The 144,179-nt window shown below is 25.5% G+C and overlaps 3 protein-coding genes and 1 pseudogene across 3 annotated transcripts; 1 reads left to right on the plus strand and 3 right to left on the minus strand.

Annotated features, from left to right (window-relative positions):
* The first annotated feature begins 38,547 nt into the window (after positions 1-38,547).
* On the plus strand, positions 38,548-56,494 carry LOC145843900 (ADAMTS-like protein 5). Its single transcript, XM_082951167.1, has 14 exons — positions 38,548-38,686; positions 39,985-40,186; positions 42,042-42,101; positions 42,378-42,504; positions 42,716-42,782; positions 43,232-43,340; positions 44,673-44,809; positions 47,872-47,992; positions 48,464-48,547; positions 49,725-49,894; positions 50,427-50,544; positions 50,814-50,974; positions 51,448-51,544; positions 55,439-56,494. Exons 1-14 carry the CDS (start codon positions 38,615-38,617, stop codon positions 55,885-55,887), a joined length of 1,974 nt encoding a protein of 657 aa, XP_082807293.1. The 5' UTR covers positions 38,548-38,614; the 3' UTR covers positions 55,888-56,494.
* Positions 56,495-60,648: 4,154 nt separating this feature from the next.
* Positions 60,649-80,799, minus strand: LOC145844953 (ADAMTS-like protein 5; annotated as a pseudogene).
* Positions 80,800-97,715: 16,916 nt separating this feature from the next.
* LOC145844584 (uncharacterized) lies at positions 97,716-100,741 on the minus strand. The gene is made up of 6 exons (XM_082951982.1): positions 100,629-100,741; positions 100,295-100,397; positions 99,738-99,866; positions 99,093-99,204; positions 98,474-98,620; positions 97,716-97,922 (listed from the first exon to the last, which is right to left on the minus strand). Exons 1-6 carry the CDS (start codon positions 100,717-100,719, stop codon positions 97,845-97,847), a joined length of 660 nt encoding a protein of 219 aa, XP_082808108.1. The 5' UTR covers positions 100,720-100,741; the 3' UTR covers positions 97,716-97,844.
* Positions 100,742-135,139: 34,398 nt separating this feature from the next.
* On the minus strand, positions 135,140-139,481 carry LOC145844954 (lactosylceramide 1,3-N-acetyl-beta-D-glucosaminyltransferase A-like). The gene is made up of 5 exons (XM_082952371.1): positions 139,402-139,481; positions 138,180-138,339; positions 137,495-137,697; positions 135,908-136,062; positions 135,140-135,339 (listed from the first exon to the last, which is right to left on the minus strand). The coding sequence occupies exons 1-5, from the start codon at positions 139,479-139,481 to the stop codon at positions 135,140-135,142; spliced, it is 798 nt and encodes a 265-aa protein (XP_082808497.1).
* Between the last annotated feature and the right edge of the window lie 4,698 nt (positions 139,482-144,179).

Below are 144,179 nucleotides of genomic sequence, written 5' to 3' on the forward strand. Positions count from 1 at the left end.
GACAAGATTTCAAGTAAAAACATAGAAGTTATGAACCTTCGAAAAAAAGTGTTAACTTCTTAAATATATGCTTTTTGTTACAGCGCTAAGTTTAATAGCAGATCATTCACGTAAAAAAGGTAATTTTAAAAAGACTATAACTTTTTAAGTACAATATATATACAAATTTTGTTTAAATGGGATGTTTTGTTAACATTTAAAAAGGATTTTACAAAGTTTGACAAGATTTCAAGTAAAAACATAGAAGTTATGAACCCTCGAAAAAAAGTGTTAACTTCTTAAATATATGCTTTTTGTTACAGCGCTAAGTTTAATAGCAGATCATTCACGTAAAAAAGGTAATTTTAAAAAGACTATAACTTTTTAATCACAATATATATACAAATTTTGTCTAAATGGGATGTTTTGTTAACATTTAAAAACAATTTTACAAAGTTTGACAAGATTTCAAGTTAAAACATAGAAGTTATGAACCCTAGAAAAAAAGTGTTAACTTCTTAAATATATGCTTTTTGTTACAGCGCTAAGTTTAATAGCAGATCATTCACGTAAAAAAGGTAATTTAAAAAAGACTATAACTTTTTAAGTACAATATATATACAAATTTTGTTTAAATGGGATGTTTTGTTAACCTTTAAAAAGGATTTTACAAAGTTTGACAAGATTTCAAGTAAAAACATAGAAGTTATGAACCCTAGAAAAAAAGTGTTAAGTTCTTAAATATATGCTTTTTGTTACAGCGCTAAGTTTAATAGCAGATCATTCATGTAAAAAAGGTAATTTTAAAAAGACTATAACTTTTTAAGTACAATATATATACAAATTTTGTTTAAATGGGATGTTTTGTTAACATTTAAAAAGGATTTTACAAAGTTTGACAAGATTTCAAGTAAAAACATAGAAGTTATGAACCCTCGAAAAAAAGTGTTAACTTCTTAAATATATGCTTTTTGTTACAGCGCTAAGTTTAATAGCAGATCATTCACGTAAAAAAGGTAATTTTAAAAAGACTATAACTTTTTAAGTACAATATATATACAAATTTTGTTTAAATGGGATGTTTTGTTAACATTTAAAAACAATTTTACAAAGTTTGACAAGATTTCAAGTAAAAACATAGAAGTTATGAACCCTAGAAAAAAAGTGTTAAGTTCTTAAATATATGCTTTTTGTTACAGCGCTAAGTTTAATAGCAGATTATTCACGTAAAAAAGGTAATTTTAAAAAGACTATAACTTTTTAATCACAATATATATACAAATTTTGTCTAAATGGGATGTTTTGTTAACATTTAAAAACAATTTTACAAAGTTTGACAAGATTTCAAGTAAAAACATAGAAGTTATGAACCCTAGAAAAAAAGTGTTAAGTTCTTAAATATATGCTTTTTGTTACAGCGCTAAGTTTAATAGCAGATCATTCACGTAAAAAAGGTAATTTTAAAAAGACTATAACTTTTTAAGTACAATATATATACAAATTTTGTTTAACTGGGATGTTTTGTTAACATTAAAAAACAATTTTACAAAGTTTGACAAGATTTCAAGTAAAAACATAGAAGTTATGAACCCTCGAAAAAAAGTGTTAACTTCTTAAATATATGCTTTTTGTTACAGCGCTAAGTTTAATAGCAGATCATTCATGTAAAAAAGGTAATTTTAAAAAGACTATAACTTTTTAAGTACAATATATATACAAATTTTGTTTAAATGGGATGTTTTGTTAACATTTAAAAACAATTTTACAAAGTTTGACAAGATTTCAAGTAAAAACATAGAAGTTATGAACCCTCGAAAAAAAGTGTTAACTTCTTAAATATATGCTTTTTGTTACAGCGCTAAGTTTAATAGCAGATCATTCACGTAAAAAAGGTAATTTTAAAAAGACTATAACTTTTTAATCACAATATATATACAAATTTTGTTTAAATGGGATGTTTTGTTAACATTTAAAAAGGATTTTACAAAGTTTGACAAGATTTCAAGTAAAAACATAGAAGTTATGAACCCTCGAAAAAAAGTGTTAACTTCTTAAATATATGCTTTTTGTTACAGCGCTAAGTTTAATAGCAGATCATTCATGTAAAAAAGGTAATTTTAAAAAGACTATAACTTTTTAAGTACAATATATATACAAATTTTGTTTAAATGGGATGTTTTGTTAACATTTAAAAAGATTTTACAAAGTTTGACAAGATTTCAAATAAAAACATAGAAGTTATTAACCCTCGAAAAAAAGTGTTAACTTCTTAAATATATGCTTTTTGTTACAGCGCTAAGTTTAATAGCAGATCATTCACGTAAAAAAGGTAATTTTAAAAAGACTATAACTTTTTAAGTACAATATATGTACAAATTTTGTTTAAATGGGATGTTTTGTTAACATTTAAAAACAATTTTACAAAGTTTGACAAGATTTCAAGTAAAAACATAGAAGTTATGAACCTTCGAAAAAAAGTGTTAACTTCTTAAATATATGCTTTTTGTTACAGCGCTAAGTTTAATAGCAGATCATTCACGTAAAAAAGGTAATTTTAAAAAGACTATAACTTTTTAAGTACAATATATATACAAATTTTGTTTAAATGGGATGTTTTGTTAACATTTAAAAAGGATTTTACAAAGTTTGACAAGATTTCAAGTAAAAACATAGAAGTTATGAACCCTCGAAAAAAAGTGTTAACTTCTTAAATATATGCTTTTTGTTACAGCGCTAAGTTTAATAGCAGATCATTCACGTAAAAAAGGTAATTTTAAAAAGACTATAACTTTTTAATCACAATATATATACAAATTTTGTCTAAATGGGATGTTTTGTTAACATTTAAAAACAATTTTACAAAGTTTGACAAGATTTCAAGTAAAAACATAGAAGTTATGAACCCTAGAAAAAAAGTGTTAAGTTCTTAAATATATGCTTTTTGTTACAGCGCTAAGTTTAATAGCAGATCATTCACGTAAAAAAGGTAATTTAAAAAAGACTATAACTTTTTAAGTACAATATATATACAAATTTTGTTTAAATGCGATGTTTTGTTAACATTTAAAAAGGATTTTACAAAGTTTGACAAGATTTCAAGTAAAAACATAGAAGTTATGAACCCTAGAAAAAAAGTGTTAAGTTCTTAAATATATGCTTTTTGTTACAGCGCTAAGTTTAATAGCAGATCATTCATGTAAAAAAGGTAATTTTAAAAAGACTATAACTTTTTAAGTACAATATATATACAAATTTTGTTTAAATGGGATGTTTTGTTAACATTTAAAAACAATTTTACAAAGTTTGACAAGATTTCAAGTAAAAACATAGAAGTTATGAACCCTAGAAAAAAAGTGTTAAGTTCTTAAATATATGCTTTTTGTTACAGCGCTAAGTTTAATAGCAGATCATTCACGTAAAAAAGGTAATTTAAAAAAGACTATAACTTTTTAAGTACAATATATATACAAATTTTGTTTAAATGGGATGTTTTGTTAACATTTAAAAACAATTTTACAAAGTTTGACAAGATTTCAAGTAAAAACATAGAAGTTATGAACCCTCGAAAAAAAGTGTTAACTTCTTAAATATATGCTTTTTGTTACAGCGCTAAGTTTAATAGCAGATCATTCATGTAAAAAAGGTAATTTAAAAAAGACTATAACTTTTTAAGTACAATATATATACAAATTTTGTTTAAATGGGATGTTTTGTTAACATTTAAAAAGGATTTTACAAAGTTTGACAAGATTTCAAGTAAAAACATAGAAGTTATGAACCCTCGAAAAAAAGTGTTAACTTCTTAAATATATGCTTTTTGTTACAGCGCTAAGTTTAATAGCAGATCATTCACGTAAAAAAGGTAATTTTAAAAAGACTATAACTTTTTAATCACAATATATATACAAATTTTGTTTAAATGGGATGTTTTGTTAACATTTAAAAAGGATTTTAAAAAGTTTGACAAGATTTCAAGTAAATACATAGAAGTTATGAACCCTCGAAAAAAAGTGTTAACTTCTTAAATATATGCTTTTTGTTACAGCGCTAAGTTTAATAGCAGATCATTCATGTAAAAAAGGTAATTTTAAAAAGACTATAACTTTTTAAGTACAATATATATACAAATTTTGTTTAAATGGGATGTTTTGTTAACATTTAAAAAGATTTTACAAAGTTTGACAAGATTTCAAGTAAAAACATAGAAGTTATGAACCTTCGAAAAAAAGTGTTAAGTTCTTAAATATATGCTTTTTGTTACAGCGCTAAGTTTAATAGCAGATCATTCACGTAAAAAAGGTAATTTTAAAAAGACTATAACTTTTTAAGTACAATATATATACAAATTTTGTTTAAATGGGATGTTTTGTTAACATTTAAAAAGGATTTTACAAAGTTTGACAAGATTTCAAGTAAAAACATAGAAGTTATGAACCCTAGAAAAAAAGTGTTAAGTTCTTAAATATATGCTTTTTGTTACAGCGCTAAGTTTAATAGCAGATCATTCATGTAAAAAAGGTAATTTTAAAAAGACTATAACTTTTTAAGTACAATATATATACAACTTTTGTTTAAATGGGATGTTTTGTTAACATTTAAAAAGATTTTACAAAGTTTGACAAGATTTCAAGTAAAAACATAGAAGTTATGAACCCTAGAAAAAAAGTGTTAAGTTCTTAAATATATGCTTTTTGTTACAGCGCTAAGTTTAATAGCAGATCATTCACGTAAAAAAGGTAATTTTAAAAAGACTATAACTTTTTAATCACAATATATATACAAATTTTGTCTAAATGGGATGTTTTGTTAACATTTAAAAACAATTTTTCAAAGTTTGACAAGATTTCAAGTAAAAACATAGAAGATATGAACCCTAGAAAAAAAGTGTTAAGTTCTTAAATATATGCTTTTTGTTATAGCGCTAAGTTTAATAGCAGATCATTCACGTAAAAAAGGTAATTTAAAAAAGACTATAACTTTTTAAGTACAATATATATACAAATTTTGTTTAAATGGGATGTTTTGTTAACATTTAAAAAGGATGTTACAAAGTTTGACAAGATTTCAAGTAAAAACATAGAAGTTATGAACCCTCGAAAAAAAGTGTTAACTTCTTAAATATATGCTTTTTGTTACAGCGCTAAGTTTAATAGCAGATCATTCATGTAAAAAAGGTAATTTTAAAAAGACTATAACTTTTTAAGTACCATATATATACAAATTTTGTTTAAATGGGATGTTTTGTTAACATTTAAAAAGGATTTTACAAAGTTTGACAAGATTTCAAGTAAAAACATAGAAGTTATGAACCCTCGAAAAAAAGTGTTAACTTCTTAAATATATGCTTTTTGTTACAGCGCTAAGTTTAATAGCAGATCATTCATGTAAAAAAGGTAATTTTAAAAAGACTATAACTTTTTAATCACAATATATATACAAATTTTGTTTAAATGGGATGTTTTGTTAACATTTAAAAACAATTTTACAAAGTTTGACCAGATTTCAAGTAAAAACATAGAAGTTATGAACCCTAGAAAAAAAGTGTTAACTTCTTAAATATATGCTTTTTGTTACAGCGCTAAGTTTAATAGCAGATCATTCATGTAAAAAAGGTAATTTTAAAAAGACTATAACTTTTTAAGTACAATATATATACAAATTTTGTTTAAATGGGATGTTTTGTTAACATTTAAAAAGATTTTACAAAGTTTGACAAGATTTCAAGTAAAAACATAGAAGTTATGAACCCTAGAAAAAAAGTGTTAAGTTCTTAAATATATGCTTTTTGTTACAGCGCTAAGTTTAATAGCAGATCATTCACGTAAAAAAGGTAATTTTTAAAAGACTATAACTTTTTAAGTACAATATATATACAAATTTTGTTTAAATGGGATGTTTTGTTAACATTTAAAAAGGATGTTACAAAGTTTGACAAGATTTCAAGTAAAAACATAGAAGTTATGAACCCTCGAAAAAAAGTGTTAACTTCTTAAATATATGCTTTTTGTTACAGCGCTAAGTTTAATAGCAGATCATTCATGTAAAAAAGGTAATTTAAAAAAGACTATAACTTTTTAAGTACAATATATATACAAATTTTGTTTAAATGGGATGTTTTGTTAACATTTAAAAAGGATTTTACAAAGTTTGACAAGATTTCAAGTAAAAACATAGAAGTTATGAACCCTAGAAAAAAAGTGTTAAGTTCTTAAATATATGCTTTTTGTTACAGCGCTAAGTTTAATAGCAGATCATTCACGTAAAAAAGGTAATTTTAAAAAGACTATAACTTTTTAATCACAATATATATACAAATTTTGTCTAAATGGGATGTTTTGTTAACATTTAAAAACAATTTTACAAAGTTTGACAAGATTTCAAGTAAAAACATAGAAGTTATGAACTCTAGAAAAAAAGTGTTAAGTTCTTAAATATATGCTTTTTGTTACAGCGCTAAGTTTAATAGCAGATCATTCATGTAAAAAAGGTAATTTTAAAAAGACTATAACTTTTTAATCACAATATATATACAAATTTTGTCTAAATGGGATGTTTTGTTAACATTTAAAAACAATTTTACAAAGTTTGACAAGATTTCAAGTAAAAACATAGAAGTTATGAACCCTAGAAAAAAAGTGTTAACTTCTTAAATATATGCTTTTTGTTACAGCGCTAAGTTTAATAGCAGATCATTCATGTAAAAAAGGTAATTTTAAAAAGACTATAACTTTTTAAGTACAATATATATACAAATTTTGTTTAAATGGGATGTTTTGTTAACATTTAAAAAGATTTTACAAAGTTTGACAAGATTTTAAGTAAAAACATAGAAGTTATGAACCCTAGAAAAAAAGTGTTAAGTTCTTAAATATATGCTTTTTGTTACAGCGCTAAGTTTAATAGCAGATCATTCACGTAAAAAAGGTAATTTTTAAAATACTATAACTTTTTAAGTACAATATATATACAAATTTTGTTTAAATGGGATGTTTTGTTAACATTTAAAAACAATTTTACAAAGTTTGACAAGATTTCAAGTAAAAACATAGAAGTTATGAACCCTAGAAAAAAAGTGTTAACTTCTTAAATATATGCTTTTTGTTACAGCGCTAAGTTTAATAGCAGATCATTCATGTAAAAAAGGTAATTTTAAAAAGACTATAACTTTTTAAGTACAATATATATACAAATTTGTTTAAATGGGATGTTTTGTTAACATTTAAAAAGATTTTACAAAGTTTGACAAGATTTCAAGTAAAAACATAGAAGTTATGAACCCTAGAAAAAAAGTGTTAACTTCTTAAATATATGCTTTTTGTTACAGCGCTAAGTTTAATAGCAGATCATTCACGTAAAAAGGTAATTTAAAAAAACCTATAACTTTTTAAGTACAATATATATACAAATTTTGTTTAAATGGGATGTTTTGTTAACATTTAAAAACAATTTTACAAAGTTTGACAAGATTTCAAGTAAAAACATAGAAGTTATGAACCCTCGAAAAAAAGTGTTAACTTCTTAAATATATGCTTTTTGTTACAGCGCTAAGTTTAATAGCAGATCATTCACGTAAAAAAGGTAATTTAAAAAAGACTATAACTTTTTAAGTACAATTTATATACAAATTTTGTTTAAATGGGATGTTTTGTTAACATTTAAAAACAATTTTACAAAGTTTGACAAGATTTCAAGTAAAAACATAGAAGTTATGAACCCTCGAAAAAAAGTGTTAACTTCTTAAATATATGCTTTTTGTTACAGCGCTAAGTTTAATAGCAGATCATTCACGTAAAAAAGGTAATTTAAAAAAGACTATAACTTTTTAAGTACAATTTATATACAAATTTTGTTTAAATGGGATGTTTTGTTAACATTTAAAAACAATTTTACAAAGTTTGACAAGATTTCAAGTAAAAACATAGAAGTTATGAACCCTCGAAAAAAAGTGTTAACTTCTTAAATATATGCTTTTTGTTACAGCGCTAAGTTTAATAGCAGATCATTCACGTAAAAAAGGTAATTTAAAAAAGACTATAACTTTTTAAGTACAATATATATACAAATTTTGTTTAAATGGGATGTTTTGTTAACATTTAAAAACAATTTTACAAAGTTTGACAAGATTTCAAGTTAAAACATAGAAGTTATGAACCCTAGAAAAAAAGTGTTAACTTCTTAAATATATGCTTTTTGTTACAGCGCTAAGTTTAATAGCAGATCATTCATGTAAAAAAGGTAATTTTAAAAAGACTATAACTTTTTAAGTACAATATATATACAAATTTTGTTTAAATGGGATGTTTTGTTAACATTTAAAAAGAATTTTACAAAGTTTGACAAAATTTCAAGTAAAAACATAGAATTTATGAACCCTCGAAAAAAAGTGTTAAGTTCTTAAATATATGCTTTTTGTTACAGCGCTAAGTTTAAAAGCAGATCATTCATGTAAAAAAGGTAATTTTAAAAAGACTATAACTTTTTAAGTACAATATATATACAAATTTTGTTTAAATGGGATGTTTTGTTAACATTTAAAAAGGATTTTACAAAGTTTGACAAGATTTCAAGTAAAAACATAGAAGTTATGAACCCTAGAAAAAAAGTGTTAACTTCTTAAATATATGCTTTTTGTTACAGCGCAAAGTTTAATAGCAGATCATTCACGTAAAAAAGGTTATTTAAAAAAGACTATAACTTTTTAAGTACAATATATATACAAATTTTGTTTAAATGGGATGTTTTGTTAACATTTAAAAACAATTTTACAAAGTTTGACAAGATTTCAAGTAAAAACATAGAAGTTATGAACCCTAGAAAAAAAGTGTTAAGTTCTTAAATATATGCTTTTTGTTACAGCGCTAAGTTTAATAGCAGATCATTCATGTAAAAAAGGTAATTTAAAAAAGACTATAACTTTTTAAGTACAATATATATACAAATTTTGTTTAAATGGGATGTTTTGTTAACATTTAAAAAGACTTTACAAAGTTTGACAAGATTTCAAGTAAAAACATAGAAGTTATGAACCCTAGAAAAAAAGTGTTAACTTCTTAAATATATGCTTTTTGTTACAGCGCTAAGTTTAATAGCAGATCATTCACGTAAAAAAGGTAATTTAAAAAAGACTATAACTTTTTAAGTACAATATATATACAAATTTTGTTTAAATGGGATGTTTTGTTAACATTTAAAAACAATTTTACAAAGTTTGACAAGATTTCAAGTAAAAACATAGAAGTTATGAACCCTAGAAAAAAAGTGTTAACTTCTTAAATATATGCTTTTTGTTACAGCGCTAAGTTTAATAGCAGATCATTCACGTAAAAAAGGTAATTTTAAAAAGACTATAACTTTTTAAGTACAATATATATACAAATTTTGTTTAAATGGGATGTTTTGTTAACATTTAAAAACAATTTTACAAAGTTTGACAAGATTTCAAGTAAAAACATAGAAGTTATGAACCCTCGAAAAAAAGTGTTAACTTCTTAAATATATGCTTTTTGTTACAGCGCTAAGTTTAATAGCAGATCATTCATGTAAAAAAGGTAATTTTAAAAAGACTATAACTTTTTAAGTACAATATATATACAAATTTTGTTTAAATGGGATGTTTTGTTAACATTTAAAAAGGATTTTACAAAGTTTGACAAAATTTCAAGTAAAAACATAGAATTTATGAACCCTCGAAAAAAAGTGTTAACTTCTTAAATATATGCTTTTTGTTACAGCGCTAAGTTTAATAGCAGATCATTCATGTAAAAAAGGTAATTTTAAAAAGACTATAACTTTTTAATCACAATATATATACAAATTTTGTCTAAATGGGATGTTTTGTTAACATTTAAAAACAATTTTACAAAGTTTGACAAGATTTCAAGTAAAAACATAGAAGTTATGAACCCTAGAAAAAAAGTGTTAACTTCTTAAATATATGCTTTTTGTTACAGCGCTAAGTTTAATAGCAGATCATTCACGTAAAAAAGGTAATTTAAAAAAGACTATAACTTTTTAAGTACAATATATATACAAATTTTGTTTAAATGGGATGTTTTGTTAACATTTAAAAACAATTTTACAAAGTTTGACAAGATTTCAAGTAAAAACATAGAAGTTATGAACCCTAGAAAAAAAGTGTTAAGTTCTTAAATATATGCTTTTTGTTACAGCGCTAAGTTTAATAGCAGATCATTCATGTAAAAAAGGTAATTTTAAAAAGACTATAACTTTTTAAGTACAATATATATACAAATTTTGTTTAAATGGGATGTTTTGTTAACATTTAAAAAGACTTTACAAAGTTTGACAAGATTTCAAGTAAAAACATAGAAGTTATGAACCCTCGAAAAAAAGTGTTAACTTCGTAAATATATGCTTTTTGTTACAGCGCTAGGTTTAATAGCAGATCATTCACGTAAAAAAGGTAATTTAAAAAAGACTATAACTTTTTAAGTACAATATATATACAAATTTTGTTTAAATGGGATGTTTTGTTAACATTTAAAAAGATTTTACAAAGTTTGACAAGATTTCAAGTAAAAACATAGAATTTATGAACCCTAGAAAAAAAGTGTTAACTTCTTAAATATATGCTTTTTGTTACAGCGCTAAGTTTAATAGCAGATCATTCATGTAAAAAAGGTAATTTTAAAAAGACTATAACTTTTTAAGTACAATATATATAGAAATTTTGTTTAAATGGGATGTTTTGTTAACATTTAAAAAGATTTTACAAAGTTTGACAAGATTTCAAGTAAAAACATAGAATTTATGAACCCTAGAAAAAAAGTGTTAACTTCTTAAATATATGCTTTTTGTTACAGCGCTAAGTTTAATAGCAGATCATTCATGTAAAAAAGGTAATTTTAAAAAGACTATAACTTTTTAAGTACAATATATATAGAAATTTTGTTTAAATGGAAAGTTTTGTTAACATTTAAAAAGGATTTTACAAAGTTTAACAAAATTTCAAGTAAAAACATAGAAGTTATGAACCCTCGAAAAAAAGTGTTAACTTCTTAAATATATGCTTTTTGTTACAGCGCTAAGTTTAATAGCAGATCATTCACGTAAAAAAGGTAATTTAAAAAAGACTATAACTTTTTAAGTACAATATATATACAAATTTTGTTTAAATGGGATGTTTTGTTAACATTTAAAAAGATTTTACAAAGTTTGACAAGATTTCAAGTAAAAACATAGAATTTATGAACCCTAGAAAAAAAGTGTTAACTTCTTAAATATATGCTTTTTGTTACAGCGCTAAGTTTAATAGCAGATCATTCATGTAAAAAAGGTAATTTTAAAAAGACTATAACTTTTTAAGTACAATATATATACAAATTTTGTTTAAATGGGATGTTTTGTTAACATTTAAAAACAATTTTACAAAGTTTGACAAGATTTCAAGTTAAAACATAGAAGTTATGAACCCTAGAAAAAAAGTGTTAACTTCTTAAATATATGCTTTTTGTTACAGCGCTAAGTTTAATAGCAGATCATTCATGTAAAAAAGGTAATTTTAAAAAGACTATAACTTTTTAAGTACAATATATATACAAATTTTGTTTAAATGGGATGTTTTGTTAACATTTAAAAAGGATTTTACAAAGTTTGACAAGATTTCAAGTAAAAACATAGAAGTTATGAACCCTCGAAAAAAAGTGTTAACTTCTTAAATATATGCTTTTTGTTACAGCGCTAAGTTTAATAGCAGATCATTCACGTAAAAAAGGTAATTTTAAAAAGACTATAACTTTTTAATCACAATATATATACAAATTTTGTCTAAATGGGATGTTTTGTTAACATTTAAAAACAATTTTACAAAGTTTGACAAGATTTCAAGTAAAAACATAGAAGTTATGAACCCTAGAAAAAAAGTGTTAAGTTCTTAAATATATGCTTTTTGTTACAGCGCTAAGTTTAATAGCAGATCATTCATGTAAAAAAGGTAATTTTAAAAAGACTATAACTTTTTAAGTACAATATATATACAAATTTTGTTTAAATGGGATGTTTTGTTAACATTTAAAAAGATTTTACAAAGTTTGACAAGATTTCAAGTAAAAACATAGAAGTTATGAACCCTAGAAAAAAAGTGTTAACTTCTTAAATATATGCTTTTTGTTACAGCGCTAAGTTTAATAGCAGATCATTCACGTAAAAAGGTAATTTAAAAAAGACTATAACTTTTTAAGTACAATATATATACAAATTTTGTTTAAATGGGATGTTTTGTTAACATTTAAAAAGGATTTTACAAAGTTTGACAAGATTTCAAGTAAAAACATAGAAGTTATGAACCCTCGAAAAAAAGTGTTAACTTCTTAAATATATGCTTTTTGTTACAGCGCTAAGTTTAATAGCAGATCATTCATGTAAAAAAGGTAATTTTAAAAAGACTATAACTTTTTAAGTACAATATATATACAAATTTTGTTTAAATGGGATGTTTTGTTAACATTTAAAAACAATTTTACAAAGTTTGACAAGATTTCAAGTAAAAACATAGAAGTTATGAACCCTCGAAAAAAAGTGTTAACTTCTTAAATATATGCTTTTTGTTACAGCGCTAAGTTTAATAGCAGATCATTCACGTAAAAAAGGTAATTTAAAAAAGACTATAACTTTTTAAGTAATATATATACAAATTTTGTTTAAATGGGATGTTTTGTTAACATTTAAAAACAATTTTACAAAGTTTGACAAGATTTCAAGTAAAAACATAGAAGTTATGAACCCTCGAAAAAAAGTGTTAACTTCTTAAATATATGCTTTTTGTTACAGCGCTAAGTTTAATAGCAGATCATTCATGTAAAAAAGGTAATTTTAAAAAGACTATAACTTTTTAAGTACAATATATATACAAATTTTGTTTAAATGGGATGTTTTGTTAACATTTAAAAAGATTTTACAAAGTTTGACAAAATTTCAAGTAAAAACATAGAATTTATGAACCCTCGAAAAAAGGTGTTAAGTTCTTAAATATATGCTTTTTGTTACAGCGCTAAGTTTAATAGCAGATCATTCATGTAAAAAAGGTAATTTTAAAAAGACTATAACTTTTTAATCACAATATATATACAAATTTTGTTTAAATGGGATGTTTTGTTAACATTTAAAAACAATTTTACAAAGTTTGACAAGATTTCAAGTAAAAACATAGAAGTTATGAACCCTAGAAAAAAAGTGTTAAGTTCTTAAATATATGCTTTTTGTTACAGCGCTAAGTTTAATAGCAGATCATTCATGTAAAAAAGGTAATTTTAAAAAGACTATAACTTTTTAAGTACAATATATATACAAATTTTGTTTAAATGGGATGTTTTGTTAACATTTAAAAAGATTTTACAAAGTTTGACAAGATTTCAAGTAAAAACATAGAAGTTATGAACCCTAGAAAAAAAGTGTTAACTTCTTAAATATATGCTTTTTGTTACAGCGCTAAGTTTAATAGCAGATCATTCACGTAAAAAGGTAATTTAAAAAAGACTATAACTTTGTAAGTACAATATATATACAAATTTTGTTTAAATGGGATGTTTTGTTAACATTTAAAAACAATTTTACAAAGTTTGACAAGATTTCAAGTAAAAACATAGAAGTTATGAACCCTCGAAAAAAAGTGTTAACTTCTTAAATATATGCTTTTTGTTACAGCGCTAAGTTTAATAGCAGATCATTCACGTAAAAAAGGTAATTTAAAAAAGACTATAACTTTTTAAGTACAATTTATATACAAATTTTGTTTAAATGGGATGTTTTGTTAACATTTAAAAACAATTTTACAAAGTTTGACAAGATTTCAAGTAAAAACATAGAAGTTATGAACCCTCGAAAAAAAGTGTTAACTTCTTAAATATATGCTTTTTGTTACAGCGCTAAGTTTAATAGCAGATCATTCATGTAAAAAAGGTAATTTTAAAAAGACTATAACTTTTTAAGTACAATATATATACAAATTTTATTTAAATGGGATGTTTTATTAACATTTAAAAAGGATTTTACAAAGTTTGACAAAATTTCAAGTAAAAACATAGAATTTATGAACCCTCGAAAAAAAGTGTTAAGTTCTTAAATATATGCTTTTTGTTACAGCGCTAAGTTTAATAGCAGATCATTCACGTAAAAAAGGTAATTTTAAAAAGACTATAACTTTTTAAGTACAATATATATATACAAATTTTGTCTAAATGGGATGTTTTGTTAACATTTAAAAACAATTTTACAAAGTTTGACAAGATTTCAAGTAAAAACATAGAAGTTATGAACCCTAGAAAAAAAGTGTTAACTTCTTAAATATATGCTTTTTATTACAGCGCTAAGTTTAATAGCAGATCATTCACGTAAAAAAGGTTATTTAAAAAAGACTATAACTTTTTAAGTACAATATATATACAAATTTTGTTTAAATGGGATGTTTTGTTAACATTTAAAAACAATTTTACAAAGTTTGACAAGATTTCAAGTAAAAACATAGAAGTTATGAACCCTAGAAAAAAAGTATTAAGTTCTTAAATATATGCTTTTTGTTACAGCGCTAAGTTTAATAGCAGATCATTCATGTAAAAAAGGTAATTTTAAAAAGACTATAACTTTTTAAGTACAATATATATACAAATTTTGTTTAAATGGGATGTTTTGTTAACATTTAAAAAGACTTTACAAAGTTTGACAAGATTTCAAGTAAAAACATAGAAGTTATGAACCCTAGAAAAAAAGTGTTAACTTCTTAAATATATGCTTTTTGTTACAGCGCTAAGTTTAATAGCAGATCATTCATGTAAAAAAGGTAATTTTAAAAAGACTATAACTTTTTAAGTACAATATATATACAAATTTTGTTTAAATGGGATGTTTTGTTAACATTTAAAAAGATTTTACAAAGTTTGACAAGATTTCAAGTAAAAACATAGAAGTTATGAACCCTAGAAAAAAAGTGTTAACTTCTTAAATATATGCTTTTTGTTACAGCGCTAAGTTTAATAGCAGATCATTCATGTAAAAAAGGTAATTTTAAAAAGACTATAACTTTTTAAGTACAATATATATACAAATTTTGTTTAAATGGGATGTTTTGTTAACATTTAAAAAGATTTTACAAAGTTTGACAAGATTTCAAGTAAAAACATAGAAGTTATGAACCCTAGAAAAAAAGTGTTAACTTCTTAAATATATGCTTTTTGTTACAGCGCTAAGTTTAATAGCAGATCATTCACGTAAAAAGGTAATTTAAAAAAGACTATAACTTTTTAAGTACAATATATATACAAATTTTGTTTAAATGGGATGTTTTGTTAACATTTAAAAACAATTTTACAAAGTTTGACAAGATTTCAAGTAAAAACATAGAAGTTATGAACCCTAGAAAAAAAGTGTTAACTTCTTAAATATATGCTTTTTGTTACAGCGCTAAGTTTAATAGCAGATCATTCACGTAAAAAAGGTAATTTAAAAAAGACTATAACTTTTTAAGTACAATATATATACAAATTTTGTTTAAATGGGATGTTTTGTTAACATTTAAAAACAATTTTACAAAGTTTGACAAGATTTCAAGTAAAAACATAGAAGTTATGAACCCTAGAAAAAAAGTGTTAAGTTCTTAAATATATGCTTTTTGTTACAGCGCTAAGTTTAATAGCAGATCATTCATGTAAAAAAGGTAATTTTAAAAAGACTATAACTTTTTAAGTACAATATATATACAAATTTTGTTTAAATGGGATGTTTTGTTAACATTTAAAAAGATTTTACAAAGTTTGACAAGATTTCAAGTAAAAACATAGAAGTTATGAACCCTAGAAAAAAAGTGTTAACTTCTTAAATATATGCTTTTTGTTACAGCGCTAAGTTTAATAGCAGATCATTCACGTAAAAAGGTAATTTAAAAAAGACTATAACTTTGTGAGTACAATATATATACAAATTTTGTTTAAATGGGATGTTTTGTTAACATTTAAAAACAATTTTACAAAGTTTGACAAGATTTCAAGTAAAAACATAGAAGTTATGAACCCTCGAAAAAAAGTGTTAACTTCTTAAATATATGCTTTTTGTTACAGCGCTAAGTTTAATAGCAGATCATTCACGTAAAAAAGGTAATTTAAAAAAGACTATAACTTTTTAAGTACAATTTATATACAAATTTTGTTTAAATGGGATGTTTTGTTAACATTTAAAAACAATTTTACAAAGTTTGACAAGATTTCAAGTAAAAACATAGAAGTTATGAACCCTCGAAAAAAAGTGTTAACTTCTTAAATATATGCTTTTTGTTACAGCGCTAAGTTTAATAGCAGATCATTCATGTAAAAAAGGTAATTTTAAAAAGACTATAACTTTTTAAGTACAATATATATACAAATTTTGTTTAAATGGGATGTTTTGTTAACATTAAAAAAGATTTTACAAAGTTTGACAAGATTTCAAGTAAAAACATAGAAGTTATGAACCCTCGAAAAAAAGTGTTAACTTCTTAAATATATGCTTTTTGTTACAGCGCTAAGTTTAATAGCAGATCATTCACGTAAAAAAGGTAATTTTAAAAAGACTATAACTTTTTAAGTACAATATATATACAAATTTTGTTTAAATGGGATGTTTTGTTAACATTTAAAAACAATTTTACAAAGTTTGACAAGATTTCAAGTAAAAACATAGAAGTTATGAACCCTAGAAAAAAAGTGTTAAGTTCTTAAATATATGCTTATTGTTACAGCGCTAAGTTTAATAGCAGATCATTCATGTAAAAAAGGTAATTTTAAAAAGACTATAACTTTTTAAGTACAATATATATACAAATTTTGTTTAAATGGGATGTTTTGTTAACATTTAAAAAGATTTTACAAAGTTTGACAAGATTTCAAGTAAAAACATAGAAGTTATGAACCCTAGAAAAAAAGTGTTAACTTCTTAAATATATGCTTTTTGTTACAGCGCTAAGTTTAATAGCAGATCATTCACGTAAAAAAGGTAATTTTAAAAAGACTATAACTTTTTAAGTACAATATATATACAAATTTTGTTTAAATGGGATGTTTTGTTAACATTTAAAAACAATTTTACAAAGTTTGACAAGATTTCAAGTAAAAACATAGAAGTTATGAACCCTAGAAAAAAAGTGTTAACTTCTTAAATATATGCTTTTTGTTACAGCGCTAAGTTTAATAGCAGATCATTCATGTAAAAAAGGTAATTTTAAAAAGACTATAACTTTTTAAGTACAATATATATACAAATTTTGTTTAAATGGGATGTTTTGTTAACATTAAAAAAGATTTTACAAAGTTTGACAAGATTTCAAGTAAAAACATAGAAGTTATGAACCCTCGAAAAAAAGTGTTAACTTCTTAAATATATGCTTTTTGTTACAGCGCTAAGTTTAATAGCAGATCATTCACGTAAAAAAGGTAATTTAAAAAAGACTATAACTTTTTAAGTACAATTTATATACAAATTTTGTTTAAATGGGATGTTTTGTTAACATTTAAAAACAATTTTACAAAGTTTGACAAGATTTCAAGTAAAAACATAGAAGTTATGAACCCTCGAAAAAAAGTGTTAACTTCGTAAATATATGCTTTTTGTTACAGCGCTAAGTTTAATAACAGATCATTCACGTAAAAAAGGTAATTTAAAAAAGACTATAACTTTTTAAGTACAATATATATACAAATTTTGTTTAAATGGGATGTTTTGTTAACATTTAAAAACAATTTTACAAAGTTTGACAAGATTTCAAGTAAAAACATAGAAGTTATGAACCCTAGAAAAAAAGTGTTAACTTCTTAAATATATGCTTTTTGTTACAGCGCTAAGTTTAATAGCAGATCATTCATGTAAAAAAGGTAATTTTAAAAAGACTATAACTTTTTAAGTACAATATATATAGAAATTTTTTTTAAATGGGAAGTTTTGTTAACATTTAAAAAGGATTTTACAAAGTTTGAAAAAATTTCAAGTAAAAACATAGAAGTTATGAACCCTCGAAAAAAAGTGTTAACTTCTTAAATATATGCTTTTTGTTACAGCGCTAAGTTTAATAGCAGATCATTCACGTAAAAAAGGTAATTTTAAAAAGACTATAACTTTTTAAGTACAATATATATACAAAATTTGTCTAAATGGGATGTTTTGTTAACATTTAAAAACAATTTTACAAAGTTTGACAAGATTTCAAGTAAAAACATAGAAGTTATGAACCATAGAAAAAAAGTGTTAAGTTCTTAAATATATGCTTTTTGTTACAGCGCTAAGTTTAATAGCAGATCATTCATGTAAAAAAGGTAAATTTAAAAAGACTATAACTTTTTAAGTACAATATATATACAAATTTTGTTTAAATGGGATGTTTTGTTAACATTTAAAAAGATTTTACAAAGTTTGACAAGATTTCAAGTAAAAACATAGAAGTTATGAACCCTAGAAAAAAAGTGTTAAGTTCTTAAATATATGCTTTTTGTTACAGCGCTAAGTTTAATAGCAGATCATTCACGTAAAAAGGTAATTTAAAAAAGACTATAACTTTTTAAGTACAATATATATACAAATTTTGTTTAAATGGGATGTTTTGTTAACATTTAAAAAGGATTTTACAAAGTTTGACAAGATTTCAAGTAAAAACATAGAAGTTATGAACCCTCGAAAAAAAGTGTTAACTTCTTAAATATATGCTTTTTGTTACAGCGCTAAGTTTAATAGCAGATCATTCACGTAAAAAAGGTAATTTAAAAAAGACTATAACTTTTTAAGTACAATTTATATACAAATTTTGTTTAAATGGGATGTTTTGTTAACATTTAAAAACAATTTTACAAAGTTTGACAAGATTTCAAGTAAAAACATAGAAGTTATGAACCCTCGAAAAAAAGTGTTAACTTCGTAAATATATGCTTTTTGTTACAGCGCTAAGTTTAATAACAGATCATTCACGTAAAAAAGGTAATTTAAAAAAGACTATAACTTTTTAAGTACAATATATATACAAATTTTGTTTAAATGGGATGTTTTATTAACATTTAAAAACAATTTTACAAAGTTTGACAAGATTTCAAGTAAAAACATAGAAGTTATGAACCCTAGAAAAAAAGTGTTAACTTCTTAAATATATGCTTTTTGTTACAGCGCTAAGTTTAATAGCAGATCATTCATGTAAAAAAGGTAATTTTAAAAAGACTATAACTTTTTAAGTACAATATATATAGAAATTTTTTTTAAATGGGAAGTTTTGTTAACATTTAAAAAGGATTTTACAAAGTTTGAAAAAATTTCAAGTAAAAACATAGAAGTTATGAACCCTCGAAAAAAAGTGTTAACTTCTTAAGTATATGCTTTTTGTTACAGCGCTAAGTTTAATAGCAGATCATTCACGTAAAAAAGGTAATTTAAAAAAGACTATAACTTTTAAAGTACAATATATATACAAATTTTGTCTAAATGGGATGTTTTGTTAACATTTAAAAACAATTTTACAAAGTTTGACAAGATTTCAAGTAAAAACATAGAAGTTATGAACCATAGAAAAAAAGTGTTAACTTCTTAAATATATGCTTTTTGTTACAGCGCTAAGTTTAATAGCAGATCATTCATGTAAAAAAGGTAATTTTTAAAAGACTATAACTTTTTAAGTACAATATATATACAAATTTTGTTTAAATGGGATGTTTTGTTAACATTTAAAAAGATTTTACAAAGTTTGATAAGATTTCAAGTAAAAACATAGAAGTTATGAACCCTAGAAAAAAAGTGTTAAGTTCTTAAATATATGCTTTTTGTTACAGCGCTAAGTTTAATAGCAGATCATTCACGTAAAAAAGGTAATTTTAAAAAGACTATAACTTTTTAAGTACAATATATATACAAATTTTGTCTAAATGGGATGTTTTGTTAACATTTAAAAACAATTTTACAAAGTTTGACAAGATTTCAAGTAAAAACATAGAAGTTATGAACCATAGAAAAAAAGTGTTAACTTCTTAAATATATGCTTTTTGTTACAGCGCTAAGTTTAATAGCAGATCATTCATGTAAAAAAGGTAATTTTAAAAAGACTATAACTTTTTAAGTACAATATATATACAAATTTTGTTTAAATGGGATGTTTTGTTAACATTTAAAAAGATTTTACAAAGTTTGATAAGATTTCAAGTAAAAACATAGAAGTTATGAACCCTAGAATAGAAGTGTTAAGTTCTTAAATATATGCTTTTTGTTACAGCGCTAAGTTTAATAGCAGATCATTCATGTAAAAAAGGTAATTTTAAAAAGACTATAACTTTTTAAGTACAATATATATACAAATTTTGTTTAAATGGGATGTTTTGTTAACATTTAAAAAGATTTTACAAAGTTTGATAAGATTTCAAGTAAAAACATAGAAGTTATGAACCCTAGAAAAAAAGTGTTAAGTTCTTAAATATATGCTTTTTGTTACAGCGCTAAGTTTAATAGCAGATCATTCATGTAAAAAAGGTAATTTTAAAAAGACTATAACTTTTTAAGTACAATATATATACAAATTTTGTTTAAATGGGATGTTTTGTTAACATTTAAAAAGATTTTACAAAGTTTGACAAGATTTCGAGTAAAAACATAGAAGTTATGAACCCTAGAAAAAAAGTGTTAACTTCTTAAATATATGCTTTTTGTTACAGCGCTAAGTTTAATAGCAGATCATTCACGTAAAAAGGTAATTTAAAAAAGACTATAACTTTGTAAGTACAATATATATACAAATTTTGTTTAAATGGGATGTTTTGTTAACATTTAAAAACAATTTTACAAAGTTTGACAAGATTTCAAGTAAAAACATAGAAGTTATGAACCCTCGAAAAAAAGTGTTAACTTCTTAAATATATGCTTTTTGTTACAGCGCTAAGTTTAATAGCAGATCATTCACGTAAAAAAGGTAATTTAAAAAAGACTATAACTTTTTAAGTACAATTTATATACAAATTTTGTTTAAATGGGATGTTTTGTTAACATTTAAAAACAATTTTACAAAGTTTGACAAGATTTCAAGTAAAAACATAGAAGTTATGAACCCTCGAAAAAAAGTGTTAACTTCTTAAATATATGCTTTTTGTTACAGCGCTAAGTTTAATAGCAGATCATTCATGTAAAAAAGGTAATTTTAAAAAGACTATAACTTTTAAAGTACAATATATATACAAATTTTGTTTAAATGGGATGTTTTGTTAACATTTAAAAAGGATTTTACAAAGTTTGACAAAATTTCAAGTAAAAACATAGAATTTATGAACCCTCGAAAAAAAGTGTTAAGTTCTTAAATATATGCTTTTTGTTACAGCGCTAAGTTTAATAGCAGATCATTCACGTAAAAAAGGTAATTTTAAAAAGACTATAACTTTTTAAGTACAATATATATACAAATTTTGTCTAAATGGGATGTTTTGTTAACATTTAAAAACAATTTTACAAAGTTTGACAAGATTTCAAGTAAAAACATAGAAGTTATGAACCCTAGAAAAAAAGTGTTAACTTCTTAAATATATGCTTTTTATTACAGCGCTAAGTTTAATAGCAGATCATTCACGTAAAAAAGGTAATTTAAAAAAGACTATAACTTTTTAAGTACAATATATATACAAATTTTGTTTAAATGGGATGTTTTGTTAACATTTAAAAACAATTTTACAAAGTTTGACAAGATTTCAAGTAAAAACATAGAAGTTATGAACCCTAGAAAAAAAGTGTTAAGTTCTTAAATATATGCTTTTTGTTACAGCGCTAAGTTTAATAGCAGATCATTCATGTAAAAAAGGTAATTTTAAAAAGACTATAACTTTTTAAGTACAATATATATACAAATTTTGTTTAAATGGGATGTTTTGTTAACATTTAAAAAGACTTTACAAAGTTTGACAAGATTTCAAGTAAAAACATAGAAGTTATGAACCCTAGAAAAAAAGTGTTAACTTCTTAAATATATGCTTTTTGTTACAGCGCTAAGTTTAATAGCAGATCATTCATGTAAAAAAGGTAATTTTAAAAAGACTATAACTTTTTAAGTACAATATATATACAAATTTTGTTTAAATGGGATGTTTTGTTAACATTTAAAAAGACTTTACAAAGTTTGACAAGATTTCAAGTAAAAACATAGAAGTTATGAACCCTAGAAAAAAAGTGTTAACTTCTTAAATATATGCTTTTTGTTACAGCGCTAAGTTTAATAGCAGATCATTCATGTAAAAAAGGTAATTTTAAAAAGACTATAACTATTTAAGTACAATATATATACAAATTTTGTTTAAATGGGATGTTTTGTTAACATTTAAAAAGATTTTACAAAGTTTGACAAGATTTCAAGTAAAAACATAGAAGTTATGAACCCTAGAAAAAAAGTGTTAACTTCTTAAATATATGCTTTTTGTTACAGCGCTAAGTTTAATAGCAGATCATTCACGTAAAAAGGTAATTTAAAAAAGACTATAACTTTTTAAGTACAATATATATACAAATTTTGTTTAAATGGGATGTTTTGTTAACATTTAAAAACAATTTTACAAAGTTTGACAAGATTTCAAGTAAAAACATAGAAGTTATGAACCCTCGAAAAAAAGTGTTAACTTCTTAAATATATGCTTTTTGTTACAGCGCTAAGTTTAATAGCAGATCATTCACGTAAAAAAGGTAATTTAAAAAAGACTATAACTTTTTAAGTACAATATATATACAAATTTTGTTTAAATGGGATGTTTTGTTAACATTTAAAAACAATTTTACAAAGTTTGACAAGATTTCAAGTAAAAACATAGAAGTTATGAACCCTAGAAAAAAAGTGTTAAGTTCTTAAATATATGCTTTTTGTTACAGCGCTAAGTTTAATAGCAGATCATTCATGTAAAAAAGGTAATTTTAAAAAGACTATAACTTTTTAAGTACAATATATATACAAATTTTGTTTAAATGGGATGTTTTGTTAACATTTAAAAAGATTTTACAAAGTTTGACAAGATTTCAAGTAAAAACATAGAAGTTATGAACCCTAGAAAAAAAGTGTTAACTTCTTAAATATATGCTTTTTGTTACAGCGCTAAGTTTAATAGCAGATCATTCACGTAAAAAGGTAATTTAAAAAAGACTATAACTTTGTGAGTACAATATATATACAAATTTTGTTTAAATGGGATGTTTTGTTAACATTTAAAAACAATTTTACAAAGTTTGACAAGATTTCAAGTAAAAACATAGAAGTTATGAACCCTCGAAAAAAAGTGTTAACTTCTTAAATATATGCTTTTTGTTACAGCGCTAAGTTTAATAGCAGATCATAAACGTAAAAAAGGTAATTTAAAAAAGACTATAACTTTTTAAGTACAATTTATATACAAATTTTGTTTAAATGGGATGTTTTGTTAACATTTAAAAACAATTTTACAAAGTTTGACAAGATTTCAAGTAAAAACATAGAAGTTATGAACCCTCGAAAAAAAGTGTTAACTTCTTAAATATATGCTTTTTGTTACAGCGCTAAGTTTAATAGCAGATCATTCATGTAAAAAAGGTAATTTTAAAAAGACTATAACTTTTTAAGTACAATATATATACAAATTTTGTTTAAATGGGATGTTTTGTTAACATTTAAAAAGGATTTTACAAAGTTTGACAAAATTTCAAGTAAAAACATAGAATTTATGAACCCTCGAAAAAAAGTGTTAAGTTCTTAAATATATGCTTTTTGTTACAGCGCTAAGTTTAATAGCAGATCATTCATGTAAAAAAGGTAATTTTAAAAAGACTATAACTTTTTAATCACAATATATATACAAATTTTGTCTAAATGGGATGTTTTGTTAACATTTAAAAACAATTTTACAAAGTTTGACAAGATTTCAAGTAAAAACATAGAAGTTATGAACCCTAGAAAAAAAGTGTTAACTTCTTAAATATATGCTTTTTATTACAGCGCTAAGTTTAATAGCAGATCATTCACGTAAAAAAGGTTATTTAAAAAAGACTATAACTTTTTAAGTACAATATATATACAAATTTTGTTTAAATGGGATGTTTTGTTAACATTTAAAAACAATTTTACAAAGTTTGACAAGATTTCAAGTAAAAACATAGAAGTTATGAACCCTAGAAAAAAAGTGTTAAGTTCTTAAATATATGCTTTTTGTTACAGCGCTAAGTTTAATAGCAGATCATTCATGTAAAAAAGGTAATTTTAAAAAGACTATAACTTTTTAAGTACAATATATATACAAATTTTGTTTAAATGGGATGTTTTGTTAACATTTAAAAAGACTTTACAAAGTTTGACAAGATTTCAAGTAAAAACATAGAAGTTATGAACCCTAGAAAAAAAGTGTTAACTTCTTAAATATATGCTTTTTGTTACAGCGCTAAGTTTAATAGCAGATCATTCACGTAAAAAAGGTAATTTTAAAAAGACTATAACTTTTTAAGTACAATATATATACAAATTTTGTTTAAATGGGATGTTTTGTTAACATTTAAAAAGATTTTACAAAGTTTGACAAGATTTCAAGTAAAAACATAGAAGTTATGAACCCTAGAAAAAAAGTGTTAACTTCTTAAATATATGCTTTTTGTTACAGCGCTAAGTTTAATAGCAGATCATTCATGTAAAAAAGGTAAATTTAAAAAGACTATAACTTTTTAAGTACAATATATATACAAATTTTGTTTAAATGGGATGTTTTGTTAACATTTAAAAACAATTTTACAAAGTTTGACAAGATTTCAAGTAAAAACATAGAAGTTATGAACCCTCGAAAAAAAGTGTTAACTTCTTAAATATATGCTTTTTGTTACAGCGCTAAGTTTAATAGCAGATCATTCACGTAAAAAAGGTTATTTAAAAAAGACTATAACTTTTTAAGTACAATTTATATACAAATTTTGTTTAAATGGGATGTTTTGTTAACATTTAAAAACAATTTTACAAAGTTTGACAAGATTTCAAGTAAAAACATAGAAGTTATGAACCCTCGAAAAAAAGTGTTAACTTCTTAAATATATGCTTTTTGTTACAGCGCTAAGTTTAATAGCAGATCATTCACGTAAAAAAGGTAATTTAAAAAAGACTATAACTTTTTAAGTACAATTTATATACAAATTTTGTTTAAATGGGATGTTTTGTTAACATTTAAAAACAATTTTACAAAGTTTGACAAGATTTCAAGTAAAAACATAGAAGTTATGAACCCTCGAAAAAAAGTGTTAACTTCTTAAATATATGCTTTTTGTTACAGCGCTAAGTTTAATAGCAGATCATTCACGTAAAAAAGGTAATTTAAAAAAGACTATAACTTTTTAAGTACAATATATATAGAAATTTTGTTTAAATGGAAAGTTTTGTTATCATTTAAAAACAATTTTACAAAGTTTGACAAGATTTCAAGTAAAAACATAGAAGTTATGAACCCTAGAAAAAAAGTGTTAACTTCTTAAATATATGTTTTTTGTTACAGCGCTAAGTTTAATAGCAGATCATTCATGTAAAAAAGGTAATTTTAAAAAGACTATAACTTTTTAAGTACAATATATATACAAATTTTGTTAAAATGGGATGTTTTGTTAACATTTAAAAACAATTTTACAAAGTTTGACAAAATTTCAAGTAAAAACATAGAAGTTATGAACCCTCGAAAAAAAGTGTTAACTTCTTAAATATATGCTTTTTGTTACAGCGCTAAGTTTACTAGCAGATCATTCATGTAAAAAAGGTAATTTTAAAAAGACTATAACTTTTTTATCACAATATATATACAAATTTTGTTTAAATGGGATGTTTTGTTAACATTTAAAAACAATTTTACAAAGTTTGACAAGATTTCAAGTAAAAACATAGAAGTTATGAACCCTAGAAAAAAAGTGTTAACTTCTTAAATATATGCTTTTTGTTACAGCGCTAAGTTTAATAGCAGATCATTCACGTAAAAAAGGTTATTTAAAAAAGACTATAACTTTTTAAGTACAATATATATACAAATTTTGTTTAAATGGGATGTTTTGTTAACATTTAAAAAGATTTTACAAAGTTTGACAAGATTTCAAGTAAAAACATAGAAGTTATGAACCCTAGAAAAAAAGTGTTAACTTCTTAAATATATGCTTTTTGTTACAGCGCTAAGTTTAATAGCAGATCATTCACGTAAAAAGGTAATTTAAAAAAGACTATAACTTTGTGAGTACAATATATATACAAATTTTGTTTAAATGGGATGTTTTGTTAACATTTAAAAACAATTTTACAAAGTTTGACAAGATTTCAAGTAAAAACATAGAAGTTATGAACCCTCGAAAAAAAGTGTTAACTTCTTAAATATATGCTTTTTGTTACAGCGCTAAGTTTAATAGCAGATCATTCACGTAAAAAAGGTAATTTAAAAAAGACTATAACTTTTTAAGTACAATATATATACAAATTTTGTTTAAATGGGATGTTTTGTTAACATTTAAAAACAATTTTACAAAGTTTGACAAGATTTCAAGTAAAAACATAGAAGTTATGAACCCTCGAAAAAAAGTGTTAACTTCTTAAATATATGCTTTTTGTTACAGCGCTAAGTTTAATAGCAGATCATTCATGTAAAAAAGGTAATTTTAAAAAGACTATAACTTTTTAAGTACAATATATATACAAATTTTGTTTAAATGGGATGTTTTGTTAACATTAAAAAAGATTTTACAAAGTTTGACAAGATTTCAAGTAAAAACATAGAAGTTATGAACCCTCGAAAAAAAGTGTTAACTTCTTAAATATATGCTTTTTGTTACAGCGCTAAGTTTAATAGCAGATCATTCACGTAAAAAGGTAATTTAAAAAAGACTATAACTTTTTAAGTACAATATATATACAAATTTTGTTTAAATGGGATGTTTTGTTAACATTTAAAAACAATTTTACAAAGTTTGACAAGATTTCAAGTAAAAACATAGAAGTTATGAACCCTCGAAAAAAAGTGTTAACTTCTTAAATATATGCTTTTTGTTACAGCGCTAAGTTTAATAGCAGATCATTCACGTAAAAAAGGTAATTTTAAAAAGACTATAACTTTTTAAGTACAATATATATACAAATTTTGTTTAAATGGGATGTTTTGTTAACATTTAAAAACAATTTTACAAAGTTTGACAAGATTTCAAGTAAAAACATAGAAGTTATGAACCCTCGAAAAAAAGTGTTAACTTCGTAAATATATGCTTTTTGTTACAGCGCTAAGTTTAATAACAGATCATTCACGTAAAAAAGGTAATTTAAAAAAGACTATAACTTTTTAAGTACAATATATATACAAATTTTGTTTAAATGGGATGTTTTGTTAACATTTAAAAACAATTTTACAAAGTTTGACAAGATTTCAAGTAAAAACATAGAAGTTATGAACCCTAGAAAAAAAGTGTTAACTTCTTAAATATATGCTTTTTGTTACAGCGCTAAGTTTAATAGCAGATCATTCATGTAAAAAAGGTAATTTTAAAAAGACTATAACTTTTTAAGTACAATATATATAGAAATTTTTTTTAAATGGGAAGTTTTGTTAACATTTAAAAAGGATTTTACAAAGTTTGAAAAAATTTCAAGTAAAAACATAGAAGTTATGAACCCTCGAAAAAAAGTGTTAACTTCTTAAATATATGCTTTTTGTTACAGCGCTAAGTTTAATAGCAGATCATTCACGTAAAAAAGGTAATTTTAAAAAGACTATAACTTTTTAAGTACAATATATATACAAATTTTGTCTAAATGGGATGTTTTGTTAACATTTAAAAACAATTTTACAAAGTTTGACAAGATTTCAAGTAAAAACATAGAAGTTATGAACCATAGAAAAAAAGTGTTAACTTCTTAAATATATGCTTTTTGTTACAGCGCTAAGTTTAATAGCAGATCATTCATGTAAAAAAGGTAAATTTAAAAAGACTATAACTTTTTAAGTACAATATATATACAAATTTTGTTTAAATGGGATGTTTTGTTAACATTTAAAAAGGATTTTACAAAGTTTGACAAGATTTCAAGTAAAAACATAGAAGTTATGAACCCTCGAAAAAAAGTGTTAACTTCTTAAATATATGCTTTTTGTTACAGCGCTAAGTTTAATAGCAGATCATTCACGTAAAAAAGGTAATTTAAAAAAGACTATAACTTTTTAAGTACAATTTATATACAAATTTTGTTTAAATGGGATGTTTTGTTAACATTTAAAAACAATTTTACAAAGTTTGACAAGATTTCAAGTAAAAACATAGAAGTTATGAACCCTCGAAAAAAAGTGTTAACTTCGTAAATATATGCTTTTTGTTACAGCGCTAAGTTTAATAACAGATCATTCACGTAAAAAAGGTAATTTAAAAAAGACTATAACTTTTTAAGTACAATATATATACAAATTTTGTTTAAATGGGATGTTTTGTTAACATTTAAAAACAATTTTACAAAGTTTGACAAGATTTCAAGTAAAAACATAGAAGTTATGAACCCTAGAAAAAAAGTGTTAACTTCTTAAATATATGCTTTTTGTTACAGCGCTAAGTTTAATAGCAGATCATTCATGTAAAAAAGGTAATTTTAAAAAGACTATAACTTTTTAAGTACAATATATATACAAATTTTGTCTAAATGGGATGTTTTGTTAACATTTAAAAAGGATTTTACAAAGTTTGAAAAAATTTCAAGTAAAAACATAGAAGTTATGAACCATAGAAAAAAAGTGTTAACTTCTTAAATATATGCTTTTTGTTACAGCGCTAAGTTTAATAGCAGATCATTCATGTAAAAAAGGTAAATTTAAAAAGACTATAACTTTTTAAGTACAATATATATACAAATTTTGTTTAAATGGGATGTTTTGTTAACATTTAAAAACAATTTTACAAAGTTTGACAAGATTTCAAGTAAAAACATAGAAGTTATGAACCCTCGAAAAAAAGTGTTAACTTCTTAAATATATGCTTTTTGTTACAGCGCTAAGTTTAATAGCAGATCATTCACGTAAAAAAGGTAATTTAAAAAAGACTATAACTTTTTAAGTACAATTTATATACAAATTTTGTTTAAATGGGATGTTTTGTTAACATTTAAAAACAATTTTACAAAGTTTGACAAGATTTCAAGTAAAAACATAGAAGTTATGAACCCTCGAAAAAAAGTGTTAACTTCGTAAATATATGCTTTTTGTTACAGCGCTAAGTTTAATAACAGATCATTCACGTAAAAAAGGTAATTTAAAAAAGACTATAACTTTTTAAGTACAATATATATACAAATTTTGTTTAAATGGGATGTTTTGTTAACATTTAAAAACAATTTTACAAAGTTTGACAAGATTTCAAGTAAAAACATAGAAGTTATGAACCCTAGAAAAAAAGTGTTAACTTCTTAAATATATGCTTTTTGTTACAGCGCTAAGTTTAATAGCAGATCATTCATGTAAAAAAGGTAATTTTAAAAAGACTATAACTTTTTAAGTACAATATATATACAAATTTTGTTTAAATGGGATGTTTTGTTAACATTTAAAAAGATTTTACAAAGTTTGATAAGATTTCAAGTAAAAACATAGAAGTTATGAACCCTAGAAAAAAAGTGTTAACTTCTTAAATATATGCTTTTTGTTACAGCGCTAAGTTTAATAGCAGATCATTCACGTAAAAAAGGTAATTTTTAAAAGACTATAACTTTTTAAGTACAATATATATACAAATTTTGTTTAAATGGGATGTTTTGTTAACATTTAAAAACAATTTTACAAAGTTTGACAAGATATCAAGTAAAAACATAGAAGTTATGAACCCTAGAAAAAAAGTGTTAAGTTCTTAAATATATGCTTTTTGTAATTATTCAACGTTCAACAAAACTAAATAAACAAAGTAGAAAAGCTTAAATATGAAGCAGTGGCGTCGCGTGGTATTTTTTTTAGGTGGTGCAGAATTTAAAAAAAAATCAATTATTTTAATAAAAATCTATTTTTACTGTCAAGTTTGAAAACAACTGAACTTTTGCTACACCTGAAGATAAGCTTTGTTTTTAAGGGCATAGGGGGATAAAACACTTTTTTCACAATTTGATCTTATTTTATGTAGTTTTTACTAAGCTACAAGATGCTTTTTACAGATTTTAAAAATTCAGTACATGTTTTAAGATATAGCCGGTCAAAGTCAAAGGCAACAAAAGGTTCATAATGGGAGGCACAAACTAAAACAGTGTTTAAAAAAATGTTTTTTTAAGTATTGGTAACAATATAGATATTTTAAGTAGTACTTTTGAACTTATGATATTTTTTAATATTGCTGTGTTTTTTAACCGATCACAAAATTGCTAGCCTAAACACCCTTGGGATTTATGCTCAGGAAGTATTTACAAAATTAATAAAACTATACATGATTTTCTGAAAAGTATCGATACTTGAACTTACAATGTATGAGGAAAATAATAGTAAATTATTATGGCAAGTCTGCCTCAAAATGTTAATGTTGCGCAAAAAGTTTGAAATGATGTTAATTATTGAATGGGTTTGTACGGATAAATAAAATTTGTTATAAGTAACACATGAGGTTTATTATTTGGATGCTAATTTTCTTTAAATCACATTTAAATTTCACACTAATTAAAATCTATAAAACGAAACTATTCTAATGCTTCTTTGAACTGGATATTACAAAAATCTAATACAGTATAGTTTTTAATTAAAGTTATAAAATCAAAATTTTAAACAAATGCAAAAAATAAATACCTTAAGTTTTAACCTTTTTATAATGTTCTAATGATTTTTATATTAAAGTAAAGAGTTTAGATTAAAGTAGTGAGTAAAAAATTTAAACTAAGTTAATTTTTAAATTAAGTATTGTCCTTGACAAGACGTTAAAAAGTATTCGTGGTGTGAAATTTTATAACCGAAAGATTATTCGTGCAAAAGTTCTAAAGACTTACTATTTTAGCATTTTTATTTGTCGTTTGATAATCTATATAAATAAAAACACTAATAAAATAATTTCGAAATAAAAACAAAAATATACAATTCGATGTGTTTTCTTGTTAATTGAGGCACAAGAAAAGTTAGATTTTAGGAACATCTTTTTTTAGTTCATACAGTTTTAATACTGAAACATTCGTTTTCAATGTTGAAGGCGGAAGCAACTGTGCCTATTTTTTAGCTTTAAAGAAACTTGTGCAAATCAATAACAAAAAAGTAAATTAAAAAAAAAACCTTTTTAAATGTGCTAACAATTTCGTTTGTAGCATACTGTACTGCTTGTTAATTGGTTATTTCATTTAAGTTTTGTTTTTTCATATTTTTATAGCACAGTTTTTAAAATTAAACGGCTTGCTAAGAATTTTTCTTGTGAATATGGCCTGCAGACAAAAAATATTTCTTATCTTTAGCTTAGATAAAACATAATTTTTTTATTTTATAAAACGTGTAATAAAAAAAAGGGAGCTGTCTAAATTGCACGAGGGGACAAAATTGCACGAAAATAGTTTTGCACGAGGGGATAAAATTTTACGAAGATAAAATTGAACGAAGATACTTTTGCACGAAGGGTCACTTTTGCACGAAGACACTTTTGCACGAGCAGACAATTTTGCACGGATTCAATTATTTTTATTTTATTTTTTATAATTACTGTTACCCCTAACCCTTACCCTCGGTCGGTAAGTTTTTTTATTTATTTACTTTTTATTTATTTACTTAATTATTTTTTTCTTTTACTAACCTCGGTCTTCTAACCCTCGGTTTTATAACCCTCGGTCGGTAGCTTTTATTCTTTTTTGAATTAAGTTTTTTTTTTTGTTAGTTATTTTTTTTATTTTTGTTTTTACTGTCACTGTTTCGAAGATGTATTTCATTAAATCAAAACAAGTTTATTACTTACTTATCAATAATTATGTTTTCTCTCTTGCCTTGTTCTTTTTATTGTGCTTTATACAGTTTACTATATCAGGTAATAACTGTAATGAAAAATATTTTAATCTAACACTCGTAAATTGTAAACATCAAATTTTCAATAACTGACACGTTTTATTTTGCCAAGCTATAAAATACTGGATTTCGAATAATAAAATTTTCAATTAAGTTTGTTATTTTCAAATAAATAATAGTTATAACTCAAACTTTACTTAAACATAACTTTATATGTTAATTTATGTGTGTAACGAAACAACTTTTGCATAAATAATAGCACAACATTACAGTCTTTTTATTTTACAGAAACTTAAAAGTACAAGGTTTTAATACAGTATAGTACTCCAGACACACCAAAAAACTTACAGAGTAGTATAAACAAAAAAAAAATTTTAGAACTGTACACTTTTGTTAAAGTTTATGTTTAAAATTAATTTCAACGGACTTATAAACATGTTTAAAATTGTAAAGTTTTATGAAACTAAGTAAATTTTTGCAGCTGCGATGTAGCAATATATTTAAATTAATTTTCGGAGATAAGACACAAGTATGCTTGCATGCTGTTACATAAAATTTTTTTGTATTTATTACATAAAAGAATTCAGCTTGTATTGTAAACTATTACAAAAATTTTATTTAAAATAAGTTATAAACTTTGTTGATAGGTTATTTGTATATAAAAAGTAAGTATCTTTAAAATTAAAAAGTTTTCTTCACTTAAAAGTGACATTTTAAATAACTTCTATCGATTATGGTAAAGTTTTAAGTTTATAAAACAATATATACAAAATTTATTAGCATCTGAATGTCAACTCATTGTGTTTGAATGTATAAACAATTTGCTTTTAATCTTTACAATAAAAAGTTAAGTAAAGTAAAAAGCTATATACTTTTATTAAATGAGTATTTAAATTAAGACAACTGTAAAGTTTAAATTACAGTTTTTATGGCCTCAAAGTTTTTTCAAACATTAAACAATAAATTTTAGTAACTGCATATAATGAGAAAAACTCGTCACAATTAAAACTAGTACTTGGAATTTCAAATTTTTTTTTACTTTAATAGTCATTAAAGTCTAAAATTGCATTTTTTTGCTAATTATAAAAAAAAACTTGTCTTTTTTTCGATAACTGAGAGAAATCGTGATTTTTAAAGCCTAGAAAAAATTATTATGAAACAATGTTATCTTACAAAAACTGACATTTGATAGATTTAATTATTTTGTTCACGTATTGTTTAAAATTTATTCGAACATATAGTATTACAATGTAAAACTATCGAAAAAAATGAAACTAATTTTATTTTTGAAATGTTTAATTTGTTTTTTGTATAAAAAATTGTAGTTATCATCTTTGATTTTTGTTAAGCAGACTAAAGTTAAAATGTAACTAAAAGAAAACCTAAACATATGCATATTAATGAAGGAAAATATCAAATAAAGTCCGTTAAACCTTTAACTTGTTTGGAAAATAAAAAAAAATATTAAAGTATTGTTTTATCTTCACCCTACTCAAAAGTTTTTTTTTTTGAGATTTTAAAAGTTTAAAAGTATTTTTAAAATTTATTTACAAAAAAAACCAACAAAAAGCTTTAAAATTTTACACTCTAGAGTTTTGCATTAAAGTTAAAAGATAAAATTGTTTGATACGTTTTACATAATAGAGTTATATATTTTGTAAATTTTCAAGTCTCATAGAAGTAAACAATACTTTATAATAGTAAATTTAGGATACTTAGTTAAAAACAACTTATTTTCAGCTTAAAATAAAAAAATCTTAATGCGTTATGTATTTGACAATATTTTTCCATTAAAAGACAACTTATCAGATTTTTAACTTATCAAGTAAACATTTCAACCTTTTTCTAATGAAGTTTGAATAAGTTTGTTATCATTATATTTTTCTTCGTAAACTAGCAATGCTTAAGTACGGTCAAATTGGTTTATTTTAATTTTTTGTTTACATTCGGTAATGAGTCTTAACTTTTTTGACTAAAACGACCTTAACAGTTGTCTTTGATTTTATTTTTAATTAGGTCCCTTTTTTTAACTTTTGCTTAAATCTTTTATTTTAGACTTGTTTATCAGCTTATGCTATAACTATTTTTTGTCGTTTTAAAACTATTTTTGTACAACTGTTGTATATAAGTTTTAATAATTGACAAGTTCCACCGTAAAACGGAATTTAAAAATAACCATTTTCTTAAAATAAAACTTTCATGGTTTTATTACAGCTTACAATGTTTACTATTTTTTTACATATCAAACAACTTTATTTACACTTCTAAAAAAAAATTCAGTATTAAAATAACTATATGCTATATTAAGTCGTTACGCGAACTAACTTATAAGTTGTTTTTTTATCAAGAACTTTAAAAACCACTTTGTAAACTAAGCAATAAATTTTCATACTTCAATATTTTTGTTAGAGCCTTCGCACCGTGTCAGAACGATTGTATGTAAATTGAATGCAGCAATAAACTTTTGCTGTTATTGCAGCTGCCCGACAATTGATAAACGCTCAAGCAAAATTTTACAACATATCGCGCTTGTAAAAAAACTTTATACTTTTCAGGGAGGTTTTGTTCAAAGCAAATTGATATGGCAATTGTGTGTTGTGTGGGAAATTTTATCAAATGAAAGTTATCTCTATCAACAGACGTAAACTTGTCGTAAAACTGATAACGATCAACCATCACTCAAAATATTTTCGAATATAACTCAAACCCAGGTGCGGCTTTTGATCGATCCAAGACCCTCTTTTAACCCCATTAATATGGTTTTTATTAGTTTTAATTTGCACGCAAATGCTTTTAACCCGCTTAATTAGCAGTTCGCGGTCGTTACAGTTATCTTTATCGGTCGGTAAACAAAAGAAAAAGTACTTCAAACTATAAAGAAAAATTAAAAAGAAAGCTGTGAGATAAAAAGTTGACAATTTTATTCTTAGGCAAGCGGCAGTGGTAGTATAAGTAAATAACTTCCAGGTAAGAAATATTTTTCGGTAGTAGTAAAGTTTTTTCCGAGAGAGACGAAATGTTTTCAAAGTTTTTATTTTTCTCTCGCCATTACACCGCTGCTAGCTTGCCAGTAGTTGCAAAGGCGTGGTAGAAAATTTAGCAGTAATAACTGAGCTTATATAGTAATAGCCAGCTCTTTACCTGCGGTCTTCATGGTGCATTAGCGTTTTTCAGCCTTTTCACTCAAACGGCTAATAACGGCTAAAAGTCTTATGATATTTTCCAAGGCAAGCGTTACATTGGTAGGAGTTTACAGAAAACACTATTGCGTTCAGTAGCATTTTTTAGCAGTTTCGTTGATTGGCAGTCAGTAATAATTGCCGTTAATCTCACAGTGCAGCTAATCCTTTATGCAGTGAGGGCATAGCTGAAGTGAGAGTAAATGTTTACAGTCGAGTCTGCTGTAATTAGCTGCTTGTTGCTCTTGTTGACCGTTGCTCTTCAATGTAGTATATGTGTTGTAGGAAACCGACTCATTAATCAAACTTAATTGCTTGCTAATTTCTTGCCTTGTTATATCTTTGTTTGCTACTCTTTGATAAAAGCAGAACTGAAACAAGCTTAATTTTTCCTCTATTTGTTGTATTAGGTCAGTTTTTGTCAGTTTTTAACCTCGAGAAACATTGTTGTTATGAGCTTAATTTTTCCTTTATTTGTCTTTTTTTAAATTAGTTTTTTTGTTTGTAAACAAAAAAGTTTGTTATTTGTTGCAAGCTAGTTTAAAAAGCAGGCAGTAAGCAATTTGGCTTTGTGAAATTGTAAATTCGACGTCTGCGAAATTGTTTACATAAAAAAATGCTTAAAAGTTTACTTTGTGCTTTAATTGACAGTTGACACTTTTATTGAAAATAAAGACAGCTTTAGTTGCTAATTAAACATTTTTGCAATTTTGATTAAAAGTTTATTCAGCTTAATTTCATAGGCCAGTAACTGTCAAAATATTTTTTAATAAGTATTCAGTTTTTACATCAAAAACTCACAACATACACTAATTTCGAACGATAAAGTTTTGAACCTGATATTATAACTCTAAAATAAAGTAATGACTTCAATTTCAGTCAATTATTAGCAATAAATACAAAATTTATTACCTAAATTGATAATTTAATACGACAATTTTAGTCTATTTATGTTTAAACTAGTACTTACATTTGACACCATTAAAAACTATTACTTTTTTATTACATACTAGTTCTTTGATGTTAAAAATATACAATTTGTTAAACGATTTTGAATTGTGTAAGAAAAAAGTTACTTGGCTACCTTAAACGACAAAACCGTCGGCAAAGTTGTTTCATGAAAACCTGTTCACTGTCACTTTCAAGTCGACAATTTAGCTGGCTGTTGTCCTTCGTAAGACAAAAATAGACACAGAAATTACTGCGACATTGTGTAGGGCGTTTGTGGAGGAAGCAGAACAAACAAAAGTTGTGACAATTGAACTTGAACTGATAAAAAGAAGGTTTGAAGTGCCGTTTGACATCTTTTATTACGTCACAGAGAAGGCTTGATTGTTTCTTGTAAATTTATCTCAATTAGCGACTTGTTTGCCTAGATGTGTTTGAGGTTATAAGAGCAAATTTACAGTAAAAATATTTTTTTTCATAACGTGTGATTGATAGTTGTGGTTTAAGTATGTTTGGCAAGTTTTATATGTATACTTTATAGTTTACTATCAAATATTTATTTTCTAAAATAAAAACAAAACTATTCTTATTTAGGTAAAATGCTTAGTTTAAACAAACAATAATTTATGTTCAAAAAAAAAACTGGAATGGTTTATTTTAAATATAAAAGTAATAAAAAAGTATTATTACCAACCTTAAAGGTGTAACATAAACAAACAGAGAGTTATTAAAAACGTCTTAAAAACTTGATTGGTTTGTTTTACAAATAAAAAGCATTAAAAGCATATTATTACTGAGTGTTATGGCGTAACTTAAACAAACAAAGTATTACTAAGAACAACTAGAACACTTGAATAGAACTTTCGTTGAATATTTATACAAGCTATTATACGCGGTTACGCAATTAAACATGTGTTAACCAGCAATTTTCATAGACAGAACACATTTATTTACAAATCTTTTGGAATTCATGCCAACTGGAAATCGTGTTCATTTTGTTTATCCCACTCCGTGACTTGATAATTCATGAAAACTTGTCTAGCCTCGAATAGCAGTCTAGAGAAGGATTTGAAGATGATTTGTTAAGTTGCTATTTTTCGTTTGTGCAAGAAAATATTTTCAATATTATTTATGAGCTCTGCTTCCGGCTAGTATTTTAAGGATGATAAACATCACCGTTTGCAATCGTGACAGAAAAATAAATTAAACAAATTAAATTTTTAAAAGAAGAACTTTACTGAGACCACCCAAATTTTTTAAGTCACAAGAGTTAAACTTAATTCTACAGACGAAAAATAAAATTCCGCTTTCGGCGAACAACTCTCGATATTTGTCATCGGCTTAATAACATCAGAGTTTATTTTGTTGACCTTTTGTGCTTAAACGACTTGATGTTAAGCACATATTTTCTTAAGACTTAAGTAATCATTAACTAATACATGGTGGGTTATTGTAATCGGCTGGTTGTTATGTAGAAGTTTGCTTGTCTTTAAAGACTCATAAACGTCAGATTTTAAACTTGATTAGTTTTATGAAATTTTTTATGAACACTTTTATGTTGTACAGAACTTACTAGCATAAGTTTTGACTGTTTTAAAGATACAGCTTTGTTGTTGTTTCTATTTGTTGCTATTTTGTGTATTTTTTAAATGATAAATTTAAGGGAGTTGTGTTTATTGTTTTATTGTAAAAAGATAACATATCAATAAATGATAAAATAAAAAGGTTTCTTTGATCTTTCAAAATTTATTTTTGTTGTAAAGTGCTTATAGTTTTATTTTTTTTTTATAAAAGAATTTTAAGTTCTAACTTTGTAATTTCAAAAACAACTGTTTTAGAATGTCTTAGCTGTAAAACGTTCATATAATATAAAACAACGTGTATTGATATTTATATGATAAAATGTAGATTCCTTAACTTAGAAACTGAAGCTGTTAGAACTCAAATTGAAGTTTTCTGTTTTGCACTTGTGTTGAAAAGTAAACATTTATATCTTTCATGTGTACTTGAAAAGATAAATGTAAAGGGAATAATTAATTATTGATAAAGTTATATGTAGATAATTAAATAAAAGATCACTTTTATTATATAAAAATTTGTTTAAAAACTAAACTTTGCAGGATAATTAATAAAGTTTTTATCTTAGTCTGATTTTAGTGTAGAAAAGTTTTATTACTTACTTTCAGAAACCATTCGCATAAAAACATTTTTTAAACAATTTTATCGCTTGAAAAGAACATAAAGTCTATGTCGAAAAGCTTTTTATAAAGAATAAAATGAGTAGTTTATGTTTGTTTACACTAAATTACAATTGATAGGAAACGATTTTTAGAAAACGTTAGATTTTCTTTTAATATAAAACCTAAACGTAACGTTTCAGACTTTATAATAATGATAAAACTTTAATTGTAGAGATTTTAGTTTAAAAGAATTTTAAAATAAAATCCAAATAGCTTACTATAAGATTTACTAAACTAATATGACAAACAAAAAACCCAAGCATAACATTTCAGGTTCAATAAATCATAAAATATACGTTTTCCGTTCAAAGTCACGTGCTTACGTCGCCACGCATGATTGATCACAATGAGCTTCTCTATTCGGTACCGTCGAAATCACTCTTTCATCTTGGCGCTAATTTCTCTACTGCTGCCTCAGGTATCAACTTTGTTTTGTTTTCTGCACAGGAAGCCGCACTTTAACGGCAACAACTTGCCACAAAGCGCGCATTATTTGTCGATTTCATATTTGAATTTTGTTTACATAAATTTCGACATGAACTTTGAGGTTTAATTTTTTATCTTTTTTTCAATACTGCGCATCAAACAATAAGTATTGGTTTAGTATCGCGTAAGCAAACATAAGCTATTTTTAATAAAATGTGCTTGAATTTTAAAAAGAAAGTTTTAGAATAGTGGTTTAAAAGAAATATTATTTTGTTGTTATGTTTTGAGTTTACACTTGAAATGTTTAAAAAAAAATATCTCAACAGAAAAAAAATCTTCAAATTTATTTACTTTCTTTTCAAACGTAGTAGCATATAAACAAACATTTAATTTCTAGTTGGAACTTTTTTTGAAGCCTTTATGTACACAGTCTTTACAAAAATAATACATTTTAGATACATATTCATCATTTGACATAATATAACATTTCAATATCAATCATTCTAGCCATCACCATAAAATTAATCATAGCAGCATTATAGAAACGAGCGTGAACTTGGCTTGAATGGCTTTTTTTGTAATTTTTTTTTTTTACCAAATTTTAAAACCTATTATTTTCAGTTTCTTTAATTTTTCTATTTTAAAGATTGTATTTTGCTTTGCTTTTCACAATAGTTTCCATCGAATTTGGGTTTTACTTTTGCATTGGGGACCCTTTAAAAACTTATCGTTTTTTTGCATTTTTTTTCTTAACACCAATTTTCTCCAAAAATAATAGTTTTATCTTAAATTTTATTTTTTAAGATACTTATTAAAATGAGTTTAAAGACGTTATTCTTTTTTTTTGTATTTTTTTTTATATAACATATGCCTTAATAAATTTTCCAGAAAAACTCCGAATTTGCATGATTTTCGATTTTTTGGTTCATAGTATTATTGCAAAAATATAATATTTCGATAATAGTTTTTATTTTTTACGGATTAATATATTTAAGTTTTATGACGGTGTTACACTTTTTTCCTAATTTATTATTATTTTTCGAATATATGACACATACAAGTTTTATCCAAATTCTTGGCACTTTAGCACCTTAGTTTACGTAATTTGAGGGTATTGTTGCTAAAGTGCTAAGAATAAAGGCTTAAACGAAAAGTAGAACGTTTTAAAAGTTAACTTATACGAAACCCTTATACTAATCTAATACTAAGTAACTTAATATCCATATCAGTTCAATTAGCAAAATAAAAAAAGCTACAAGTCAAGATATTAACCAGCATCGATTTTTTCAGATTAATAGCACAAGAAGTTCGTCAGGGCAAGTTGAAACAAGCGGGCAACAATTTGGCGGGATATATTCAGGTGGGCAGCATTTTAGCGGGAAAGTGGTCGTGAAAGAGCAGCCCACAGTGAAACTGGTCAGACCTGCAAGTTACAACGAAATACAAGCGATTCCAATACATAGGTTCACCGAGGAGATAGATGCGCATAAAAGTAAGAAATTTGTTACCTGTTTTTGTAAATGTTTTTCTAAAAAAGCAATTTAAGAAGTGTCCTTTTTGTGATGCATACTTTTGCGAAGGTATAAGTACAAGTCTTTAATTAAACATATAGTTTTTATAAATATAAAATGTAAATACTTGTTGGTTGTAGTTTTTTTAACAATCATATGCAAAACAATGTAAAATTTTGACTTCTTAAAAACGGTTTGTTTTATCACATAGTTCTTTTAGCCTACACCACAGACAATAAATGAGTTTACAAATCAATTTAATAAACGACCTCAGACGTGACTAACGAATTTCAACTATTCAAACTTTTCGGTGGTGAACTGTTTACCTGTGGCATATCAAACCATAACTTTGCGGCCTGCTAATTACCTGCAGTCGTCAACTTTTAATAATTTTAATGAAATAAAATCATGTTTTTAACACCAACCTGACAGTATTTGTATACAATGCCATCTAGCCGCTGGCAAAATTCTCATGGCAGATATCTGTTGTTTTTTGCTGGTAAGTTGCATTGTCTAAAGGTCAACTCAAAAATAGTGAGTTTGTGTTCGCTGACCCGTGAAACACGTCACGTGTGCACTGACCCTTGAAAAGTAGCTTTTGTACGTCAGTGTCTGTTTTAAAATTTTCTTTTAACTATCAAGTTAAGAACTACAACACGAAAAAATATCAAAAGAAAGACTTTAAAACGATTGATTTTGTATTCACAAAAAATTAAGCATTTCATGTCAATAATTAACCTTTAAAAACAAAACTAATTTAAGTAGGTAAGTCTAAATTGGGACTGTCTCTTTCAAAACAAAACTTCATTATTTAAATAATGGCTGTAACACGAAAACAATTAAATCATACAACTTCGATTTCATTTTCACCCATCAATAAGTTATTGATAGCTATAATATCAATAACAACATTATCTATCAATAACAATAATATCTAACCATTTTTAAGTCGATTTGTAACCTTTAAAGTTAAGACTTACTTCCGTATGTAAGCATCAGTTAAATAATGGTCTGTTTAAAAATTCTATTTAACAAAGTTAAATACATAACACAAAAGCTATAAATCATACAGCTTAAACTTTCTAAATGGTTGATTTTCTGTTCAATCATTAATAAATTATCGATAACTATAACATCAATAACAATATCATCTAACCATATTAAGTCAATCTATAACTTTTAAAGTTAAAAAATAATTTTATTTACCTAAGTCTCAGCTAAAACAATCAGTTTAAGAAATACGTTTTAACTTTTAAATTAATAATATTGAACTTTAAAGACAAGCAAAAACTTAAAGAGTTTGGGTTTTAAAAAGATTGATTTTATATCTAACAAATTCTATAAACACTCTAGTTTCAATTAAGTAAATTACATTTATACACCAAAAAAAAACAATAAAATTTCAATGATTTTTTTTCAAGTTTAATAATTAAAAATAAAAAGTATTTACAGTCAGTTTCTTACCATAAAATTAAGATTAAACTATAGCTCGTAAAAAAACCTAAACTACTTCAAACGAATATCAGTGTGGCAAAGGTTACAAAAACATGCCTACTTGAAATATATTCATCAGTTTATACACAATATATGTACTTGATATTTAAACAAATCTTCTACATTCGTTTTACTATGTCAGGATGATATATTATAATACTTTGAGTAATTACTAATTAATCTTTATTATAAAATTTACGTGTAAATTAAAGAGGATAATTCTGACGTTAAAAGAGAATTAAAAACAAGACTAGTTTAATTTTTATCTTTTTATTTAACAGCTAGACCATAAATAATATAAATGAAAGTATTTAATATTTTAAAACTCAATAAATCTTTTAGTTTCAACTAGCGGTTCAGATCAAGATACAATAATAACTTCTGCCAAAGATGTTGATGAAGGTAGATATTTATGTTGTTGCTTTTCATTTTTCTTGATTTATTGTATAAGTAAAGCAGCTTTTTTTTAACAATTAAAATAATGATATTTGTACTTCCAAATTATAATTTCAAAGTAGAAACTAAAATTCACATTAAGTAATGTTAAGTAGTTTATTGAAAAATTACATCAACATGTTTTAAATATATTTTTAAGTATAAATTTTTTTCAATTTATTCGTATATTCTTGTAAACAAAAACGATTTAAAACCAATTGAGATCCTTATTTATTAATAAAGAACCATACGCCGTTTTGCTGCCGCTAGTGTCGAACGTTCGCGCGGCATTTTCAATGTGGACAGAATGGTCGTTTTGTTCGAGGACTTGCGGAGGAGGGGTGTCGATGAGGTCACGTGAGTGTTTGGAGTGAGTTGAAAAATACTTTTAGTATTTGTAATTTCAGATATTTTAATTATGTTCGTTTTTGTTGTTTTGTTCGTTTTATAATTTTCTTTTAGTTTTAAATCATTGTAATTTAACATATTTTCACGAGTGTTACTGTAGTTTGAGAAATACTTTTAACTTATTCGTTTTTAGTTTTGCTTAAGTTTTAATAATTTGTGTTAATATATTTCAGCCCAATAAGTTACAAGGATGAATGTACTGAAAGCAACTTGTTTCAATACATGGTGTGCAATATTGAGGTAATATTAGTTTTTTTTATAATTTCTCAATAGTTTCTACAAAACTTTTAATAAACATTTGGCATACATAATACTTTATACTTGGATCAAGCAAGTAAACTTTTTAAAAATTATTTGTATATAGCTGTATAAAAAACTATTATTAATACAGTTTTTTCTCACTAAGATTTTAGTTGTATGACAATTTCATATTCAACAAAACTACAGAACTTTAAATAGGCAATAACTTAATCTAAACATTTTGAATTTTTATATTTTTAAATTTTCAGTAAATGCTTTATAACACAGCTAGTCTTACATCCACATCTAGTTTTTTACCATAATAAATAAAGTAGCGTGTCGTACAGACGTTTAACGTACGCCCCATACAAGATTTTAAAGATAAATATGCTCATTCGTTACACTTACTTAGTAATTACCGATAAGATGAGTACCACTTTTTGTAACAGAAATGCGCCAACTCTCAAGACGACTACAGGGCAATACAGTGTTCGGAATTCAACAACACCAAAAAATTTGGGGGAATATTCGAGTCGTTGACCTGGATCCCTTATTACAGTATGTTTATTTATTTGTTGTTTGTTTCATTATTTGGTTTAGTATTTTTATTATTATTTATAAAAATTAAGTTTAAATGATTGTTTTGATTAACTTTGAGATGTTTCAAATTTTATATATATATAAAATTTGTTAATGCTTTGATTCAGAAAAGTACTAATTTGCTGTAAATAAAATAACATATATTTTTACGTTGGAATCTAAATTTTTTATTGGTGTAAATTTTATTTTATTTTTTTAATTTTTACAAAGATATTGTCAATTTTATCATTGTGTAACGTCAAATATTTAGCTTCTTAATTTTAAAACTAAGCTTTATTGGTGATGTTATTTATATAAAACTCTTATTTAGTTAGACCCATAAACACTAAATAAGCAAGATTTATAAGCGAAAGTTAAAACAGTTTAGTCAAGATAGTTAAAATCAGCTTTAAAAACTAGTTTTTGAATTAAAAAGTGTTTAAATTTTTTCAAAAATACTTTCTAAAATCTTATTTTGCCAACAATGTTCTAAACTAATGAGTTTTTTGCAGTTATAGAATAACTAAATAAATGCAACTATTAGCCTTTTTGAGATTGAAAAACGACAGAAAAACTACCTTATACTCATTTATAGTAAACTATTTTCTAACTATAGCATTTGTAAATTTCACTTCTATCACGAAATATTCCTATTTATAGAACTGACACATTTTCAACACAAATAATATTTTCAAAAAACTTTTTTATCCAGGCAATAATTTAGGGAATGGTTTATAAATATGCTGTGTTGAGTAGCACAATGAGACAGTTGTTTGTGTTAAACATTTGGCGCCTTTATATAAACTTTTTACTACATTTTTTCATCGTAATAATGTATGTTTTGTTGCTTGAAAAAAAACATCAAAGCTGGTAAAATGACACACGAACGCTAGAGAAAAATGTTTGTTGTTGAATTTAACTTTTCATAACCAATAAAGGTAATACTGAAAAAGAATGAGGCATTGTTTTATATAATTATTTAAAAAACAGTACTTTTGTTTGTAAGTGATCTGAATCTTGTAAATAGTCTTAATTTTTGTAACTTGTTCCCTTTTTAAACAACTTGCTTAATTTTTCATATTTTTGATAAAATTTTTAATTTTTAACTTTTTCAGTTCTCAAAAATTCTACTTTAAAAAAATTATGGTAACTAAAAATAAAGTCTAGATTTACAAAGATATCAAACAAACTATCAATAAAGCGTAATAATATATCAAATTATTCTAGTTTTAACAGAGTTTTTGATAGAATGTTTTATTGTTCAATAATAATATTATAAAGTTAATCTTAAAAAATAAATAAAATCAACAGGCAGTAAAGTTCAGGAACCATGCATGTTGAATTGCTTGGCGGTCAACTCAACCTTTTACAAAACTTTCGGGTCGGCCAGGGACGGGACCAGATGCTCCATGGACAAATACGATATGTGCATTAGTGGTACTTGTATGGTTAGTTTGTTTATTATAATTAAAACATTCGCATCCGTGGTTTGTTTTAACAAAAGTCGTTATATATTGTAAAGATACATTCACTATTTATTAGCATTTAAATGTATGTCAGTAAAATTTGTTTTTTTATTTACTAGATAAAAAGTATTTTTGGAAACGTAATTAGACGCACCTCATACTTCACACTTTGTTGTAGTTTGCGTGGTATGAAATTTTTATAAAAACAAAATTAACTTTTAATTTAAAATTTTTGATGCATTGTTAGAAAATACATACTTTTAAATGTATAAAAATCTAATGTTTTGATAATTTCAGAAGTATCATATTTATTAAGTATTCATCGTTTAAAAGAGGCTCAGTAAAGCTTGTATTCCTTCCAAAAACATATATTAACTGTTTTTACATTTTTCTGTCAAACTTCTTAAGTCATTTTAGATCACATGTAAGTGTGGGTGTATTGCTATATTATTGTTAGTAATAAACGTTGTAAAAGATACCACATTTGTTTGTTTAATTTTTATAATTTTATTGTGCATAAGTTGTCACTGTTAATTTAAATTGGACTTTAAAACAATTCAAGATAACTTAGAAAAATATAAAATTCAGAATAAATATGTTTTATGTAAAATAAATTTTTCTGTACACAGTAAGGTAGACTCGATACACACGAATGTGTACAAGTGAAGCTTTTTGGGATCAACATTTTAAATATTTCTAGTAATGTAGATCTTTGTCAAAAGCAAATTTTAATCTAAACTTTTTACATTGTTTCACAAACGAAAGTAAGTGAGTACTTTATGTAACAGATTAATAGGAAGAAGCGACTTAAATTTTTTAGTAACCACAAATACTTTAAAACTCTTATTTTCTTAAAAAATTTAATCAAAACTGTATAAAATTGAAAAAACAGCTCTAATTCAAGATAAATAAAGCTAGACACTTTTTAATTTTCGACTTATATATATCTAATGTTATCTTAAACCTTTAGTAGTGAAAGTTTTAAATAGTGCAAAGTTTAAGTGACACGGTAGTAAAATTTAACGATGAACATTCAGCGCTTAAAAGCATTGTTTGTCATTTGTTCATATTTTCTCGCCGACGTTGATCGAGCATACATCAAGTACTTACAAAATAACTTGAATAATAGATAGCTTGAATAAAAGATAGCCTTAAAGTAAAAATACACTTGAGTTTATTGAAGATTATAATCTGGGTGTTTTCTATTCTCCTGTCAAATTACCAATATCGATAACAAATCGTCTTTATTAACGTATTACAGATAAAGATATCGTAAATCTAATACTTTCGAAGGTTTCTTAGACATCATGTAAGATTATAAAAGTATTTTTTTGTTATCTAAGTTCATATTTTGACTTTTTTACGAAACAGAATCAAGTTTTATATTAATTTTAAAACAATCGAGTATAGGATAAAAATTATGATCAAGTTATCAGATTAGGTTTTGGTTAATAATTAAATAAATAAAACTCTTGTGGTTTGTAATAAAGTTATGCTTAGCTACATAAAGATAATAGTTTTTAAAGTATATTGTTTAGTGTATATTACAAGATAAAACATATTTTTGAGACTTAAACAAAGCCATGTTTACAGTAATAAATTTTATTGTTTAAAAATAAAAGATAAAAAAGCTAAATGTTATTTTGTAACATATCTCTTTAGGCAGTTTAATTTTGACCCAGCTGATAAAATTTGAAAAAAACTCAAAGCAAGTTTTAGCTGTTATTACTAGTTTTGATAATAGAAACTGAACTTTTACTAGTTCTATTTATTTTATTATCGGTTCAAACTAAATTATGGTGAACTCTTACCTCGATTTGGCATCAATCTCTGCTTAATTGTCTGTTTCTTGGCTGCTTTGTTGGTTGTTTTATAAGTTGTTTTTCTTGCAAATAAATCTTTATAATTAGCAATTTTGTGCTGGCAATATGTTCTGCTTGTTATCTTTGTAGCTTATTTAGCAGACACCCTTTGAACTTGAAGTTTTAAATAAAGGTAAATGTTTAATTAATGCCTAGTTATTATGACTAACATAAATCTTAACTTGATTTTCTTTTAAGTTTTTTCGTCTTAGAAATATTTTACATGCTCGTGATATGAAGATGCTAAACTTAAAGTTCGTTCCAAACATATTTCTGATCTATAATACTTAGTAAAGGGACCGAAAGTACTACATTAAAATATTCCTAGGAATTTTTAAAATGTTAAAACACTAAAAGAATTAAGCTGCTTTAAATATTTTGTTACACAACTAAGAAATATAATTATTGTTCATAAATTCATAAATAAATGTAAACATTTTTATAAGTATAAAAAAATGTTGGTTCGTAAAGTAGTAATTTTTTTTTAACGTTATCGTAAAACAACGTAATTAATGTTTTCTCAAATGACATAAAAGCAAGTTCTGCACAATTTTAGTAATGTAAATTTCACCGTATTTAATTACCGAATTAAGTTTCCGTGCAACGAAAATTTTGCATTTAATTAACTTCATGTATGACTGTAATTTAAGAAAACTTTTAGCAAAGTAATATTTTATTGAACTCAGTTATTGAATGTTCATCTTTATCAAAACAAACTGGTGTTTTTGAGCGCACAAGTCAAATTGGTGCATATAAAGTGACAAAGATCGAATATGACGTCACAAGAGTGTTTCTCGTTGTATCGATGGCGGGTTGCTAAGCAATCAGTTTGTCGTTGCTAAGCAACAACTTCCGGTTGTTTTCGCTCCCCTTCACTTTTTCGTGATATTGAAACAGGTGCACTTCGTGGGAATATTTTGTGGCGAAATAAGTTGCTCGTTTTGCACGTATTTTTACTTTTTGTTATATTTAAGGAAAAAGTGTCTGGAAAGCTACTAATATTAATCGAGTTTTTTATAATAAATTTGTCTGTTAAATCTCATAAAGAATAGTTGGCTGAATAGACCAAAATAAAATAGACATTTAATTTTTTCAGCATATAGATTGAAAGTTTGTTTTTTTCTTGTTTTTTATAGAAACATGTCATTTTAATTTGTGTTTAATTTAACAAACCTTTTTCAGAAAGTGGGGTGCGACCGGATGCTGGGGTCGACGAGAGTTGAGGACAAATGCGGAGTTTGCGGAGGAGACAACTCCACTTGCAGGAGAGTACAAATGGTCATCAAACAAAGAAAAGATTACAGTTAGCACTAAATTAAGTTGCATTAACAGTTGCATGTTGAACTTTATAAACTAGTAACTCAATTTTACATACTTTTTATAAGTTGAAGTTAATACTTGGTGCAAGAATTTTGTTTGATACTCTGATTTATTGTATACCTTCCTACAAAAGACGTTTTATTATAATTTAAAAAAGTTTTAAATACAAGTTAAGTTTGCTTTGAAACGCTTACTCAAGTCCAAAAACTTTTTAAATAAACTACTGATCTCATTTAGCTTAAAATAATAGATTTTTTTGAACGCTTTGGACACAAAAAACTTTAAGCATATGCCTTTTTATTTGCGTTTTATTACTTTGTGTTGATAAAAACTTGCTTTAGTAGTTTGTTAAATTATATTCTAGATTCAACAACAGTCATTTTGACTTAGAACAATATCAAAAAATAAACTGAGTTTAGTTGAAAATATTTTGATTTATAACTTTTCAACACAGTAAAAGGACACTACAACGAATTACACATGATTCCCAAAGGAGCAACAAACATAAAAGTGGTCGAATCTTCTAAAAACTTGCTTGGTAAGCACCTTCAATAATTTTCAATTTACATCTCATATCAATTTTTCTTTTCTATTTTTCAATATCTAACAGTTTTCATTATGTTGAAACTAACACTGGTTAATATATCAAGAAATAACTTCAAGTTCAAGTATGATTTAGTTAAAAGGAACGTCAGCTAATATTAAGGATGGGTAAAAGCGGAAAATATTTTCAAAATTAAACTAGCTGAAATTATTAAGGCTTGGTTGTAACTAAAACCTCTTGTAAATGGGTGCAACTCATTCCTATGTTTTTTAAATTATTTGGAAAAAAACCCACATATAAATTGATAGCCACTAAAGATCAAAAAAGGGAGTTTTTTAATCTCTGTATGTTGAAACGTAACACTAATCCTCTACTTACAGGGGTAATACCCTTTAGTAATCCTATTTAGTCGGTTTTTTACTGAAATCAGGGCTTGCGACAATCGCTTTACGACTGGCAAATGCTTTTTGTCTAGAAATGTATGTCTTTAAAGTGGTTGAACACTTTTACAAGTTATATTAAAAAGAATTTTAGCTGACAAATTATGTTTTATCCTCTTTTTTAATAAAACCTCTTTTTTTATATGCAAAAACTTTTCATTATTCGAAATTGAAATTTGTAAAAATAAAGTCTGGAAAATTTTGCACTTTTATAATGCAGTTTTTTGTTAAAAGTAAATATTTTTTATTGGTTTAGCTTTACTCATAATGTTAATGGGAAAACTTTTATTTCATAAAAATTAATTTTGTAGTGTTACTGTTTTTGTAACAGTTATAATGCTACAAAAACTGGTTACATTTAAAGTTAAATAGTCCAATTTTATAGTATGTTGCTTAAGGTTAAGGCCAAACTAAAACTTTGAAATTTAAAAACATAACAAAACTGGATTAAAAGAAAAAGAGTTTACATGGCGCAGTTGGAAACGGAATTAACTTTATATACCATTTATACACTAAATTAAACTTTAATCAAACATATCATTAGTTTTAATTTGTTCTAATATTGCTATAAATTCTTTTTATCAAAAGAAAAAACTATGAAAAAAAAATTAAATGTTTCAATAAAAAACTTCAACAACTTTTACACAACCGAAATATTAACACAAACTTTTAAAAATATTTGAAAAAATAATGTTTAGTATATTTTTTTAAAGTCTATTTCTCATACGCAGCGCTGATGGAGGCGAGGGGCGAATACGTGAACTACGTCATCAACGGAAACTGGCTGATCAACTATCCGGGGGAAATACCCGCGGGTGGAACTCAAGTGAGGTACGACAGGAGGGAAAATAACGAGACGTTTGTGATCGGGGGAAGAACCGAAACCGATCTGTACATCATGGTGAGTTTTTATTTAATATTTTATAAAAACTTCTAGTAAAACTAAATTGATACAATTTTTTTTTATGTTTTACATTGCAAAAGATTTTTTATAGGTTAATGTTACAAATTTTATTTTTAATTTTTATACATCAAACATCTATTTTTTTCATTTTAAACTGTTTACCATAAGGAGCAAAATTATAAAACAAGTTTCTCGCTTTTGTTTACAAAGAGTGTAGGTTCTATTTTAGCAACTATTACTTTTTCATTAAGCATTTTGTATAACTAAACGTTTTTCTAAAATTAACTTGTGAATAAATTAGTGGTTTCATTCGTGTTTGTTTGGTATTCAAAAAACATATCAGTAACAATATTTTTTTTACAAAACTTAAAATAACTGTCAGGTAAAAAATTAAATAGTTACGAGTTGTTTAGTATCTTTGTATTTTATTAGAAACTTTAGCTTTATAAAACAAAACGTTTTGGTAGCTGTAACTGTTGAAATTTTTTCAAAGTGTCAAAACGAATAAATAAATATATTTATTTTGCAGATGCTGTATTTAGGTGAAGAGCCTCACGTGGAAATAGAATATTATCTTGGAAACAACCAACTTGACAGCCAGAATCGCGAGTATAGTAGAAAAAGATTTCAAATTATTCCCAACAAACGTTAGATAATTTAGATGTTTTTTGTAAAAATAGTTTGTTGTTGTTTCAGTAGTTACAATAAATAATTGAATGGTTAAACTAATTTTACGAACATTTTTAAGCTAAATTTATTCAACAGCAGCTTATAATAATATTTCACAGACAATTGAAAAAAATTTAAATTATTAATTATGATTTGTAAAACTAACTAGTAAGATACTTGAAGTAACTAAAGTGTTTGTGATATTTATGATAAAAAATATAAACTTATTACATAACTCAACAAACAGAAAATATAAAGACGATGCCGTACATTGACCCTTACCAACCAAAAACAACAACAATCAACCAACCTACAACCACTCAGGTACAACCAACAACACCAGTAACAACTAGTTCGCCAAGTATTAATGTAGTTCACATACCTACACAGACTCCTAAAATAAGCAAGGTTACTCTTTTTTCTTAGTATACTTTATAATTTTTTTTTCTAGTTTTGCATTTAATAATGATAATCAATGTTCTCATCTTAGGTTCAAGAAGATAAATAAAAATTTTATATTTTAAAGTATAAAATATTTCTACTATGCTAGGAATTCAGTTATGTTTGAAGATTTTTGATAGTTTATTATATATTGGTTTCGTAACAGAATATTTGTAAGTATAATATTTTCATTTGATGTCAAAAGTTTGTCTAATAACTTATTTTTTGTCGTAGCATAAATAAATTACTACAGTTAAATGTGCTTAAAGCAAAAGAACTTCAGTACATGAAAGAAAACTTTTTAGAGAAAATTACCAAAAGTTACAAAGATAAAAGCATTCAAGACGGCATTGAAAACTTTCAAATTGGCTTATATACGTGTTAACACAATTAAGTTGTTGAGAGAGGGGTCAAATTAACATGTTTGTCTTTCATTACAGGTTGCCCACCACCAAAGTAACAAGAACAAGCCGGAATATTGTCGTCCGTGCAAGAAAACAGTGGGAAGAAAGAAACACTTTTGCAACAGCGATTTCGGTAGGTTGCTTGGAATTTTTTTTTATCAGGTTATTACATTGTTGGAAATCATAAATACCTATGCCACTGGGTTTATAAAACTTTGCAAATCAATGTCACTAAAAAAGATCACTATTTTTATCCTTATAAAAAATTCTAAAGCAACTCTGTAAAAATAAATTAAACATGATCTTGAGTAACTAATTGTTTTGATTAACTACGTACATACAATATCTCAAAAGTATATGGAGTTTTAAAATTTATTTCTGAACCAAAATCTTACGGTAACATAACTAATAACGATTATGTTAAGCAAACGAAGTTTTGAAAAATATCTTGAATATTTCAATCGCCTGTAAACCGAACCGTTCGTAGCAGTTTGGGCATTATTAGTTTTAAAAGTTCATAAAGAGATTTACATATCACATTAATCTCCCTAATGTTGACCTACCAATAGATTAACGTCACTTTTTATTTGACAAGCGAAATAGAGCCGTAACAAATTGTTCAATTCTCTATGAGTCTCATAACAAACTTTAAGTAGCTATTTTTTGATAATTTTGTGCAATTTTTTAAAATATATTCTAAAAATTTGTTAGGTATTTACTATTTAATATTTTTTTGTTTGCTTAACTCGTGTATTTTTTTACTTACTTTTTACGGTTAGTTTGGTAGTATTTGACTTTATAAACACGTTTGATATAATGAATCTTACAAAAAATGTTGATGAGTACTGAAAACTAGTTTTATAACTTTCGTAAAAGCAATTTGAAAATAAGAAAAATCATAGCTTGTAGCTGTTTTTGGTTTAATATTTGCTCAAGTTTTAGTTATCACTAATCAACACGTTTGCCAGTTTGTTATCAACAATAGTTTAATAGAAATACTTTTAAACCGTTCCTTTGTTGTTAGTTATGGTGTGGCAACACTTAGTTATTTGGTTTTCAACAGAAATTATTTTCCAGTAAGTTTTAACGTAGTAAAATATAAAATCAAATTAAATGTATAAGTTTAATTCATAAACGACACAAAGTAAATTTATTAACATCAAACTGTTTTTGAGAACTCTAACTGAACATATAACTGTTTGTTACATAGCTACTAACGTTTTAGCTGGTTTTATTTTTTGTATATCTTGTGTTTTTTAATTTATTTATTATCTCAATAGAGCTGTTTATATACCTTATTTTGTGAGAATTTGTTTTCACAAAAATTCAGATTCCTTAACTTAAATTAGGTTAACTTAAAGTTTATTTATGTTTTTGTTTTTATTTCTACAAACTTAAACAAAATTAAGTATATTTAGTTTTACAAACAGACTTTCACATTTATATAATGTTAATTTATAGCTTAGTATTTTCAGAATTTTAAATTTTTATTTGAATAAATACAGTTCACGACAAAATTTTATAACTCGACTTTATACTACTTTTTTATTAAAAAAGAATGGTCTTTTGTTTGAAAAGGAATTGATTAAATGCTTCAGTTGAATAAAAAAATTATAAACTTATTTGTTGTTTACTAAGATTAGAGTGATGTATACCGCATAATTATTTGTATCAAAAGCTTTTTTCTCCTAAACATTTAACAAAAGCAGGTTTAGTGTTAGCTTACCTATGATAAGGGCTTTATCTTATTTCAGCAAGCTTATTGGGTTTTAAACAAACTGAAGCTAAACAAACAAGTCCAATACATCTTTAGTTTTTCAAAGTTCTTCACTTTTGTTTGGTGTTTTGCATACTTTAATGCATATTTAAACACAAAAGTAAAGTTAAATCTGCAATGTGGAGCTCATATAATTTAGCCAACTTGTTTCGTTTTTTTACGTTGTTTTCTAATTTCATACTAAATAAGCTTGAAAACTTTTTGAAAGCAAGATAGTTAAACTAAATTGTTTGCTATTTAGTCACAGTATAATCAGTAATTTAAATTGTGTTTAAAAAATAAAAGTAAAACATTAAATTATTGCCAGGTGTATGTTTTTTTTCTTTAGAAAAATCAAACTTTAACTTACTTAAAAATTTTTGAAAATGTTTTCATTTAGGAAAAAAATTTCAAGTTAAAGGCCACCGTGCAGATTTTCGTTTTTTATTGTTTTCTCGTGTTGCTTTGTGCAAATTATATGGTACAATTCACGCAAATAGTTTTTAAACCGAAAAATAATTCAGTATTAGAACAGAAATAAACGCTTAAGTTTTTTATTCGGAACTATTGTTTGTTGTAACAACACTTAAGTTTCGTTGTTTATGAAAATTTAAAGACTCTTTCAAGATCTACTAACTTGACCGCATTTGGTTTTTTCCTACTTTTTCCAAAATAAATAAAAGTTACAACGTAAACAGTTTAAAAAAATATATTAACATTTTGCAAAAGTTGAAAAAGTATTACTTAAAGTCATAAAACAGGAATCCGTTTATATAAATACTTAAATCTAAACATATATAACAGATAATTTTTTCTTTTTTTAATTAAGACTTAAAATGTGAAAACTGAATTGAGCTAAATTAAATATCAAAATTGTGCAAAATTGCAAACTAAACTTAACAATTTCAAACCTAATTTGATCGATTTCTTACAAAACATTTGCAGTTTAATATTAAATGTGAAATAGCTTTACATTGATCACAAGAGTCATATCTCAATCATATTGTATGCATAAACAAAAATAAGTTAAGTATTACCCAAAGCATGCCAAGAATGTAGCAATTAAACTAGCGTTGATTGATTAGTGATAAGTAAAATTTCAAAAAAAAAAAAAGTTTGATACATAAAAGTTTAAATTAACAGACTAAAAAATGTTAAGCTACTAACGTACATTATTGTATGCTGACTGAATATTATTCTAACTTTGAAATATGCATCAAATTATCAGTCATCCACAACTCATCTAAACTGTGATCACACCTATTAGTAAAATTCTTGGAATATGTTTATTTCACTTTTTAAAACTTACAAAAGCAAGGGACATCTTTATTATTACTTATAATGTCTTCTATTGATATTTTGTAAAAATCTTTAGTTAAAAAGTTTTTTACTTAATATTTATTTTATGTTTATTGTTTTATATCAAACATAGTTTATAACTTGGAAGATAACTTGGTCTATGAAATGTTTAAAACACATGTTAAGTAAATATATTTGTATACTTTTGTTCTTCCATCTAAACCAGTGGTTCCCAAAGTAAGAAAACGATTAAGGAGTTGATATCCCCTATAGGTAACCAAAAATTTTGTATGGTGTGTTGGTCATGCATCAACAAATATTGATTCAAAGAGAATATCTCCTTCTGTTTTACTGTAACCAGAATTGGTTTTATTTATTTTTCAGCAAAATTTTATGATATAAAGACTGGTGATAAGTTATAACACGGAGAGATATCGCCACAATAATCGCCCCATTAATTTGGAAAAACTGGTCTAAAGTTTGTCTTACTTTGATGTAAAATCAATAAAACCTACAGTGGCTGCAGGAAAACAAAAGAGGTTATGCATGACTGGCATGAATATTAAAAAAAATTATAAAGTAAGTAGGTGCGATATCTCCTTATTACTTTCTGAACTACCGATCTAAAACCAATATTACTCTTTTTTTCTGCAGTGATCTACTAATATACCCCCTTACGTTTGAAACTACTGGTAAAAGTGATTTTTTTCGCAACTATTGTTTATTATAAACCTCCAGCCAAAAACACCAAAAAACTAATTAACTGTTACACAGTTATCTACGTAAAACCAATTTTGTACGCAATACGAATGGTGATGTCGGCCCACCTGTTTTAAGTGATTTTATTTTTATCATAAACCACCAGTAAAAAATACTCAAAAATAAACTAGTATTCCAAAGTGACTTATAAAGAACAATATTATTACTCGATTAACTACCGATGTTAAAAAACTATTTATATTGTTTCCACAGTGATCCACGTGAAGATCTTGTCGAAGTCGAGGCTCGAAGGAGGCAGGCGACGTCACGACGTCCTCATCAAAAAAGTCTACAAATCCTCACTGATGACCCTCATGCGCAGGGAGTACATCTGGGTCTACTCCCCGTGCTGCCCCAGGTTGCGACGCGGCAGGGAGTACCTGGTCATGGGCAGGAAGAGGAAGATAAGGTTCGGATTCCAGAGGGGCCAGTGGGTGGGAGGAGGCCACGATGATCCGCCAGGGATTTCCCCGGGGGTGCAGTACCAGACGAGGTTGGTGGTGGACTACATGGACTACTGGCGGACTTGGAGGTCGAGGTACGACTCGAAGATGGACCAGTATTCAGACCAAAAGTGCGAAAAGTACCGGAGTGAAAAGTCCCAAACGCTTCAGAGGGACCCTGAAAGAAACCCAAAAAACAAGCGGTCTAGAAGACCCTGATTTTTGTTAATTTTTCTTTTATTTTTTTTTCCGGTCACAAACGCAGTCTTTAGACAATGACCAATTTAGTTTAGAGATACAAAAAAATTCTTTTATAATTTAAAAGGTTAGTTGACTGGTTTGACACAACTTTAAACTATTTAAAATTTTAACTTCTTGTTTGCCACCGCCTCATAGTATTGTATTTCTTTGTTGTGTTTCGCTTACTTTCGCTGCTTTTATCAAGGAAGCAAAAAAATATTAGGCTATTTTCTTTGCTACTATTTGACCCATCAATCATAGTCAAGTGTATTTCATGTGTAACATTTTAAAACGAGGAATTTTCGTTTGTTTTTAGTTAACTAATTCTAACATAATTACTTAAATTTTAAGTTACCAAGACTTTTATTATTCAGGAGATAATATAAAAATAAATTTACTCAGTTTTATGTTGTTTAAAACAACTAGTTAAAAAATTGAAAAAAAAAGTGTTTCAAGTAAACAAGTTTGGGTGCAAAACAAAACCAGTATGACGTAACAAGATATGTTGATCACACATAAAGTTTTTTGTAACCTCCTCAATTTTATTGCCTTGTTTGGTGTGTAAATAAAGACGTGTTGATTTTTGCTTTAATATGGTTATAGTTTTTAAGTTTTATACATCAAAGCATATTTTTTTTAACTTCATGTGCTTGTAAAAAGCAGTCTAGTTTTATTGTATGTAAAACTCAGATGACGATTACAAACATTTATTTAAATAAAATTATAAACTATCTAATAACTTATTGGGATTAAAAGATTAATTTTCTTACAAACAACCTAGTTTTCATATGAAGAAATTTACTAAATACGTAATTAGTATTTACGAAAAAAAAAAATTTTTTAAACTTATAAGCACAAATGTTTTTCAAGATCGAAGTTAGCAACTTTTAACAAACTACGAATAAAAACGATCACTTTGTTGTAAGTTTGTTGAAATTACACTAGTAAACCATCAAGCATAAAAACTCATAGCACTATTACTTTTCAAAACTGTAATTAACATATAACGTAACGATGCGTTAAAAAAAGTTAGCAACTGTTATTAATGTACATATTATTAATAGGTACTGTTTACTGGGCGACAATTAAAGACTCTCAAAATGTTTGGTCCTAAGACCTGGTGCACGAAAAAACCTCTCGGTTATCGAGTCGCACACCATGAATACCTTCTAACATCTTGTCGAGGACATACAATAACTTAGAATTTTACATTTAGAATTATTAAAGCACAAACTGTTGCATTAAGCGATGTCATAAAACACCCTAAAAATGTAATGTAGACATTTTTTTTCAAATATTTATGCTTATAGGGTAATTGACAAAAACATAAACTTATACATACATAATACAAAAACATTATCATTATTTTTCCCATTTTAACTTCTTTTTGTTACTTTCCTGCATTTAATAAACAAATTAAAAGTAAAATTTATTACTGTTGTATTTTATCACCTGGTTTCGGTGACATAAACTGAACTTTTGTAATAATAAAAAAACAGTGATATTACATTTAAACAACACATAAAAATGACACTAATTTGTTGATCCGGTAAATTGCTATTTAAAAGACTCTGCATTAAAATAGTAAATATCTATGTTTTATGCCAAAACTAAAATTGTGTTCAAAAAGTGAATTAGTTTGTAAGTAGATTCTAACTTTTAACAACATAATTAATATTTAAACATAAAATCTCTTCAACAACTTTTCTTTATAAGTAAAATAAAAATTTGTTGTTTTTATATAACAAAGCTGTTTATTTTTGGTATTAATGAAATGAACATTTTGACAATTAAAACTTACTTTTAAAAAAATTCTTTCCTGATGGTTTTACTATCAAACATTTAACAAAAATTTAACTTATATGCTTGTAATAGCAAAAGGTGTCTTGCAATGATTTATTAAACAGATAGTTAAGATTAATTTAAAACAAAACTGCACGAGGGGACTAAATTGCACGCGAACAAAATTGCACGAAACCAAATTTGCACGAAGCCAAACTTGCACGAGGGTATAAAATTGCACGAATGTTTAACCGCAAATTATATATCTTAATATTGGTTATGTTTCTGTCTTAATTACGTGGTCTCCAGTAACTTACTAAACTGGCTGCTTTACTTACGAGTAGCTTACAGTAATAAAGTTATAAAACGTATTCCTAAGTTATAAATAATACACACTTTGATCAATGTCAACTACTTTTTATTAATATCAATAACAACAAGCCTAAAAAAAACTGTTTAAATCACTACACAAACAAATTGTATAATAAATACTAGCAATTATAAAGTTCTATACTAACAGCTTTGACGATTGTGTTCGCGATTTTATATACTTAATGTTCGAAACTAGAAGTTTAGCTTAACTTGTTAAAACGTCTTTCAGTACATAACACAACTAACGCGTATTTGAAAGACAAACGCCGATATGTACGCATCGGAATAAAATTATCTCCTTTGAATAAACAATGTTGTTTAAGGAAATTTAGAAAACTGTTTTTAGAAAGCTTGTTATTGGTTTTTATTTTTTTTAATTCCATATTTATTCACACGCTTTGAAATTATAAAATGAAATGTTTATATCATTACAAGGGAAAAAAAATAGCACGAAGACGATTTTGCACCAAGGGTCAATTTTGCATGAGTTACATTTTTGCACGAGAGAAAAAAAAAAAAAAAACTAAAAATAAAACAGAACCCTAATTCATCAACTTATTAGAGCTAAATAAATACAATATTATAAAACTTTTACAAGTTATACAGCCAGCGGCGTTTTACAGTCGCTAATTTTTGTACAAAAAGTTTTCCGCAGGCTGCAATTATTTTGAATAGTCATATGCTGTAACAATAAAATAATAATTGCTAATTTACGTATATTAAACTTGTACGTTTTTGCTACTTAAAAATATGTTTTTAGCCAACAACAGTATCGCAGACCGTTTATATTTCCTTGGCAGTTTGATTACAACTGGTTTAATAATTAGTTTTTAAGTTATTATACTACTTTAGATTATTTAAAAAAAACTTCCGCACTACTTTCAGCTATAGTATGTAATTATTATTTTGTTAATAAACTTGAACACAAGTGTCGTTATAGATTTATTACATAACTTAATTTTACTGTATATTATGCATAAAAGATATTTTACCAGGCTAGACAAATTGTATAAGTCATATGAAATAAATGAGCAGTTCTAACTTATTAGACAAGAATAGTTCGCAATAAACAAAAAACTTAAGCATAAAAAATACTAACGAGACCAGTTATCAGTTTAAAAGACTTAATAACAAGTAATTGAAAGTTTTATTTTAATCTTAAATATCAACGTACCTGTAAAATAACGGAAGATTTAAGACAAAAACAATCAAAAAATCTTTTTTAGCGTAAATTTTCATAGGATAAATAAGTTAAAATGTAAAACTGAGCCACAGTTGTTTATTCTATTATTTTGTTTTAGAACTTTTCTTTACTTTTGAAAAACAGTTTCACTACAACTAATTTTTAAAACCAGATATAACGATTAGAGTATTGCACTTTAGCCTTTTCATTTTTTTGAAGTAAAAAAACATGTCAAACTTTTAACTAAAATTCAAAACAGTGACAATCTTTAAATAATAGTTTAGTAGAAACAAAAACAAATCGATTTTAGTTATTGTTTGAATGGTTTAAAACATATGATTGAATCACACTATAAAGTTTTACAAATTTAAAGATTAAAAAAATGGTTATTTTCTTAATAAGTATGCTACTACATACACTTTTTCTTCAACCAAAAGTAATTTATTTTGCAAAACAAATAAAAAACATGTAAGTTAAAACTTAAAAAAACCAAACTAATTTTATTATAATTAGAACAACGTACTTTAATATTTTTTGTTTTAAGTCCCAAGTTTTAAACTATTTTCAGTTTAAAAGTACTCTAAAACCAAAGAAGCTATAGAACAGCGAGGTGATAAAAACCAAAAGACAAAACTAACTAAAGCAATTTCTTTATCTTTGTTTTAACTTTTATTTGAAAAAAAAGTTAAAACTATCAATATATAAGTTTAAAACCGTACTAGTATCACAAAACTGTTATACCGGAGTTATTTAAAGTGAGCGTATTTGCTTGTTAAATATATTGAAAAGTTTATTTACTTCTTCACATCTCATCATTGTACAAACTCGACATTCAGAACACATCTTACAACTCACTGATTCAGAATCTGTATTATAAATTGAATAAATTTTGAGCTCGTTTTTAAAGTAATCACATGTACTTTTTTAGGTTTTAAATTGGTTAAACAAATAGATGATTCAAAAGTACTTAAATAAGTGATATACAAGTTTATGTACAGTCTAAAACAAGCATAAAAATAGAAAAAAAGTACTTTAAAAAATTTTAATTTAGAAAAATATATTTAAATTAGCTTTTTCTTTTAAATTTGTCATGAAAAACTAATTTCTTATTTTTTTAAGCTAGTAAATTGTATTCTTTGATCGAACACTCAGCGTTTATTTAGAAAACGCTTTAAAAAGTAATAAAACAACATATACTTACAAGAATCGCATTATTCTTCTTATATATCATTTAAATTCTCCGGACATTTACTGCAATAATCACAAATATCTTCCATTCTTCCAAACTCTGAACAGTTCTAAATATTAAACGAAACAACACTGCTAAAAATAATAATCAACAAAAATCAGGGTCTCCTAGACCGCTTGTTTTTCGGGTTTCTTTCTGGGTCCCTCTGGAGCGTTTAGGGCTTTTCAATCCGGTACTTTTCGCACTTTTGGTCTGAATACTGGTCCATCGTCGAGTCGAACCTGGTCCTCCACGTCCGCCAGTAGTCCATGTAGTCCACCACCAACCTCGTCTGGTACTGCACCCCCGGGGAAATCCCTGGTGGGTCATCGTGGCCTCCTCCCACCCACTAGCCCCTCTGGAATCCGAACCTTATCTTTCTCTTCCTGCCAATGACCAGGTACTCCCTGCCGCGTCGCAACCTGGGGCAGCACGGGGAGTAGACCCAGATGTACTCCCTGCGCATGAGGGTCATCAGTGAGGATTTGTAGACTTTTTTGATGAAGACGTCGTGACGTCGCCTGCCTCCTTCAAGCCTCGACTTCGACAAGATCTTCACGTGGATCACTGTAGAAAAAAATTTAGTTAGTTTTTAGACTGGTAATTCACAACAATGTTATATAATTCTTTTTGGAATACTAGTTTATTTTTGATTATTTTTGCAGGTAGTTTACAATAAAAATAAAATCACTTAAAACCAGTAATTCCCAAAGTAGGGGCCGAAATCACCATTCATTTTGCACAAAAGATAAAGTACAAAAATGGTTTTACATGGATCACTGTGTGACATTTGAATAGTTTTTTAAGGTTTTTTAGCTGGAGGTTTATAATAAACAATAGTGGTAAAAATATCACTAAAACTAGTAGTTTCTAAAGTAAGGGGATATATTAGTAGATCACTGCAGAAAAAAAAAGAGTAATATAGGGTTTAGATCAGGGTTTCCCAAAGTGGACCAAGTTGCTCCCTTGGGGACTATGACAGATACTCAGGGGGCCATGAGCAGCAAAGGGTTAATGGGGAGGCCACGAGCAGTAAAGGAGCCACAGGGGGACCATAAGGTCATAACTTGAAACTTAACTAGATATCTAGATATTCTGGAGTTGTTGATAATGAAAAAAAAAGTTTATCGGTGCTTTTAATGGTAGTTTTTCGAGTAATCTTTTTGAAGAAGGCCATATTTCTTTTTAATGTTGTTAAAGGGGCCATTTGAAAAAAGGTTTGGGAAACCCTGGTTTAGATCGACATTCAGAAAGTAATGAGGCGATATTGCCCTCTTACTTTAGGAAACCTTTTTTTGTGTTAGAAGTCGGTTATGCATAACAACCTCAATTGTTTTCCTGCAGCCACTGTCAGTATTATTGATTTACAGGAAAGTTAGACAAATTTTAGACCAGTTTTTACAAATAAAGGGGGCAATTGTTGTTGGCGATACATTGTTGTGGTCAGTGTTATAATTTTTCACTTGTCTAAATATTATCAAATTTTGCTGGAAAATAAATAAAGCCAATCCTGGCTACAGAATTACAAAAGGAGTTATTCTCTTTGAATCAATATTTGTTGATGCATGACCAATGTATCAAACAAAATTTTTTGTTACCTAAAGGGGTTATCAACTCCTTAATCGTTTTCTTACTTTGGTAACCACTGGTTTAGATAAAACTTATATGAAATAAAAAACTACAAATGTATTTACTTTACACGTGTTTCAAACTTTTCATAGGCCAAGTTCACTTCGAAGCTATAAACCATGTTTAAAATACCACAATAAATATAAAATTAAAATTAAGTAAAAAGCGTTTTAACAAGAGATTTTTAATAGAATATTAATAGAAAAAATACAAACAACAATAAAAATTTCCCTTGTCTTTGGTAAGTTTTAAAAGTAAAACAAAAATATTCTAAGAATTTTATTTATAAGTGTGATCACAGTTTAGATGGGTTGTGGATGACTAATAATTTGATGCATATTTGAAAGTTAGAAAAATATTCAGTCAGTATAAAATAATGTACGTTAGTAACTTAAAATTTTTAAGTCTATAAATATAAACTTTTAAGTTTTAAAGTTTTGTCATAAGGCTTAAAAAGTTCACTTATCACTAATCAATCAATGCATACTAAACTAATTAGTTTAATTGCTACATACTTAACTATTTAACTTATGCTTTAAATACGAGTAAAAAAATATTCTTATGAGCAATATTAAACTGAGTTACATATAATATTATACTGCATATGTTTAAAAAAAAATCGATCAAATTAATTTAAAAATTGTTAAGTTTAGTTTGTAATTTTGCACAAGTTTGTTTTTAAAAATTGATAATTATTTTTAGCTTAATTCAGTTTGCACATTTTAGTGTTAAATAAAAAATAAATAAATAAATTTTCTGTTACATCTGTTTTAATTTCTTATTAACGAATACCTGTTTTATATTTTTAATTTTACTTTTTTTTCAAAAAAATTTACGATTCAACTTTAATTTATGTTGGAAAAGTAGAAAGAAACCAAAAGCGGTCAAGTTAGTAGATCTTGAAAGAATCTTTAAATTTTTATAAAAAACGAAACTTAAGTGTTGTTACAACAAACACTAGCTCGGAATAAAAAATTAAGCGTTTATTTATGGTCTAATACCGAATTATTTTTCGGTTCACAAACTATTTGCGCGAATTATACCATATAATTTGCACAAAGCAACACGAGAAAACAATAAAAAAAGTAAATCTGCACGGTGGCCTTTAACTTGAAACTTTTTCTAGAATATTTTAAAGAAGTGTTAAGTAAGTTAGAGTTTAATTTTTTCAAAAAAAAAAATAATAAACCCGGCAATAATTTAATGTTTTACTTTAAGTTTTTAATAAAAATTTAAATTACTGATTACACCGTGACTAAATAGCAAACAATTTAGTTTAACTATTCTATAAAATTTTTACAAGCTTATTTTGTATAAAATTAGAAAACAAAGTAAGAATAACGAACAAAGTTTTTGAAATGTATGAGCTCCACATTGCAGTTTTAACTTTACTTTTGTGTTTAAATATGCATTAAAGTATTGCAAAATACAAAAAAATACTAAAGCATTTTGACAAACTAAAGGCGTATTGAGCTTGTTTGTTTAGCTTTAGTTTGTTTAAAACCCAATAAGCTTGCTGAAATAGGATAAAGCCCTTGTCATAGGTAAGCATACGCTAAACCTGCTTTTGTTAAATGTTAAGGAGAAAAAATCTTTTGATACAAATAAGTATGCAGTATACATCACTACAATCTTAGTAAATAAGAAATGGGTAGAATAATAAGTTTATGGACTTACTATTCAACTAAAGGGTTTAGTCAAATTATTTGTTTAGTTATATAAAGTAAAAGACAATTTTAAGGAGTTTTATTTATTTGCAATAAGATAGTTTAGTTAATTTTCATCCGTTACAAGCTTTGAATTTTTGTAAAAAAATAAAAAAATTGTTATTTTAGAAATATACTAATTATTTCAACATAACACTGTATTATATTTACCATGCAAATGAAGCTATTGTCTTCGACTTAAAAAATTTTGATTTCAAAACAAGTGTAAAGTCTAGTATTAAAGTTTTGTCGTTAACTATCTTTTTTAAATAGTAAATTTTAACTTCTGAAAAAATTGTCTACAAATTAATATAATACAAATGAGAAAGAGTGTTTAAAAAATAAATACTTTTCATTATGTTCAAGTTCGTAAAAACAAAACAAAAATTAACGTAATTTTAGCTAAGGAATCACGATTAATTGAAAATTTTAACAGACTAGGTACTACAAATATTTTTATTTAGATATTAAATATAATAAAATACACAATTTATGCAAAAAACTAGCTAAAACGTTATTAATTGTGTAAAAAACAGTTATATGTTCACTTTGTTTTCTCAAATACTAATTAATGTTCGTAAGTTTACTTTGTGTCGTTTATGAATTAAACTTATACATTTAAATTGCTTTTATATTTTAATACGTTAAAACTTACTGGAAAATGTTTTCTGTTGAAAACCAAATAACTAAGTGTTGCCACGCCATAACTAACAACAAAGGAACATTTTGAAAGTATTTCTATTAAACTATTGTTGATAACAAACTGGCAAACGTGTTGATTAGTGATAACTAAAACTTGAGCAAATATTAAACCAAAAACAGCTACAAGCTATGATTTTTCTTATTTTCAAATAGCTTTTACGAAATTTATAAAACTAGTTTTCAGTATTCATCAACATTTTTTTGTAAGATTCATTACATCAAACGTGTTTATAAATTCTAAAACTACTAAACTCGAGTTAGTTAGTTTCATTACTAACTGTAAAAAGTAAGTAAGAAAATACTCGAGTTAAGCAAACAAAAAAATACTTAACACCTAATAAGTTTTTAGAATAATTTTCAAAAATCGCGCAAATTTATCAAAAAATAGCCACTTAAACATGTTGTGAGACTCATAGAAAATTGAACAACTTGTTACGGCGATATTTTATCGTCAAATAAAAAATGACGTTAATCTATTGGTAGGTCAACATTAGGGAGATTAGTGTGATATGTATATCTCTTTATTAACTTTTAAAACTAATAATGCCCAGACTGCTACGAACAGCTCGACTTACAGGCGATTAAAATATTCAAGTTATTTTTCAAATTTTGTTTGCTCACCATAATCGTTATAAGTTATGTTACCGTAAGAATTTGACACAGAAATAAATCTTAAAAACTCATATACTTTTGACACACTGTATTGTGTAATTCATAAAAAAGTTAATTACTCAAGATCATGTTTAGTTTATCTATCTGCGGAGTTGATTTTGAATTTTTTTATAACGATAAAGTGGTGATCTATATTAGTAACAATATTTTGCAAAGTTTTATAAATCCAGCGGCATAAGTATTTATTTTATCCAACAATGTATAAACTGACAAGAAAAATTCCAAGCAACTTACCGAAATCGCTGTTGCAAAAGTGTTTCTTTCTACCCACTGTTTTCTTGCACGGACGACAATATTCCGGCTTGTTCTTGTTACTTTGGTGGTGGGCAACCTGTAATGAAAGACAAATAAGTTAATTTGACCCCTCTCTCAACAACTTAATTGTAATAACACGTATATAAGCCATTTTAAAAATTTATAATGCCGACTGGAATGCTTTTATCTTTGTAATTTTTGGTAATTTTCTCTAAAAAATTTTCTTTCATGTGCTATAAATTCTTTAACTTATTAAAAACTTTATAAATAAATTTTCATTGATATGTCATCTAAGTGTGTAAACTTTTTAAGCTACAATAAATAATATATAAAACGAACTTTTACAAAAAATAGAAACAATTATATTCATAATTATGCTGTTATAAAACAACAATTTTACAAACTTTTACATATCTTCAACCACAACTGAATTCTTACCATAATAGAAAATTGTTATGTTAAAAATATAAAATTTGTTTTTATCTTCTTAAACCTAAGATAAGAACACTCAATGTCACACTTAAACACAAAAATAAACAAATATATATGTTATAAACAATATTTAAACAAAAGTAACCTTGCTTATTTTAGGAGTCTGTGTAGGTATGTGAACTACATGAATACTTGGCGAACTAGTTGTTACTGGTGTTGTTGGTTGTAGCTGAGTGGTTGTAGGTTAGCTGATTGTTGTTGTTTTTGGTTGGTAAGGGTCAATGTACGGCATCGTCTTTATATTTTCTGTTTGTTGAAATATATATTGAAATTTATATTTATACTACAAATATCACAAACACTTTAGTTAATTTCTACGTTTCAAGTATCCTACTAGTAAATTTCTACTGGTTCAATTTTTTTAAATTGTCTGTCAAAAAGTTTTATAGCTTGCTCTGTAATAGATTTAGTTTTTAATGTTCGTAAACTTAGTTTAACCATCTAATTAACTATTTTAACTACTGAAACAACATTAAAACTTTAAAAAAAACATGTAAACTATCTAACCTTTGTTAGGAATAATTTGAAATCTTTTTCTACTATACTCGCGATTCTGGCTGTCAAGTTGGTTGTTTCCAAGATAATATTCTATTTCCACGTGAGGCTCTTAACCTAAATACAGCATCTGCAAAAAATAAAAATAGTATTTTTTTTCGTTTGACACTTTGAAAAAGTTTCAACAGTTACAGTTTTATAAAGTTTAGGCTTCTAATAAAATACAAAGATACTAAATAATTTGTAACTGTTTAATTATTTACCTGACAGCTTTTTTAAATTTTGTAACTTATGAAAAAAAAGTATTAGCGATACCTTTTAGGAATACCAAACGAACCCAAATAAACTCACTAATTTGCTCTCGAGTTAATTTAAGAAAAACTTTTAGTTATACAAAAAGCTTCCTGAAAAATAAATAGTTGCTAAAATAGTGTCTACACCCTTTATAAACAAAAAGCGAGTTTTTTTTTAATTTTTATTCTCAGTATGAAATACAGTTTAGTGTGAAAAAAGTTGAAGTATGATGTATAAAAATTTTTAAAAAATTTAAAAAATTTGGTATTATAATTCTATAAATTGTTTTTTGCAATGTACCAACGAAACGTATAACGAGTAAAAAGTTAAAACAAATGTAAATTTTCTAGAAGATTTTATAAAATATTTAATAAAATTCACCATGATGTACAAATCGGTTTCGGTTCTTCCCCCGATCACTAACGTCTCGTTATTTTCCCTCCTGTCGTACCTCACTTGAGTTCCACCCGCGGGTATTTCCCCCGGATAGTTGATCAGCCAGTTTCCGTTGATGACGTAGTTCACGTATTCGCCCCTCGCCTCCATCAGCGCTGCGTATGAGAAATAGACTTTAAAAAATATATTAAACATTACTTTTTAAAATATATTTAAAAGTTTGTGTTAGTGTTTCGGTTGTGTGAAAGTTGTTGAAGGTTTTTATTGAAACATTTAATTTTTTTTTTTTTCTCCCCTCGCCTTTTGTTTTGATAACAAGAATTTATAACAGTTTTAGAACAAATTTAAATTAAAAGTTTTAAGAAAATTTGATTTAGTGTATAAATGGTACATAAAGTTAAAGCTGTTTTCAAATGAACCATGTAAACCCTTTTAAGGTTTTAGTTTTGCCTTAACTTTAAGAAACATACTATAGGATTGGACTTTTTAACTTCAAGTGTGACCAATTTTTATAACATTATAACTGTTACAAAAACAGTAACATTGTAGAGTTCATTTTTATGAAATGAAAGTTATTTATAATACAAGTTAAAAAGTTCTATACAACCTTTAAAAAAAATTCTAATGAACAATCAACTTTTTTAATATTCCCATTGACATCATGAGTAAAGCTAAACCAATAAAAAATATTAACCTTTAACATAAAAACTGCATTGTAAAAATGCAAAATTTTCCAGACTTTAGTTTTACAAATTTCAATTTCGAATATTAACAATTTTTCGTATATAAAAAAAGGGGTTTTATTAAATAAAGAGAATGAAACATAATTTGTTAGCTAGAATTTATTTTAATATAACTTGTAAAAGTGTTCAACCACTTTAAAGACATAAATTTCTAGACAAAAAGCATTTGCCAGTCGTAAAGCGATTGTCGCAAGCCCTGATTTCAGCAGAAAACCGACTAAATTGGATTACTAAAGGGTATTACCCCTGTAAATAGAGGATTAGTGTTACGTTTCAACATACAGAGATTAAAAAAATACCTTTTTTGATCTTTAGTGGCTATTAATTTATACGTTGGATTTTTTTTTCTAAATAGTTTAATAAACATAGGAATGAGTTGCACCCATTTACAAGAGGTTTTAGTTACAACCAAGCCTTAATAATTTCAGCTGATTTAATTTTAAAAATATTTTTTGCTTTTACCCATCCTTAATATTAGCTGACGTTCCTTTTAACTAAATCATACTTGAACTTGAAGTTAATTTTCAACATGTTAACCAGTTTTAGTTTCAACATATGAAAATTGATAAATAGAAAAAAGCAACAAAGTTGATATAAGATGTATTTAAACGGTTATTGAAGGTGCTTACCAAGCAAGTTTTTAGAAGATTCGACCACTTTTATGTTTGTCGCTCCTTTGGGAATCATGTGTAATTCGTTGTAGAGTCCTTTTACTGCGTTAAAAAATAATAAATTAAAATATTTTCAACTAAACTCAGCTTATTTTTTGATATTGTTAAAAGTCAAAATGAAAGTTGTTGTAATTAGAACATCATTTAACAAACTACTATAGCAAGTTTTTATCAACACAAAGTAATAAAACGCAAATAAAAAGGCACATGCTTAAAGTTTTTTAAGTCATAAGCATCCAAAAAAAATACAAATTTTAAGCTAACTAAAGTCAGTAGTTTATTTGAAAAGTTTTTTAACTAGAGTAAGCGTTTTAAAACAAACTAAACTTTTTTAAAGACTTTTTCAAGTTATATTAAATCGCCTTTTGTCGAAAGAAAATACAATTAATCAAAGTATCAAACGAAATTCTTGCACCAAGTATTAACTTCAACTTATAAAAAGTATTTAAAATTCGATTTAAAATTTTTCAAGTTCAGCATGTAATTAACTTAATTTAAAACTAACTGTAATCTTTTCTTTGTTTGATGATCATTTGTACTCTCCTGCAAGTGGAGTTGTCTCCTCCGCAAACTCCGCATTTGTCCTCAACTCTCGTCGACCCCAGCATCCGGTCGCACCCCACTTTCTTATATAAGTTTGTTAAATTAAACACAAGTTAAAATGATTTATATCTATAAAAAACAAGAAAAAAACAAACTTTCAATCTGTATGCTGAAAAAATTAAATGTCTATTTTATTTTGGTCTATTCAGCCAAATATTCTTTATGGTATTTAAAAAACAAATTTATTATAAAAATACTCAATTAATATTAGTAGCTGTCCAGATACTTTTTCCTTAAATATAATAAATAGTAAAAATACGCGCAAAACGAGCAATTTATTTCGCCACAAAATATTCCCACGAAGTGCACCTGTTTCAATATCACGAAAAAGTGAAGGGGGAGCGAAAACAACCGGAAGTTGTTGCTTAGCAACGAGAAACTGATTGCTTAGCAACCCGCCATCGATACAACGAGAAACACTCTTGTGACGTTATATTCGATCTTTGTCACTTTATATGCACCAGTTTGACTTGTGCTTAAATATCCAATTTGTTTTGATAAATACGAACATGCAGAATTCAATAAAATATTACTTTGCTTACAAGTTTTTTTAAATTACAGTCATACATGAAGTTAATTAAATGCAAAATTTTCGTTGCACGGAAACTTAATTTGGTAATTAAATACGGTGAAATTTACATTATTAGAATTGTGCAGAACTTGCTTTTATGTCATTTGAGAAAACATTAATTACGTTGTTTTATGATAACGTTAAAAAAAATTACTAATTAAAAAAAAAAAAATATTTTTGTACTTAAAAATGTGTTTACATGAATTTATGAACAATAAATATATTTCTAAGTTGTGCATCTAAAGACTTAAGTCAGTATAATTCTGTAATTATTATAATGTTTTTAAAATACTAGGAAGATCTTATTTTTGTCCATTTTACTGAGTTTTATTGATACATTAAAATAAAAAATATATTTGTAACGAATTTTAAGCCTAACACTTTCATGTTATGAGCATTTTTAGTATATGTAAAGTATTTTATGACCAAGACACTTTATAGAAAATTATATTATGATTTATGTTAGTCATAATAACTACGCATAAATTTAACAAAAATTTCTTTTATATATAAATAATTTCAAGTTCAAAGGGTGTCTGCTAACTAAGCTGCAAAGATAAAAAGCAGAACATATTGCCAGCACAAAATTGCTAATTATAAAGATTTATTTGCAAGAAAAACAACTTATAAACCAACCAACAAAGCAGCCAAGAAACAGACAATTAAGCAGAGATTGATGCCAAATCGAGGTAAGAGTTCACCACAAGTTAGTTTGAACCGAAAATAAATCTCTTAGAATTAGTAAAAGTTCAGTTTCTATTATCAAAACTAAAACCTGCTTTGAGTTTTTTTCAATTTTTATGAGCCCTGTAAAAATTACACTTCCCAAACAGATATGTTATAAAACAATATATTGCTTTTATATTTAATCAAATAATAAGAAATTTTGATATTTTCAACATGGCTTTATTTCAGTCAAAAAGTATGTTTAATCTTGTAATATACACTTAGCAATATACTTTAAAGATTATTGTTATTATGTAGCTAAGCTTAACTTCATTACAAACCACAAGAATTTTATTTATTCAATTATTAACCAAACCCTAATCTGATGATTTGATTATACTTTTTATCCTATACTCGATTGTTTTAAAACTAGTATAAAACTTTATTTTGTTATATAAAAATGTTAAAATATAAATTTAGATAACAAAAAAAAATTTATAATCTTCAATATTAAATAAAAATTCTTAAAAAATTTAAAATTTATTATATGTTCAACTGTAATACATTAATAAAGACGATTTGTTATCGATATTGGTAATTTGACAGGAGAGTAGAAAACACCCAGATTATAATCTTCCATAAACTCAAGTGAGTTTTCACTTTAAGGCTATCTTTTCTCAAGCTATTTTTTATTCAAGTTATTCTGTAAGTACTTGATGTGTGCTCGATCAACGTCGGCGAGACAAACAATGCTTTTGAGCGCTGAATGTTGATCGTGAAATTTTACTACCATGTCACTTAAACTTTGCACTATTTAAAACTTGTACTACTCAAAGTTTAAGATTACATTAAACTGATATAAGTCGAAAATTAAAAACTGTCTAACTTTATTTATGTTGAATTAGAGCTGTTTTTTTAATTTTATATAGTTTTGATTGTTTTTTTCAAGAAAGTATGAATTTTAAAATATTTGTTGTCATTAAAAAATTTAAGTCGCTTCTTCCTTAATCTGTTTACATAAAATACTCATTTATTTTTGTTCGTGAAACAAATCATAAAGTTTGAATGAAGTTTGAATCTTATAGTTTAATAACCACCATGAAAGTTTGTTTTTAGGCGATGAATTACATTACTAGAAATATATGGAACAATGGATCAAAAAGGTTTTAACTTGTACACAACTATATGTATCGAGTTTACTTTACAGTGTAGAAAAATATATTTAAAACAAAAAAAAAACGTTTTATTCTGAAATCTGTTTTTCTAATTTATTCTGACTTGTTTATAAGTCCAATTTATATTAACAGAGACAATCACACAACAGTAACATTTCGTCGAAATTAAACAAACAAATGTGATAGTTCTCACAATGTTTTTTCTTTTGATGTGCTGTGCATAATTGTTTATTAAAAAATAATATAACAATATAACCACACTTACATGTGATTTATAACACCATTGCGTTAATTTGACACAAATATTAAAAAAATTATTAATATTTGTTTTTATACGAAATACAAGCTTTACAGTAATACACTTTATAATTACGAATGTTTAAAAATATAGCTTTTCCGATTTTTATCAAAAGAAATTTTTTAATACATTTAAAAGTATGTATTTTTAAAAAGCAACTTTTATTGACAAGCTTTTAAATACAAATATATAGTTTATGTAATTTTCACAATATTCTACAAATTTTGTTAAAACAAAGCATACAAGTACCACTAATGCACATATTTTAATTATAATAAACAAACTAACCATACAAGTACCACTAATGCACATATCGTATTTGTCTGTAGAACATCTGGTCCCGTCCCTGGCCGACCCGAATGTTTTGTAAAATGTTGAGTTGACCGCCAAGCAGTTCAACATGCATGGTTCCTGAACTTTACTGCCTGTTTGATTTAAAAATTTTAGTTTATTATTAAAAAGAGTTTAGCAAATATTGTATCATATAAACAAAACATCATATATTTTATTAAAAAATTATATCGAAATAGTAATCATTTTAGACATTATTATGTTTTAACGATTATGTTGTTAGTTTAATATTCAAGAACTAAAGAAGTTTAAACTTTACAATCTCTATCAAAATAAGAAAAACTGATAACTTATTCAAAAAAGGGGACAAGTTCTAAAGACTAAAACTATTTACATAAGTCAGATCATAAACAAACAAAAATACGGCTACTTTAGAAATTTTATAAAACAACGACTTATTATAATTTGGTATCATTTAAATTGGTTATGAAATGTTAAATTCAACAACAAACTATTTAATTGCCTTCGTGTGGCAACTTTCAATCTTTGATATTTTTTCAAGCAACAAAACACACATTATTACGATGAAATATGTAGTAAAAGTTTATATAAAGGCGCCAAATGTTTGACACAAACAACTGTCTCATTGTGCTACTCAACACAGCATATTTACAAACCATTCCCTAAATTATTGCCTGGATAAAAAAAATCTTTGAAAAATATTATCTGTGTTGAAAATGTGTCAGATCTATAAATAGGAATATTTCGTGATAGAAGTGAAATTCAAAATTGCTAAGATAAAAGTTAGTTCATTATAAATTAGTATAAGGTAGTTTTTCTGTCATTTTTCAATTTTGTAAAAGGCTAGTAGCATTTATATTGTTATTCTATAACTATTAAACTCTTATTAGTTTAAAAAATTGTTGGCAAAATAGGATTGTTACAAGTTTTTATTAAATAATTTAGACAATTTTTAATTCGAAAATTAGTGTTTAAAACAGGGTTTCCCAAACTCATTTACTAAATCGCCCCCTTTTTAGAAATTTGAAAAATAATCGCCCCCCACGATTTTAAAAAGTAGTTTTTCTCTTGAGTACAAACTTTTTGCCAAAAAAATTGTGTTCGAAATGTAATTTAGTCTGGTATTTCTTTTACACGCACTTTTGGGCTGTGTTCAAAGTAGTTTACAGGGCTTGAGAAGAAAGAGTACTGTTGTTTTCTTATAAGCCCAGTAAAGTGTATTAAAATACTTAAATATTAAAAAGCCTTGTGTAATCATTAATCAATCCTGTTTAATTATGAGTTGTTTTGAAACTAATGAAACTTTTAGGGTAGTAGTGGACAACTTTTGTAGTCAGCAGTTCATATTTACTAAAAAATCTTTTCTTGTTTCGAATCGTTAAAAAAATGTAATTGCTGGCTGCATAACTTAAAAAAATATCATATAGAAAACTAAAAAAACTCGAGCATAATTGTAATAAAATGATTTACTATTATTGTGATCTAGGAAATACTAAAGTAACTGAAAACCAAATTGAAAGTGTATTTCAAAATCATAAGCATCAAAAAACTAAATTTTGTTTTTTTTGCACAAGTAGTTTTAAGTTACTTGGCGGGTCGAAATTTGATTGGGTCTGGACTGTAAGTTACCAATCTGAAATCTTAACTGAAACCTGACATTATAACTATCTCTCATTTAACGAATTTCGGACATTTAGAGTGAATACTAAGTAACTTATTTAAGCCGCACAAAATACTTAAATTATTTTATAAAAAGGCATATTCTAAAATTAAATACCAGAGATTAAAAAACTATAAAAGAATGAACAAATTTTTTTAAACATAATGAAATAGATATTAAAACATTATTGCTGATCCAGTTTTAGGAAGTTTGACCGACTGGTTGATTATCTCACATGAAAAGTGGGTTTATCAATAGCCTCTGTTAATGTAGTAAAATTATTAATTTCAATGCTGAGATATATTATAAGCAAGTTAGTTGTAAAATTAAAAATTTAATTCTAAACTTTTTAAACTATATGTTTTGTAGTAGAGAAGCGTTAAATAGCATTTGACTTAAAATAACTTTTAGGAAACTAAACCTTAATTTTAACATTTTTTTCTTCATTTAAATTCCAAAAAAAAATCAAATGTTTTACAGTTAATTCTGTGAACAGAAAGTAATCAATTAAAAAAATCTTTTAATTGTGTTAAAACTTTCTTTTGTAATTGTAGCAGTCTTTTTGATTGCTTATTTAATACTGTTTAATTTCATTTTTTCTCTAGTTATAAGCCTATAAAAATTTACCAGAAGAAAATAGTGAAAGCTAGTGTTGAACTATTAAAATAAACAACATATTCTAATTGTTAATATATTAAAAAATAAGATAAAACAAAAAACAGTTGTATTAATAGTTTAAAATTATTTAATAAATAGATTTTCTAACATTAATAAGTCAAGTTAGAAAATAAATTTGAGATAATAATAATCTTTTAAATGAAAAATTTGAAGTCATTTTAAATAGAGACATCAAATCTATACTCTTTTAAAACCAAAAATAATTTTTGAAATAAAAACTTTAATGGTTCTCAAGGTTTTTTTATTTATACAGATTAAACAATTATTAACAAAAATATGTTAAATAAATTTCTTTCAAACAAATACTTTAACCACTATGTTATAAAAACTTTTAGTGTAATGTAAATCGACAATTATAAACTACAAATTAACCAGGTCAAAACAAAGCTATTAACATATTTAAAACATAAAACATTTTATAAATACAGTAGACTTCCTCTTCAATTCGCACTTTGAACAAAATAAAAAAGTTTAAACTCAAAAATTATTACCATTTTTTTTACAAAATGATAAATTTAAATATGTTATATGCAATAACGTTATGAATAAACATGAATTCAACTAAAACATAAAACAAACATTCATAAAAAAAAGATCTATACAAGTTATTAAGTATTGTGTATTTTTTGTTTTATCAATACTTAGTTAGTAATAGACTTTGTTTAAGTTAAATTTAAGAAAGTATGAGTTTCCACTTTTTTTGGGTAAAAAATGCGAACTCAAGAGGAAGTCTACCGTAAAAAATATTTATTAGGCATTATGCAAACCTGTAATAGAATAAATAACTTAAAAGAATTTTTAATATAAAAAGACTACTTAAATACAATACAAACCAGGTTAAACAAGAAGTATTTTAGAAGATCAAATAAATAAATAAAAACTTTCATGAAATAATGTCTGCTACTGAATTCTAATATAATGCGAAGGATGAGGTTCATGAATGCTTTCAAGTTTTTCTAGTCTGATTCAAATTAGGCAAATAAAGCCTCAAGTGACCTTTTTTACAAATATCTAGATTAGATATTTTGCTCAAGATGTTGATAACTAAACTGAAAGCTTTTTCAACAACGTAGCTAGAAGGAAAAACTATACACAACAATCTAAATTCCTCTCAAATGATTGGATACTTTTGCCTTAGTTTTTGTTGAGTCCAAAAGCTTTCATTTCGTTCTTTGGAAAAAAAAATACTTTAAGTTCAAGGTCAGTTTGTAAGTCGAAGAAGGTTTCCTGTGAGTCGTTTACTTCAAAAAGATCTGCCACGAAGGGATCCATACTTTTATCTATATGATAGCTTTTTTGTGTCAAATCGAAACTTTACTACTTAATATGTTGAAATTGTTAAAAATCCTAGATTAGAAAAAAAAATTTGCCTAAAATGTCAAATTCCAGGTTTTTCTAGGGAAATTGGCAACCCTGTATAGTTTTATTTCTTAGTCTAACTTAATGACTTTTCAAAAAACAATTGGAAATATCATGAGGTGATAGTTAATATAGAAAAAATAGGTTTTTACAAACCATTTATGATCCTAAATAACGTATATGTCAGGTTAAAAAATAGTGAAAAGAATTCCGATCGTCTATGATCAATGGAAGTGTTAAATAAGAAGATATATAATTAAAAATATGTAATTAACTTGAAAGTAGGAGTCATAAGTACTTGATTTTTTCTCTACATTTTACATAAACACATTAAACTTTTTTGTTAAAGTTTTACCACAGGGTCAAATATTTAATAGCAAGCTAAAATTAGTAAAATAGCAAAATAAAAACTAAAAATTTTATGACAACCCGAAATTTTAAAATCGCCCCCTTTTCACCCCTTACTAGTTATCGCCCACCCTTTCGCCCCCTTGCTAATTATCGCCCCCCGAAATACTAAAATCGCCCCCAGGGGGGCGATATCGCCCACTTTGGGAAACCCTGGTTTAAAAGCTGTTTTTAACTATCTTTATTACACTAAAATAAATTCTGCTTATAAAGCTTGTTTTTTAGTTTTTATGGGTCAAACTAAATAAAAGTTTTATATAAGTAAAATCACCAATAAAACTTAGTTTTAAAATGAGGAAGCTTAATACTTTACGTTACATATCTAAATTACAATAGTATTGTAAAAATTTGAAAAAAAAATTAAAACTTACACCAATAAAAATTTAAAATCGAACGTAAAAACATGCGTTATTTTATTCACAACACACTATAGTTTTTCCAAATTTTCATTGACAAAATGTTTTGTACCAACAAACAAAAGCATCTCAAAATAAATTAAAATGTTCACTTATTATAAAACTGGATAAATAATAGTATAAGTGCTAAATCAAATAATAAAACAAACAACAAAATAAATAAACACACTGTAATAAGGGATCCAGGTCAACGACTCGAATATTCCCCCAAAATTTTTTGGTGTTGTTGAATTCCGAACATTGTATTGCCCTGTAGTCGTCTTGAGAGTTGGCGCATTTCTGTTACAACAAGTGGTACTCATCTTATCGGTAATTACTAATTAAGTGCAACGAATGAGCAAATTTATCTTTAAAATCTTGTATGGGGCGTACGTTAAACGTCTGTACGACACGCTACTTTATTTAATATGGTAAAAAAATGAAATGGATGTAAGACTAGCTCCGTTATAAAGCATTTACTAAAATTGTTAAAAATATAAAATTCAAAAGATTTGAATTAAGTTATTGCCTATTTAAAGTTATGTAGTTTCGTTGAATATGAAATTGTCATACAACTAAAATATTAGTGAGAAAAAACTGTATTAATAATAGTTTTTTATACAGCTATATACAAACAATTTTTAAAAAGTTTACTTGCTTGATCCAAGTATAAAGTATTGTCTATGCCAAATGTTTATTAAAAGTTTTGTACAAACTATTGAGAAATTTAAAAAACTAAAATTACCTCAATATTGCATACCATGTATTGAAACAAGTTGCTTTCAGTACATTCATCCTTGTAGCTTGGGCTGAAATATATTATTTTTTACAAGTTATTAAAACTTAAACAAAACTAAAACAAAATAAATGATAAGTATTTCTCAAGCTACAGTAACACTCTCGTGATAGTATAATAAATTATAATGATCTAAAACAAAACTATAAAACAAACAAACCAACAAAAACGAACATAATTAAAATATATAAAATTACAAATACTCAAAGTATTTTTCAACTCACTCCAAACACTCACGTGACCTCATCGACACCCCTCCTCCGCAAGTCCTCGAACAAAACGACCATTCTGTCCACATTGAAAATGCCGCGCGAACGTTCGACACTAGCGGCAGCAAAACTTCGTACGGTTCTTAATTAAATTACCACAAACATCACAAATGATTTTTAAAATAGTTTTTATTTATAGTAGTATATTAGTTAATACAGAATAAATTTGGAAAGATTTATTATATTAAAGATATAATGAAAACTTATTGATGACTAATAAAAAATAAATGAAACTAAACTACTTAATATGATTAAATGTATGTGCTACTTTCTACTTTAAAACTCTAACTTAGCAGTGAAAATATCATCATTTTCATTGTAAATAGAAAGCTGCTTAATTTAAACAATAATTAAAGAAAAGTAATAACAAAAATCTACCTTCATCAATATCTTTGGCAGAAGTTATTACTAAATCTTCTTCTGAACCGCTGGTTGAAACTGAAAGACTTATTGAGTTTTGAAATATTAAACACTTTCATCTATGTGATTTATACTCAAGCTATTAAATAATAAATTAAAAGTTAATCTAGTTTTGTTTTAGAAATTACTACTTAATGTCAGAATTAACCTCTTTAAGTTGGAATTTATAATAAAGAATAATTGACAATAATTCAAAGGATCATAATATATCAACCTGACATCCTAAAAGGAGAAAATTTGCTCAAGTATCAAGTACATATGTTGTGTATAAATTGATGAGTGTTTTTCAAAAAAGCGTGTTTTTGTAACCTTTGGCACAGTGATGTATTCGTTTTAAGTAGATTAGGTTTTTACGAACTTGAGCTTAATCTTAATTTTAAGGTTATAAATTGGTTTGAAAACAATTAAACTTTTTTTAAATGTATCAATTTTTTATGATGATTTTCTAAATAAATTATTTATTATGTTTGTTACGTTATAACCTTATTAAGGTAATAAAACTTAAGTATTTATAGTAATTGCAAAGTTCAAAATAAACCTTTTTAAAATTAAATAGTTCGAGTTGGTTATTATTGTTTTAAGTGTAAAGTTATTAACAAAATAGTTAAACATAGTTGCTTAAGTTGAGACTTACGTACAAAAAATTAGTTTTAGCTTTAAACCTTATAGATTGACTTCATAAGGTTAAATGTTATTGTTATTGATTTTATAGTTATCGATAACGTATTAATAATTGAATAGAAAATCAATCATTTAAAAAACTTGAGCTTAACGATTTATTGCTTTTCGTGTTATGTTCATATATAAACTTAATTGAATAGAATTTTTAAACCGACCATTATTTAACTTACGTACGGAAGTAAGTCTTAACTTTAAAGGTTACAAATCGACTTAAAAATAGTTAGATATTATTGTTATTGATAGATAATGCTGTTATTGATATTATAGCTATCAATAACTTATTGATGGGTGAAAATGAAATCGAAGTTGTATGATTAAATTGCTTTTCGTGTTATAGCCATTAGCTTAAGAATGAAAACTTTTTTGAAAGAGGCAGTCCCAATTAAGACTTACGTACAGAAATTAATTTAATTTTTAAAGGTTACAAATTGACATGAAATGCTTGATTTTTTTTGCGAAATACAAAATCAATCATTTAAAAGTCTTTGTTTTGATAGTTTTTTGTGTTGTAGTCATTAACTTAATAGTTGAAAGGAAACTTTAAAACAGACACTGACGTTCAAAAGCTACTTGTCACTGACCAGTGCACACGTCACGTGCTTCACGGGTCAGCGAACACGAGCTCACTATTTTTGAATTGACCTTTAGACAATGCGAAATCACTCACCAGAAAAAAACAACATGAGAATTTTGCCAGCGGCTAGATGGCATTGTATACAAATACTGTCTGGTTGGTGTTAAAAACATGATTTTATTTCGTTAAAATTATTAAAAGTTGACGACTGCAGGTAATTAGCAGGCCGCAAAGTTATGGTTTGATATGCCACATGTAAACAGTTCACCACCGAAAAGTTTGAATAGCTGAAATTCGTTAGCCAAGTCTGAGGTCTTTTATTAAATTGATTTGTAAACTCATTTATTGTCTGTGGTGTAGGCTACCAGAACTATGTGATAAAACAAACCCTTTTAAGGAAGATAAAACTGTACATTTGTTGTCGCATATGATTGATTAAATAACTAATACTTTTGAAACGTTTTTTCAAATATTAATCTTAAAAAAAAGCCTGTATATATAATATATTCTAATTAAAAAACTTGTACTTAAATGTATTTGTAAAAGTATGCGTTATTAAATATGACTGTTCTTATACTGTTCTAGTAACAATAATAAAAAAATTACTGAAACTCTTACTTTTAGGTGCATCTATCTCCTCGGTAAACCTATGTATTGGAATCGCTTGTATCGCGTTGTAACTTGCGGGTCTGACCAGTTTCACTATGGGCTGCTCTTTCACGACCACTTTCCCGCTAAAATGCTTCCCACTTGAATATTTCCCGCCAAATTGCTGCTCGCTCGTTTCAATCTGCCCTGTCGAACTTCTGGTGCTGCTAGTCTGAAAATTTCAATCCTGGTTAATATATTGACTTGTAGGTTGTTTGACTTTGCTAATTGAACTGATTTAGTATTAGGTTAGTTAAAGGGTTTAGTAAAAGTTTACTTCTAAAAATGTTTACCTTTTTAAAGTAAAACCTTACACATAATGCTTCTACAATGTTTTTATAACTAATTTTATAGTGATAGCTAGAATAATTGGTATCGAAATGTTTTATTATGTTAAACAATGTATCTTTCTCTTTAACGTTTTATTTTTGTAAAGACTGTGTACATAAAGACTTCAGAAAAACTTTAAACTGGAATAAAAATGTTTGTTTATACTTTATTAAGTTTAAAAAAAGTAAACAAACTTTAGGATTTTTCTGTTAAAATATTTATTTAGAAATGTTTTAATTTAAACTCAAAATAAAACAACAAATTAACATTTTATTTTAAACCACAGGTATGAAAGTTTTAATTTTTCTAATTCAGACAAGCATATTTTATTAAAATCATCTTATGTGTGATTACACGGTATTAAACCAATTCTTATTGTTTAATGCGCGATATTAAAATAGAAGTGATAATTAAACCTCAAAGTTCATGTCGAAATTTATGTAAACAAAATTCATATGAAACAGACAAATAACGCGCGCTTTGTGGCAAGTTGTTGCCGTTAAAGTGCGGCTTCCTGTGCATAAAACAAAACAAAGTTGATACCTGAGGTAGCAGTAGAGAATTTAGCGCCAAGATGAAAGAGTGATGTCGACGGATCCGAATAGAGAAGCTCATTGTGATCAATCATGCGTGGCGACGTAAGCACGTGACTTTGAAATAGAAAACGTATATTTTATGATTTATTGAACCTTAACTGTTATGCTTGGGTTTTTTGTTTGTCATATTTACTTAAAACATTATATAATAAGCTGTTTCGATTTTATTTCAAAATTATTCTAAATAAAAATTTTAAAATTAGAGTTATATCATTGTTAGAAAGTCTGAAACGTAACGTTTAGGTTTTATATAAATAAATAGCTAACGTATACTAGATTTTTTTCTTATCATTTGCAATTTAGGGTAAACAAACATAAATTACTTATTTTATTTTTTGTTGTACAAAGCTTTTCGGCATAGACTTTATGTTCTTTTGAAACAAAAAAATCGATTTAAAAGTGTATTTTATGCGAATGGTTTCTGAAAGTAAAGTAATAAAAATCTACATTCAAAACAAACTAATAAAGAAACCTTTTTAAATTATCCTGCAAAATTTAGTTTTTAAACAAATTTGTATAAAATTAAAGTAGACTTTTTTTTTAATACTTACATATAACTTTATCAATAAACATTTACATCCTTTACATTTATCTTTTCAAGTACACATGAAATTTATAAATGTTTGTTTTTGAACACAAGTGCGAAACAGAAAACTTCAATTTGAGTTGTAACAGCTACAGTTTCTTGAGTTAAAGAATCTATATTTTATTATCTAAATATCAAAACACGTTGTTTTATATTTTATGAACGTTTTACAGCCAAGACATTCTAAAACACTTGTTTTTGAAATTACAAAGTTAGAACTTAAAATTGTTTTATAAAAAAATTATACTAAAATATTAAGGATGTTGGAACAAAAATAAGAATATGAAAGATTAAAGAATCCTTTTTATTTTATTATTTATTGATGTGTTATCTTTTTACAATAAAACAATAAACACAACTCCCTTAAATTTATCATTTTGTATACACAATAAAATCAAATAAATTTAAATTTTAGTTATTCAAAAAATAAACAAAAAGAAACACCAGCAAAGCTATCCTAATAAAAATGTCAAAACTGACACAACTAAATTTATGGAAAATATAAAATTGTTTAAAAACGACCATAAAAGTACAACTTATCAAGATAAATTACAATTAAAACCTGTCATTTATGAATTTCAAAAGACAAGCATAAGTCTACATAACTACCAGCCGATTACAATAACTCACCATGTATTAGTTAATGATTACTTAAGTCTTAAGAAAATATGTGCTTAACATCAAGTCGTGTAAGCACAGAAGGTCAACAAAATAAACTCTGATGTAATTAAGCCGATGACAAATATCGAGAGTTGTTCGCCGAGAGCGGAATTTTCTTTTTCGTCGGCAGAATTAAGTTGGCTCTTGTGACTTAAAAAGTTGGGTGGTCTCAGGTTAAAAAAAAAACTTTTTTTACATTTTTTTACTGTTGCCATTACAAACGGTAATGTTTATCATCCTTAAGATATTTGCCAGAAGCAGAGCTCATAGATAATATTTAAAATATTTTCTTGCACAAACGAAAAATAGCAACTTAACAAATCATCTTCAAATCCTTCTCTAGACTGCTATTCGAGACTAGACAAGTTGTCATGAATTATTAAGTCACGGAGTTGGATAAACAAAATGAACACGATTTCCAGTTTGCATGAATTCCAAAAGATTTGTAAATAAATGTGTTCTGTCTACGAAAACTGCTGTTTAACACATGTACTATTGCGTAACCGCGTATAATAGCTTGTATAAATATTCAACGAAAATTTTGCTACCATTCAAGCTTTCTAGTTGTATTTGGTAATTCTTTGTTTGCTTAAGTTACGCCATAAAGCCTGGTAATGTTACGTTTTTAATGCTTTTTATTTGTAAAACGAACAGATCAAGTTTTTAAGATGTTTTTAATAAATATCTGTTTGTTTAAGTTAGACCTTTAAGGACAGTAATAGTACATTTTATTACTTTTTATATGTAAAATAAATCATTCCAGTTTTTTTTTATCAAGTTATTGTTTGTTTAAATTTAGCCTTTTACCTCAGTAAAAATAGTTTTTTTTATTATTTTAGAAAATAAAAATTTGATAGTAAACTATAAAGTATACATATAAAACTTGCCAAATATACTTAAACCACAACTATCAATCACACGTTATAAAAAAGATATTTTTACTGTAAATTTGCTCTTATAACCTCAAACACATCCAAGCAAACAAGTAGCTAGTTGAGATAAATTTACAAGAAACAATCAAGCCTTCTTTGTGACGCAATAAAAGATGTCAAACTTCAAACCTTCTTTTTATCAGTTCAAGTTCAGTTGTCACACTTTTGTTCTGCTTCCTCCACAAACGCCCTACGCAATGTCGCAGTAATTTCTGCGTCTATTTTTGTCTTACGAAAGATAATAGCCAGCTAAATTGTCGACTTGAAAGTGACAGTGAACAGCTTTTCATAAAACAATTTTGCCGACGGTTTTGTCGTTTGACGTAGCCAAGTAATTTTATTTTTTCCTGACATAATTTAAAGTCGTTTAATAATTTACTGTACTTTTTTAACCAATAAAAACTGTATATCTTAAAAAAATATAATGTTCTAAATAAAAAATAGATTAAATTAAAATAATAAATAACAATAAATTCAAACAAACTCTAACTTGTTTTTAGTGTTATCAGATTGTGTTTAGTACTTTAAACTTATGTAGGCTAAAATTGTCGTATTAAAGTATTAATTTAGGTAATGAACAAAGAACATCGGCGAAAGTCTGCAGAGCGAAGTCCGCACTTTCGTTTGCCGTGAGACAAGCTCAAGTTTAACAAAAGGGTTTATCATGCCAATTCAATCATCAGACCACAAGTTTCGGTAGACTGAGATCGGTTTCGTCCTTATTATGACTCATCAGTCACACCGAAAAACTTGCAGTCGTTAATCTACAAACGGTTTATGATGCTTTCACATGAAGCAACCATTTGCTGGCAATTATCAGTGACGTCAGCATTATCCTTGCCGTGCAACGTTTAAAACATTGTCCACTAGGCAAGACATCTGGTACGCTCGTTTTAGTACGGTCAACAAAGAACATTGGCGAAAGTCTGCAGAGCAGAAGTCCGGAATTTCGTTTGCCGTGAGCTAAGCTCAAGTTTAACAAAAGGGTTGATCATACCAATTCGATCATCAGACCACAAGTTTCGGTAGACTGAGACCGGTTTCGTCCTTATTAGGACTCATCAGTCAGTCACAACCGAAAAAATTGCAGTCGTCAATCTAAAAACGGTTTATGATGCTCCATGATGCTTTATGATTCAATTATGCCCTCACTGCATAAAAGATTAACTGCACTACGAGATTAAAGCAATTATTGCTGACTGCAAATCAATAATATTCCTCAAAAAATGCTTCTGAATGCAAAAGTGTTTTCTGTAAACTCCGGCTGATGTAACGCTTGCCTTTGTAAATATCATAAGACTTTCAGCTGTTATTAGCCGTTTGAATGATAAGGCTGAAAAACGCTAATGCACCATGAAGACCGCAGGTAAAGAGCTGGCTATTACTATATAAGCTACATAAGTTATTGCTACTAAATTTTCCACCACAACTACTGGCAAGCAAACAGCGGTGTAATGGTGAGAGAAAAATAAAAACATTGAAAACATTTCGTCTCTCTCGGAAAAACTACTACCAAAAAATATTTCTTACCTGGAATTTATTTACCTATACTACAACTGCCGCTTGCCTAAGTACAAAATTGTCAATTTTTATCTCACAGCTTTCTTTGTCATTTTTCTTTGTAGTTTGAAGTACTTTTTCTTTTGTTTACCGACCGATAAAGATAACTGTAACGACCGCGAACCGCTAATTAAGCGGGTTAAAAGCATTTGTGTGCAAATTGAAATTAATAAAAAGCATATTAATGGGGTTAAAAGAGGGTATTGGATCGATCAAAAGCCGCACCTGGGTTTGAGTGATATTCGAAAATATTTTGAGTGATGGTTGATCGTTATCAGTTTTACGACAAACTTGTTTCTATTGAAGCTTTACAGTGATAACTTTCATTCGAAAAAATTTCCCACACACAAGTACAAAAGTGCCATATAAATTTTAACAAAACCTCCCTGCTTCAAGTTTTTATACTTTTTACATACAAGCGCGGTAAAAAATATTGCTTGAACATTTATCAATTGTCGGGCAGCTGCAATAACAGCAAAAGTTTATTGCTGCATTCAATTTACATACAATCGTTTTGACACAGTGCGAAAGTTCCAACAAAAATATTGAAGTATGAAAATTTGTTGCTAAACTTACTTTGGTGGTTTTCAAAGTTCTTAATAAGTATAGTATATAACTTCTAGACTAGTTAATATAATGACTTAACATAGCATATAGTTGTATTAATACCAAATGAATACTTTATAAATGTAAGTAAAGTTAAGCGTTATTTTTTAAAATTATGCAAGTAAATATTGTAAAGTCTAAAACAATTGTATAAATTTTTATTTGAAGAAAATTTGCTATTTATAAATTCTGTTTTGTTAACTATGAAAGCTCGTATACAACAGTTGTACAATAAGAATTTTAAAATAGTAAAATCGAGTTATAGCTTAAGCTAATGAGTAAATAATAAAAACAAAAAGTCAAGCTAAAGATAAAATGAAAGGAACTTAATTAAAAATAAAAGCAAATCAACTTTTAAGGTCGTTTTTCTCAAAAATTAAAAACCCATTGCCTTATGTAAAAAAATAATAATTATAAAACAATTTGACCGCACTTAAGGCTTTGCTAATTAACGAAGAAAAAAATAATGATAACTAACTTATCAAAACTTCAAAAGAAAAGGGTTTAAATGTTTACTTGATAAGTTAAAACACTGATAAGTTGTCTTTTAATGGATAAAATTCCTTAAATACAATGGTTATTAATCTATTTATTTTAAGTTTGAATTAATTGTTTTTAATTAACTATCCTTAATAATCTGTTACTTAGAAGTAATACTTGTTTCTATAAAACTTAAAATTTTACAATAATGTACTGCTATTTTGAATAACGTATCAAGCAAATTTCACTTCTAACTTTAATGCAAAACTTACATTTTGAAGTTTCTCTGTTGTTTTTTTTTTTTGTAGATAAAGTAAAATTATACTTTTAAAATTTTAAAATGAAATTCATAAGTACTCTGAGGGTATTAATGTTAGTTTAATAAACAGCTTTTAACTTTAAAAATAAGTTAACCGTTTAACAAGCTTTGATTTTTTTTGTTTATTCTTTAATATTTATTAGTTCTGTTCAAGTTTTCTTTTTGTTATACTTAAGCTTTTGTCTGTTTAACTAAAAAAAATCAATAATAACTAAGGTTTTTTTTTTAATAAAACAAAATAAAAATTTAGCTGTACAATTATTTTTACTTTTTAAAATAGTTTAAAATTGTAATACTGTATGCTTTAACAAGTTTTAAACAATAACGTGACCAAAATAATCAAACATTTCACATGCTAAACATTTTATACCTATTATAATTTTATTATTCTTTCTCTAGGTTTTAAAAATCACGATTTTTCTCAAGTATAGGTTTTTTTTTTTAATTAGCGAAAAAAATGCAGTTTTAGACTTTAATGGCTATTAAAGTAAAAAAATTCTTTAAAACTTGCTAGTGCTAGTTTTAATTGTGACTAATTTTTCTCATTATATGCAGTTATTAAAAACTTTGAGGCTATAAAAACTGTAATTTAAACTTTATATTTGTCTTAACTTAAAGATTCATTTAATAAAAACATTTACTATTTTACTTTCCTTACCTTTTTTTTGTAAAGATTGAAAGCAAATTGTTTCTACATTCAAAAATAACGAGTTGACTTCTACATTCAAAAATAACGAGTTGACATTCAGATGCTAATAAACTTTGTATATACTGTTTTATTTACAACAGAATAAATTATTTTTCCACCTTCATCGATGCAAATTGTTTAAAATGTCACTTTTAAACATACTTAATTTTTATATATAAATAACCTATCAACAAAGATTATAACTTATTTACATTTTGTAAAACTAATTAAATTTTTGTAATACTTAATGTACAAGCTGAATTCTTTTATGTAATAAATGCAATCATTTCTTATGTAAAAGCATACATGTATTTTATCTCCGAAAATTAATTCAAATATATTGCTACAACGCAGCTGCAAAAATTTACTTGGTTTGATAAAAATTCACAATTTTTATCATGTTTATAAGTCTGTTCAAACTAAATTTAAAATTTAAAATATAAAACATAAATTCTAATAAAAGTATACAGTTCACAAAATATTTTTTGTGTAAACTACTACGTAAATATTTTAATTTGTCTGAAGCACTATATTGTATTAAATGTAACACTTTCAAATTTCTTAAAAAAACTATATGTAGTGCTACCTATCATTTTTTCTTAAATTATTTTATTATGAAAGTTAGTGTACAGATACAATTACGTTTAAGTAGACAAATAGAAATAAACCTTAGATGTAGTGCTATCATTTATGAAAAAGTTATTTAATTATGCAAACAAGTTTACAGATAAAATTACGTTTAAGTAAAATTTGAATTTAAACAATGCTTTTGTGAGAAAATAAAAGTTTACTTTTAAGTTTTATAAATTGAATTCTTACTATATTGTAGTTTAATAAAATCAAAAGTGTCAGTTATTGTAAGTATGATGTTAGTAATTAACAAAAATTAAGTTTAAAAAAGTACAGTTTTTAACTAATATATTAAATGTTATAAACCACCATAAAAACAACAGAGAATTAAACAAGAATTAAGAAATTAGTAATGTTATGTTTCTCTTTAAGCTATATTTCTTTTTATACTATTAGAAAAATAAAAATAATAAAAGCACCTTAGTCAAATTTTATTATTATATTAAAACTTAGTGTTACATCTTTAGATTAAATAGTTAAAAAATATTTTAGTTATAAAATAAAAAATAACTGTTTTTATTATCGATTTAAGAAAGGAAGCTTTTATTAAAATGTTTTATTTTTAATTTTAAATATACAATAGTTTTTCAAATTTTTTATACACACAAACTATTTGCAACTTGATATTGAATAAATTGAATTTATTTTACTTGTGAATTAAAAAAATATTAATACTGTTTATAGTCATCTAAAATTTTATGTAAACAAACATAAATGATTAAAATCTGTGTTTAACAAATCAGTTTAAACAGCTTTTAATTTACTAATAATGATGTTTTTAAACAGTTTAATAAAGTAGTATTAATTTCTGTAATTTTTATTAAAATAAATTTCATGTTTTTCAATCAACTGGATATATAAGTAGATTTTTTTTATTGATTTCACTATAACTAATGTAATAACATTAATTTTCTATAAGTAGTAAGAGTTTTATTTTTAACGTAAATAGAATTATTTTACTAGTGTTTTTCTAGCTTTATTTAGAAACCTACTCTATATTAATACATCAAAGAAGCTAAAGAACTAAACATGGTAATAAATAAGTTGTAAAATTATGAGGTATAAAGTCCTTTTTTTAAAAAAACTTTAGTCACATTTTAAAGTTGTACTTTAGTTCGCACTTTCTGTCTAAAAAGGTCTCGTCGCGATCTTCTATGAGAAAGTAAACTAAATGAAATCTATGAATTTTTAATAAAATCAATTGTTAAAATATATATGTAAAACCTTAAATTTTCTTATCAGTATTTTAAAGCCAGAATACTGCAGGCAACATAGATAAATCATTTCTAAATTAGTCGAAAGGTTTACATTTAAAAACACAGCTTCCATAATCTACATACATTTTCTTACCTTGTGTTCTTAAGTGAAAATTAGTGAGAACTTTTATATCCGTTTAATGTTACCCAAGAGCTAAAATAAATGACTTTATTTAGTGAATGATATTCGTAGTTATTACTACCAGCCAATTTATAGCACGTTTGTATTTATTTTAATTTTAATATGATTTCAATAGGTTAATCTTGAAAATTAAAAAAAATATATACAAATTCAAACTAAACTTTTTTACTGCATTTTTTTGGTGAGTTTTCAATTGAGTCTCAATTTCATGCTATAAATACTAGTTTAATTTTTGGAATAAAAAGTTTTTTTCAGTAAAACCCTTAAAGTAAAGTAAGAATTTTTTGTTCTTTATTTAAAACCTAGTCAAAATGTTTAAAACAATCCTTCACGGGCCGAAATTTTACGTTTGCTGACCACAGTTTTACCTTTTATAAGCAACAACTAAGTCAAAATAAAAGCATGTCTCTGGACCGTTTTTATCCTTCGAGGACCTCATTTTACCGATCTCTTTAGTAAAGACTAACAAACACCTAGACTACCTTTCGACGAACCCCTTAGATATGATTTAAAAGTTGTTATTTCAAACAAGCTTATTTTTGTTTTCTTAGCTTTTAAGCAAAAACTGAAAAAACTGAAACAAACTATTTCGGTTACTTATAATAACAAAACAGTAGCCATTATAAACAAATCTTACTTATTTCATTTAAAGGCTAACTTAATTTCGTATTTTATAATTTAAAACTGCTTAAGTATTTGACTATATGTTTATTAAAAAAAATGAAAAAAAAACTTGCAATACAGATATATTAATAAAATTTAAGTTACTACTACAATATAGGGAATCGTTTAAAGCTGCACCTTAGTCACTAAATTGTTGTTCTCCAAAGTGGGCTACTTTAGAAAGTTAGGGGGCCATATGTTAAAATATTTTAAAGGGAGTCAGTAATTAGTAGAAAGGCCATAAGGTCATAATTTGAAATTTATTCTAGAAATTGTGGAATGTACATTGAAGAGCAATAAAAAATAAGTCTTAAGTGTATTTAATGGTGGTTTAGAAACTTATATTACTATTACGGGAAAATCTAAAGCTTATATTTGATCTAAACTCCAAATTTTAAAAGCAAACAGGCCATAAGCCATAAGCAAAGGAGCCGGGGGCAGTGACTATGCAATAAAAGGTTGTTATAGATATTCTGCAGTTCAAGATGATGAGCAAAAAAGTTATCGTACGTATATAAGGGTAGTTTAGAAACCTATACTCAATATTAGACGGGTCATTGCTTTTTTTTTTGTTTTTTCAAAGTGAGCATTATGAAAATAGTTTGGTAAACCATGCCCTAAATTAACAACACATTTTTTTATTTTTGATAGTAAAATATTATAAAAAAATGTTTAGAAAATATTTGATACCGTTACAAAAACTTAGAACTAACAAAATTTAGTATCATAATCTTGCTGTTGAATATAAAAAGTAAAACTTGTTACGACGATTCTAATTCATCAATTTATTGGTGCTAAATTATACAATGTTATAAAAAGGTCTTTGAGTTGAACAGTTTGTTTAACTTTATAGCCAGCAGAGTTTTATAATCCCCAATTTTCGTACAAAATGTCTTTTGCAGGCTGCAATTATTTTAAATAATTGCATTAGTTAATAACAATAGTTGTTTTAGACCAAATATTTTGATATAATATTGTTATATTGTTTATTGTGCAATGTTGGACTCAGGCATCAGATCCTGAGTAACTTAAACAGGACACACAATGTGATAAATAAAAATAAATACACTTTTATTCAACTAAAAATAATCATAAAAAAAACATTAAATAAATTTAAAATTATGCAAAACTCATTAATAAGTTTAAATTTATTTGCTTGATATAAAAGGCAGTAGCTTAGTACGTACTAACACATTCGTACAATCTTAATAAAACTAAATTAAAAGTCTATTAGGTGGGAGGCGTAGGGAAATAAGACTAGTTAAAAAAATGAAGAAATCACTAGTTAATTTAGATGGGATAGATATTATGAAAATTTTGTTTATTTATTTTTCTGTACTGTTTTCGTGGAAAGTTACTGAATTTTTCTTATATTAATACTATTCAAATAAAACTTTTTTAGTTTTAAGCGAAAATATTCGACCTTCTCACACGATACTACATCCTGTGGTAATTTTTTCCACACAGTCTTTGCTCTGTGAAAAAATGAACTTTGCTACTGACTGTTGTTAAAATTGAGTTTACATTTTATTTTGATATTATTTCTTCTTTACTGATGTTTATTATAGGTAAAACTGAATAATTGACAGAAAAAAACCTTATAAATGCTATTGATAATATTATAAAGAGTAAATAAATTAAATTCTACCTTCTATATTCTAGAAAAATTCAATACAAGTTTAACCAATCTATCATTACACAATCTATTGGATATACTTTAACGACTACATATCAAACGAGTAAAATTTCTTTTCATAAACTCAATTTTGTTAATGTCTTTTTTTAAATAAGGTGATCAAATTTGTGTATTGTGTTTAAGCTCAGTACGAACGTATATTTTAAACATTTTTATCAGAATAGTAGCTGAACTAGTTTTAAAACTTTTTGATATTTTATAGGATGAAACTAGTGCAACATTGAAAAACAATTTACTTGTTAGTTACATTTTAAATTTCCCGAGCAATATATTCCTAAAACCTTAAAAACTTTAACTGTTGGTATCTTAGTGTTATTGATTAGTAGGTCAAGCGGATCAAACGGTTTTTTTTCTTAATTGTAAGAATTTAACATTGTTTAGGATTTAAATCGAGTTTTCTTGTTTCTAGTCATTTGTAGATATTATCTAGAGTAGATTGTAAACATATATTTGACTCATTTAAAATTTTTATATCATCTACAAATAAACTCATATCACTTTTAATATCAATGTTTGAACTAATATCGTTGATGCAGTTAAAAAAGAGGGGACCAATCACACCACCTTGTGGTACTTTTCTGTATACCGATAAAGGAATAGTGTAATCTTATTGATTTTATGGTGTAATAATAAATTATTGTTTGCTAATTAATAAATAAAGATTAAAGTTGTAAAATACTACTAAAAAATATTTTTTAGCTAAAAACAGCATTGCAGGCAGTTTATGTTTCCATTGCGGACCGCAGTTTGATGACCCCTGGTTTAATTATTAGCACTTCAGTTTATACTATTTTAGATTATGATAACATAAAAAAAAATACTTCCGTACTTTTCTATTTATAAACTCAGAAAAAAATGTCGTTATAAACTTCTTACATAATTCATTTTACTATACATTGTGCACAAAACAGATTATCAACATACCAGACAATTTGTATGTGTGGTTTGAAATAAATGAGCAATTTAAATCTGTGAACGTCAAACACTTCGCTAAAACTTTAAGGATATAAAAATACAGACCAGACTATCAGTTTAAAAAACTTATTTTACAAGTGTTTAAAATTTTATTTTGTTTTAATCTTAAATACCAATGAAGTTAGTTATAAAATAACGAGATTACTGAGACAAAAAAAAATAAACCTTTTATAGCATAGATTTTGATTAGAAAAAAAAAAGTTAAAACGTAAAACTGAACGACAGTTGTTTAGTTATTTTTACTTAAAAAATTTTCTATTTTTATATAAAAACAGTTTCAAAACAATAAATTTTGAAAATTAGATATAAAGATTAGAGTATTGTGCTTTATTATTTTTATCTTTTCAAGTGGAAAAAGTTAAAGTTTTAATTAACATTTAAAACAGTAACAAGGTTTCAAAAATCGGTTAGTAGTAATATAGAAACTAATGGATAAGCAGATTTTTTTTATTTAATTGATTAGAAAATATAATATTAAGTCAAATTATAAAGTTTCACAGATTTAAAGATTTAAAAATGGTCATTTTCTTAACAAATTTGCTACATACACTTTTCTAAAATCAAGCGTAATTTATTGTACAATACAAAATTAAAATATATAAGATAAAACACTAGATTAAACAAATAAATTTTGTTTTTTATTAGAACAACATTTTTTAATATTACTTGTTGCAGAGTGCCAAGTTTTTGACTATTTTCAGTGTAAAAGTGATTTAAAACCAAAAAGGCAATAAAGTTACAAGGTGCGAAAAACTGAAAAACAAAACTATCTAAAGCAAACTTTTTTTTATGTTTTAAATCTTATTGCACAGAAAGTTGAAATTCTCAATATGTAAGTAACAAACTACAATTACAAACTCTTATACTAAAGAGGTGTAATTAAAGTGAGGTATTCTTAACTGAGCGTATTTCCTTGTTGATTTTATTGAAAAGTTTATTTATTTCTTCACATTTCATCATTGTGCAAACCCGACATTCAGAACACATCTTACAACTCACTGATTCAGAAACTGTATAGTAAATTGAAAAATTTTTGAACTGTATTTTAAAGAATTCGCTTTTATTTTCTTAGGTTCGAAGTTAGTAAAGAAATAAATTAAATAATTAAATATATTTGTAATATAAAATAAATAAATTAAATAAAGTAAATAAATAATTAAATAAATAAATTAAATAAATAAATATTTAAAATTGTAAATATATTTGTAATATAGTCTAAAACAAGCACAAAGATAGCAAAAAGTGTTACAAAACATTGCAATTTAGAAAACTACATTTACAAAAGCTTGTCCTTTTCAAAGTATCATCGTAAAAAAACTAATAAACTTTTTTTAGGAAACCTAATAGTTGTATATTTTATTCAAAAACTCAGCACTTATTTAGAAAACACATAATAATACAAATAATAAAACGTTAACTACTTACAAGAAACGCATTGGTCCTCACATATTTCATTTAAATCCTCCGGACATTTACTGCAATCATCACAAATATCCACCATACTATCTAAACTGTGAACATTTTTAAATACCAGACAAAATAACACTGCTAAATATAAATCCTTCATTACAAGCTTTTATGTGAACAATAAGCTGTTAAAAACTTTTTTAAATTACTACTGCTTTTTTTTGCTTGCTCAAGCCTTTTTAAGCAGACTAACTGGTTTTCATTGTAAAGTGTTTTAATGACTTTTATCTTTTTTAAAGTATGTTTTTGAATAATAGTAATTAATCAATTCTAATGATTAGTATTGCTTTTTATTAGGTGTGTTAAACCTGTTATACCAGTGCGCTGGTTGAAAAGTGTTACACAAAGTTTCGTTTATACATATTTCATGTTTTAAACAAAAAAGTACGAGAAAAATTTACATTTCAAAATAAGCATGTTTTTATAAAATCAAAAAGTTTTTACTAATTTGATTAAAAAAGAGGTAAAAACTAGCTAGTTTATTAAAAATGTACTTTTAGTTTGTTTTAATCAAATAAAAACAACCCTTAAATATGTTTGATTTAGCACTTATTGTCTAAATAATTGGCTTTTTTGTATAACTAGTATTTGAAGATAAAGTTTTTTTTGTCCGCGATGAGTTTACAAACAAGTTTTAAATGTTAAGAAAATGTTTGCTTAGCATTAATTTTATAATGTAAAACTTATCAGCAAAGTAGTTTTAATGGATTAGTAATTAGATTAGCATTTTAATTAACATAATTAATAATTAGTAATTTTGGTTACTTTATGAAAACAAGTTTTCCAAGAAGTAGTTTTAACCAAAAAAAACCTGAGCAAGAATGACACTCAATTTTGTGAACAGTTGTTACTTTTCTTATTAACCGTTCATTAAAAACTACTTAAGGTATTACTTAGTTTTTTGAAAGTCACAGTCTTAATAAAAATTTGTTTTTAAAACTTTTATCGTTTTACAAATACCAAAACTAAGCTAAAAAAACCTGTCTATGTTTAAGCGGTAGATTTACTGATGTAAGTGATGTGAATATTTATCAAGTTGGTATAACTTTTTCTAAAAGTTTAACAAGTAGTATTTTTATTTGAAGTCATAGACTTTTTTTAAACTAGTATCTTTAGAACATACTTTTTAAGACAAATAATGTTTGTAAATGTTTTCTGTTTAGTTGTCTTTTTGCAAACTGAGTCCTTAGAACTACTCATAGTTATTTATCCAATCAAAATAAATATTCAGTCTGAAATTGGTTTCAAGTTTACTCCGGTTAAGTAACTTACAGTAAAAATTTGATTTTTATGTTTAACCACATTTTTAAAAATATTCGGAATTAAATGAAAAATAAAGTATTTAAAACGTTCTATTAAAAACGTAGGAGTTTTGTAAAACTTTCATAGATTGTACTCAACTAGTCGAGTATATCTAAAGTGTTTACTGATATTAAAAGCCTGCTATTCCTAAATTTTTTAAAAGTTCAAACTAGTTGTACTTTACTTTAACTATTTGCAAGTGATAGTATACAGCAGTGTTCATCAAAAGTGTTCATATTGGAAAACATTGCTAATAATTCAACTTTGTCTTGAAAATATATCCATTTACTAAACTTGTGTCAACCACTGGATTTGCAACGTTCTACTAAGATAGCTTTTAAAGCCACCATTCAGGACCTACGCCATAAGGACCACCCAACTTAACTTTAACGCACTACAAGTACATTGAAAACAAGAACAATTTATATAACTCTAATAAGTAATTTCTTTTTTTACAAAAAAAAAAACGTTTTTTATTAACTGATTAAAGTTGAATAAAAATTAGAAGTTTTGTAGTTTTACCACATTCATAACACAGAGTACAAACTGATAAAGTAGATATTAGTTGTATTTTCGTACAAGTTGTACTAAATTGAAAAAAGTTAATAACTTAACGCAGATGCTTCGTACTTTTGATGGTACTAATGATAAGGGTCTTCAAAATATGAGACTGAAGAAAATTAAGGTGATTGTTAAAGTTTTTAGATCCACAAAACCTAGTCATGCTATACGACCACGCATTTTAATATATACTAACAGGGATACTATAAATATTAAAAGTTTAAACTGAATACCCAAAAAAAAATTGCATAAATTTACTAAGTGAGCTGTGAAAAAGTAAACAGCTAAAGTTTCAAAGTTGTCACCGATGTTAATTGATAGCAAAATTTTTAATTTATATTAAAACATAAATTAAAGCTTTGATTATTATCAGAATGATAAGCTAAATTTTGTTAGTGACAATTCTGCCGAGTGTCAAAATATTTCCTATTAAATAATATGATAACAATATTAACTTTTCCTGATATATCCAGCGGCAATCATATAGATGTAGCAATAAACTGAACATATGAAAATTTTAAATTATTTAAAGCAAGTGTTGGAAAACTAAATTGGTACGTTGTTTTTGTAGATAAACGTCCATCTAAATAAAAAACGCTATAATAAAATAAGCAATGTTTTACTACGGAACATACTCTTGTTACTAACTAAACATAGTAATATTGAGACTTAGTTTGAGTTTTACTCAGAGTAAATGCATCAAAATAACGTTGAAACTATAAAGATTGATGAACATTTAGAGGTAATAAAAAAACTACTTTATTACTTATTAAGTATGAGGAATAAAAGAGCGTGGCTTCAACTATTTTTTATATAAAAGAGAGTTTCTTATACCAATAATTCCAATCGATTGTTTCAACATCAAGAGTTAGTTATGATTAAAAGCTGGAATTTCAGAAAAAAAGTTAATTTTCTTAAATATGTAAAATAACAGATATTAGATAATTACTCTTTGAATAGTTCCTATTCGGAAAAGAACATTTATTTATAAAAAAAATAAGTACACCACTTGATTTATTTCAGTTTTTGATACCAACTGGGTATTATTTAGTATTAGAGAGACAAAATTATATATAAAAAAATTGATGACTGACAATGATTACTTTGATCGAAATTAAACAACTATAATTGTTCAGTTAATATTTCGATCATATAATATTATTTTTCAAATAAAAAAGTAAAGAGCAAACAAAAATAATTAACACCGTTGCAAATTAAACCTATAGATATACTGATTCATAAAAGTTACTGAAGGTTATGACAAAAGTAGTAAAAATTACTAACATATAACTTTGATTCGAAATTAAGTTTTTACCTAGATTATTAAAAAAAAAATTGATAGAAACTTATTTATTGGTACTAAAATTATAATCTATAAGAAAACTAATTAAAAAATTAATCGTTAAGCTTATTAGGAAGCTTGTAACATTAAAAACAACTTTTAATTTGATTATGCCTTCAACACATATCTAGATTAAAAGTTTTAATTTTTCTCCAAAAGAACTTTTCGAGGTAGTTAAATTTTTCAGTTTCAAGTTTTTAAATGAGTTAATAGAAAAAGAATGAGGTTTAGAAACAGAAGTACATGTGTTTTTTTTAAGTTTATAAAGAAAACTAAATAAAGTGTTTTTACTTCCGTGGTTTTTGTAAAATTTACACTTCCTCTAAGTTCATAACCTAACATTTGTAGTTTTTCAAAGCTATAACATTTATTGATCACGATACTTAAAAGCCCCTGTTTGAATGAGATCATACATTACGTAAATAAACTTTAAAAAAAAATTGATTCTGTCCAACACTGATGTTTTTACTATGCATGAAATTTACAAGTACTTTTTGTATATACCATAAGCTGTAAAAAGTTATCGTTATCTAGCAATTTATTTTACTTCCTTTTTAATAAAACATGTTAAATCTGTTAGTTTAAATAATTGAGTCGACGTTTAGTTAGACTTATTGTTTTTTATTGACCATTCTCTTTTCTAGTTATTCAGCACTTGTTAAATAATGCCAAAATAACATCAAAACGTTTAGTGATTATAATACACCAGAACATTGTGTAAAATTCTTGAAAGCAATTTTATGAAAGTTTTTCCAGCTGTTATAGTATTTGTCCTATGTTTTGTTTTAAAAAGTTTTTTAATTGTAGATATTATAAAACAACACAAAAACTTTTTATATTCGACTACTTTATTCGTTTGATCAAAATAAATACATCAGTTAGAATGATTAAAATAAATATCTGCTTATATTTAAATATTTATAAATTAAATCTTATAAAAAGTTTTGCTCAATTTGAAAATATGAACTGAAGAGCATTCTTCTTTTATAACATTGTATAGTTCTCAGCGGAATCACAAAGCACCTAGTGCGTTTAATATATCCATGTCTACTGCTAGCTTGCTTAATGATTTTCCAATAGCTGAACACATCTGTGAATAATTAAATAAGTTTTAAGAGTTTCTTAGGTGGTAAAACTTAGAAAAAAAACTTATTAGTTTGGTTACGTTGTAAAAATAAACCGAACCTAAAGCTACTAACTTCTACTAAAAAAAGCACTATAATTATACGCAAACTTAAATCACAAGTTATAAGAGTTTTTTAGGTGGTAAAACTAACTTATTTATTTTTCAGTTGATCGTAAATTTTAAAAAGTTTTCAAAACCATTAGTTGCAACAAAATATAGTAATAAATATTAGCAAAATTAACTTAAGAAAAGTTAAGTATTTATTTTACGAATTCTAGAGTAGAGCTCTTGGAAAATAAACTAAACAAAATATTAGTCAAGTATGTAATCAAATTATACCTTGTATTCACTATTGAAATTGATTCAATTTTCTCAATAACTTTATTTAGTTAAGTTTGTGATTTTATCTAGAGAAAATTAAAATGGAAAGCTTCTTTCAAAAGAAATTTTGAACAAAATATTTAAGAAAAAAACTGTACATATATTTATCATAGGTTTAACTTTAAAAAACTTACTTTGCTTTGCATTAAATCCCGTATTTTTTTACTAAATAGCTTTGAAGCAATGTTGGCAATAGCAGCGATAATTTTAGAAAAAAATCCTGATGCTTTGAAATTTACTTTATGGTAATATATTCTAGTTGTACAGGTTCCCGGTTGCGTCTGAAAATTTTAAGTTAAAATTTTAGTAATTTTTTTTTAACATTTTTATTTATCGTTTAAAAAATTTAACAGTGTCGAAACGAAATACTTCAATTCTAAGTATTTTTATTAATTAGACTAATGTGAAGTTTTGTTTTTATTTACCAATATGACTTCAAATGAATAAATTAACTGTGTTATATTTAATTTTTGGTTTTTTTTTTATAATAATAAAAAAATTTATAAGCTGGCAAGCCAAACTTAAAATTAAGCGCATGCTTTTTAATGCAGTTTTAAATAGATGTATCAAGTACTTATAACTATATATATGGAAAATTATAACTTTACATCTATATTAGACTTAAGTTTTGTAAAATATCTAAAACCTTGTTTTACGAAAAGGTTTATGTGAAGTATACGAAGCCTACTTTTAGTAAAGAATTAAGTGTCAATCAATAATTTTAAAAAAAGAAGAAATTAGTTTGTTTTAAACCTTAATGTTACCTCCAACAAATTGAAGTTTGAGATTTTGAGACACATAAACTCGCTTGAGATACACATTCGCAGTTGCTGACGCTGATATAGTTTTTTTCCACCATAAAATCCTTTAATATTTTTACTATAATAGTTATTTGTACTATTACTGCACCTTATATGTAGAAAAACGTTAAAATTTTAAATATATAAAAGTGTTTATCTATGTTTTATGTTTTAAGTATTTTGCAGTTATAGTTACAAACTTTTGCTTACAGTATAGTTGTTATTTTAGTAAAGACATATTTGTTTTATCAAACAATACAATATATAAGTTATTAAAGTTGACTTCGTTTTAGACAAAAGTTTTTATTAGTAGTATGATTTAATAAAAATATTTTGCATGAGTAACAGTTTTAAAACTTAGAAATCTTTAGCTTGAAAAGGTTGTTAAAGATATATAAAAGATGATTAAAAATGTTTTTAAGTATAAATGACATACTTTTAAGATTAAACACATTAATCATATAATCTTATTAGTGTTTTATAGTGTTTAGAAATTTTGATACCATTTATTAGTATACTTAAGTTAACATTACTATATAAACCTTAACAAAATAAATCCTTAGTTAAGTATATTGTAGTACTGATTGATTAAACATACTTAATTTTCTTTGACACTCTAACATTTCCAGAAAGGTGAACTTCACCGTTTTGTAACTGAGCAAGATAATCAGTTGCTGAATTCTGTTTGACTCTTATTTTGTCCGCATTAAATGAATTCACTTTCACACTGTAAAAATTAAGTTTTTTAAAAACATTGCTAAATTTTAAATATAGTAACTTTTTTTAACTCTTACTATACACAAAATAAATTTATAAATTATTGCAAACTTTAATTATAAAAGTTTCTTAGTAGGTAAGTTTGTGAAACAAGTTTTTAGAAGCTAAGCTATAGAACATTAGTTTTTTTTTAATATTTGTCACAGAAATAATTAAAAACGACACAGATCTAAATAAAATTAAAAAAATTCAAAAACTACATTTTACCTCGACTTTTAATTTAATTTTTTCGATCTTTGAGTTAAATTTCTTATACTTTGAAATATAAATAAATTATCTGTAAGTTTTTACATATAACTCCATTTTTATTGTAATTGTTTCGTTCAATAATGACATTTTTAGTGTATACTTATTATAGATACATACAAATCCATTCACTTGGTCAATGAATAGCTTATTCCCTTTTCCTTTCCATAAGTATTGCTGATTTTTAAGCCTTTTACTTCTTTGATTATTTCATTTGCTGTGTTTGGATGTTCTTCTACAAAAATGTTTTAGTAAACAGTTACTACAAAAATCTTTAAAGTCAGACATTTTTTATTTTAGGATAATATAATATTTTACGTTTAATAAACAACTCATTTCTATAGTTTTAAAAGTTTAATGAAATTAAGCTATAATTTTACAAAATAGGTTAGCAAGTTACATTTGATAATTGTTATAAATTTTGCTTTAAATTATATTTATACTTATTTAATTAAAACTTAGTTACTAAAATCGACGTAAGCTTCATCACCCTTCACTTCAAGTCCATAAGAAAGACCAATAATACAAGAAACAAGCAAAAACACTTTAGTTATCATACTTCTAGATAAGGGAAGACTTGTAATAAGTTTCACAAACTGTTTACCTTTTATACTTATATCTGAGTAAAAAAATGATGTTTAATAAACACAATCATAAATTCATGTTTCATGTAAAGAAAGTAGTCAATGAAACTGAAAACCACACAGCTTTCCTTGCTCTAAAAGACTTAAGGGCATGAAATAATAAACCATGATTAAGTATTTATACACTTTAAGACGATTTAAAAACCTTAGTAACATGTAATAAAAAAGTCGTGTCACTAATTTTTGTTTAGCAAATAAAGTTGTGTGTTTGTAAGATTTGTTGTATTCTAGTTTCGGCAACTACATTCCTTACATAAATTCTGTTTTTATGATTAAAAATAAAAAAGCGAATAGAATAAACCGTACTGTTTCTATTAATGCAGTTTTAAGATTGAAGTTATTTTAATTAGTAATCTTCAAACTAAACTTGTATATATTATAAATATTAGTTAATATTCTATTATATTTACTTATGATGTTAATTCTGAAAATACACATCTACATCTTCTTTATCTTTTATTTTATGTAGTACTTATTTTTTCATAACTTGGTGGAGCTATGTTATAAGTTTAACGCAGAAAATCGTACGTAAGTTAAATAAAGCAAGTAAAAGTGCAAATTGTTGTGTAATCTGTTTTAAAATCTTTTAGAATATAAATTTTTTACCTTGTCTACTTCAGACAGGTTTATTAATGTTAAAGTTGTTAGGAACAAGGCTTCTAAAATTCTAAAACAGTCTTGCATGTTTTTTAGTAGAAAAATTATTTTATTGCTTCATTCATAGTAAAAGTGTAAACTAACTATTCTGTTTGTTACCTGCTTCCGGTGGAAAAAATAGTAAAAAAAAATTGCAATTTTGTTATTATTTATACAATTATTTTACTTTACAGTAAATTAAGCAATATGTTTTTAGTGAAATCAAATAACTATATAACTTTGTATAAAACTTTTTAGTTAATAAAAGGCTGCAAAATACAATAATCATCCACATTTTTATAGAAATAATTAACTTTTATTATAATCTGTTCATTAATTTATTTATTTAATTTTAGTTTTTCCTACGTACATTTGGAATTAAAATAAATAAAACAACTAAAAATTAGGTTTTCATAACAACTAAAAGTCTTTGTTTACTGGTTTTCTAAAATAACCGCTATTCAAGGTTTAAAAATAAACGAAACTAAAAGCATAAGAAGAAACTAAACATTTTTGAAGTCTTCCTTTTATTAAAGAGCTTAACTGAAATTTTTATTATTTTATCTATCTAATTAGGTTTAAAAAATGTTAAAATTGATATTTTTTTAGGTAAAATTTACTTTTATATTTATACTTTTATAAATTTGCTTTTTCAAGCTACTTTCAAAAACTATGTTTTAAAGCACAGTAGTATCTAGTTATCTAACTTTAAGTAGGATTTTTTTTTACTTAATTTATTATTATTTGTTAGATTTAAAACCAGTATTAAATTTGAACAGCTTAAGTTTGCTAGTGACTTCATTGATTTGCAGCTCAAAAAAGTTACGAGACACTTTGCCACAAAGACATCACCGTAGAATTCGCCCTAAGGCTTTAGAAAACTAGGCTACCACATGCAAGAAATCACGTATAAATAGTGTGGAAATTCAAATTGTTTTTAAACTTACTTGCACTGGTCATATAGAGTTTATAAGATCAAAATGAAGCTGTGAATTTTTGTTTTGTCTTTTTTTCTTTATATGCGCAAACTCACAACCTACGGAAAACTCTTTTGAACTTTGTAAGCTGATTGTAAAATTATAAACGTGGAATAAAATAAGTTCTTCAACTATAAAAAAATTTCTCTTGATCATCTAATGTACAATATATAATATAACTTATTCGTAGTAAGTTCTTGTTTGTTTGTTTTTTTAGTGGGAAACAATTCTGCTGAAGAGTTGGAACAAATGGTAAAAAATATTAATCTCGATGACATCTCAGAAAAAGTGGGTAAAAGGTGGGGACAAATATTGTATTTGTTTGATGATAACTTTTATGTTGGAATACAGGCTAACAGATGTATGTATTATTTTCAAGGTTTTTTAAGAAGATAAGTGAACTTATTCTTTCACGATTTAATCAGGTTAACTAATTTTGCTTATTTACTTCTTTACTTAGATTTTTAAATTATTGTTTACAGTTTTTGATAGCAAAAGCTCAAATAAGATCGAGGTGAACGTTTCACTTCAAAACGATTGCATTGTGTTTTTAGTAGTTTTAAAAACGAAAAGTTCTTTTTGCACAAACAACACCAACGTTTAAGTCTTCTGTTCGGGTTTCATTAAGCTTAAACGACTAACAATTATTATACTTTCCTAAATTGAGAGGCCGCTTGGGTATTTAATATAGAATAGTCCCTATGCTTTTAAAATATTTCTGTAAATGAATTTAAAAACATAGGGACTGGAATAGTAGAACAAAATTTAGCTTATAATTTGTTTAAATCACTATCACCTATTAGAAGCTAAAACTGTTTGGTTAGGAAAAGATGGTACAAAAGCTTTTATGACGTAATTTTTTAGCATCAAAGTGACGGGCTTCAATGTCGGATCGGCGAAGCTGGTTGCTATCGGAGACGATATTTTCAGGGCTGATGGTTTGTCTGCGAGCATTGAAGCGGATGTTACTGCAGTGAAAAAATTAAGCATGTTCAAGTAATTTGTAAAACTCAATAAAATAAAATCAACAAAGTTTTCCAAATGTTTTTATAGGTTTTGGTTCATCAAAAAAAAACAGTGGATGCAAGTGTTCATGTTAAAGCTAGCCTTTCTGATTTGGAATTTTCCCAAGCTATTAAAATCAATGAAGTAGACGGCCAGCTAGTGGTTAGTATTTTCGTCATATAAAAAGGATAACTTTTCAAATATTAAATATTTTAAAATGACATTTTTTACTTATAATTATTAAATTTGCTTTAAAAAAAGTTAAAACACTCTTTAACCGCATCATACTTATAATAAAACAGTTTAAAAAAGACTTTTGTTTTCATATAGCAAAGCTAAAAATAAAATTAACTTAAAACATTGGTAATACAGTTGAATTTAATGTTGAAGCAAGCTTTTTATAATGAATTTTTAAGACTTAAGTATGACTTTCAATTAATATTTTAAGAGGAAAGCATTTCTAAGGCATTGTTATTTAGCTATGAATATGTTGTTGCTTCAGCTAATAAAAATGTAAAACAAAGTATTTTATAAATTTAAAACAAAAATTTTTATATATTTAAACAAAATTTAGAAAAATATTTATAATAAAGAAAAAATGAGTTCCCTATTAACTAAATGAAATTTTAACATACACGCGAGGTTAAGTCTTAAAATTATAAAAAGAGTTCTCAGTCATAGTCGTGTAAAAAACGTCATACATCATATATAAAAACCCTGAAGGTAGTTTACTAAAGTTTATACAGTTACAGTATCTTGAAGCGTTTTCTTAAATATTTTGTGATTATGATTTTTTAGGCATATAAAAGTTATTAATAAAAAAAAAGCTGTTTAGTTTAAATAAGTGTGTTTTACCAATATTGGATTATTTTGTTACTAAGATTAATTAAAAAAAGCAATATTTGGTATGTTCACTTCATAAAATTATTATCAAAAATTATTATTAGAATAAACATAAAAAAAAGTAATATAAAGCGAGATGCATACAGAAAATCCATGGTTATACTTGGTTTATAATCATAAGTATAGTTCAAGTTAGACGCTAAGATAGTTATTTTGAAATATAAAAAAAAAAAACTTATTTCAATAATAAAATCAATAAACAAAAATACAGTTTGTATTTAGATTAAACAATTTAATTACTTTAGCAATATTTAAAACATCATAAGCGCGTAAAAGAAAGTCAGTCAAAATATTTTTTTAGCGCATAGATCTTTATTTCAAAAACTATGTTTTGCTTATTTAAAAGTAAATAACTGTTTACTTTTGATGGACATATAAATAACAGCAAGCTAAAAATATTTTGTTTCTGCAGGGGTCCTTTTGGCTACATTTAAAAAATATAATTGCTACTTAACTATTTGTTTGTTTGGCAACCCTGTTTTAAATAAAACTCACGAAATAAAGATATAACGAATTTTTTTGATAGTAAAATAAATATATACAGCAAAAAAATATTACTATGTGTCAGATTGAATGGACAGTTAAGTTTCTTAAATATTGTTGACGAAAGTAAAACAAATTGTTAAGCCATAAGTTAGTAGAAAAAAATATTTTTTATTGATAGTTGTAGCAATTATTTATTGCTTTATCTGCAATAAAAATATTGCGTATAAAAAAGAGTAAATTAAAAATATAAGACGATTTAAAAGAATCACAAAACGTAAATAAGGAGTTGTTGCGAGAAACGAAAAAAAACAAATCGCTTAAGTTAGTTTTAATAAGGAACTAATTATCTTCAGTAACTACAAACTAAACAGAAAAATTTGTCAAGGTAAGTTATAAAGTAGCAAATAAAAATACTTTAAAGGAGACACCGTTTAGATTTGAAAACTTTTTAAAGAACTTGTTTTGGTGGTTGTAAAAATTGTTTGTTAATTTCTTCAGTGACAACTAAAAGTCACTTATAGGCAATTTCTGGTATTTCAAAGTCAAGTAAATCAAATTAGGACTTTAATCGATATATTAAGATGAAAGCAACAACAAATGCTGCTTATCTGAGAATATTTATTTTAGGTGTTTTTACTAACTCAAGTATTGTTTTAAAATGTGGTTTAAAAATGAGCATCTCTGTACATTGGTGTGCGTAGAAATGAATTTAAAATACACAGAAGACTTCTGAAAAATTAAAACGTGCCAAAACCAAAATGAAATGAACACTATTTCTTATTATTGTGTTATTTTAAATATTTTAGTGTACACTCAAATGTAATAATTTTTATGTAATTTTATGTAATAATCAAATGTAATTTAGTGATAAAACATTTATAAGAGAAACTTAGGTATAAACTACATGTCAAACAAAATATCTAAATTGTAAAAAATGACATTTTAGTTAATTACTGTGATTGAAATAATGACTATGATAATTTCTGTCTAAGGTTTTACAAATTTTTATTAAGAAGGTTAAAAACATTATATTGCGAAATCATATGAATCTGATTACCTACAAGGGGTGTTAAAGACAAGAAAATTGAAATTGTTGGTCATTATATTTAAAATTACCATTATTACTTATACTGTAAAAAAAATTCTTATGTTGTATATACATAACATATGTCTAACAAAAAATATTTGTGCTATTTTTAACTCTTAGAAATAATGTAAACAGTTTCAGGGTTGCCAAAGGTTTTTAAGAAATATTTTCCAAGTTTTCTGAATTTCTTCCATGTTTTTAAAAGTGCAAGATGTTTAATCTATTTTTAGTATATAATTAGTTAAAGTAAAAAAAATGTCTAAAAATAGTATAGCAACATTAAAAAGATACTTTTAAGCGATTTTCAAATGTGTTTTTATACAACAGAACAAAAAACATATTTATATGATAGATCTTTTGTGTAAAGTCGAAGTTTCATTACTTTACATGTAAAAACTGTTTAAAACTAAGTTTTTTTTTCGAAAATTCTCAAGTTCCAGATTATTTTAGCCTGAATTTTCAAACTTCAAGTTTTTTTTTAATTCAAGGTTTTTTGGCATCAATGATTGTTCACATTTATATCTAAACAATAATAAAAATAATATTTCGAGTTATAGCAACTGTAAAACTTAAAACTTAACATATATCATAATTAAAACCAAAACTGTGAAATGAACAAAACATACATCATAAGTTTGCTTTGCTACTCTTCAAAGCAAAATATCCTGCATGAGTGATCAATAAACTGTCCATACTTTTTAGAATAAAAAAACTATTTAAATCAAAAACTGAAAAATGCCTAAACTGGCCTGATATTCTAAAATTTTGTAAACTAGCCTGACTTAATCTGAGTGTGTGGCAATGTTAAGTTCTTTATTTGCTTAAAGTTAAACTATTTTGATTGAAAATAAACAGACTCAACAAATTTATTATCCCTAAATCTAGTTTGTATTAAATAGGTATCTTCAAAAAAGAGCATCTGTGTATATAAATGTGCAATGCAAAGAAATTAACTTCAGTTGCCAAAAAGTTTTGTTTGTAAAATAAAAATTTATACTGAACAAAAACTAATGTAATTTGTCATATTTATTATTTTAAATGTCTGTACACTCTTAGATATTGTATGTAAAAATAATTATATTCGTAAATAACCCTTAAATTGCACTTAATCTAACTTAAATAATATTTTCAAAGTGGTTTTAAAATGAACATCTCTGTACATTGGTGTGCATAGGAATTAACCTAAAGTACACAGAAAACTTAAAAAACATTCAAAATCTACTAAAATAAAAATAAAATAAACCTTATTTCTTTTTATTATGTTATTATGTTTTTATGTACACTTAAATATGGTGATAAAGTATCTTAGGTATAAGTTACACATTAAACAAAATATATAAGTTGTAAAGAAATGGCATTTGTGTTAATTACAGTGCATTATTTTTGTACACAAGGGAAAACATTTGCATTTTGTGCATTTACTTAATAGGTGATATATAAATAACTAACTGAGTCCAAGTACTTTTAAAACTGTTTTTTCAGATAATAATTTGTTATGGTAAGAAGAAATTTATTGTCAACCACAGCTCGAATGCTAATCTGTCTTTTTTACATTTTTAAGCCAAAGGAGTGAAGCCTTTTAATTGTTTCAAAATGTTATACAGGGACTTCAATGAAACTAATCAAATTTAAACAAACTACATCATTTTTAACGTAAAAAATTATAATTAGAATATATTTTTGCTCAGCGGGCCACATTTACATGCTCGCGGGCCGCAGAACTTTCTTTCGCGGGCTGCATTCAAAAAATGATCGCGGGCCGCAGATTTACTCTTCAAGGTCCGCAATTGGCCCGCGGGCCGCAGTTTGCCGACCCCTGGTCTAATATCTAAAAGCACGCATTCAAGCTATGTTAAGTTATATTCACATTTTTGCCCTGTTTACATTTAAGTAACTTTTTTTTGTTTCGTATTTTGCAATCATATTTTTTATGTGTCTGACATTTAAACAGATTTGTACAACAGTAAGGCCAGTAATACAAAAATCTCTGGACAGCATAAACTTGAATGAGGTGATGGCACAACTTATGTGAGGAATGTAAGAAATTGATTTTATATAATGAAACATTACTGTGTTGTTTTTATTTTTATAATACATCGTTTTTGAATCTACCATATCATTTTTCAAAATTTATTTTTGTACATTTTAAATTTGGAAAGCTTGATTTAGTGTAAAAATTAAAAACATAACAGCTCAAAGCATTTACTGTGTAATAATAATTATTTCTGGTTTTTGTTCGATATTTTAATTAACATACTTGATTATATCAATATTTAATAATATTTCTTAAAATTATACAATAAGTTACACAAGACACACAATTTAAAAACAATAAATACATTTCGAGCAATTCTCTTCAGTAGAGTACAATGGTAACAAATGATAAGATTTTACACTCTTATATGATAACCAAATAATCAAGTAATCATAAAGTGGTCAAGAGATTGATAAAAGACAAAAGCAGTTAGTAACAGTTAAATCAAATAAGTCCATTTACGTTATAATTGATCTACAGTAAAACTAAACATAAATAAAATGAAAACAATCCTTATAAAGTGTTACGATAATAAAGAAACAGTATAGTCAAAATTTTTTTGCTTACATAAAACAGGTTTCCTTAACAAAATACAAACGGCTTCTAATTTAATCAAATCGAAAACATTAGTACAGATTTTAATAGTTTTAAATCTATCTATGTTATAGTTGTTTGCACAAGTTGGATTATTAACTAAATGTTCTGAAATAGATGAACGTTTAGATGCGATTAAAACCTTTACCGGTATATTATCTTTCTTATCTGACAGGCAAAATTTCTCTACACATTTTGGTATGTGTTCTTTTATTGTCTTCCTTAGATGTCTGGTTGTTAATCCAATATAACTTGCTGTACAACAGCAACTGTATTGGTAGATTACCATACTTTTATTTAAGTTTGATACTGGATCCTTACCACCTGGTGTTAATGGTGGCTTAGAGGTAAAAACAATTCTAAGGTTTGCTGCATAATGAGTATTTCTTACTAATTGTCTAATGTTCTTTTCTAATATCTCTGAGTTTTTATTAATATACTGAATTTTTAAAGTAATTACACATTTTTTCGGTCCTATTGTCTTTATTCTATCCAAATTTTTTACATGTAAATGAACTTGTTTTGTTAACTAACTCTTGTGGGTAACCGTTTATGTTTAATATTGTTTTGATTTGTTTGATTTTACTTAGTAGCAACTCTTGGAAACAAATTTTGTGTGCCCGATGACACAAAGTTCTTATCAAATTTACTTTTCTCTTTAAACTGCAGTTTGATTGAAAATTTAAATAACATCTTGTAAAAGTTTTCTTTCTGTACATCGAAGTTAAAAATCTATTTTCTTTTCGTTTAATTTGTATGTCTAAAAATGCAAGTTCATCATTGTTTTCTTTTTCTATTGTGAAGTTTATAGAATCATGAGCATTATTCAAAATATTAAAGAATTGTTCCATAATTTTTTCGCCTCTAACTAAAACAAAACAATCATCTACATACCTTAGATATAATAAATTATTTTTGAACGCAGGAACAACTTTTAATTCAATATAACCCATAAATATATTTGCTAATGTTGGTCCCAAGGGGGATCCCATGGCTATCCCGTCTTGTTGTGAATAAATTAAGGAATTAAAACTAAACTTTACACCAGAAGTTGCAAGTTTTAAAAGTTTTTTGGAATTTATTTTGCTAGTTCTAGGTTTACTTAACTTAAACAATGTATTAACACAAATTTCAATAACCTCTTCCAACGGTACGTTAGTAAAAAAACTTTTAACATCAAACGACACAATAAACGTGTTACTAGCTTCTTTTTCTTTAACTTTGTCTACAAACGTAAAAGAATTCTTTAAACAGTATGACGAAAAGTGTTTTAAAACTGGTTCAAGACACGAGCTTAAAAACTTTGCCAACTTATGTTGTGCTGAATTAACCATAGATAAAACGGGCCTCAAAGGAATGTTTTCTTATGAATTTTTGGTAACCCATACAAACGTGGAGTAACTGATTCAACCGGTTTAACTAAATTAAATAACGATTCACTAATTTCATTCTTGAATAATAACGGTTTCAGAAACTTAGTAGTTTCACTTTCTACAACAAAAGTTTCTGAAACAGTTGTTATTTAATTGTAAATATGAAATTAACTACTTTTTTAGTAAATTTGTCAAACAAACTTTACCACCGACTGTTTCGAAAAGCAGTAGAAAAACGAAAAGTCAATACGTTGACCTAGTTTACTTTTGGCTTGTTCTTTGGTTAAGTTTTTGTTTGATGTTATAAAATGTCTATAAGTTAAGAAACGAAATTGGATCTTTTCTAAAAAAAATATAAGTATTACTGCTTATAAAAATAAAAACTTGATACTATTTTTAGCAGTTCTGGTATGTCTTACATTGCAAATTAAAAACCTAACTTGCTATTACAATTAAAAAAATCTTTGATATATGGTACAATATTATAACCTTTAAAACTAAGTAAAGACTATAGGGGTTTCAGATAACAGAAAAAAAAACTATACAAAATTCTAAAACCGCTGAAAACATCAAACTAATAACAAATTTTAATTTTTTAGATGCAACTAAAAACCTATCAGACGAATTTTCCACACGACTTTCTGACCTAGAACTATTAGAAAATAAATTCAGATCCTGTAAAAACTCCACAAAAAAATATTTTATTTAAGTATAGCGCACGTTTACAATCAAAGTTTAATACGTGCGATAGCTTGATTAAAATTGTTTTTTTTATTAAGGAGTATTATAAATTATTAAAAAATGCGAAAAAATAATAAAAGAAAGAAAAATTTGCCAAAAAATATTGTTTAAAAACTAAAACATATACCTAACAAAGACTATTTTAATTTATGTCATACATATTTTTTAAATGTGTATGTACCTACTTAGATATTACTTATAGAAACAATAATAATAAATAACTATTTTTAAACTTAACTTAACCTAACTAAGTATTAAATAAAAAAAGGTTCAATAAATAAGCACCTGAGTACATTTTTGTGCATAGGAATTAATTTTAAGTGCACAGTAAACATCTAAAAAACCAAAATATGTCAAAACCAAAATAAAATAAGCCTAAGTTTTTATTATTATGTTACATTTTATTGTGTTTGTGTACACTTAAATACAACATGTAGTTATAAAACATCTACAAGACAAAAATAGGTATAAATTACATGTTAAACTAAATACTTCATTTGTAAAGAAATGACATTTTAGTTAATTACTGTGCATTACTCTTGTACATAATAGAAAACAGTTCATTTATTTTATTTATTAAACAAGTATGATATATAACTTACTAAATACAACACTCTTTACACTCTGTTTCGGATAATAACTTGTTGTTGTAAGGAGATAGTTATTATGAAATAGTGAAAGATAAATACTTTTCGAATGCTAGTCTGTCTTTTTCACATTTTTAAGTCAAAGCAGCAAAGTATTTTAAAAAATGTCTAATTTTATACAGGGACTTAAACGCAATTAATCAAATGATATCAAACTACCGAAAAAAAAATTGACTAAAAGTATATTTTTGCTCAGCGGGCCACATTTATATGCTCGCTGACCACACAATTTTCTTTCGCGGGCCGCATTCAATTCAAAAAATAAAGTTGCTCGCGGGCCGCAGATTTACCCTTCGCGGGCTGCAGTTTTCCGATCCCTGACTTGTTGGTTGAAAAGGTTGAACTGTCAGTGTATTTCTAAAATTTGTGCTTTAAACATAAAACAAGTATGTTATTAAAACATTTAAAACTATAAGGTTGTATAATAAACCAAGCTTTTCTGACCTTTCAATTGTATTTTTAATCAAATAAAAGTTTTAAAGGATTAAATTAAGTTAATTGTTTTCAATAAAAAGTATACGAACAAATATTTTTAAAGGTTTTATTTATTGATAGTTTGTTGAAAAAATGATATCCGTTGCTGGGAGACGAGTTCCATAAACCGTTTGTAGATTGACGACTGCAAGTTTTCGGTTGTGACTGACTGACGAGTCCTAATTAGGACGAAACCGGTCTCAGTCTACCGAAACTTGTGGTCTGATGATCGAATTGGCATGATCAACCCTTTTGTTTTGTATTTTTAATTAACATTTGGAAAGTATATAAAGGAACAAAGTTTAAGAAAATACGTGACACTTAACCTTTAAACTATTTCGAAATTAACTGCCAAAAGTAATTTTATACTTTAACATCGCGTTATATAATTGTCTATTAAAGAAACATAAATTAGAGCAAAGTTTATATATACCCTTTGGCTAGCTTACATAGAACCTACAAACATTCTTCATAAACTGTGTATTTTGACTAATGTGACTAAATACTCCTAATAAGAACAATTTTGATACTTTAATTTTGTAGGCTGAATTAAGTACAGTTAAAAGGAGAATTAAATATTTTCCGTTTTTAGATTGATCTATTTTTAGTCGTTGATTACAAGGTTACTTAATTTCGTTCAAAATTATTAAATTAAGAATAGTTTTATGTTGTTTAGTCCTTCTTAAAAGTATACGACTTTTAACTTTTAAACCGATCAGTTTGTTTATTGGGCAATATTGTGTTTTACTTATATTATAAAACTTAGTATGAATTTTTTATTTACTACGTAAAAGCTCAATAGCTTAAAGTATTTAAAAGTTTGATTACATACTTTTTAGTCAGAAAAAATTAAATTTGTTGCTAAAGATAACTTATTTGAAATGTTTTAATGCATCTTGGAGCTTTCTGTGACGGATTACTGTTTACGAATTGTTTTTATTTATCTCATAAGAAGTTTCAACGGTTTAAAATACATGAACTTGGCCGTAAAAAAAGCTTCAATTTAGATGGAATTTAAATTCAAAAATTCAATATGTGTATTGTTTGTTTTTACTGCTGATGCTTTTTCAAAGAAACCCAAAACGTTGATTGTTCATCTACGTATTTTCAAACTTAATTTAACTTTACTGATAAACTTTGATTTATTTTGGTTTATTTTAGTTTATTATTATACTTTGCTATTTCGGTATCAAAATGCTTAAAACTTGGCTTGAAATGCAATATGTCTATTGTTAGTTGCTACTGCACATGTTATTTCAAAGTAACCCGAAACCTTGATTGTTGATCTGCTTTATTTGCAAACTTAGTTTAGTTTTACCGCATGTTTGGTTTATTTTGATTTATTTTAGTTCATTATTGTGGTTGAAAAATCTTTGGATATAATTTTAAAGTATGATCTACGCTATCTGTTACCAGTTATTTTATCTCCTATGACCTATAGCCAAGTTCATGACAAGTTGTGTTACTTTAAAACTATACTAATTAGACATCATAAAAATATACGTGAAACAAAACCAAGAAATGTTTTAAATGTTTTTATTGCAAAGCGTTTGTTCGTGTCTGTAATCTTGTTTGACTTGAGTGAAACATAAATTTTAAACTAAAAATAAATTTATGCTTTGCTTTAAAAGTTTTTAAGGTTTGTATACTGTAGTTTTTTGACATTAAAGCTTAATTTATTAAAGACGAAATAGATATTAAGCACTCGAGTTTTAAGTTAGTTAGTAGTATTCACAAATGACATTAGTAAAAAGAGTAAAGGAACAAAAACTAGGCAAGTACGTGGCAATTGATCTTAAAAATAGTTGAAACGTTTAAAGAACCTTTTTTAAAGTTAACAAATTGCTTGTGTTATGTTTACTTATACAATCTGTTATACACGCCATAGTCATTCGACGTGTTACAAGGACAACCTACTAAAATGCGGGTTGTTAAAAGAAAAACTGATGGAGAAAGCTAAAATATATTGAAAAAAATCTCATAGATTAATGTAATAATCTAAAAATTCAGTATATAAAACAAGCAATGATAATAGAAATATTAATTCTAAAACCAGTTTAGGAGAAAATTATCAAACAATAAAACAATATTCTATTTTTCTTTATAAAAAATATTTAAGCTTGTTTTTTTTCAACTTAAGTTAGTTTTCATTATTTTTAAAAACAATAAAATTGCTTTTCACGGATATTACATTAAAACGCTACGATGATTAATGTAATTATATAACCTGTGAGAATTATTTGCACTGATCAGCATAAGATTTAATATGTTTATTACAGACTGTATTAAAATTTAGCATCAGACTTAGCCGTTTAATTAACTTAATTAATAAAATTAATTAAAACCTATTTTAAAATTAAAGCATATAACGAAGCCTTTTAAAATTTGATATCAAAGATAAACTGATAATTTTGGCTTTGTTTTATGTGTTAAATTTTTTATTTTAATGAAGTTTAAAATATTTGAACCTTTCTTTATGAATAATACATATTTTAGTTAATTTACATTTGTTTTCTAGTTCTTCTTTTTTGATATTTTTAGAAGATAAGCCTCTTTCTACTTGTCCTCTGTCTTTTTGTTAGAAGAACATTCTGCCATTCTTATACAAAAAAATGTAACAACCTATCAAAATTTAAATTGTCCCAAAACCATCATTGTTGATTTTGAAAATAAGTATTAAATCAAACTAAAAACTAAAAAACAACTTGTTTTCAAGAAAAAGTCATTAATTGCTAAGATGAACTTATTTCTAACAAGTAAAAAATTTAAATTTGTTCACTTTAACATTTTCACCAGATCGTTACATTATTTTTGGATTAAGTTCAAAGTATTGTATGGTTTTTATACTATCCACCAAAAATTCAACCTTTTAGAACTTATAAGCTAGTTAACTTTATTAAATCAATTTCGTAATTTGGCTTTAAAGTATGTTTAATGATTAACTAATAAAATTTTTTAACTTTAAAAAATACTTCTATCTACTTAATGAGAACTCTATAGAACTTTGTAAATAGTTTAACACAAAAAAAGTCAATTTTCAATATAATAAGTGCTTTTATTATTGTTTTGTACGCAAAAACGTTATTGTAATAAGTGAAACTTAAGTTTTTAACTACCGTAAACTTTTATAAAAAGGTTTTAGAAATTATAAATACTGAAAGTTTCCAACGTCGAAACTTTATTTATTGGAAACAAAGTTATATTTAAGGCTGAAGTTTTAAATAAGTAAGTTATTTTGTAGCATTTCTGAATAACATTAGAAAAGTAAACAAAAGTACAAAGGACGTAGTAATTAATCTTTAAGTTATTTTGAAGTTAGTTATCCAAAGTAGATGTGTACTTTAAAATCGCGTTATATAATTGTCTAAATAGAGAAACATTAATTAGAACAAAGTTTATATATACCCTTTTGGCCAACGTATATAAAACCTACAAACATTGTTTATCAACTGTGTATTTTGACTAATGTGACTAAATACTCCTCATAAGTACAACTTTGATACATTAATTTTGTAAGCTAAATTAAGCTCAGTTTAAAGGAGAATTAAATATCTTGTGATCTATTTTTAGTCGTCGATTAAAGTCGTTCAAAAATATTAAATTAAGAATATTTTTGTGTTGTTTAGTCCTTTTAAAAAATATATTGATTTGTAATTTTTACCTAAATCGATCAGTTTGTATATTGGCCAACATTGTGATCTGCTTTAGATTATAATAATAAGTATGAAAAAAGTAAAATCTCAACAGATAAATTTATTAAAAAGTTTGAACACATACTTCATAATATGTAGAAAGTAAATTTGCTGCTTAAAATAACTTATTTAAAATTTAATGCATATTAGAGTTTTTGGTGACGTATACTGTTTACGAATTGTGTTTATGTGTCTCATAAGACGGTTTTAAATACAAGAACTTAGCTGTAAAAAAAGCTTCAACTTACACGATGTTTAAATTGAAAAGTGCAATATGTCCATTGTTAGTTGCTACTGCTGATGCTTTTTCAAAGTAACCCAAAACTTTGTTTGTTGATCTAGTTTATTCTCAAACTTAGATTAACTTTACCGCTGAACTTCAGTTTATTTTGGTTATTTTAGTTTATTGTTGTAATCAAAATAATCTTTGGATATGTTTTTGAAGCATGGTCTACTTTATCTATTATTTGTTATTTTATCTCCTACAGCCAAATTCATGCCAAGTTGTGTTACTTTAAAACTATACTAATTCACACATCATATGAAATATACGTGAAACAAAAGCAAGAAATGGTTTTAAATGTTTATATTACGAGGAGTTTGTTTGTTTCATATATTTTGATAAATTTTGTCCTTAAACCTTGTTTGTCTTTAGTGAAGCTTAAGTTTTAAACTACAAGTAAATTTATGCTTTGCATCAATAGTTTTTAAGGTTTTATTACTGTAGTTTTTTAACATTATAACTTAATTAGTTAAAAACGAAATTGATATTAAGCAATCAAATTTTAATCTAATTATTAGTATTTATAAATGACACTAGTAAAAAGAGCAAAGGAACAAAAACTAGGCAAGTATGTGGCAATTGATCTTAAAACTATTTGAAACGTTAAATAACTGTTGAAATAAAGGATCATAAATTAGAGCAGAGTTTATATATACCCTTCGGCTGACTTACATAAAACCTTTTCTTTAATTGTTATCTTGATTAATGTGACTATATAGACCTAATAAGTACAAATATATACATAAACTTTTTTTTTCTTAATCCAATTTAGAAATAGTTTCAAAGAGATTTAAATACTTAATTGTATTTAGACTAATTTATTTAATGTCATAAATTAAAAGGTTACTTATCTACGTACAAAATTGTCAAATATTAAATAGTTTCATGTTGTTTAGTTCTTTGTTAAAAATTATTAAAATTTTAAATATTTCTCCTACGTTGATCAGATTGTTAGTATTGTGATTTAGTTAAATTATCAAAATTAGAATGAACTGCTTATTAAGTAAAAGCTCAATAGATATATTAGTTGCATAGTTTGACCATTCACTTTTTATAACTTTTCTACTGAAAATAAATAACTTGATAAAGTTTTAATGTGTTCTACAGCTTTCGCGATGGATTTTTACAAATTTCGTTAAATATCTAATAAGAAGTTTTACCAGTTTTAAATTACAATTACTAAAACATCAAAAAGGCACCAATCTATATGTAATTTAAATAAAGTATGCAATATGTCCATTGTTAGTTGCTACTGCACATGTTATTTCAAAGTAAACCGAAACCTTGATTGTTGATCTATTCAATTTGCAAACTTAGTTTAACTTTACTGCTTAACTTTGGTTTATTTTGGTTTACTATTGTAGTTTAAAGTATCAACTTTGAAAATACTTTTAGAATACGATCTACGTTTTCTGTTGTGCTCAATAGTTTAATACATAAATACATTTTTGTTTTAACTTTAAGTAACTATTTAAAAATTTTATTAGTAAATACTTCCAGTTGATTAGCTAAAAAAATGTCAACATGTTAAATTCAATATATAATTTGTATAAAAAAAAATTGTCTTAGTTATTTTATTATACCACAACTTTTTATTACTTACGGACCGAATTTATTATTTATTTACTTTTTGTGCCATCGTGTTTCTATAAATTTCAACATAAAAAGAAAAAAAATGAGCGTAATAAAAACACCGTTAAAAAAACACCAAAAAGTTAACTTAACATTGTTAATGGATTTATTAACAAAGGAGCTTAGTTTAAAGTGTTATGACAACGTAAGTTTAGTTAAAAATAATTAGTGAGTTTCACATGTGTGCTTTTTGAGTGAAAATTTGGGCCGTCATTTCGTAATGCCTAAGAAAAAAACAAAATAATTTAAATCTAGTGGTAATAAGAATCTAATTTCAATTACACTCTGAATTTCAGCAAATTAGTTCGGAAATTTGAATTAGTAATTAACCTATTTCGTTTCAAATAAGTATATTAAAACGGTATACTAACAATTCCTATCCGTGCACAATTCCAACCCAATTTGTTTTTTTCCTTCATTTACTTATATATGTACTTTTTAATTCTTTGTCTAATAATTTAATTTATATTTATTTCTTACTATCAATATTACCTCTAACCCTTACCCTTGGTCAGTATTTGATCGGGTTGGAACTGAGTGGTTTCCATTAAAAACTTGACAATGAATCAGTGCATTTAATAAATAAAGTAGCAAAAAAAATAGTTTATATTTATAAAAGGGAGAAAAAAAAATTGTCAAAATAACTTTAACGTAATTTTATTACATAGTCAATATATTTTTTTTATTTAGATAGTTTAAGTTACGACTTTTTTTTTAACAATTTAGAAATAGTTAAATCATAATTTTAACAACTAATTGTTAAACATTTTTATGAAATCTTGAAGTATTTTAGTTTATATTACCTTTTTTGGTGTTTAACCTAACACTTTTTATTGACTTTGTAGTAGAGTAACTTTAGTTGTAAACGTTTTTCTAAACTAAATTAATGCTTTATAAATATTTTACCTTTACTTCTTATTATTTAAACCAAGCACTTAATAGCCGTAAAAAATTATCATAGATGTATCTTACATTTTAAGTGTATCAAAAACAAAAAGTTTTATACAAACATTTAAACCTACATATTGTTTGTTTAAAATAAATCTATCTTAAGTGTTGTTATACCTTAAGAGTTTAGACAGTAATAACTTCTTTTAAAACAATTAAACCATGTTAAATATTTTTGTTAGACATTTTACTTATAAATAATATGGTCACATGATGTTTTGTATGTACCAGCTATTCAAAACAAAAATATACTTTAAATAAATCATTCGAGCAGTTATCAAATTGTGTAAAATGTTTAGTTCAAACTTTTCTTTTGTCTTTTATCAAATCAACTGCAGACAATGCAATTTTAAATTAAAAAACAACACTTATTATTTTTTTAACACCTGTTTACAGAATTGTTTATAAAATAAAAAAGTTCTTACAGCAGCAATACTTAGTACGATGATTGAGTTTTTTAAATGCTTTGTAATCTACATTACAGTTTATCAATGATCATTTGTTTATGTTTTCAAATCAGCTTTATTAAAAAAAAAAACTTAAAAAACTGTGAACAACTTGTATTGCTAGAAACACTGTAAATATTCTTTACTGACGACCAACATGTTTTCTAATGAAAAACTTAAATGAACTTGTTTCTTAGGTTGCGCAAAAATACAATTAATCGTACTATTGAAGTTTTAAAGTAGTTTACTGGCGTAGATGAATTTACATTTAATAAAATAATTTATTACAAAAGAAAGTTATTTAAGTTCAACAAAAATCACTACTGTGTTTAAAAAACAATTCTTTTATTCCCCTAAAAAATAAAATTATAGTAAGGATATATATTTATATTTTGAACTGTATAAGTAAAAAACTTTAAAATATGTTTTGCTTATTTATCGTGTTTACAGTGTATAAATAAGTTCTCACAGCAGCATTAAGTACAATGATTAAAATTTTTGAAATGTTTTGTAACCTACATTGCAGTTTATCAATGACTATTTGTTTATGTATTCTAATTACTTGTTTTAGTATAAAAGACTTAAAAAACTGTGAACAACTTTATAAAAAAAAATATAACTTGTATTGCTAACAACACTGTAAATGTTCTTTTCTGACAACCAACATGTTTTTTATAATAAAAAACTTAAATGAACTTGTTTCTTAGGTTGCGCAAAAGTACAATTAATCGTATTATTAAAAGCTTAAAATAGATTACTGGCGGAGACAAATTAACACTTAAGAAAAAAATTTATTACGAAAAACGATTATTTAAGCTAAATAAAAATCACTGTTATGGTTTAAAAAAGATGTTTTTATCCTATAAAAACCCAATTATAGTAAATATATGTATTTATATTTTAAACTTTATAAGTATAAAACTTAAAAATATGTTTTGCTCGCTAATCAGGTGCTGATAATCATATAAAAAGGTATGTGTTTAAAGGTTATAAACGGTGTAACTAAAAAATTGGTGATGTAACATAAGAATAATTTAATGTACATATAAAGTTTTATTTATTCAAAAGCTTTTTTTTTTTGTTCAAACTGTTTAAAGTCATTTTAGCACATTTACTAAAAACAATTGTAAAATTAGATAGTAAGAAAGTTAATACTTTTTTTCATGTCACATTAATAACCAATTTATTTCTTTAAAAAAAATTTTAGTTGTACTTAAGTTTTAATAAATGAAGTAGTATTCAAATGGACACTGATCTAATAACAAAGTTAAGAAAATTTAAAAAAGTAAAGTATTAAAGATACCATTTTTATTTTTTCGTAACTTATTTTTAAGTTTCTAAACCTTTTTATGATTATATATATTGATATATTGATTATATATATTGATATAATAGATTAAACATTAGCACATAAGAATTGCGAAAATTATTTTAATTTGTACTTTTATTTAAAAACTTCATTGGAAATCTTTTAACTTAACAGTTTTTTCATAATTTCTTTTTTTTTTCATTCCTAAAAAAATACTTTGTAAAAAAGCAATAAAAAAATTAACTTTAATATCAATAATGTATTAAAACTATCAAACCGCATTTCAAATAATTCATAATTTATATATAAATTCATAGGCTAATAAAAACTAAACACTGTTTTTGTTTTTGCAGAACTGAAATACAAAAAGGAAGCTCTGAAATTGTTTTATCTAATCATATACTAAATTGTAATGCTTATGTACAATTAGGCTTAAGTTAGTTATTTTCTAATTAAAATAAACTAATAGTCTTTTAAAGTAATTACTGACTAACATACACGAAAAAATAAGTATACCGAAAAAGGTAAAACTAATTTTACTGATCTAACCTTGCACATTTTGCTTTTAAGATGGAAATCTTGACAATTGTTGACAAAAAGTAATATGCAAGCGAGATACAATTTTTTTTTCAATTTTCAAGTACATTAGTAGTATTAACTAAAACTCGTTTTGAATAGCAAAACATGCACAAAGTAAAACATTTATGTTTAATGAAAAATATAACAGCTGCCTGAGAAGATGTAGGGGAATTGACTACGCGTAATTATTAATAGAATAAGGAATTGATAAATTATGTTGTAAAATACATTTCAGTTTAGTATTTTTTATTTTAAGAATGGTAGTATGTCTAAAAAAACTTCCAAGCGGCTAGATGAAATAAGATATTATAAGGAGAACAGTTTATTTCAACATTATATACAGTTAAAGTTGAGAACTTTTTTTAAAGTTAACAAATTGCTTGTGTTATGTTTACTTCTACAATCTGTAATATACGCCATAGTCATTCGACGTGTTACAAAAACAAAGCTACTAAAATGCGGGTTGTTCAATGAAAAACTGATGGAGAAAGCTAAAAAATATTGAACAAAACCACTTGGACCAATGTTATATTCTAAAAATTTAGTATACTAAAACAATCAAAGGTAATAGAAATATTTAATCTTGAACGACTTTTAGATAGATTTGTAAAACAATAAAACAATGTTCTTTTTTTCTTTCTACAAAAATAGTTTAGCTTGTTTTTTTTAACTTTAATTAGTCTTCTATATTTTCTAAACAATAAAATCGCTTTTCACGGATATTACATTAAAACGCTACAATGATTAATATGATTAGAAAACCTTTAAGAACTATTTGCATTAATATTCATAACATTTAATATGTACTACTTACAAACAGTATTACAATTTAGCATCAGACTAGCCGTTTAATTAACTTAATTAGTTTAAACCTTTTTGAAGTTAAAGCATATGACCGAGCCTTTAAAAATTTATTATTAAAGATTAAGTTATATGTAAGCCTTGTTTGATGTGTTATTTTTTTTGCATTTTAGTAAAGTTTAAAACTGTTTTGAACCTATCTTCATGTACAATACATTTAGTTAATTTACATTTGTTTTCTAGTTCTTCTTTTTTAAATATTTTTAGAAGAGATGTATCTTTCTACTTTTCCTCTGTCTTTTTGTTAGAAGAAGACCCTACCCTTCCTTTACAAAAAATGAACAACCCATCAAAATTTAGACTTGTCTCAAAACTATTGTTGTTTTTGAAAATAAGTAATAAAGCAAATTAAAAACTAAAAAATAACCAGTTTTTAAGAAAAGGGTCTCTAAGGGCTAAAATGAATCTTTTTTTATCACTTAAAAAAGTTAAATATGTTTACCATAACATTTTCACAAGATCGTTACATTTCTTTTAAATATATTTCAAAATATTGTATACTTTTTAGAATATTAAGTAAAAGTTTACATTTAAAATATTATTTTGACATATTATTTGTTTTTGTTGAAAAAAAATTACGTTTAGATATATTGAAATCAAGCTTCTGTCTATTAAGATTCGCCTGTGCAAAGTATAAATTGTAATTTTCAAAACTTAGTTCTAAATTTAAAAGTAAATGTTTTAAGGTTTAAATATATATCTAACATTTATTGTAGACAGCTTTACTTATGAATAACTAGCATCTACAAAGAACAATATTTTGTTTCTAAAACTTGTATAGAAAAAATACGTTACCTTGTTATACATTATCATATAAGTTGCGTGTTTAGATTTTAACTTTATGCTTGATGATTAATTATTAAAAGTTATAAGCTACGAAAATTATTTTTATCTACTTCATGAGAACTTTATAGAACTGTGTTATTAGTTTAACATAAAGAAACAACGTAAGTTTTCAAAACAAACTAAAACCTATAAAGCTACAGTTTTATTTTAAAGACAAGGGTCGGAAGTTAGCACAGTGTTAGTAATGGATTTACTGTAGATAATATTTCAAGGAAAAATTTCAAATTTAAAAAGCAAAAAGAAAATATGCAAAAAGATAACAAAGTGATTATCTAATGAGTTTTTGTTAAAAAATAAACTAAGAGTAAACATTTATGATAGTAAAAATCAATGCTGTTTTAAAGCTAAAATACGTCATACACCGATTTAATTTTTATCAATATAAAACAAAAGCTTGTATACCGTCAGTTTGAATAGATAATTCCTCTTTTTACTTTACTATTTCTAATGAGAAAAATACACTGAACAGATTTAACATTTATTTATATTTTTAACAGCTTTTTATTGAGAAAAAGTCAAATTTTTTTATAGTTTTTTTGATGTACAATTTAACCAAAACCGTCTTGCTTTAAGTTCATACTGTACATTAATTTAATGTGTGTATGCAAACTTAATAAAAGCTAATAAAAAAAATATAAGCAGTAAAATATAGTATTTAATTTTTGGTGTATCTAAAAGACTGTCATAATAATTCTCAATAAATGTTTTAAAATTTGTTGATAAAGACGAATTAATTAAATTTAAAACTTATGATGTTGATAAGATAATGCTTTTGAGTTTATCACTATATGTAAAAATTATATACAATAAAAGAGTGTTACACAACCTTTTTTATACTTTGATTTTTTTATTTTATTGACTACACACAATCAAAAGCATTTTAATACTCACTTTAAAATTAAATTACATTTTGAAGGAAATTAATAAACAGTGACGCATATAACAAGACTATTTACTTAACTAGTTACTTGTGCATTAAAATAAGTTTGTTGCAGCAAATTTTGTGACTTTGCAATATTTCGTTGTCAGTTTATTACCGCTTAATTGTCAGATTATTTTTAGATTTAAGTCCTTTGAACTTCCAGTTAGTACACTAAATAACATTTTAGCAGGAAGCTGTTGCTTTAAAAAAAAGTTATGTCTTCAGGCTATTTGCTACGACAAAATTAAAATGATTGTCAGACAGTTATATTTTAACACCTTTGAGGTAGCTTAGCTCGTATCAAGAAATTTTTGTTGTTTATTTTTACGTTTATTTAGAGTTATTTGTGTAAAATATTTTTTGTTTAAAACTTTTACAAGGGCGAAAACGTAGTTTAGAATATTAGAAAATGCTGTAAATTAGTTAATTAATTTTGTAGAACAGTAGGTAAATGGTTTGTAAAAAATTTAAAAAGTGTTGAACAAAAAAAGCTAGTGTAAATTTTTTAAATTTTAAATAAACTTTTGTGCTTTTATTTAAAGCCTTTTGATACAGTTCAACTAAATTCGTTTCGTATAATAACATAATGAATTTGAAATGATGATAAATAAAAGTAATATTTTTGATAGTCGTATATCAACTACTATCATGATATTTTTTTTAAGTTTGTATTACAATGTATAACAATCTTACTTGTTTAATTTATTTTTTTTATTTTTTAATATTTAAGTATAAACCGTAAAAATATGATTCCCAATTACTGTTTAATAAAAGAAACTTTTTTTTAATCTAAATTTTTTTAGAAATTAAACTCGACTAATTTAAAAATAAACTGTTTAAAACATGTTAGACAACACACACTAAGTTTAACAGTTCCGAAAATATAAAGATACAGTATTTATGTACTAGATACAGTATATAATATTTAGAATAGTCCACATAGAACTAGCATCAAAAACATTTCTGCCACAAAATATGTTATGCAATAGTTTGGAGGTTTCAAACGAAATCAATCAAAAATATTTGTACGCGTATTTGTAGTCTAGAAGCTACTTGAATTTTTCTGTATGCTAAAAGTTTTATACTGACTCAATTTAAGCACAATTCATTACAATTTTACTATTTGCTTTTTGGTATAATTTAAAAAAAACTCTCAGAAATTTTATACTGAAACGACAATAAACTTATTTGCGGTGAGACTTTGGATGCTATCGGTTTTTTTTTGTAGTTTTTCTATAATTGTTTATTACAGTGATAAGTTTAGTTTGAAGTTAAATATTTCATACAAAATTGAGAATAGTAATAAAATGGAATAACAAATTAATACGTAAAATTAAACCAAGAATTTAAGCTAGATTTTAGCTTTAAATATGCAAAGTTGTTGAAATAACCAAATACAGTAACACATCAAAACTGTTCTAAGCTGGATTATTTTTATGTTATAGTGCTAATAGCAAAACCAGAACAGTTATCAAAAATGTTTAACAATATTTAGAGTCACTGTACATAAAGGTTTTCATAAAGTTATTTTTTACAAACTTATTTAAAAAAGATAAAAAAATACATATCATAAATAATTAATTTGTTATTCAGCTAAATTTGTCGTGAAACTGAAAATTTTTTGATTTTAATTTTAATTAAGATTTTAAAATAATAATATTTTTACTTTGTTTCATGTTTGGTAAAGCTGTAAGCACATTACAGTTCTTCTCTATTTATAAGATTAAAAAGGAATTGAAAAATGGTCAGTTACTTATAAGTTACTAAAAATATAATTTGAAAGCTTTCTTGAAAATTACCCACTTTTTGTTTGCTTAAATTGAAGTTATTATTATACATAAGATATCAAAGCTAAACCAATAAACAAATTGCATTTTTTACAAGTATTACTGATTGTATGTTTAGTTATGTATAAAACTAAACTTTAGTAAAAACAGCAAAAGCTTATTTAGATAGAACTTTAAATTTTTTAATTTTTCTTACCTTTAAAACCAAAAAAAATGAGCAACATTTTAGACTCATAAAAAATATTTGCAAAACTCTGTAGAAATTTTTCGTTAGTTGTTCGAATATGTTAAGAAAGTGATAGGTATTGACACGTTTACATTAAAAAAAAAATTTAGCCTTACTTAAGTAATTAACGTAAAGTTATTTTATTTAATATTTAGTACGAATAAACATTTATAACGTAAGTTTTACAACCGCTGCTTACCGCTTGTGTTGTTATATAAAAAGTGTTTGTTAATTTGTCAAAGCTTTCGATTAAGTTCAAGTGCACACTGAATTGTGCTTATCAGTTTGTAGCAACTTTAATTTATTTTATAAAGTACATGTTTGTTTAAAAGTGAATGTAAAATAAATTAGCTAGTTAGTTTTATTATTATACAAAGGATATTTACTTTGTTAATAGGAAATAGTTAACTGTATGATAATTAAAACTTTGAATTAGTTGTTAAAAACAATGCAATGTTGTACTGGTGATAATTGTATTGTAACAAAGCGTTCACATTCACCTACTTTCCAACATAACTGTTGTTCAGGCAGTTAAAAAATGTAAATAGCCTACTATTATGGAAACCGAATTTTTCTCTCGTGTAACGCTTCGCATACGTTTCGTTTGCCAAGCGAAGAGATATCAAAACTCACATAAAATATTTCACCAGATTTTGTGAGAAAAAGTTTTTGTGACACTCTTTTTGTCAAACACATAGGTGAAAACACTTAGTGAGCAAACTTTTATAAATCAGATTATTAGATAGCACTTTTTTTTGCAAAAATCAAGTATACAGGATTCAGTATTATAGAATTTCAATTATTTTTTTTAGTTGTAACTTTATTTGAAAATTTAAATATAAAGCTACCAGTCGATGTTTAAGCGTTGATTAAAACAGAGGTTTTTTAAATTCTTTTATTTATAGTTACACTTTTAGTTATATATTTTCTTCTATGAATAATGAAAAAAAAAACTCAAGTTTAAAAAGCAAAAAAAAAACAGTAATTTTATGTTAATAATGAGTACGTCCTGTTTTGTTTATTTCAATACAAAACTGTTGTATTTTTTTTAAAGCACATTATTTTATAGCAAGTTTTATTTTTAAGTAAAAAAGTTCAACTTTAAAACAAACAAAACTTTACAAGTGTTTTAGCTACACAATTAGTTCATTTTATTAATCATGTCAATTTAATGTTTTGGACGTTTTTGCAAACAGGACGTTAAAAAGTGTTTAAACTATATTTTTAAATTTGTGCTAAAGCTATTGTGCAAGTTTTTTATGTACGTAAAGAAATATCTATTAAGCGCTACTTACTTTTTGTGAAAACTATAAGTAAGCCTTAAGTACTGTTATTAGTTTTAATCATAAACTTAGCTTATATAAACTTAAAAGGCAACAGTGTAAAAAATAAGATATCTCAGCAGTCTTAAATTTTTATAACTACAAAAACAATGAACATTTCGTTTGAAAACGCGACACTGAAGGTAGACCTGTCCACCGGCGCTTTCTCACTGAGAGACTTCGCGTTTCAGGCTTGCAACCAGGTAGTCGCAACCTACATCCTACTCACCTCCTTGGTGTACCAGCTCACGACGGAGCGGCACAAAACAAAGTCGAAGGAGAACAAGATTTTAAACATACTGTGCGTCTTCAACGTGCTGTGCGCTTTCGTCTGCGTCTCCAAGGACCTTCCCGTTTTGTACATGGACAACAAGCCCGGTCTCTTCTGCGACCTGGTGGTCAGCATTCTGGGCGGCGGCCCCTACTTCCTCGGGTTGCTGACGGCGTTCGGCATGCTGTGGTACCGGCAGTACAAGCTCTACTCCTCCCCCGTGCTGAAACCTTTCGACGGGTTCAAGCTGGCGAACTGCTTCCTGCTGGGCTGCTTCGTCGTCCTGGTGCTCGCCTGCACCGTCGTCTTCCTGTACGACTCGGACTGGGCGCAGGTGAACTCGACGTGCGTGCAGGTGTTCACCGGGAGGATCGACAGCAGCGCGGTGCTCGCCTCCTACTGCGCCGTCACCGTGTTCTGCCAGTGCGTGCTGTTCGCGTTCATCGCGCACCCGGTCGCCTGCCGCGAGCACATCAACCGCAAGGTGGGCGCCGACCTCAACAGGATGGTCAGGAGGCTGCTCGCGTGCACGGTCGGCTGCTGCCTGAGCTCGCTCCAACTGAACGTGTTCCTCATGCTGGTCACCACCGGCCGGCTGTACCTGTACTGGCCCAACTTCGCCGGCTTGGACCTGGTCGTCACCGCGCTGTGCGTCACCGGCACGTTCGCCAACTGGCGGGAGCGGCTGTTCCCGTTTTGCGGGAGGAGGAGGCCGGAGACGAGGGGGACCGTTGTGGTCAGGAGGGACTTTCGGAGCGGGGTGGCTTGAAAGTGATGAGGTGGAAATGTGGAAAAAAAAATTGTAGGTTGTTAGTGGATGAGTATTTTACAGTAGTTAAGGTTATTGTATTTAATTTGCCTACCAAATTTTCTTACTAATTTAAATTATAGGTACAATGGACTCGTTTGTTTAGAAAACCGCATTTTATGAATTAATAGTAAATTTGTAGGTTTATACAGTATGCTGTTATATATCAAAGTTGTTGTATAGTGCTCTTGCTCTGTATTGAAAAACTATATTTCTATTTTTGTAAGTTAACGTTTATTTAAGAAAATACTTTTGTTTAGTTTGATTTTATATTTTTATTCCAAACGTACTTACAAAATTGTTTTATACTGATTCTAAAATAAGTTTTTTAAACTCTAAAGTAATTAACTTTGACTGCCATTAGAAAAAAAGTTATACTTTATCTTCTACTTCATAAATCCGTATAAGATGTTTTAAACCATGTTTGTCTTAAAAAAAGCAATTTATGTTTCAGTTTTTTACTGTTTCTAAGGTGTATTTTATTTGTTTTTTTGTAAATTGTTTGAAGCTTGTGATGGATGCAATATTTAGTAAATTACCTACTTTACATAGTTTTGAATAGTTAATGTTTAAAAAATAATACAAACTGTCAGTTTATTCAAAATGTTGCGACTAAATTTTGCTTATAGCTTTATTGCAAGTTTGAAAATAGTGTAAGAAAACTAATATTTTAGAACTTGTTGAAATTGTTTTAATACTATTAAAAATTAAATAATACATTACAACTAATTTGTTTAAACTTAAAGGAACTGTTTAACAAGCAAACTAGTTAACTTTTGACGATGTTTTGTAAAAATCAAAATAGTAGAAAAATTTTTATGCTGATCATTCTTAGTAAATAATACGTGTATTCTTTTTAACATTAGTCGCTTTTATATTGTTTACTATGTTTTTAACATTAGCTTTCTTTTTAACTTTGATAATAACAATTTTAGTAAACATAATCAAAAAGTAACCTTTAAGTCTATGCTGTTTCTAAATTACGCTGAGTTATTTTTCTTTCATCAACTTTATCTAGTTAATTAAACCTATATATATATATACAATATATTTTGTAATGTTTTGAATATATAATGATTGTATGTATTTTCATTTACAAACTTATAAAGCGTTTAAAACAACTTAAACAATAACAATTTGAATAACAAAATTTCAAATAAAGAATGTTTTTTAGCTGTCTAGTTTCATACAGCAGAGTGCATCAAGCATTATATGCATTTTTATAACATCAATAAACATTTATAATTAATAAACTAATTGGCTAATATATTGCTAACGTCAATAAACAGTTTGACAGTCAAAGATATTGAACTTATCAACTCTTAACTTTAGCGAGTCATTTCTTTAATTAAAGATTCTTTTAAGCGTTTGATAATTCTCGTAATATTTACATTCTTAATTCGCATAAATATTTGTCAAGAAAACAATGTTTATGCATCAATAATGATAAGCAAAATGTTAATGTAGCTAGTCTTATCTTTTTATTTTGGTTGCTTATATTTTTAAATTCATAAAGCTTTGTTAAACATATTTTGTGGAAAACTTAACTTGATAACTTTTTTATTTTATTTTAAATTTTATAAAACTTTCTAGATAAAGGAAAAATAAGAAATAGTCGTGAAAATAAATATACAAAAAGTTTTCATTTAAAAATAAGTTGACTTCTCACACTAAATAGTTACTTTTACAAGTAATTGAAAAATTTTGAAGGTTTTTTTTTGTATCGCTAAACCTAAAATATTTTTGAGCAAAATTTAGATATTAAACGAAAAGTTATTAAAACACTTCTACATTGATTTAAAGTTATTGATCGATGGTATCTTATTAACAATTGTCATTACAAAGCGTACAAATATCAAAGTTTTTTTTTTTTAACTAAAAAAAGTGCACTTTCATACTAAGTATTATACTCTTTTAGCGTACATTAAAATGTAAATAATATGTAAACTAAGCATTTTTTAATTTATTCAATACTCAACTCTGCATAACAAACTGAAAAAAATATTAGTGTCCTTGAGCAGTTATAATTTGTAGAAACTTTGGTTTTTGAAAGTCGTATAACCGCCATACAAATCAAATCGTGTTAATATATTACTGTCAGTTTAAATCAAAGTATTTTAAGTTATAATTTTCCCAAAGACATTGATAAGCTTATCTATAAATAACTAGTTCTTCTACAAATCTCATTACTAATATATTTAGGTATTAATGCTTGCTATAAATAGAATTTTGAAAGCTTCAAAATCACAACAACGACCTTTACTTATATTTCAAGTTTTATTTTAGTTTAGTTTATTTTCATTAATTTAATTTGGAATTTAGTCAATAAGTGTCAGTTTACTCTGATAAGTAGATAAATTCAATTTAATGCACATCTTTAAATGATTTTTTATTCTTAACTTGATACTATTGTGTTACAGATTGTTTGAAAGTAATTTTATTATTTTGTTTGTTAGTTAGTCTACTTTAAACAAACTATAATAGGTTACATAAGTTTATAATTTACTTGGTAAAAGACTTACCGAACTAATAAGTGTTTTTCTTTGGTTAAAAACTCACTAGAAATCTTTGTGAACACATTTTGTGAACAGACTTTGTGATAACATTTTAAATTTTATCAGTAAAAGTATTAAAGCAAATGTAAAACTGTCCATAACTAATATACGTTTTCTTTTTATCAAGCTCAAACTTTGAAAAAGTAAAATTTTATGTTTAAGAATAGTAGAATAAACCACAAAAATATTTCCAATTACTTAAATAATACTTAATATTACTAACTTAAAACATAATAATACTTAAAACATACATAACAGTTGCGAAAACAGTCGTACATTAAAACTTAGTGAGCAAAATAGTAGTAAAAAATCAATTACTTATTAGTTTTCAAAAGCATTGTTCATATATTTATTTTTCTATTTAAAAAAACTGAAATTATGTTAATTATAAATATAAGTTTTCAGTATACCGTAGTACTAATCATAAAAGTATTTTACAATAAAATTTTAATACTGTAATCAGTTTTAAATTTGCGATCACCATCGAAACGACTTTAAGTTAAATATATGGTTTTAAACTTTATAAAAATGCAAATGAAAAACATTTTTTTAATAACCATATCCTTAAAAATATGCCTGACTTAATCTACTTACCTTACATCTAACAAAAAATATATGTATACTTTACATACAAGTTTATTGCAAAATCCAAAATAAAAAAGATTAAGAACATACGTTTCAAGTAGAGTTTTGCATGAAACGTATGTGCTCAGTTTACAAATTTTTCATTTTCTAACAAACTTATTCAAAAGCCCCTTCAAGTAAGTTCAGTACACAACGCAAAAACTTATTTATTCAACTTAATTTAAGTTGTAACTGTTTTCTTTTTATGATTTTGACATGTTTTTCTAGATTTTTTATTTAGAACACTGGTGAAGTCATTAATCGAAAATTAGTTTGCTAAAAATCCAATTAACTAAGTAAAAATTAAAATTAGGTTTATCAACGAATACATTTCTAATTAAATGTTTGTTATAGAGTGAAAAATTGTTTGATAAGAGGGTCATTTGTAAAAATTGTGTATATAGGTTACTTATATTTTTTACATAAAACGAAGTAAAACTTAAAAAACTAGTAAAGTATAAAACAACTGTATAACTGTTTAACTAAATTTCATTAAAGTTCAACAAAAATTAGTGGAAATAAATGGTTTATAGGAAAATGTTTGATATAAAAATTTTTTGTTACTGGCTTAAATGTTGGTATATTTTATGACGCTGGTATATTCATAACAGATAAGTATAAACTATTTTTTTTCGGACAAGCTTTACTACGCTGTTTAGTTTTACTAGATTAATATTTTATAGAACTTCTTTTATTTACTTTACTTTTTTTTTAGTTAAACTATGTTATAACCAATTTTAGAGAATTGCATCTTTAATAAAAGTAAAAAAGATAAAAAAAACTATATATTTGAAATTAGGTAATTAAAAACAAAAAGATTATAGCATAGAACTAAAAGCAATATTTCAGTTTTGCATACTTCCATCAAAAGTATACAGTATAAAATGTAAAGTTGTTGCTTATAAACGTTACATACGATGCAGATTGTTTAAGTCATGTAAGTTATAACTTTGATTCAATGCTAATGCTTTGAGTTTTAAAACAATTATGTTCAAAGTAAGTTCTTAAGTTTACACGTTATAATAACTTTTCTTACACTGCCTTGTCTTTACAAAATGATCTTTTCTACACATTTTTTATTTACTTCAAGATAATAGAATAAGAACTTTTAACAACAATTGTTTAGTCTTATTTATGTGGAAGATTTATGTATGTTTTACAATAAACAACGATCCTAGGTTATTTTATATGCATTTTATAGTAACCATTGCCTAGTTTAAAGTTCATTAAAAAATCCACGTAAATACTACTGAACTATTTAAGGCGGAACGGGTCTAAATTGCGCGAAGACAAAATTGCACGAGGTTACTAAATTGCACGTGGGGACTAAATTGCACGAGAACAAAGTTGCACGAGTGTACAAAATTGCACGAAGATACTTTTGCACGAAGACTAGTTTGCACGCGGGCACAAATTGCACGAGGGGACAAAATTGCACGAAGACTATTTTGCACGGAAGCTCAATTTTGCACGAGTTACAGTTTTGCACGGAAGGTCAATTTTGCACGACAGACAGTTTTGCACGGAGGGTCAATTTCGCACAAAAAAGTAATAACTTAAAATAAATAAAGAAAAAATATATTAAAACCTTTATATTTTATAAAAAAATAATAATCATGTATTAGTGTAATTAATTCAATTTGATTGAGTTTAATTAATTTTTTTTTTTTTTATTTATTTAATTTTTTTTTTTAATTGAAACTAATTTTTTTGTGTTTAGAAACTAATATAAATTTAAAAAGTCTTTAATAAAAATAAAACTAGTATTTTATTTAAATAAAAATATTCCTTGTTAAAGAATAAACATGTATTGATGTAAAATTGACCCTCCGTGCTTAATTGTCACTCGTGCAAAAATGGCCCTTCGTGCAAAAGTGTCTGCGTGCAAAATTGTCTGATCGTGCAAAAATATACCCACGTGCAAAAGTGTCTTCGTGCAAAAGTGAACCTTCGTGCAATTTTGTCTACGTGCAATTTTATCTTTGTGCAATTTTGTGCTCTCGTGCAAATTAGTCTTAGTGCAAAAGTATCTTCGTGCAATTTTGTGTTTTCGTGCAATTTAGTCCCCTCGTGCAATTTTGTACGCTCGCGCAATTTAGACAGCTACCCATTTAAAAAAGTCGTTTTTTAAATAATTGTTTTCAATAAGATAAGATTTTTGTACATTTTTATAGCTTTCTTTAGTTTAAATTTAAGTTTAGCCATATATTCTAAGAGTTAATGTACTTATATTTTTTAAATAGTCAATGCAGTTATACGTGTTTTAGCATTAAACTATTAATTGTTAATGAATTTTCTATCTATACCTAATAAATACCATATGCTAAAGTTTTTTATCCGGTTACTTTTATCGATTTAAATTAATAATATTCAACTTTCATAGCTTTGTTTTGTTTATTTTAAAATATTTTAGTCTATTTACGGTCATATAACCTTTGCAATAAACTTTTCTAATAAAGCGTAAATGTTGAACTTATTAAATAAATAGGAATCAATTAATACTAATAACTTGTTATATAATACTTAAATTATGCGCAATTTGTTTTTAAAATGTTATAAGTTAAGTTTGGTTGTGTTTAAATGTCTAGTACTAACTGGTAGTTTAATTAAACTAGATCAGTGTATACAACAACAAACTTTGTGGTAGGAATATAAATAAATCGATTGCATAACAAGTTTTCTTTTTATAAAAAGTACTTTTAAGTTTTATTTTCCTACTGTTAATAACCGTTTGTTCTAAATTTAAAATAAAGCAGTTTGGTAACTATAAAGTAACATTTTAATTTCAAGCTAGTTGAAACAAAAGCAACTAAGTCAATAGAGTTAAGTAACAAATTAATTGCATAAAAACTTTGAAAATCCGTAAAACATAGACGTTATTCAAAACAAAAAGGAAACATAGTAAGTGAATACCAAATAACAATGCTTTGTATTTTGTTTTTATAAAACAAATAAAAGTATACTTTCAACTTCAAACATGCTTATCAAATAAAAAAACAACGAGTAAAAGGCTACTAATTTAGTTAAATAAAAATTAAGACTAGCTAACTTTCTTAAATTCGGTTAGCTAATTTTATTATTTTTATTCTTTAAAAGCATACTTGAAAAATATTCTTAATAGTTATTGATATATAGGTTTAACAAATATTCTAACTTTTTTCGTGTAGTTTTATATGATTTATTTCATAACTGTTCTACTAAATTTTAAATTTTATTTTCACGTTTGTAAATTTAAGCTACATATCACAGTTAAGAAAATTTGAAGACACAAAGCAATAAAATTTATAAATAAAAATTTAAGTTTAAATATTGTAACTTAAATTAAATGCTAAACATTAAAAAACAAAATAACTATTGTCTGTATATGTATTGTAAATAGTCTAAACAAAAATAACTTTTACTTTAATAGTCTTTGAAGTTTCTCCACTTTACTTGTTTTCTGTAAAATTAGTTTAAATAAAAAAAGGTTGAACAGTCTGCTTTACGCATTAGCTTTAATAAAACTGAATTTTACTTATTATTTTTGATAATCTTTAAAAACCAAACAAACAAACAAACAAAAAACCAAAGTGTATAAAACAAGCACAAGTTACAACTACCAGCTACTATCAGAAAATACAATTATTTGAGCAAGAAACAAATAATTTAGTAGCTATTTTATTATAATAATATTTAGAAAATAATAGTATATCACTTATAATACCTATTCAATTGATAATAAACGTTTAGAATTTTTTTTTACTTTAATAAAACTTATATTGTTAAAACAGACTAAATAATTATAACACCAAGGAATACTTTTAAAATTTAATACTTCTAAAACCTGTTAATTTCTAAAAATTTCTATTAAATCCATTTTAAATTATTCAAACAAGCTACCAAAGACAAACGAAAAGTTAAACACACAAATTGAAAAATCTATACAACAAAAATTTGTATTGATTTATTTCGCAATTGAAGGTAAAATAAACAAAACCAGAGTAAATAAAAAAAACTTACTTCAAAGGACATTAAGATAACACGTAATAATTTAAATTAAGTCGATATTGCATAGAGCTTTCAATAAAAAAACATTACTAATAAAAATAATTTAAACAACTTTAGTTTGGAAAACAGTTCGCTAAAAATTAATATCTAAGTTATAAAAATCAAGTTCTAACACTTAACTTTTTTTTTAATTAAATTTATTCTGGTAACTAGCTCATTGATGGTAAACTTTGAAAACTTAAAACTAGTTTCCAACCAAAAAATATTTAGAAAAAGTTTATTTAGGGAATAGGGGGCTGTCTTTTCTCAACTCGACATCCCTAGTACATGTATGTTGCCATGGTAACGACGAATTCATAGTATTCCAGGGGTTTCTGAACTTGGCAACCAGATTTTTTGACAGGTGCTGCACCATCTGCTTACCGACGAAGTTGACTACGTCATCGCTTGAACAAGTTACTTTGTGACGTAATACTCCTAAAGCATTATTACTCATTAATTTTAAATGTTTAATGTTCAATTACTTTAACTAAAATGTTCTTTACAATATTAATAACTCAAACTGCAAAAAGTAAACGTCATATAAATGAGTTTGAAAATATTTGTTTTGGGCTAATAAAGAAAGCTTTATGAACAAACAGAGATTTTAAGTTATTATAAAAATACTGTTTAAAAATTGTAAAGTTATTTAAAGGTAAACTTAATTTAAAAAAAAGGTTGCTGTTTTGTTAAAAAATAATGTTATTTAACTTAATTACATTGGACTCTTTATAAATTTTTACAAATTACTTTTTATAACTTTACAAACATTTTTTTGGCTGAAAGTTTTTCAAGGTAAAGGTGATGTGATAAATGTTCAATTTTTTTTTCAATATGCTAAAAAAAAAAGTTATTTAGTTTTAAGGTTCATAAAAAGTCAAATAAAACCTAACATAATTACCTTAACATATATAAACTATACCAAACATTAATCAAGTTTAGCAACACCGACAATAACTTCTTATGAAGCTTATCTGAAGACAAGTTTAAAGAAAAAAAGTCTAACCGGTGATAAAAACGTCTTCAATATAAAAGTCGCCCTTTTCGATGATTTTTGCAGCGCAAACTAATTTTTCGACCATTTTCAGGCTCAAAGACCACATGCCTCCGTGGCAGTAGGTCGGGTAAAATTTTTCGCTGTACATGGCTTCAGATATATACCTGTTATATTCATTAATTGTATTTTATTGACTTGGTTACATAGAAGTAATATTAGTTTAATCGAGTTTAACTTTAAGTTTTACTTTTGTTGTATCAATTTGTAATTATTATAGGTTTTATAAATCTGATATACTTAAACTGCATTTAAAAAAATAATAGTTGTAATTGTTATAAAACCTATAGTAGACTCCTTGCTCCATTTAAAGAAGAGTCTATAATAGTATTTTTGCGTTTAACGAACAAAACTGTATAACTGTTAAATAAATATCTCGTTTTAGTACAAACATATAAGTAGCTACATTTTATATTTTAACTTGAAATTTCCTCAAAAAAATTTTGAAATCAGTTTTATATAGTCTACAAGTTGTCGTTTTTAAATTAACAGATTGAAATGTTAATCTAAGACTGTGATATTAAGTAATCAACATTTAATAAATTGTTTAAAATTTATCAACATATTAGCGATGTCTACTTTATAAATTGAAGTGTAAAGTTAGTTGATATTAAAAAAATCTATATGGTTTATAAACTATTTTTTCGATTAAGTATTCTTTGCTTCATACTTTTTATGGCAATATTATTTTTTGTATTAAGTAATCAACTGGTTATTTTCTTAAGCAGCTTCATTCAAATTCAGTATGTCAGTTGTAAAAACTAGAACTTTAACTAGTTCAAAAATTAATCTAATGTAAAAAAGATCGTGAAAATTTAAGTAGCTTTGTTTATAACCTATTGTTTACCACCCGAAAACACAACTAAAGTTCAAATTTAACTATTTTCTACTTTTAATGTAGATGTAGTTCGAAAAATATTTTCAATAAACTAAATGAAACAATCTAAAAATTAAACTAGTTACTAAAATGAAAGACTAAAGCTAACACACTAATGCTACGTTTGCAATTTTATTCAAAGATCTGCTTGAAAACATTTAACAAAACTATCAATTTCAAGTTAAAAATTCTTATATTAAAAATATTTGTTTTAAACTAAGGCAGTTAATAAGTTTTATTTCTTATTTTTTTGATACAGAAACGCATTTTGATAATCCGTTTAAGATTAAACTTCGTAACTTACTACATTTTTGATAAATACACAACATTTCATATACCCTATTAATTTTTAGACTACAAAAATGCTTCGTATCGCTCATTAATTTATAGCTATTTTTTTACAAAGATTTAATAGAACAAAAGTATTAAAGCTCATAGCTTTAAAGTAATGTTAAAAATAATAATTCAAACCACTTAGACCTATTTATTAATAATTTAATTTAGATGCTCATTTGTATTAGTAATTTAAAATCAAGTGTTTGCTGTTTTAACAGAACACTACATTACTGTTAGTAAGTCTCATTAGAATTTAAAATTCAAAATAAAATTCAAAGTTAAAAAAAAATCAATAAGACTAAAATAAAATAAATAAAAATTAAAACCATTTAGAATGTTTTATTCTTATTGTTCTCCCATTGTTAGTTTTTCTGAACCCGCAGAATATTTTGTTTCCATTTTCTCCAGAATGCAGGTCTTTGAAAGCGGTGTTAACGTTCATTACATTCATCAGGCAGTCGTCGTCTGTCACTGTCACCCAATCAGCTTCGAGATTTTGATCGCTCAACCAATTGAAACCCGATAACACCTATGATACTTATGTCAACTTTTAAAACAAAGAGTTATATTTTATAAAAATTTGTTTTAAAACTTATAAATTTTTAGCGTAAAAATATAGAAAAAAAATTTTTATGATTTTTTAGATCGACTAATAGAAAACATCCTACGTTGACTTAAAGTTTTACTAGATTTGTAGCTTAATTTCAAAGTACTTTAGTTTTACTTTTTCTGTTATATGTCTTATAAATTTATTGTTTTAAATATTTAGTGCTTTTTCATTCCTTTAATTTTATTTTAAAGCACAAAAAATTACACTAGCAATTTCGATGTTACTTGTTTGTAAATCTGTTTTAAATTTTCATTAGTTATTTTCAATTCCATAAAAAAAAACTGTTTTATCATTGCAATTTACATAAAGTTATAATACTGATTTATTAAATTTACAATAAAATATCCAAAGTTTAACTAAATTCACGTTAACATTAAAATAAGCTACATATTTTTATTAACTTTTGTTGGTAGAGCATGGTAGTTGTCTAAGAACTCACACTGAAGAATGTCACCGTATTGTTTATTTTCTTCTTTCAAAGAACTTTGCATTAATTCGTAGCTATCATTTTTAATTTGCTCTCCTACAACGAATATAACGGAATATTGGACATTGTACAGCCTAATGAATTTTCATAGTTTTAGTTTTGATTGTGAACAAAAATACAAAGGTGCTAAAAACAAATTTTGATTACTGGAAATGCAAACATATACAGCAAGTTTTTTGTAATTTAAAATTGTAAGTGTATTGTCAGATGAAATTTTGCTTAGATTACGTTCATATAACTAAATTTGTTGTTACAGTCTAAATATTTACTTCTTAAAATTAGTATTGTAAGAAATAATTTTTATTTAGTTAATATAATTAAATTTTAGCTTAGTATATTAACGCTTTTCTGAAACTATACTATTTTCTTTTAATATTTTAACTAGTAATTTAAAAAGTCCCCATTACTTTTTTTAGTAAAAAAATAACTTGATATTTTGAAGTTTTAGTTTTTTATGTCTAATAAGTTTTTTGTAGATAGGTTTTTTTTACATTTAAAGTTAACAGTTCAACACAAAAGTTATAAATCCCTAGTTGTTAACTAATTTAAACTATAAATAATTAAACTTTTTATCTATACTATGCGATTTTTATAGAAATATTTTTAATAAATAAGTTTTAATATATTGTTATCACAAGTTATTGTAAAACTTTGGTAAGTTTTAAGGTGATTTTGATTAGAAAGTCAATAAAAAATTATACAAAATTTACAATAGTCAATTTGTAACATAGTTAGTAATTCAGAATAAATAAAATGCTTCTTACCACAAGCTCAAAAAATTCTTAACGCGATAAACTTAAAGCCATTAAGTTATTGAAAATAGATTTTAAGTTAGAAAAAAGTATATACTTCTAATTATTAGAAGTTAATATAGTATAGTTGTTAGAGTAACATCATGTTATATTTTTTAAGGCTTTATTTTAGAACTTTTTTTTCAAATAATTGAGCCTTAAGAAAAATCATTATTTCTGGTTCACTTATTTTGGAACTAATAATAATTTTCAACTACAAAAAGTTGTAAGGTTGTGTTTTAGGTTCTGAAATTCAAAAAAAAATACATTTTCATTTAAATACTTTTAAAAAGTATAATTGTACTTTTTAATTTATACGAGCTATTCAACTCTGACGTCACTAACTTGAATACGGAGCCCCAACTTGATCTTATAAGGTTCCTTCTCTTCGTGTTACCAACGCTCGATTTCACAAAATATATCATCTTTTTTCAGCTTTCTTCACATTTTATTTCCTCTAAACTCTTCCAAGGCAGAACAGAAGTGCACTCTGGCAGTTTAATAGGGGTTTCCGCACTCTGAAACATAAAGTTTGATTTTTAAAAGTGAGACTTAAAATTCAAACTTATAACAGAATAGGTTCAATTCTTTTATTCTTAATAGCTTAAACTAGTTAAACTTAAATTAACTAAATTCGTTTTTTTTTTTGTAATCAAATGAACTGGTTCAAAAACTAATTCGAACTGAAAGTTTTAAATTGTTGTTTTAAGACTTCAAAAAATTTAAAAAAACAATCTAATTGCTAAATAAAAACCTTCATTATCTTTTGCTGCAAAATTTATCAAATAAAGTATCGGTTAACGCAAGTTTAAACAAAATTAAAACATTTTTTCAAACAAAGTAAAAAAAACACTCTGTTAAAAACTAAATGTCTGGACAAAGTAAATGTATGTCTTTTATTCACTAGACACTTAAGAAAATGAATCACTGCACAGTTGTAAAGTATTTTAATAACTTACTTTAGCTAAACTTTCAGGTAACTTTTGAAAACCCGTTTTATTGTTTATAAATTCGTTGGTGCAGTTTTCTGGAACAAAACTCAAACAACTTTCTTTGTTTTCATTGTTAATACTTTCTTCGTTTTTGGTTATAACAAAATTTTCTTTATTATCTTCAATTGGCTCGTCTTTTTTTTGGTCATTACTTTCTTTCTTTTTTTCTTCAGGGTCTAGTGTTGTTTTATCGTTAATTTGTTTATTTTTTAGTTCATCAACACTTTTGTTCGATTTTTCCTTATCATTTCCTTGATCAGTTTTTTCTTTATCAATATTCTCTTCAAGTTTAGTTTTATCTTCACTTTGCTCATTTTTTGTGTTATCAACGCTTTCTTTGCTTTCTTCAAAGAGATCGATTTTTTCTTTGTCATTGTTTTGTTCATTTTTTTCTACGATCTCATTCTTTGTTTTATCAATACTCTCATCCGTTTTTTCTTTTTCACTTCCTTGGTCAATTTTTTCTTTATCAATAGTTTCTTAATTTTTTGTTTTATCAATACTTTGCTTAGGTTCATCTTTTTCTATAATTGGCTGCTTTGAAGGTTTGATGCTTAAAACTACTAACGGATCTTTTTCTACTGAAGAAACTTTTTCCAATGAAGGAGATTTTTGCATTGAAGCAACTTTTTCCACCACAGGATCGATTTGTTTTTGATTTAAGTTTACAGCTGTTTCAAGTTTTTTATCATACTCAGCTTTTTTAGTAAACATAAGCGAGTTGAAAAACAACAGATACATAAGACTCGCACAGCAACACAGACAGATAAATTTTTTCCGAATCTTCGTTTTCATTTTAAGTGTTTTAAGATTAAATATATTCTGTGTAAGTAAAACTTGCCAGTTACTATAAAAAAACTGGAGTTTACAGTTTATTTTTTTTATAATATATTAAAGAAATAAGTATACTTGAAAAAAAGTTGAAAATAGTCATGCTAAAAAGTAAATTTTTAAAATTAAAATAATTAAAAAAGTTTAAAAAGTAATTGACAGTACTTTTACATAGTACTACTGTTTTATTTATTTTTATTTTTAGTAAGTAGTAAAAAAAATCACTTTTAAGTTTAACAAGTTTTTTTAAATCTAATTGTTAGAACTTTTTTTCAAAATTTAAGCGCTAACATGTTTTTTGGTCATTTGAGAGGTAATATACAAAAAAATAAAAAGTCTCACAATTTGTCTAGCAAATTTAATATTTTGATTTCTTCAAATACATCGCAGTAACTGTTTTTAGTTATTATCAGTTGTTTTGAGTTAAAAAAAAATATTTCATTTGTATTTGTGTAAAAGTTGATAACTTATTGTTTTTAATGTTTGTCAGTTACCTTTGTGAAAACTATAATATTTTTTATAATATAAAATTATGAAAAGTTCTATAAAATTATTACTGTTTCCTTTAGCTTAAACAATTTTTTAGGCAAATAAAAATTGTCCTTTTAATAAATTATACGTATTAAGTTTCAAAAACTTGCTATTAAGTATAAAATGTAACTATTAAAGTAAACATAACTAAGAAATAATTTAAACTACTTTTGAATTTTGTTTTTAAGCTTATAAAAATAATTATGAAAATCACAGACATTCTGTTTCAATGATAAATTTTTAAAATTTTATTACAATACAATGTTTCACTCGTTTAAAAAAACGAGATCTTCAGTTGTTTAAAATCTGTAAAAATTTATGTGATAACAAGTAGGAAGACATTAGGCTAAACTTGAAATAAAAGAAGTTAAAAAGAAAAACTGAGTAAAATCTAATTAAAACCTATAGTTTAAAGTTACTAGCATATGATGATTTTAATGTTGCTAGGCTAAATTTAGGAAAATGCACGTTACTTAATAATTATACAATCTTAAGACTTAAACAAATAAATAAAAAATATACAATAAAAAATAATTCTACTAACATTTAGTGGCCTTGTGAAATCTGTAGATAACTAACAAAGAAAAACATCTCTTTAACTAAACCTTTAAGTTAAGTTTACTCGTTTAAAAAAAAAGTTTGGCTATTGTATTATGACGTAATTATATATTTGTTTAAATCAGGGTTTCCCAAAGTGGGCGATATCGCCCCCCTGGGGGCGATTTTAGTATTTCGGGGGGCGATAATTAGTAAGGGGGCGAAAGGGTGGGCGATAACTAGTAAGGGGGCGATTTTAAAATTTTGGGTTGTCATAAAATTTTTACTTTTTATTTTGCTATTTTACTAATTTTAGCTTGCTATTAAATATTTGACCCTGTGGTAAAACTTAAACAAAAAAGTTTATTGTGTATATGTAAAATATAGAGAAAAAAATCAAGTACTTATGACTCATACTTTCAAGTTAATTACATATTTTCAATTATATATTTTCTTATTTAACACTTACATAGATCATAGACGATCGGAATTCTTTTCACTATTTTTTAACCTTACATATATGTTATTTAGGATCATAAATGGTTTGTAAAAATCTATTTTTTCTATATTAACTATCACCTCATGAAATTTCCAATTATTTTTTGAAAAGTCATTAAGTTAGACTAAGAAATAAAACTATACAGGGTTGCCAATTTACCTAGAAAAACCTGGAGACAATTTAGGCAAACATTTTTTTTAATCTAGAATTTTTAACAATTTCACCATATTAAGTAGTAAAATTTCGGTTTGACACAAAAAAGCTATCATATAGATAAAAATATGGCAGATCCCTTCGTGGCAGATCTTTTTGAAGTAAACGACTCACAGGAAACCTTCTCCGACTTACAAACTGACCTTGAACTTAAAGTAATTTTTTCCAAAAAACGAAATGAAAGCTTTTGAACTCAACAAAAACTAACGCAAAAGTATCCAATCATTTGAGAGGAATTTAGATTGTTGTGTGTAGTTTTTTCTTCTAGCTATGTTGTTGAGAAAGCTTTCAGTTTAGTTATCAACATCTTGAGCAAAATATCTAATCTAGATATTTGTAAAGGAGGTGACTTGAGGCTTTATTTGACTGATTTAGAATCAGATTAGAAAAACTTGCAAGAATTCATGAACCTCATCCTTCGCATTATATTTGAATTTAGTAGCAGACATTATTTTATGAAAGTTTTTTATTTATTTGATCTTTTAAAATACTTCTTGTTTAACCTGGTTTGTATTGTATTTAAGTAGTCTTTTTATATTAAAAATCTTTTAAGTTATTTATTCTATAGCAGGTTTGCATAATGCCTAATAAATATTAATTACGGTAGACTTCCTCTTAAGTTCGCACTTTTTACCCAAAAAAAGTGCAAACTTATACTTTCTTAAACTTAACTTAAATAAAGTCTATTACTAACTAAGTATTAATAAAACGAAAAATACACAATATTTAATAGCTTATATAGATCTTTTTTTTATGACTGTTTGTTTTATGTTTTAGTTGATTTCATGTTTATTCATAACGTTATTGCATATAACATATTTAAATTTATCATTTTGTAAAAAAAATGGTAATAATTTTTGAGTTTAAACTTTTTTATTTTGTTCAAAATGCGAATTGAAGAGAAAGTCTACTGTATTTATAAAATGTTTTATGTTTTAAATATGTTAATAGCTTTGTTTTGACCTGGTTAATTTTGTAGTTTATATTTGTCGATTTACATTACACTAAAAGTTTTTATAGCATAGTGGTTAAAGTGTTTGTTTGAAAGAAATTTATTTGACATATTTTTGTTATTACTTGTTTAATCTGTATAAATAAAAAAGCCTTGATAACTATTAAAGTTTTTATTTCAAAAATTATTTTCGGTTTTAAAAGAGTACATATTTGATGTCTCTATTTGAAATGCTTCAACTTTTTCATTTAAAAGATTATAAAACTCAAACTTATTTTCTAACTTGTTTTATTACTGTTAGAAATTCTATATATTAAATAATTTTAAACTATTAATACAACTGTTTTTTGTTTTATCTTATTTTTTAATATATTAGCAATTAGAATATGTTGTTTATTTTAATAGTTGAACACTAGCTTTTAGTTTTTCACTATTTTTTTCTAGTAAATTATTATAGGCAAATAACTAGAGAAAAAATAAAATTAAACAGTATTAAATAAGCAATAAAAAAGACTGCTACAGTTACAAAAGAAAGTTTTAACACAATTAAAAGATTTTTTTAATCGAT

This window comes from Thalia democratica, chromosome 9 (genome assembly GCF_965202585.1).
Source record: "Thalia democratica chromosome 9, ktThaDemo2.hap1.1, whole genome shotgun sequence".
Classification (NCBI taxonomy): Eukaryota; Metazoa; Chordata; class Thaliacea; order Salpida; family Salpidae; genus Thalia; species Thalia democratica.

Coding starts and splice junctions, on each gene's coding strand:
- LOC145844954 (XM_082952371.1), bottom strand. CDS start 139,481: ATGATATATTTTGTGAAATCGAGCGTTGGTAACACGAAGAGAAGGAAC. Junction 137,698..138,179: donor ACCATGCTCTACCAACAAAA/GTTAATAAAAAT, acceptor TAAGTATCATAG/GTGTTATCGGGTTTCAATTG. Junction 135,340..135,907: donor TGAAGACGTTTTTATCACCG/GTTAGACTTTTT, acceptor ATAATGCTTTAG/GAGTATTACGTCACAAAGTA.
- LOC145844584 (XM_082951982.1), bottom strand. CDS start 100,719: ATGATAACTAAAGTGTTTTTGCTTGTTTCTTGTATTATTGGTCTTTCT. Junction 99,867..100,294: donor ATAAGCTATTCATTGACCAA/GTGAATGGATTT, acceptor TAATTTTTACAG/TGTGAAAGTGAATTCATTTA. Junction 99,205..99,737: donor AGAGTGTCAAAGAAAATTAA/GTATGTTTAATC, acceptor AAAATATTAAAG/GATTTTATGGTGGAAAAAAA.
- LOC145843900 (XM_082951167.1), top strand. CDS start 38,615: ATGAGCTTCTCTATTCGGTACCGTCGAAATCACTCTTTCATCTTGGCG. Junction 40,187..42,041: donor GGAGATAGATGCGCATAAAA/GTAAGAAATTTG, acceptor TAAATCTTTTAG/TTTCAACTAGCGGTTCAGAT. Junction 42,783..43,231: donor ACATGGTGTGCAATATTGAG/GTAATATTAGTT, acceptor TTTTTGTAACAG/AAATGCGCCAACTCTCAAGA.